At 50.6% G+C, this 143,439-nt stretch overlaps 1 protein-coding gene and 1 long non-coding RNA gene across 26 annotated transcripts; one reads left to right on the top strand and one right to left on the bottom strand.

The window, feature by feature from the left end:
• Positions 1–56,008: 56,008 nt before the first annotated feature.
• On the bottom strand, positions 56,009–111,900 carry BIN1 (bridging integrator 1). 25 transcript variants are annotated; one of them, XM_043894030.1, is made up of 20 exons: positions 111,565–111,900; positions 83,352–83,432; positions 77,027–77,081; positions 76,699–76,793; positions 75,909–76,004; positions 74,930–75,037; positions 74,067–74,159; positions 70,473–70,558; positions 70,210–70,285; positions 68,736–68,818; positions 67,454–67,498; positions 65,637–65,784; positions 64,336–64,464; positions 61,255–61,362; positions 60,738–60,761; positions 59,825–59,932; positions 58,977–59,045; positions 58,634–58,744; positions 58,329–58,430; positions 56,009–56,670 (listed from the first exon to the last, which is right to left on the bottom strand). In XM_043894030.1, the coding sequence occupies exons 1-20, from the start codon at positions 111,646–111,648 to the stop codon at positions 56,563–56,565; spliced, it is 1,809 nt and encodes a 602-aa protein (XP_043749965.1). In that variant the 5' UTR covers positions 111,649–111,900; the 3' UTR covers positions 56,009–56,562. The 25 variants fall into 25 exon arrangements, with proteins under 25 accessions (XP_043749965.1, XP_043749971.1, XP_043749967.1 ...); XM_043894036.1 differs by lacking the exon at positions 111,565–111,900 and adding an exon at positions 110,843–111,238; XM_043894032.1 differs by lacking the exon at positions 111,565–111,900 and adding an exon at positions 88,627–88,674.
• Positions 111,899–113,747, top strand: LOC122688206. The gene is made up of 2 exons (XR_006339390.1): positions 111,899–112,447; positions 113,066–113,747. It is a non-coding gene; the product is annotated as an uncharacterized LOC122688206 (long non-coding RNA).
• Positions 113,748–143,439: the final 29,692 nt, after the last annotated feature.

Raw genomic sequence — 143,439 nt, 5'->3', positions numbered from 1 at the left:
TGGGGTCAAAAAAGAGTCAGACATGACTTAGTGACTAAACAGCAACAATACAAGTAGGGCATAATGCCTGAAAAAAAAAAAGTGCAAATGCATCTGGTATCCCAGACTGGATTAAGCAAATTTAGGTATGTGCTTAGGGTACCACAAAAAGTTAAAACAGCAGATAGGCAATCATTAGGAGAGAGAAGTAGACTTAATGAACTATATTACACCGAGTTTATAAATCAGACTTAAAAGTTTTTTGAAACAGGTATGAGAGGTTGAGGGGAGGCGGAGGCATCATAACCTTTTCAGAGGTTGAGGTCACAAGGCAATCAATCTTTCTTTATATCTCAGAGTAGAGCAGTTTGGCATAGAATACAGTTGCTCATCCAGAATCCCTCCAAACTGTTCATTTGTAACAGATATTGGAAACTTTTCATGTAGTTCACAAAATCATTCTAGTCAACAATAGCATCTATTTCTAAGTACTTGTCCTTATGTGGCCTTAGTGTTTCAACAGTGGATTGTTTTGATTGAGGTTTCAACAGAAAAAAATTGTGGACATACTTCAGTGGATGGTAATTGAATGAATGAACTAGAACCAATAGAGCTGGATTCAAAACCCACTTTTTAAAAAATTTCTAATCTGTGACCTTGGATCACTTATTTAGGTTTCTGCATCTATAAAATGAAAATCACTACATACTTCAAGCAGTCGTTATGATGCTAAAATGAGACACTGTGAGATTATCTGGTTAAGGTAGTTGAATCTCTACTTTGGGGATGGAAAGATTAGAAATGAGACAGTTATTTAAGGAATTGTATTAAAATCCATCATAACTTCCCCATAATGATGCATTCATTCATTCCTTCAAAGCATATAGAATACCTACATGTCCAGTATTAGGTACAAAGAAGCTTCTATGACAAAACCTTAAGGAATAAGATTTTTTTATATCCATTTGGACATAGTTTACAAACTACATAGTCTTTGATAGAATCTGCAACAATTGATTGTAGCTTCTATTTAACCATCTCTCACTGGAGCCTCCTCCCCTCTTTGAGAATAAGAGAGGGGGTGAGGGGCTTCCCTGGTGACTCACTGGTAAAGAATCCTCCTGTCAATGCAGGAGACACAGGTTCAACCCCTGATCCATGCTCCACATGCTGTGGAGCAACCAAGCCCATGTGACACAACTATCAGCCTATGCTCCAGAGCCCGGGAGCTACAACCACGGACCTCTCGAGCTGCAACTGCTGAAGCCTGTGCTCTCTAGAGCCCGCGCTCCGCCATAAGAGAAGCTGCTGCAATGAAAAGCCTGTGCACCACAACTAGAGAATAGCCCTTACAACCAGAGAAAGGTCCTCGCAGCAACAAAGGCCCAGCACAGCCAGAAATAAAATAAACAAATAAAATTATTTTTTTAAAAAAGAGAGGAAGTGAGATTACCTAAGTATTTTCAGAAATCAAAGTTTAATGACTTGGTACTTTGACAGTCACAATATAGGTGCAAATGCCCACCCAAAATGTCATCCCCTCCATGACCTCCCACCCAAAATGTCATCCCCTCTTGAAGGCACCCTCCTCTCTGGTCTCTAAGACTTCACAAATGCTGCTCCTTGTGTCTAAATCACGCTCTCCTGACCTCCCTGCCTCGGCTCATTGGCTCCTACCCAAACTTCAGCACGCTCTTCAGTCATTCCCTGCCCTGAATGATTCCTCTGTCCTTATTTCCACTGTCTCCAGTCTAAACAGAGGTCTTTCTTACCCTTTTAATAGGGTATTAAATGAAATCAAGTTTGGTTTTTTTCTAAATTGGAAAGATCATTTAAAATGTATTAGTAGTGGAAACATTCATTCACCTTTGAAGTCAACTCTTTTGCTTCAGGAAAATCACTAGAATAGTTTCATAAACAGAATAACCACCTATTGTTCTTGGAGAAAAATGTTAATTAATTAATTTAATTAATCTTTAATCTGAAAGCTAGTACTTCAGACAGAGATGTGAAATGAGCCATGGATGGCTGTACATTTTGTTGTCTTTAGCATAAACATGTCCTTGAAGAGACAGATAATAATTTGTTTTTCTAACTATGTATTCAATCTTGACCCTGAAACCCAACCCACCCCTGACCCAGGAGATATGTATACCTTTTATATAGGAACTTTTTCACGGATTGATTTAGAACAGTCCATATCAGGCCTTCACTTAATATCACGTTAGAGTAGAGATCTGAAATGGCCTTGTGGCTGAAACCATGGGTTTTTTTTTAAATTGAATAACCCAGACTTTGAAGTATGTCTTTTAAACCATTGCATTGTCTTGTCTGTTGCCCTAAGGCTAAAGAGAACTCGTTCGGTGAGGGTGAAGGAACTGGGTGTTTCCACTGTCAATCAGCCTGGGGTAAGTGATGAGGCAGGCTTGGGCATGGACTGGCAGATCTCTTCCCAGTTATAGACAAAGGAGAGGGAAGTGTACAAACTGCAGTGTGCATAGATGCCTGGGGTGACCTGCCACATGGAACACTCTGACACACAATATCAATTTTATATGTTTTATATGCAATATTTAATATCAATGGAAGATGCTAAGAGCAGAGAGTCACTTTTAGTGGCAGCTGAATTATAAGGCACTTTCTATGTTGTGCTTGAATTATCCCTAACCCGTCAGTGAAGGGTTGAGTATTTCAGTAGACTTGGCTGTGCTCTAGGGAATTAAGGACGAACTGTGTGCATGTATCTAGTGTGAGCGGCGAAGAGCAGCAGCCCTGAAAGGTGTTTATAGGACATCAGAAATAAACTGTGGAGTATGGTGCTGTAGCGTCTAGATCAGGATGTCTAGTCAATTGATCATCTAGATAGACTATGGAACATGAAAGTGCTCTTTGGAGAGTCACAGAACTTATTAGGGAAGGAAATCTGGGAAAAGAATAGATTTCCCACAGTTCCCTCTGAGGGCTATTGCTATTGTTTGGGGGAAATATTGATAGAAAAGCATGTGCTTTTTAAAGGTTAAAAAGTTTGAATTGCATTCTTCACATTCACTTTGCCTTTTCTACAAAACCATCGACTTACTGATAATAAGGACTGTGGGTTTTTTCCCTTAAATCTTTACATCATCACAATTTCTAGAATAGTGTTTGGAACATAGTAGGTGTTCAAAGATATCTGCTGAGTTACACATGCATAAAGTCTGTCACAATATTTTCTTCAGCTTGATGTTGACTTAGGTCAACAGTCATTTAAAACTGGTTTTGAAAAAAAAAAAAAAAAAAAAAAACTGGTTTTGAAACCAGAAACTGAAAAACTCATAGAAGAAAACACAGGCAGAACACTCTTTGACATAAATCATAGCAATATTTTCTAGATCTGTTTCCTGAGGCAAAGTAAACAAAGCAAAATAAACAAGTGGGACCTAATTAAATGTAAAGGCTTTTGCACAGCAAAGGAAACCACTGACAAAATGAAAAGACTGAATGGGAGAAAATGTTGGCAAATGATGACCAGTAAGAGGTTAATATCCAAAATATACAACAGCTCGTACAACTCAATATCAAAAACCCCAAACAATCCTATATAGATGGGCATTATATCTAAATGAACATTTTTCCAGAGAAGACATACAGATGACCAATACACATGTGAAAAGATGCTCAACATTGCTAATCACTAGAGAAATGCAAATCAAAATCACAATGATATATCACCTCACACTTGTCAGAATATCTAAAAGACCACAAATAACAAATGTTGGCGAGGATGTGGAGAAAAGCAAGCCCTTGTACCCTGTTAGTAGGAATCCAAATTGGTGCAGTTAATATGGAAAACAGTACCAAAGTTCCTTAAAAGACTAAAAATAGCATTACCATATGATCCAGCAATTCCATTCCTGAGTATATATCCAAAGAAAACAAAAACAACTTAAAAGATACATGTACCCCTGTGTTCATAACAGCATTATTTACAATAACCAAGATATGAAAGCAACCTAAGTATCCATCAACAGATGACTGAATGAAGAAGATGTGATACACGCACACACACACACACAAAATGGAATGAAATACTACTTAGCCATAAAAAGAATGAAATTTTGCCACTTGCAACAACATGAATGGACCTGGAGTATATTATGTCTAGTGAAATAAATTAGACAGAGAGGGACAAATACCACCACTTGTATGTCACCTATATGTCACCACTTGTATGTGGAATCTAAAAAATAAAACAAATGAACGAATATAACAAAACAGAAACAGACTCACAGATATCGAGAACAAACTAGTGCTTACCAGTGGTGAGAAAGAAGTGTCAAGACAAGTGTAGGGGAAAGAGGTACAAACTACAATATATAAAATCAGTAAGAACAAGGATTCGCTGTACCGCACAGAGAACATAGCTAATATTTTATAATAACTTTAAATGGAGCATAATCTATAAAAACTTTGAACTACTCTGTTGTACACCTGAAACTAAAATAACACTGAGGTCAACCATACCTCAATTTAAAAAGTTGGTTATTAGAAATATACTGAAATAGAATTAGTAAGATACCTCTTTATTATAAGGCTATTGCTGTAACTTTCAAATGGAAAATATGTTTTAAGCACAGATTCCTACAAAAAGCTGCCCGATCATCACATATTGTTGGAGAATCAGGAAACCAGAAGAGATCTGAAGGCCATGTAGTTCCCTCACTTTACGAAGGAGGCAGTTAAAGCCCCGAGGGAAAAAGGTTACTTGCCCAGTGTCACACACCTCACCAGCAGGAGCCAGGGCCAGGCTGCACCTGTTCTGATCCGTTGCTCTCCTTACCACCACATCATAAGCCTCTACTAAATCATACCACTCACGGGTCCATGGCTAGAAAGGCAGTAGAGAGTACTTATTTGTATTTTATGTTTAACAAATACTCCGAAACAATAGTTGGTGTAGAGATTTTCTTTTTTTCTTTACCATAGTTTGCTTAATTTTATGAGCTTCGAATATCCTTAAAAGTCCTAATGTGAGAGCTGGATCATAAAGAAGGCTGAGCACCGAAGAATTGATGCTTTCAAACTGTGGTGTTGGAGAAGACTCTTGAGAGTCCCTCGGACTGCAAGGAGATCAAACTAGTCAATCCTAAAGGAATCAACTCCATGGAGTCACAAAGAGTTGGACACAACTGAGCAACTGAACAACAATAACAACAAAAATTCCTAAATGGTGATTCTCACATGTGGCTGCAAAAAGATCTAGGCCAGGGTCCTACCCCAAGCCAGCAGGACTCAGTCATCGGTATTTTTTTTTTATCTTCTCCAAATGTTTGTAATTGCAACCAATATTGAAAATCATTACCCCAAAATAGTTTTATTTAATGTCCTTATCTATTTTCCAATCCTTTTGCTAACATTTCCCAACTTCTCTCTGATGCCCTCCTCTACGATTAACTAGGAGACATGAGAATCCACAGTCCTTACCTGGATTTCGCTAATGACCAGTGAGAACTTCCTAAATTAGTGACGTTCAATGCCAGAAACATTTAATTTACACTCAACACAAAGACATTTCCACCTGCCTAGGACAATGTTCTCTTGGCAAAACTGTTAACCTTTGACCTGCTTCATTTTGTACTCCAAGGCCAAATGTGCCCATTACTCCAGATGTCTCTTGACTTCCTGCTTTTGCATTCCAGTCCCCTATAATGAAAAGGACAACATTCTTGGGTGTTAGTCCCAGAAGGTCTTGTAGGTCTTCATTGAACCATTCAACTTTAGCTTCTCCAGCATTACTCATTGGGGCATAGATTTGGATTACTGTGATATTGAATGGTTTGCCTTGGAAACGAACAGAGATCATTCTGTTATTTTTGAGATTGCATCCAAGTACTGCATTTCAGACTCTGGTTGACTATGATGGCTACTCCATTTCCTCTAAGGGAATCTTGCCCACAGAAGTAGATACATTGGTCATCTGAGTTAAATTCACCCATTCCAGTCCATTTTAGTTCACTGATTCCTAAAATGTCGATGTTCACTCTTGCCATCTCCTGTTTGACCACTTCCAGTTTGCTTTGATTCATGGACCTAACGTTCCAGGTTCCTTTACAGCATCAAATTTTACTTCCATCACCACTCACATCCACAACTGGGTGTTGTTTTTGCTTTGACTCCATCACTTCATTCTTTCTGGAGTTATTTCTCCACTGATATCCAGTAGCATATTGGGCACCTACTGACCTGGGGAAGTTCATCTTTCAGTGTCCTATCTCTTTGCCTTTTCATACTGCAAGGAGATTAAACCAGTCCATCCTTGAGGAAATCAGTCCTGAATATTCAGTGGAAGGACTGATGCTGAAGCTGAAACTCCAATACTTTGGCCACCCAATGTGAAGAGCTGACTCATTGGAAAAGACCCTAATGCTGGGAAAGATTGAAGGCAGGAGAAGAAGGGGATGACAGAAGATGAGATGGTTGGATGGCATCACCAACTCGATGGACATGAGTTTGAATGAGCTCCAGGAGTTGGTGATGGACAGGGAGGCCTGGTGTGTTGCAGTCCATGGGGTCGCAAAGAGTCAGACATGACTGAGCGACTGAACTGAACTGAGGACAACATGTTGTGTTAGAGAATAGATTTCCATAGAACTGTATGATCAGTAAGAAATATGATCATTCAACCTCAGCCACCAGGGAAATTTTTACCTATGGTGCATGGCCTCTTTGTTCAAAGTCACCAAGGAGAAGTATTTTATATTTTCTTTCATTATGGGTGGCTGGTGGCTCAGTTGGTAAAGAATCCACCTGCAATGTGGGAGACCTAGGCTTGATCCCTGGGTTGGGAAGATCCCCTGGAGGAGAGAAAGGCTACTACTCCAGTTTTCTTGCCTGAAGAATTCCTGGACATAGGAGCTTGGAAGGCTGCTGTCCAAGGGGTCTCAAAGAGTTGGACACAACTGAGCGACTTTCACTCTCATTTTTAGTCACACTGCTGAGAACATTATTTAACCAATTTAATGTTTAACTGCTGTCTTCCATGGAAATGAAGAACAATGAAGAGATTAGATTGCTTGTTTACATATCTTTTCTTTAGTTGTGGAGTCACAAATTCAAAACCTAACCTTCTTTCCTTTAGTCTAATAATAATTTAACCTGTCACAATGGCCCACATTTTACAACCATTTATAGTTTTTTATTTCTCCTCTCTGAATATAATCAGAGCACAGTGTAATAAAACAATTTACCTTTGCTTTAACATCATGTAAAAGTGAAAAAATGCAATGAAGTCATCATTTTTAAGTATCATTACCTTCATTCTCAAGTACTTTCCATTTTTTACCTTATTTTTCAAGTTTAAGACATGAAATACAGCTACTGGGTCACAAATTGTAATCATCTTGCCTTCTATCTGAAAACAATGTGCAAACATAAAAGTTTCTTGCTTTGGTAATTTCTGTAATTTATACATAGCATTGATGAGGCCCTGGGTATAATTCAAATGTACAGACAGCACCCACAATGCCATAAACATAACCTTTTCTCAGAGCAGGTCGTTCCTGAAGCACAAGCTAGGAGAAAAGAATGAATCATTAACTCTCCAGGCAGCCTTTGCATATTCTTTACGTAGTGTTTTCTATACTCACCTGTACTCGTCGTAATATTGTGCCATTTTCACCAACTAGTTAAGATTTCATTGTATAAACAGTAGCTGAATATGTTCATGTCAAAGATAATCATGCCTTTAAAAGGTTTCCTTGTCAGGTATTCATTAAAGTGGGTTTCACATCAAAATGATAGTCACTAATATAGGGCAAACATCTTACCCATTTGGCAGGTTTTTAAATTTTTTAAATTTTATTAGCACTGTATCAAATCCTCAGCCTATATTGTGTCTCCTTAACAGCACAGAAATCTGTTTTATGAATGCACATGATTGGTGGGCGTCCAAAGTGGAATAATCAGTGTATCATTTATAAATATGTATCGGAGACCATAATAGAAATGATGCTACTCATGAATGCATCAGGAATTCATTATTAGAAATATCTACTTGCACCAATGGTACATCTTATAAACAATGCTTCCATTTTCTTAATAATTGGGCTTCAGAAATTCATTCTGTGATAAATTCTCTAAACAAAGACTTCTTCCCAGCTGATGTGTACCACTCCGGATTGCCTGAAGCACTGGCATTTTGCTTCAAGACAGGGGGTAGCAGGAATAAACACAGCACCAGCTACATTTCCTCCAGATCAGATATGTGACTGCTGGGGACATTTAATGGGTAGTGTGGGTGACACAGAACTTCAGAGGAGTGCCCACATGGAGAGCAGCCCGTCTTCAGAAAGCACGGCAGACACTGTTTCGTCTCATTCTAAAGCCAGCACAACCTTCTCCAGTTTTGCAGTGGAAGCTTTCAGACACAAAGCTTTTAATCTACACCTGATGGGATATGATGAATTTTCAGGAGGTGATTTGATTTCTAGACAGCAGGCAGGAGAATAGAAAAGGGCAACAATTGAGGTCACAGCTGTAACTATCTCTGAGTTCTCTGAAGGAGTAAAGTGAGACTACCTTGATTTTATCAGTCACGTAGATACTGGTAGGGGCTTTCCTTGTGGCTCAGCTGGCAAAGAATCTGCCTGCAATGCGGGAGACCTGGCTTCCATTCCTGGGTTGGGAAGATCCCCTGGAGAAGGGATAGGCTCCCCACTCCAGTATTCTGGTCTGGAGAATTCCATGGTCCATGGGGTCACAAAGAGTCAGACTCGACTGAGCGACTTTCACTTCCTTCCCTTCAGAGACTGATAGGCACTAAATTAATGACAATGTAAGATTTCATTCTTACGTTTCCTCTTAGGAGGGACCCATATTTGCCCTGGGGGCTTGGCCGCAGGGGGTCAGGGTAGGGGTGAGTCATGAATCCCACCCCAAGCCTTTCTGTGGAAATACATGTGAAAACGGTTGTGGACTGCTGCCCAGGAAGCCCTGCGCGCTGAAAAGGCCTCTTGGGACTCTGATCCGCCTGACTATGAATGTGTCAATCACGATTGTATATGCAGTGCTTTAGCTGTTTGTGGGAAGACTTGCAGTGATTTTAGCTTTGTTTGCTTTTGCTTTAGTTTTTCTCGAGCCAGAGGATATATCTAAGTGAGAGCTGGCTTTCAACATTGCAACCTGACATTTCCCCAAATATTTACTGTGACTGCTTAAAACATTTTTGGGTGTATCTTTTAGAATTCCCCTCAACTCCGATGGCACATCTTATTTGATACAGTGAGTACTATCCATCTTCATCCTTTGAGGGAAGATTTTATTCTATTTTATTTGTATGTATTTGTTTCTTATTGTGGAAAACATATATCACATAAAATTTGTAATTTTAAAATGCACAACCTAATGGCATTTGGTGCGGTCACGACGTTTAGTGCAGTTATGACTACCAGTCTTCCCAGAGGCTGGCAAGTCAGTCTTTGCCCAACATCTGCCCTCCCTCCTGGTGGCCAGCATCCAAAATAAAGCAAACTTTCCTTTCTGGCAACCTCTCCTCTTTAATGGCTTTTGAGTGGTGAGTGGTCAGACGCCACTTTCAGTAACAAGCTGAGCTTCTTTTGCTTTCCAGCATGTCCCCACTGGCTATCTACTTTACGCATGGTAGTATATGTACGTCAACCCTAATCTCCCAATTCATCCCACTTAATGATACTTTTATGCAGCTTTTGTGAAGGAGGCAACATTTCCTTCTCACTTTGTTGAGTTCTTTTTTTTTTTTTTTGCCAATATTTCATAAGATCCTGTCATTCTATAGCTCGGATGGTCAAGGAACTGTCTTCAATGCAAGAGGCAGGGGTTCGATCCCTTGGTCAGAAAGATCCCCTGGAGAAGGGAATGGCTACCCACTCCAGTATTCTTGCCTGGAGTGTACCCCGGACAGAGGAGCATGGCAGGCTACAGCCCATGCAGCCGCAGAGTCAGGCATGACTGATCGACTATCACTTTCACTTTCACTAGGACTTCTTTAGTTAGCAGAAGAAGGAGGGAAAGAAAAGCAGGCCAGGAGCCCGTAACTTGCAAGATGGAAAAGAAATGGGTAGAGCTGAACAATTAAATAAATGGCATAGCATTTTGAGTCTACAATTATTTAGGATTTTGGCTGAGCTACAATGATTGATGGGCTTCCCTGGTGGCTCAGATGGTGAAGAATCTGCCTGCAATGCGGGAGACTCAGCTTTGATTCCTGCATCTGTAAGACTCCCTGGAGAAGAAAATGGCAACCCACTCCAGTATTCTTGCCTGGAAAAACCCATGGACAAAGGAGCCTGGCGGGCTACAGTCCACGTGGTTGCAAAAGAGCCAGACACGACAGTGACTAAGCAACAACAATGGTGACGGATGTCAGCTAGACTCATTATGAAAATCACTGTGCGATATATATAAGTACCGAGTCATTGCATCATACACCTAAAACTCACACAATATTTCCCTGGTAGCCCAGCTGGTAAAGAATCCACCTGCAATGCAGGAGACCCTGGTTCGATTCCTGCGTCAGGAAGATCGGCTGCAGGAGGGATAGGCTACCCACTCCACTATTCCTGGGCTTCCCTAGTGGCTCAGCTGGTAAAGAATCTGCCTGCAATGCAGGAGACCTGGGTTTGATCCCTGGGTTGGGAAGATCCCCTGGAGAAGGGAACAGCTACCCATTCCAGTATTCTGGCCTGGAGAATTTCATGGACAGTATAGACCATGGGGTTGCAAAGAGTTGGATATGACTAAGCAGCTTTCACTTTCACTTTATGTCAATGATACTGAAAAAAAAAACAACAAATGAATAAATGTAAAAGTGAAACCAATAGAAACAGAAAGCAAACAACAGAGAAAATAAATAAAACTAAAAGTTTATTCCTTTAAAAGATTTTGAAAGTCAGTAAGCCCCTAGCTAGATTAACCAAAACAAAAAGAGGAAAGAAGATAAAACATCAAGGAGATACAACTATAGGTGCTACAGACATAGAAAAGATAATAAAGTTATGAAAAACTCCATGGCAATAAATTCAACAACTTAAATAGCAAATTCCTAAGAAGATTCAAATCATAACTAACCGAGAAGAAATAGAAAACTTGAATATACGTATGTCCTTTTTTTCTATTTCATATTTTATAATTTAAAACCTTCCTAAAAAGAAAGCTCCAGGACTAGATGGCTTCCCTGGTGGATTCTATCAAATCTTTACACAAACGATTTCAGAAAATAGAGGAGATGAATATATTTTTCAGCTCATTTATAAAGCTAGCTGAACCCACCAACATATTTTAAGGACAATGAACAAGTGGAGTTTTTCCCAGGAATATTAAGAAAACAAATCACTGCATTCACACAAGAAAAGAGGAGGATAATCATACAATCATATCAATCGATGGAGAAAAGAAATTTGACAAAATGCAATAACTACTTGTGCATTTTTTTTAAAAAAAATCAGGAATAGCAGCCTCATAGAGGGAATCTACAGAAAATCTACAGTTAACATCATATTTTAAGGTATAAGACTGAATACTTTCTCCTAAGATCAAGAGCAAGGCAAGAATTCTCACTTACCACTTCACTTCAGCATAATAGTGGAAATTCTATCTAGGGCAAGGGGCAGGAAAAATAAATGAATAAAGCCATAAAGGTTAGAAAGATATTACACTGTCTTTTTTCACAGGAGACATAACTGTGTACATATGAAGTCTTAGAGAATTTATAAAAACTATTAAAACCAATAACTAAATTTAACAAAACTATAGAATACAAGCTCAGAAAAGTTCCCTGGTGGTCCAGAGGTTAAGTCCCCATGCTCCTAATGTGGGGGAGCCAGGTTCGGTCCCCAGTAAGAGAACTAGATCCCACGTGCCACAACTGAAAATTCCACATGCCGCAACTAGATCAAGTACAGCCAAATGAATAAATAAATACCTCTCCGGATTCAATAGACAAACAGATTCAAGGGGTTAGATCTGATAGAGTGCCTGAAGAACTATGGATGGAGGTTTCTGACATTGTAGAGGAGGCAGTGATCAAGACCATCCCCAAGAAGAAGAAATGCAAAAAGGCAGAATGGTTGTCTGAGGAGGCCTTACAAATAGCTGAGAAAAGAAGAGAAGTGAAAGGCAAAGAAGAAAAGGAAAGATATACCCATTTGAATGCAGAGATCCAAAGAATAGCAAGGAGAGATAAGAAAGCCTTCCTCAGTGATCAATGCAAAGAAATAGAGGAAAACAATAGAATGGGAAAGACTAGAGATCTCTTCAAGAAAATTAGAGATGCCAAGGGAACATTTCATGCAAAGATGGGCTCAATAAAGGACAGAAATTGTATGGACCTAACTGAAGCAGAAGATATTAAGAAGAGGTGGCAAGAATATGCAGAAGAACTATACAAAAAAGATCTTCATGACCCAGATAACCATGATGGTGTGATCACTCACCTAGAGCCAGACATCCTAGAATGCAAAGTCAAGTGGCCCTTAGGAAGCATCACTACCAACAAAGCTAGTGGGGGTGATGGGATTCCAGTTGAACTGTTTCAAATCCTAAAAGATGATGCTGTAAAAGTGTTACATTCAATTTGCCAGCAAATTTGGAAAGCTCAGCAGTGGCCACAGGACTGGAAAATGTCAGTTTTCATTCCAATCCCAAAGAAAGGCAAAGCCAAAGGATGTTCAAACTACTGCACAATGTAAATTTATGGCTGATTCATATCAATGTATGACAAAAAAAATAATAAATAAATAAATAAAAAGAAAAAGAAAAAAAAATAAATTTTTAGAAGGGTAAAAAAAAAAAAAGAAAAAATAATACAAAATGTCTCATTCATGATAGTTCATACTTTTTGCAATTTGAAAGTATATTTTTTTATATTGGGTGAAATAAAATACTCAAATAATAAAAAAAAACAAAAACAAAAAAAAAAACTACTGCACAATGGCACTCATCTCACACACTAGTAAAGTAATGCTCAAAATTCTCCAAGCCAGGCTTCAACAGTATGTGAACCATGAACTTCCAAATGTTCAAGGTGGATTTACAAAAGGCAGAGGAACCAGAGATCAAACTGCCAACATCCACTGGATCATAGAAAAAGCAAGAGAGTTCCAGAAAAACATCTACTTCTGCTTTATTGACTATGCCAAAGCCTTTGACTGTGTGGATCACAATAAACTGTGGAAAATTCTGAAAGAGATGGGAATACCAGACCACCTGACCTGCCTCCTGAGAAATCTGTATACAGCTCAAGAAGTAGCAGTAAGAACTGGACATGGAACAACAGACTGGTTCCAAATTGGGAAAGGAGTACGTCAAGTCTGTATATTGTCACAGTGCTTATTTAACTTATATGCAGAATGCATCATGAGAAATGCTGGGCTGGATGAAGCACAAGCTGGAATCAAAATTGCCAGGAGAAATATCAATAACCTCAGATATGCAGATGACACCACCCTTATGGCAGAAAGCAAAGAAGAACTAAAGAGCCTCTTGATGAAAGTGAAAGAGGAGAGTGAAAAAGTTGGCTTGAAACTCAAGATCATGTCATCTGGTCCCATCACTTCATGGCAAATAAATGGGGAAACAATGAAAACAGTGAGAGACTTTATTTTCTTGGGTTCCAAAATCACTACAGGTGGTGACTGCAGCCATGAAATTAGAAGATGCTTGCTTCTTGGGAGAAAAACTATGACCAATCTAGATAGCATATTAAAAAGCAGAGACATTACTTTGCCAACAAGGGTTCATCTAGTCAAAAATATGGTTTTTCCAGTGGTCATGTATGGATGTGAGAGTTGGACTATAAAGAAAGCTGAGCACCAAAGAACTGATGCTTTGGAACTGTGGTGTTGGAGAAGACTCTTGAGAGTCCCTTGGAGTGCAAGGAGATCAAACCAGTCAATCCTAAAGGAAATCAGTCCTGAATATTCATTAGAAGGATGATGCTGAAGCTGAAACTCTAATAATTTGGCCATCTGAAGTGAAGAACTGACTCATTGGAAAAGACCCTAATGCTGGGAAAGATTGAAGGCAGGAGGAGAAGGGGACAACAGAGGATGAGGTGGTTGGATGGCATTACTGACTCGATGGACATGAGTTTGAGCAAGCTCCAGGAATTGATGATGAATAGGGAAGCCTGGTGTGCTGCAGTCCAAGGGGTCACAAAGAGTCAGACATGACTGAGTGACTGAACTGAACCTCTCTAGGGAGGGAAAAAAAACTGTTTTTTTTTCCTTTTATCCCACAGGAGTCATTTTCTTTTAAAATGTTTATTAAAGCTTCCTCAAAGTATAATTGACATATAATAAACTGCACATATTTAAATTTTTCGAATTAGTAAATTTTGACATAGCCTGGTTGGCTTGGATGGTAAAGAATCTGCCTGCAATGCAGGAGACCTGGGTTTGATCCCTGGGTTGGGAAGATCCCCTGAGGAGGGCATGGCAATCCACTCCAGTATTCTTGCCTAGAGAATCCCCATGGACAGAGGAGACTGGAGGGCTATGGTCCCTGGGATTGCAAAGAGTCAGACATGACTGAGCACCTAAGCACATAGCACATACACCTGTGAAACCAAAATCAGGATAATGAATATACCCATCACTCCTAAAAGTTTCAATGTGCCCCTTTGTAATCGCTGTCTTCTTTCCATACTCCTCCATCTTCAGGAAGCCACTGGACTGCATTGTGTCAGTACAGATGTTTGCATTTCTTAAAAGCTTACATAAATGGACTGACATATGTATTATATGCTTTTTTCTCTGATTTCTTTCACACAGCATAATTATGTTGAGATACACCCTGTTGTAACCATTTGCATATCTACCTTGGGAAAACCTCTGTTGAAGTTCTTTGTCCGTTTTGTACTCGGATCATTTGTCTTGTTTATTGTTGAGTTGTTTTAATAGACCTTCTCTCTATATTCTGTATATTAACCCCTTCTTGGATATATGATTAGAAGCATTTCTGCCATTCTGCAGGCTGCCTTTCTGCTCTGTTCAGGTTCCTCTGATGCACAAAAGTTTCTAATTTTGAATAGATTCATTTTGTCTTTCTTTTGCTGCCTTTGGTGTCGCACTGCCAAATTCAATGACATTTCTGTCCTGCCTTCTCAGAGTTTTATAGTTTCAACCCTTACCTTCCTACCTGTGCTTTCTAAGTTAATTCTTGTTTATGTTGTTAGGTTGGGGGTCTGTCAACTACAAATTGTCACTTGCCGTGGGCACTTGCCTTCTACCTCTACAAGGATTCAATTATGTACTGCTGCAGCTGCTGATCCTCATCTCCCCCTGAAGGGAGTTCAGGGTGGAGACCATGAATGAGGTGCTCTGGGACCAGGTCTTCAGATAGGTATTTTCAGGTAAAGATTTTTATGAACCTAGTCCTTATATCGGGGCTTCCCAGGTGACTCCAGTGGTAAAGAACCTGACTGCCAATGTAGGAGAACTAAGAGATGTGGATTCGATCCCTGGGTTGGGAAGGTTCCCCTGGAGGAGGAAATGGCAACTCACTCCAGTATTTTTACCTGGAAAATCCCATGGACAGAGGAGCCTGGTGGGCTACAATCCATGGGGTCACAAAGAAACTGAAGTGACTTAGCCCAATCCTTATATGTCCTTGTATCTAGAAAATTGCTTAATCCCTTCATGGTGACAGCAGCTCCTTGGGACTAGCAGAAAATTTTGGCAAAGATAAGTACTTCTCCTTCACCAAAATCACCTGTATATTGACCATCCCCCTGTGAAATGGAGTACTTCCTGCCACATCAGGAAACAAGGATGTCACAGTCATCAGGGACGTCAGCCTTCCGGGTGAGCCAGTAAGCCCTAAGGGAATTCAGAAAGAAGTATACCTGCTATCTAACAGCCATCAGCCTGCAGCCATTCCCTACAGAAGGAGGAAGTGAAAACTGCCGGGTGTTGGCCCCAGATAGCTGAGATGAATGTAAAAATGATTTCAGTGAACCCAGATGGCTTGCATCTTCCTACACACAAAAGAGAGCTAAATAACTTGAGAAACCTGGCTTTCCTTGATTAACAATAATCTTTTGATGTTCAGGCTACCTGCCCCTTTGTTGCAATCTTCTGTATAACCTAACTTCCTCTGCCTCCATGGAGCAGCTTCTCAGGGCTACTTGAGATGCTCTCTCCCAGGTTTGAAGTCCTAAGAATTTCCCACTGAATAAAACAATTCTCTACTTTCAGGTTGTGCCTGTTTTTTAGGTCAATATCCTCTACCTCTTTGGAGCAGTTTTCTCAGGGCTATCTGAAGTGCTGTCTCCTGGGCTGCAGTCCTTATTTTCCCCTAAATAAAATTTAAATCGCCATTCTCACATTGAGCATTTTTCTCAGTCAACAAGCCCAACTTCATTCTTTTGCATCTGAACATCCAGTTTTCTCTACATCATTGGTTGAAATGTTGTAGCCACGCGTTCCGGGAAACAAACTCACTCAGAAGGACAATGAAGATAGTGGAGTTCAGTTTATTACACCGGCGGGCCCGAGGCAGAGTCTCCTCTAAGCCAAGGACCCTGATCAAATTTTGTGAAAACCTTATATACCTTAAGTGTACTGCTCAAGCCCACCTCCCCAAATTCCTTAAACCTAGCCTGGAAAGTGTTAAAGGGAGATACAATCAGGTTACAGCCATGATTCATAATCAGAAGAGTCAGCTGGTTATACACTAGAGCCCACACCAGCGGGTGCCATAAAGATTACAAAGGTGACTGACCTCACAGGGAATTATTACATTCTTTTTGGTGATGCGAAATCTTGGTATGGAATCTGGTGTTTATCAGTCCAGGAGGCCATTTCGGCCGTGGGTATGTTATCCCCTTTGCTACCAGGCGCATGGTCCAAAGCTCATTGAAAGTGCAAGATGGAGTTTCCTTCTTTTCCAAGATGGAGTCAGCTCGGCCAGCTTTCCTCCCTCAGAAAAAGACTGTCCTTTCCCCATTGAATGGTCTTTGCAGCTTGTCAGCGACAGAGGTGCTGTCTCCTGGGTTGAGTCCTCATTCTGAGACTTAAACCACAGGCTTTTTTTTTTTTTTTAAATGATCAAATGGAATCTTTCTGAATGCTGGTGAATGAATGGAACATAATACAAACAGGTATGGTCCTAGAGTTTATCTTTCAAATCCCAAATTTAAAAAAAAAATGCCAATTGAAAAATAGAAATATTTAATTACTAAAAAATTTTTTTCTCTGTCTTAATTCTTCTGCTCTCTGGACTTTGAAGCTGGGAGGTGGGCCTCATCCATGCCACTCCCTGGATGTCAAGGTCAGGCCTCGGATATAACTGCTAGATGGGTGGTTGAGAACTCAACTTGAACTCCTGATGCTGGGAGCCATATTGAACCTGATTCAGTTTTCTAACAGAAAACAGCTGTTCACAAGCATAAACCACGATCTTTTAGCTGAGATCACACTGGCCTCAGGACTTAATGAAGCTCAGGTTCTTGATGTCTCGTCACAGAAAGAATTCAGTGAGAGACAGAGTGATAGGTAAGGAGTGAAGTTATTCAGAGAGAAGCATCCTCTGCAGAGAGAGCGTAGGTCACTTCAGAAAGCGGCAGTGGTACCAGGGTATGGGGCGGTCAGATTTTTCTTGCTGTTGTTGTTTGGTTGCTAAGTTGTACCTGACTCTTTGCAACCCCATTGACCACAGCAAGCCAGGCTCCTGTGTCCTCCACTATCGCCCGGAATTCGCTCAGATTCATGTCCATTGAGTCAGTGATGCCACTGACATTTGTCTCTCTCTTGAGTATGATATTTTGAGCAGTGAGCAGCCAGACCTTAGCTCAGTAACACGTCTACAGTACAACCCCCATTTCTTTGTTCCCTTTGCAGCAAAACTCAGTCGCTCACACTCTGTCCCCAGGGGCTCTCCTCGCATCCTTCTGTAACCCACTCACTGGGGTTTCTGTCCCAGCCACTCTGCTCTCACTGCCCTGTCAAGATCACAATAACTGATGTGGCTAAATCTGATCTCAGCTCTCCTCCTCCCCCTCCACTAGGCAATGCTGGACACAGCAGGGAATCCCACTCCTGCTTGCCCTCTCTTCATTGGCTTCTAAAACATCTAAGACTCTAGCACCAATTCCAATGTGCAGGGTTTTTTTTCCCCCCCACACCAACAAGCAATTCTCAGACACCAGTTCAGTGTGCTACCATTTAAGTCAGTTCTGACACTGTCTACCTGGAGACAGCATCGGATCTGCCAGATGAGACCCAGTCCTACAAGACTGCCCTCCTCCCCCACTTTAGATGCCAATCACAAGTCCAGGTTGTTACCTGCGCTTCTGACCGACCGGCTAGAAGACTGGAGGCTCCCATGGCCCCCTTCTTGGATTTGATTAATTTCTAGAGTGGCTCACAGAACACAGAGAAACATTCTACTCTCTAGGTCACTGGTTCATTACAGAGGCTGTAACTCAGGAGCAGCCAGAGGGAAGAGATGCATAGGGCAAAGCATTTCGGGAGGAGGTTGAGCTTCCACGCTGTCTCTGAGCACACCACTCTCCCCAGATCTCCCTGGGTTTATCCACCTGGATGTTCTCTGAACCGTTTTTGGATTTTTACTGGAAGTTTCATTACATAGGCATGGGAGATTATATTTATTGGCCACGGTGACTGATTCAAACTCTAGCCTTACCCCTCCTCCCTAGACGTCAGGGGACTTGACACTTAAAGTTCCAGTTCTCTCATCACCTGGCCACCAGCATCCTTAGGTGCTTTCCAAAATCCACTTCATTAACAAAGACAGGTTCCAAGGGTTTTAGGAGCTCTGTGCCAGAAAAGGGGACAAAGACTAAATATCTATTTCCTTTTGTAAATCACAGTATCACAGCCTCCAGCTCTGGGCTGTCCATCTCTGTCTCCATCTCCTCTGCTGAGTCTCGCTCTCCCTGTTTCTGGTGAAGGCAAAGGATACCACACCAGCACCCTTCTCTTTCCACACCCACCCATTTATTGTCATTCAGGCCATGGCGCCAAAGACCACCCGTTTGTCCATAGCTCTTGAATTTAGCTGTCTGCACTCCAGACGTCTTCCCAGCACTCCAGGCCACCTGGACCCCTGCCTCTTCCGCATCTCCACCAGATGCCTCGTGGGCAAATCATCCCTCACAGGTCCAGCAGCGATCTCCTCCAGAGATCATACCAAAACCCAGAGTCAGCTTCCCCTGCTTGCCTCCTCCTACACCCCCACATCTGAGCTTCCGGGAAATTCTCTTGGCTTTGACTTCAGAACGTGTCTGGAACCTGACCATGCCCACCACCTCCACTGCTACCACCCTGGTCCAAGCCTAGGTGAGCGGCAGAGCGTTTTAATTGGGCCCCTGCTGCTGGGACAGCAAAGGAGAGCCTTTCAAAACTCAAGTTCTGTTGCATCACTCCTCTGCTCAGACCCTGCCATAACCCCGTTTCACTCAGAGTCATTACAAACCGCCACCGCTTGGCCCCACCAGCAGCTCTTACTGTCTGCCCCTCACCCTCCACTGCAACCTGGCTGCCTCACTGCTCCTGGGACATCCAGGAACATGCCCCCCTCCATGTCTCTGCACCAGCTGCTCTCCATCTGGAACATTCTTCCTCCAGAAAACTCCTCAATGAGGCCTGCCCCAATTGCCAAGTTGGATCGTGCACCCTGTCATCTCCTTGCTGTGCCAGAATCTTCCCTTGCATGGGAGAGCTTTAGTTTTGACACGCAGGATCTAGCTCCCCAGGGATGGAACCTGGGTCCCCCGCATTGGGAGTGCAGCGTCTTAGCTACCGGGAAGTCCCTCGCTCTCATTCCTATCACTTTTAACACTTTTGAAAGATGCTGACTACGGTTACTGTCTACCGCCCTCTGCTGGAACCTGGGCGCCTGGACAAGGCCTCCACCTGATTTTTGTTCCCTGGTTTAACTCCAGCCCAGAGAACAGTAAAATGCATGCAGTAGGCACCCAGTAAATATTTGTTGGATGCATGAATGAATGAGATGATATCTCTTCCTCTGTTCACTGTGAGGTGTAGACACAAAGGCTGAAATGTGCTCCCAGCCTGAAGGGAGCTCCCAGGCTTGCCATAAGGCAAGCCAAGACAACGGTGAAGACAAGCTGAGCCAGACGCTGGACAAGTCACCCCATTGCGCTGGGGAAACTGCTGGAGATGGGAGTTTTGCTACTAGCAACTACGACCCTTCTGTGACAGGAGGGGAAAGCAGTTGTCTATGAAGACTGCAAGAAATCGCTCCAGAGGCATGTGGAATTATTATTAAAGTTGCAATTGACAGCTGGTGGGTGGGGGTCAGGATGGGTGGGGATCAGAGTTGCCCACCACACCCACCTGTGAGGCCTCCAAAGGTTTGCCTTCTCCTGCTGACTTCTCCCATCCTCCACACTGCGGGCTCCCACACAGGATTCGTTCTGATAACATCCTATGTAAACAACAGCCCTCCTCAGCCTCCATCCCCATTAACAGGCAGGCAGCTGAAAGCAACCCCCCACACCTGCCGTTCAGGAAGAACAGCCCAGAGGACAGGTGTCCCCAGTGGACGAGGACACAGGCAGGCAGTTCCTGGAGGGCGCTTCACGCATGGGGGCCACGGGTTCCTCGTGAAAGCCCTCCACACGGCTTCTCTCCTCACCCCCGGGCCAAGCTGGTGACCCTTCCCCACGTCCCCCAGCCTCTCAGCTTGCACACCGCCCCCACTGCCCCCCGGCAGAGGCCTCCTGTGACCGGAGCACCAGCCCCCAGTCACGGGGTAGGTCGTCTGGATCTCACACACCCCTCGCCCCACAGCTCAGCGCTCAGAGAGCCTGGTCCACAGTTGTGGCTCCTTCCTGTCCTCCTGGGTGACCTGGGGTAAGCCCCAGCCCTCCTGTGAACCTCCATTTCTGTCCTGTGATGTGGGCATGGACTGAGAGCACCTCTGCCTTCTATTAGTGCCTGCTCTCAGCACGGCAAACCTAGCACTGCTGGGGCAGTTTTATTCTGCTCTGTCAGCTGTGCTTCCATTCTAAGCTTCTCCACCACATTCTGAGCCGCCCCTGACCTGGCCCTCCCTGCCATCCAAGATGGTCACACACACGCATCCTCCCCACACTCACCCCAGGTCCCACCACTGCCTGCAAGCTATCTGTCTCCCTTCCACCAGGCCTGGCCCCTCCCAGAATACTCATCCCCTTCTATCTTCCTCCCCAAACACCAGCCATCTTTCTCCTTTCAGGGTTCCCCTCATGCCCCGCTTCCTCTAGGAGGGCCTCTGCTCTGGGCTCATCCTGAGCTCTCCTTTCTCTCTATTAGACTCAGACCCCCCCATCCCCAATATCTGCATAAACATGCAGATGACAGCATAAACCCTCCACTTACATCACCTAGTGATGTGCCTGCAGCTTACAGAAGTTTGCCAGTAAGGCAGAGCAGTGACGTGACCAGAACGGAGGCTGTGAGATCTTGAGTCAATTAGTCAACATCTCTGAGGCTCAGTTTAGTTGTCGAGAAAAACAAGAATAATAACATGGGCTTTGGGGGACGTTATGAGAATTAGATGAGACTATATATGAAGTACCCAGTACAGTTTCTGGAACCCAATAGGCCCTTAATAAATGGAAATTAATGTTATAGCCACCATTGAAAGGGGCTTCTAGGCTGTGTCACAAAAAGCTATAGTCCAAGTGTTTTTGCTGGGCTGTGCTAACAGATTCTTTGGATAAAAAAATATTTCAGCATCTACAAAACTAGCTCTTTTTATGATAATTCTAACTATACAAGGATGTCATAGAGCACGGCCACCACCTCCGCTCATTGTGACACTCTACTGAGCCTGAACCTAGCCTCGGAAACTTTCTTGATGCAGTTGTGGAAGCAGCCGCTAACACATCAGAATGGACACACATGGTATAATAAAGAAGTTGGCTGGTCATTGTCTTAGGTGTCTGGGAAGTAACATCCTTGGAATTTCCTGAGCAGTAAGAGCATTTTGGTTATTCATGCTGAGTCCAATAGTTTAAGTTAAGAAGGTTAGTCACGTGGGCCCTGAGATATCTCAAGTTGAGGGAAAGACCACCCCTGTGGTTAGAGAGGTGGGCTTTGAGCCTTGTGTGATTAAGGGGCTGTGTGCAGCAAGCTCAGCCTTGACTCAGGTTTGGCCGTGACTCAGTCAGCTGTGCCTACGTGATGAAATCTCAGTAAAAACTTACTGCGTGGTGAACACACTGATGTGCCAGGGTTGCAGAGGCTTCACATGTGAGGCCCTCCCAGACCTGCCCCTACACGTGTCTTCATTTGGCTGAATTGTACCATTTAAAACAAAACTCTACTGATAAATCTAGTACTTTCTTGACTTCTGTGGGCCATTCTAGTGAGCTATTGACCCTGAGGTGGTCATGAGAACTCCTGGATTTGCAGCTGCTTGGTCAGAAGCACAAGTGGCCTGGGAGCCCCAGAGCCTACAGTTGGTGTCTGAAGAAGGGGGAGTCTCATGGAAGAGGGTGCCCTCAGCCTGTGAGGCCTGTGCTAAGTCCAAGTGGTTAGTGTCAGGACTGCATCACACTTCAATCAATCAAAAGCAGGTCCTGTGGGCCTGGTGTGGGCCCAGCTACAGGCCAGACCATGGACCTACAGTGGAGTCAGAGAAAGACGAGAGGGAGCCCTGTTGTCCTGCCCCAAGGTGCTCAGGTACAACGTCCATCCTCAGTCAGGATGCTCCAAGTGCAGAGTGGGTACCAGGCCTGAGCCTACAGGAGAAGCCTGTGTGTCTGACTCTCTTTGCCCAGGTCCTTCATGGTCCCAAGGACCACCCCAGCCCGTGGGGGACGAGAGTAGCAAATACTTCAGCTCCTGACCTCCCAATGGACCATCCTTGGCAGTGATCCCATTGCTCACAAAATCCTACCTGATATGGGCTTTGTGTGCTTCCCAATCTTGGTTTGCCTCATCCCTCTCTCCTGCTTCCCTTTGGGGTCACCTCCCAATAAAATCCCTGCAGAGTCTGTTTCCAGGACAACACACATCACAGCTGTGGGCAACTCTGCAGCGCCGTTCTTGGGAACGTGTCAGGGCAGCCCGAAGCCTGGCCCCACCTCCATGCCATGAGAGTCTGGATGGACAGAGAATGTCAGTGTGGCCTTTCTGGGGACAAGACAGTCCTGGGCAGAGGGAGGGGGGCTCCCAGAGCCAACAGGGAAATTCTGGAGTCCTGCAGAGCAGCTTTAGAGAGAGCCACAACACAGTGGGAGTGGTCTCAGCCCCTTCTGGTGGACATCCAGGGCTGGACAATCGATCCCTGTGGGGTGACCGGGGGAAGGACACAGGGACAGGCAGACCCTACATCCTGACTCCCAGCCCCGGCAGGCTGCTCTGTCCAGGGGCCCATTTGGTTCGGCGCCACCCCAGGCTTGAGTTTTGACCTGCTGACCTAATGTCCTGGCACCCTTGCCTGACCATCTGCAGGACACCGTCCAGCTCAGGTCAGTACAGACCACACTCTGCCCAAAGGTGCTATTACCTGAAAACTGGGCTGGCCTCTTGATGGGTGTCAAATCAATAGGTACGACCAAGCCAAAGATTAGGAGAAGGAAGGATGGAAGGATTTTTTTTATTTGCAGCAAATTAGGAGAACACTGGGGATCTTTTCCAAAGCAGTGTCTTCCTAACAGCAGAATTGAGGAAGTTTTAAGCTAAAGGGCTTTGCATATTCACGAGGGGGTGGGGCTTGAGCAGAGAAGAATTCAGCATAGAATTGGGGCAAAGGTCAACAGAGTCCAAGCTTTAGTTGATTTAAGTCAGGAGGGTCAACACCATCATTCCATCCTCCAGCTGGGTGGGGGCTTTGATTCCCCCACAAAAATATATCATTATGTATAGTCAATCCAAAAGGAAATCAACCCTGAATATCCACTGGAAGGACTGATGCTGAAGCTCAAGTTCCAATACTTTGGCCACCTGATGCAAAGAGCTGACTCATTGGAAAAGAATCTGATTCTGGAAAAGATGGAGGGGAGGAGGACAACAGAGGATAAGATAGTTGGATGGCATCATCAACTCAATGAATATGAATTTGAGCAAACACTAGGTGATAGTGAAGGACAAGGAAGCCTAATGTGCTGCAGTCCATGGGGTCGCAAACAGCCGGACATGACTTAGCAACTGAACAACAAAATTAGTCCTTAAGGAGGAACCTGGACACTGCTTTTATCATTGCATTATTGTTTGACTACCTTTTCTCTGTTCCTGCATTCCTTTGTTCCCTTAAGATGGCTGATTACTAGGATCTGTTCAAGGTCAAGCATTGTGGCCAGGCTTGGATTCTGAAATGGCTTCTCTTATGTCAGGAAAGCATGCCTTGTTCTTTCTCTAGGGCCCCCCTAACTCACCTATTTACAGTGCTTTCCGAGCCGTGGGGGCCAGTATCGCTCTGTTCACATCGGTCAGCATGCAGGCTGCTGTCCCCTCAGCCTCCGCTTCAGGGTACCCCATTCTAACTCACAGAACAAGCGTGCCAGCAGAGCTTCTGACTCTCTGCACCCCAGAGGGAGAGGCGGCCAGGTGAATAGGCCCTGCAGAGTGAGGCCTGGGGCAGGGCCTGTCCGGAATCTACGGCAGACTCAGGCCTGGGAAAAGTTCCAGGTTTTAGGGCTTGAGAGAGTGTAAGTGAGAGGACAGCTCTGGAGGCCCACAAGGGGGCCGTGCAGTGGGCGTCTCCCCAGACCCTGCCTCCCCAGCTGGCCTGGGGGCTCTGGCTCTCTGAGCGTGGGCACTCCCAGGGAGGGTGGGCAACCCAACACACACCTCGAGGCCTCAGACTCCACTCTCACTGTGAGAAAGCCAAGTTTCTTCACAGACGACCAGCAGTCTTTCTTCTTCCACAGCCCAGAAGGCGCTCTGGGCTCTCCTCTGCCCACATCTGCCCTGTCTCGTCTCCAGGTTCAATGTCCAGCCTGTCCCCTGTGCAGTCCCAGAGGTAACTGCCTTGGCCTTGCTTTCCTTCTGTACTTTGTGGCATGAAATGAGCCCAGTCTTCCACTGAGACACTTCCGATAGTAAGGGGAGAGGGGAGGTGCTCTGTGGTGTTTCAGCTCTAAAGAGCCCCCTCATCCTGTGACAGAGTTAATGCAAAACAATAACAAACAAACAAAAAAATCCATGATACACAAAATATAAAAATTTCCATTAAAGACAGGATCAATATTACTGACTTTTCTTTTTGCCTCAGCTCCAATATGATTTGCCACTAATCGTCTTTGTTTAAAACGTCAATATTTTTTTAGTTCATCTGGGAAATTTGATGTTAATTTTTTATTATTTTTAACATTGCGTTAAAATAATACATATCTTGCTCCCTGAGTTTTGGGATGCCATTTTAAATTTTGCACCCAAGGCAACTCCCCATTCCCTCACTCTAGTGCCAGCCCTGACCCCAAACTAACTTGGACCTTCCAATGAAGGGGGCTCTAGACCAGGCCATTCCCTGCCATGTTTTGTGCAAGAATGATAACAAATCAACCTGAACCATGAACAATTAAGACAATTTTGGGAGAGGAGATCAGAGAGAGAGAGAGACAAAGACACAGAGAAAGAGAAGTGGAGAAGATGCAAAGATTAAAGAGAAGAGAAGGACTGGGGCCAAGCCTATGACTTCAGAAGCTCATGCAAAGGACTCCTTGCCCACGGTACAGCCTTGCCCTGATCTGAAGGCTTTCCCTTCAAACTGGTAATACTTGTAGTCAGCCAGACACAGTAACAGGAACATTTGTTGTTGTTGTTTAGTCACCAAGTCATGTCCGACTCCTTACAACACCATGGACTGTAGCCCACCAGGCTCTTCTGTCTGTGGGATTTTCCAGGCAAGAATACTGGAGTGGCTTGCCATTTCCTACACCAGGGGATCTTTCCAACCCAGGGATTGAACCTTCATCTCCTGCAATGGCAGACCTGGTGAGTACTTTAATAGCTTCCAAAAACAAACCCACTGTTTATCTTGGATGCCCTAAGGAGTAGAAATGATCTCCATGGGGGCCAAAAGCACATAGAAAACTTTTAAATACAAACTCATTCTGAGCATGGCAGCCTTGTTCACTTCTCCACTGTCATCAGCTGGGAGAACAAAAGCATAGTGTACAAAAAGGTCGCCTTCTGTGCTCAGGGTCACCAAGTGTCTCAGTTTTCACAGCATTGTCCCATTTGGACTTACTGTCCCTCCATAATTATAAATATCATACCCTGTCACTCTTAAATCTGGTCCAGCTTGGACCAATGACCTATGTGAGTCACCTTATCCATACACAATGGCTGCATGAGTTCTGTGAGCCTCAAGCAACCCTTCGAGGCAAACAGAACGAGTAGAATCATCTCTGTTTTATAGAGGAAGAGACTGAGGGTCAGAGAGGTTATGATCCTACTCATAGGACTATTAAGCAGAGGAGCCAGTATTTGAACATTGGTCCACTGTACCAGGCAACTACTATTCAGGTTCAAGGAACAATTTAAAGCCAAGAAACTTCAAAACCAGATCAGAATTGTCACAAATGTCAATCCAGAAATACACCCTAAGGTACCAATGACGGGTATGGCTCCTGAGCTTTGCAAATCAGAAAAAGGAGGCAATGGTAGCTCGGTGAGTCAGTTTAGTTTGTCAGAATCCCATGTTCCCACAAACGACAGCCATCCTGTTTTCCAAGTGTTAGTTTTGTGATAATCAACCAGACACGCTCTCTCTCTCCTAAAGTTTGTATTCTACAAGGCTGGTACTAATTAACTCCTGTCTTGGCCAAGCCTTTTTTCCTCAGCGGAACTAGAGTCAGTGCAGAAATAGGACAAGATAAGGCAGGAGCTGTGGGCAAGTGTCAGACCACAACAGATCTTGAAGGACTTGATAGAAGCTATGGTTTCTAAAGGCGAGAGCAATCGACAGCTACTGAGGAACTGTTCGCAGAGGGGTGATGTGAGGAGATCCATGGCTTTGGAAGTCTGTAGGGGACAGAAATGGAACAAAAGCGCTGGCAATAGAGTGGAAACTGATCAGACCTGGTTATGATTGGCTCTGGGAGGGAGGAGCAGGAAGGAGAAGGAGGTAAAGATATTTTTAGACTCCCACTTCTGGATGAGAGGATGTCCCTCGCTGAAGGAGGAGCAGGTTCTGGGGGCCCCAAGCTCTGCGTTTTGTCGTGTGTGCTGGGTCCCATTTGAGGGGCTTTTAAGAAATCCGTAATAGCAGATCAGGTAGGCACATTTATGTTTAAAGCTCAGAAGAGAAGTCTGGGCTGGAGGTGAGAAGAAATGGCTACTCATCTGCATACACATAGTCACTGCACCTGTAGCAGCTCCCAGGATGCAAGTTCACTCAAGGCCATGGCCTCTAGTGGGGCTGGAGGGAGACTAGAGTCATGCTGATTCCTTTGCCCAAAGAATTGTGTAATGCTGCTTGGAATTTAAAGAAGCAGTTACCCACCAAAATGTAAATTGGTGCAGCCACTATGGAAAACAGTATGGAGGTTCCTCAAGAAACTAAAAATAGAGTTGCTGTATTATCTAGCAACCCCACTCCTGGGCCTATATCCGGGGAAAATTACAGTTCAAAGATACATACACCCTAATTGTTCATAGCAGCATTATTTACAATAGTCAAGACACGAAAGTGAAAGTCACTCAGTTGTGTCTGACTCTTTGTGACCCTATGGACTATACAGTCCATGGAATTCTCCAAGCCAGAATACTAGAGTGGGTAGCCATTTCCTTCTCCAAGGATCTTCCTGACCCAGGCATTGAACGCAGATCTCCTGCATTGCAGGCGGATTCTTTACCAGCTGAGCCACCAGCGAAGCCCAGACAAGACAAGGAAGCAACCTAAATATCCACTAACAGATGAATGGATAAAGAAGATGTGGTGCATACACAATGGAACACTATTCAGTCATCAAAAAGAATGAAATAATGCCATTTGCAGCTATGTGGGCAGTCCTAGAAATGATAATAGTAAGTGAGGGGAGAAAGACAGATACCATATGATATCACTTATATATGGAATCTAAAACCTGACACAAATGAATTGACAGACAGACTCACAGACATAGAGACTAGACTGCTGGTAGTAGGGGAAGAGGGTGAAGGAGGGATGGATCGGGATTTTGGGGTTAGCAGGTGCAAACTATTACATGCAGAATGGATCGACAGCAAGGGCCTCCTGTGTGGCACAGGGAACCATACTCAGCATCCTGTGATAAGCCATAATGGAAAAGAATATGGAAAAGAATGTATCTATGTCTAACTGAGTCACTGTGCCGTACAACAGAAATGAACACATTGTAAATCAAGTATATTCAATAAAATTAATTAAAAAAAAATGTACCCACCAAAGCAAGCACTTCAGATACCCTCTGTTTGCTCAAACTGTTCAGTCTTTCTGGGCCATAGTAACTATTTCCACAGCCCCTCTCAGAGCTGTGCAGACCCCTCCAGCCCTACTTGATCTCCTTTTGAAATTCCTTCAGCAGAGTTTGTTTTATAAGTACTTCCAATAAAACTGGGAGCTTGAGGAAGTTCTGGAGCGGGGTACACACCCAGCATGTCTCCTTCAGGGTACAGCCTTCACCCAGGGCCTCTCGGGGCCAGCCTACAGCTGCTTTGGGTTTACAGCATCAGTTCACTTACTCCTCGCGATCTCCTGGGAGACCACCAACACCCCCATTTGACAGCCGGAAGTCAAGGACACAGCTAGCAAAGAAAGAGCTCACACAGGGACCCAGCACCTGGGACAGGAGCCGAGTAAATCTTGGAGAAACGGCCCTTTGTAGTCACCTGGCAGTGGCCAGGAAGCAAAAATGTAGGACTTTGGCTTTGTTTTCAAAAGGAATTTTTCCACTTTCATCTTCAAAGGGGATTTTTTTAGAATTCTTACTTGTAAAGTCATGAGCACGCAAGCTGTTACTCAAAAATACTGACACCAAAAGGAAAAAAGTCCCCTAAAAGTGAACTTGCGTCAAACAGAAACTAAAATTTAGAGGAAATATTAGGATGAAAATCTTCTAGTTAAATTTAATTTGAAAAATAAAGCTAAAAATTATAAAAATAAAATTATTTCATTTTATCGCAAATAAAACCTAGTTTACAATTATAATGACCCCTTCTGAGTATTTTTTAAATTTTTATTATGAAAAATTTCAAATGGAACAGTAAACAGAATGGTATAACAAAACTCCATGTATCCATTACCTAGACTGAGTCATGGTTGACATTTTTTTATGTTTACTTTTCTTAGCAAAGGTATTTTGAGGTCAGTTACAGGTATTGTAACATTTTGATGTGAATCTTTTCAAAAAATGAAATCTACCTGGCTAACAAACACATGAAAAGATGCTCAACATAACTCATTATTGGAAAAATGCAAGTCAAAACCACAACGAGGTACCATTACACGCCAGTCAAGATGGCTGCTATCCAAAAGTCTACAAGCAATAAATGCTGGAGAGGGTGTGGAGAAAAGGGAACCCTCTTACACTGTTGGTGGGAATGCAAACTAGTACAGCCGCTATGGAGAACAGTGTGGAAATTCCTTAAAAGACTGGAAATAGAACTGCCATATGACCCAGCAATCCCACTTCTGGGCATACACACCAAGGAAATTAGATCTGAAAGAGACACATGCACCCCAATGTTCATCGCAGCACTGTTTATAATAGCCAGGACATGGGAGCAACCTAGATGCCCATCAGCAGACAATGGATGAGGAAGCTATGGTACATATACACAATGGAATATTACTCAGCCATTAAAAAGAATTCATTTGAATCAGTTGTAATGAAATGGATGAAACTGGAGCCCATTATACAGAGTGAAGTAAGCCAGAAAGATAAAGACCAATACAGTATACTAACACATATATATGGAATTTAAAAAGATGGTAATGATAACCCAATATACAAAACAGAAAAAGAGACACAGATGTACAGAACAGACTTTGGGACTCAGTGGGAGAAGGCGAGGGTGGGATGTTCTGAGATAATAGCATTGGAACAAGTATACTATCAAGGGTGAAACAGATCACCAGCCCAGGTTGGACGCATGAGACAAGTGCTCGGGGCTGGTGCACTGGGAAGACCCAGAGGGATGGGGTGGAGAGGGAGGTGGGAGAGGGGATCGGGATGGGGAACACATGTAAATCCATGGCTGATTCATGTCAATGTATGGCAAAAACCACTACAGTATTGTAAAGTAATTAGCCTCCAACTAATAAAAATAAATGAAAAAAAAATGACATCTACCTACATAGACACAAAGCCATCATCACACCTAAGAAAAACAACAAAAATTTCCTAATATCATCTTCTAACCAGAACACGTTTAAATGCCTCCCTTTTATACCTCCCCAAAATGTCTTGCAGTTGGTTTGTTGAAATAAAGATCCAAACAAGAACCACTTGTAGACAGGAGAATAAGATGGCAGAGGAGTAGGTGGACATGGAGTACATCTCTCTCCATGTACACATCAGGAATACAGCTTCAGACACAGAAGTGCATGCAGAACATCATCTGAGAGCAGGCAGGAGTACCTGAACAGTGGAAAGGAACATACAGAACCACACAAAACTCAGTAGGATGAAAGAACTAGGGGGAAAACCAGGTCTGTTAGAAGGACTGGACCTGCCCTTGGCGGGTGGGGGAACTGAAGCTGGCATCGGATCCCCACAATTGGGCAATTGTCTGAGTCAGAGGAGAAACATTTAAGGCTGAGAGTGAAACAGCTGATCTGTGGCAGCCTAAAGGGAAGGAAAATCAGACAGTCTTTGCCACAGCCATACATACCGGGAACAGGGATGCAGTTCCCCTAGAAGGCGCAGCAGCTGGGAACCGGAATTTATATTTATATTAAAAAGCAGAGACATTACTTTGCCAACAAAGGTCTGTCTAGTCAAAGCTATGGTTTTTCCAATAGTCATGTATGGATGTGAGAATTGGACTATAAAGAAAGCTAAGCACCAAAGAATTGATGTTTTTGAACCGTGGTGTTAGAGAAGACTCTTGAGAGTCCCTTGGACTGCAAGGAGATCAAACCAGTCCATCCTAAAGGAAATCAGTCCTGAATATTCATTGGAAGGACTGATGTTGAAGCTGAAACTCCAATGATTTGGCCACCTGATGTGAAGAACCGACTCATTGAAAAAGACCCTGATGCTGGGAAAGATTGAAGGCAGGAGAAGGGGACAACAGAGGATGAGATGGTTGGATGGCATCACCGACTCAATGGACATGAGTTTGAGTAAGCTCTGGGAGTTGGTGATGGACAGGGGAGCCTGGCGTGCTGCAGTCCATGGGGTCGCAAATAGTCGGACATGACTGAGCAACTGAACTGAACTGACCCAAGAACATAAACTATCACTCCATCTGTTTATGTCATCTTTGATTTCTTTTATTAGTGTCTTATAATTTTCTGTGTACAGTTCTTTTGTCTCCTTAGGTAAGTTTATTCCTCAATATTTAATTCTTTTTGTTGCAATGATGAATGGGATTGATTCCTTAATTTCTCTTTCTGATTTTTCATTGTTAGTATATAGAAATGCAAGTGATTTCTGTGTATTGATTTCATATCCTGCAACTTTGCTAAATTCACTGATTAGTTCTAGTAATTTTCTGATACTATCTTTAGGGTTTTCCACATACAGTATCATGTCATCTGCAAACAGTGAGAGTTTTACTTCCTCTTTTCTGATCTGGATTCCTTCATTTCTTTTTCTTCTCAGATTGCTGTAGCTAGAACTTCCAGAACTATGTTGAATAATAGTGGTGAAAGTGGACACCTTTGTCTTGTTCCTGATCTTAGAGGGAATGCTTTCATATTTTCAGCATTGAGAATAATGTTTGCTGTAGGCTTAACATATCTGGCCTTTACTATGTTGACGTAGGTTCCTTCTATGCCCATTTTTTAAAGAGTTTTAATCATAAATAGGAGCTGAATTTTGTCAAAGGTTTTTTCTGCATCTATTGAGATTATCATATGGTTTTTATCTTTCAATTTGTTAATATCATATATCACATTAATTCAGTTCAGTTCAGTCATTCAGTCGTGTCCAACTCTTTGCAACCCCATGGACTGCAGCACGCCAGGCTCCCTTGTCCATCAACAACTCCCGGAGCTTACTCAAACTCATGTCCATTGAGTGGGTGATGCCATACAACCATCTCATCCTCTATCATCCCTTTCTCCTCCCACCTTCAATCTTTCCCAGCATTAAGGTCTTTTCAAATGAGTCAGTTCTTCCCATTTGGTGGCCAAATTATTGGAGTTTCAGCTTCAACATCAGTCCTTCCAATGAAAATTCAGGGATTGATTCAATTCAGTGTGAATCAATCACATTGACTGATTTGTGTATTTTGAAGAATCCTTGCTTCCCTGGATTATACCAAACTTGATCATGGTGTATGAGCTTTATGACGTATTGCTGAATTCTCTTTGCTAAAATTTTGTTGAGGATTTTTGCATCTATGTTCATCAGTGATATTGGCCTGTAGTCTTCTTGTTTTGTGTTGTCTTTCTCTGTTTTTGTTTCAGGGTGATAGTGACCTCATAAAATGAGTTTGGAAGTGTTCTTTCCTCTGCAATTTTTTGAAAGAGTTTTAGAAGGATAAGCATTAGCTCTTCTCTAAATGTTTGATAGAATTCTCCTGTGACGCCATCTGGTCCTGGTTTTTTTTTTTTTTGGCGAGATTTTTGATCACAGCTTCAATTTCTGTTGTTGTAATTGGGTTGTTCGTAATTTCTATTTCTTCCTGGTTTAGTCTTGGAAGACTGAACTACTCTGAGAACCTGTCCATTTCGTCCAGGTTATCAATTTTATTACCATATAGTTGTTCATAACTGTCTCTTATCATCCTTTGTATTTCTGCATTGTTGGCTGTAAGCTCTCCTTTATCATTTCTAATTTTGTTGATTTGGTTCTTGTCTCTCTTTTTCTTGATGAGTCAGGCTAAAGGTTTGTCAATTTTGTTTATCTTCTCAAAGAAAAAGCTTTTAGTTTTGTTAATCTTTACTATCGTTTCTTTCATTTCTTTTTCACTTATTTCTACTCTGATCTTTAGGATTTATTTCCTTCTACTAATTCTTTTTCCAGTTGTTTTAGGTGTAAAATTAGGTTGCCTATTCGATGTTTTTCTTGTTTCTTGAGGTAGGATTGCATTGCTTTGCTTTCCTCTTAGAACTGCTTTTGCTGCATCCCATAGGTTTTGAGTTGTGTTTTCATTGTCATTTGTTTCTAGAAATTTTTTGATTTCCCTTTTGAGTTCTTCAGTAACCGGTTGGTTATTTAGAAATGTATCACTTAATCTCCATGTGTTTGTGTTTTTTTGCAGTTTTTTTTTCTTGTAATTGGTATCTAGTCTCAGCATTGTGGTCAGAAAAGATACTTGATACAGTTTCAATTTTCTCAAATTTACTGAGGTTTGATTTGTGACCCAAGATGTGGTCTATCCTGGAAAATATTCCATGTGCACTTGAGAAGAAGGTGTATTCTTCTGCATTTGAATGGAAAGTCCTGAAGACATCAATGAGATCCGTCTCATGTAACGTATCTTTTAAGACTTGTGCTTCCTTACTAACTTTCTGTTTTGATGATCTGTCCATTGGTGTGAGCAGGGTGTTAAAGTCTCCTACTGTTATTGTGTTACTGTCAGTTTCTCCTTTTATGTCTGTTAGTGTTTGTCTTATGTATTGAGGTGCTCCTATGTTGGGTGCATATATATTTACAATCGTTATGTCTTCCTCTTGGACTGATCCCTTGATCATTATGTAGTATCCGTTCTTACCTCTTGCAAAATTCTTTATTTTAAGGTCTATTTTGCCCGATATGAGGATTGCTACTCCAGCTTTCTTTTGTTTCCTGTTTGCATGGAATATATTTTTCCATCCTCTCACTTTCAGTCTATATGTGTCTTTAGGTCTGAAGTGGGTTTCTTGTAGACAGTATACATATGGGTCTTGTTTTTGTATCCATTCAGCCAGTCTGTGTCTTTTGGTTGGAGCATTTAATCCACTTATATTTAAAGTAGTTATTGATATATACATTCCTATTGCCATTTTCTTAATTGTTTGGGGTTGATTTTTGTAGATCTTTTTCTTCTCTTGTATTTCTTGACATAAGTCCCTTTAACATTTGCTTTAAAGCTGGTTTGATGGTACTGAATTCTCTTAACTTTCGCTTGTCTGAAAAGCTTCTTATTTCTCCATCAATTTTGAATGAGATCCTTGCCGGGTACAGTAATCTTTCCCTTTCAGTACTTTAAATATATCCTGCCATTCCTTCTGGCCTGCAGTTTCTGCTGAAAGATCAGCTGTTAAGCGTATGGAGTTTTCCTTGGACGTTACTTGTTGATTTTCCCTTGCTGCTTTTAATATTCTTTTGTGTGTGTGTGTTTGCTCTTTGTTAGTTTGATTAGTACGTGTCTTGGCGTGTTTCTCCTTGGGTTAATCCTGAATGGGGCTCTTTGTGCCTCTTGAACTTGACTATTTCCTTTTCCATGTTGGGGAAATTTTTAACTATAATCTCTTCAAAAATTTTCTCATACCTTTTCTTTTTCTCTTCTTCTGGGACCCCTATAATTCAAATGTTGGTGCATTTGATATTGTCCCAGAGGTCTCTGAGACTATCCTTAGTTCTTTTTATTCTTTTTAGTTCATTCTGCTCTTCAGAAGTTATTTCCACCATTTTATCTTCCAGCTTACTGATTCATTCTTCTGCTTCAGATTTTCTGCTATTGATTCCTTGTAGAGTATTTTTAATTTCAGTAATTGTGTTGTTTGTCTCTGTATGTTTATTTTTTATTTCTTCTAGGTTTTTGTTAATTGATTCTTGCATTTTCTCCATTCTGTTTTCAAGGTTTTTGATAATCTTTATTATCATTATTCTGAATTCTTTTTCAGTTAGTTTGCCTATTTCTTCTTCATTTATTTGAACTTCTGTGTTTCTAGTTTGTTAATTCATTTGTGTAGTATTTCTCTGCCTTTTCATTATTCATTTTCAACTTATTGTGTTTGAGGTCTTCTTTTCCCAGGCTTCAGGGCTGTAATTCTTTCTTCCTTTTAGTTTCTGCCCTCCTAAGGTTGGTCCAGTGGTTTGCGTAAGCTTTGTATAGAGTGAGATTTGTGCTGAGTTTTTTTGTTTTGCTTTGTTTTTCCTCTGATGGTCAAGGCTAAGTGAGGTGGTAATCCTGTCTGCTGATGATTTGGTTTGTATTTTTGTTTTGTTTGTTGTTTAGACGAGGCATCCTGCCCAGGGTGCTACTGGTGGTTGGGTGATGTTGGGTCTTGTATTCAAGTGGTTTCCTTTGTGTGAGTTCTCACTATTTGATACTCCCTAGGGTTAGTTCTCTGGTTAGTCTAGGGTCTTGGAGCCAGTGCTTCCTCTCCAAAGGCTCAGGGTTTGATCTCTGGTCAGGAATGAAGATTCCACAAGTGGTTTGTTATGGCATTGCTGCTGCTGCTGCTAAGTCACTTCAGTCGTGCCCGACTCTGTGCGACCCCATAGACGGCAGCCCACCAGGCTCCGCCATCCCTGGGCTTCTCAAGGCAAGAACACTGGAGTGGGTTGCCATTTAGGTAAGATTAAAATAAATACCCAAAAGTGGGAAACCAAAGATGAACCCCAGACAAATGGCAGTTACAAAATCAGGCAAATAATAATTAAAATAATGGAATATACACATATACATTATACCCATAAGCAAAATCAAAACAAGCCAACAAAAATAGAGTAGAGTAGATTGACCCAGCAAAGAAAGGAAATTAAAAAAATTATATCTACCAGTTAAGAACAAAACTAACTAAAGCACAAACTGGAAAACAAAACTAAAGCAAGGTGCCAAGTGGGAAATAAAGCAATGAACACAAAACCAACAAATATGTTCAGAGGAAAGGAAAGAAAGGAAAAAAAAGAAAGAATAAATATGCAAAGTTAAATAGAGGTAGATAAAGAAGATTCATATACATCTTAACTGCAAGGGGATTAACTGCAAGGGGAAAGAACAGTAGGAAAAGCAAACAAAGGCATAAATGTAGAAAAAAATATAGGTTTAAAAAAATTAAAAATTAAAATTAAAAAAAGAGGGAAAAAAGGAAGAAGAAATTTTAAAAAAGAAAGAAAGAAAAAGGAAAACCCCACAGAATTGCAAAAGCCCAACATAGAGGCAGAGGTTTATAACAACAATAAAAAATTGACTGAGAATAGAAAAACCTCAGAAGTAGATTTCATAGTGCCAATAAAATCAACAACTGCAACAGGGTGGGTGGGGGGGGGAAGATAAGAAAAAACAATCTAAACGAATCTACAGAACAAGTCAAACATAAGAATAATAAATGTTTTTCTTGAATCACTGCTGTCAGAGTCCTTTCCCTCGCTGGGAGTCACAGCCCACCTCAGCTCCCTAGGATGCCCTCAACACTGTGCTGGTGTCTGGACCTGCTGTGGGGGCAGCTCAGACTCTAATCTGGTCCTACTCCTGTGTGTTCTCTCCTCCAATGTCACAGCTATCAGAGCTAGTGCATTTTCTTCTGTGGGAGCTCTCAGTGACCTTTTATAGATTCCATGGACACAGAGTCTGCCTAGTTGATCCTGTGGATTTAATCTGCAGCTTGTACAGCTGGTGGGAAAGTTTTGGGTCTTCTTCCTTAGCCACGCTGCCCCTGGATTTCAATTGTGGTTTTATTTCCACCTCTGCATGTGGGTTGTCCACTGGGATTTGCTTCTGAGGCTGCCCTGGAGGACATGGGTCTGTCCCTGTGAGGGCCAGGTGTGGAAGTGGTGCAGCAGCTTGGGTAGCAGGGATTTTGGTAGCACTCAGGGGAGTTGGCAGCTAGGGAAGCAGGAAATACAGTGATCTAGAAGGGTATGGCAACCAGTATTGGCTAATACACTCCAGTATTCTTGCCTGGAGAAGCCCCCTGATGGAGAAGCCTGGCAGGCCACAGTTCACAGGATTGGACATGACTGAAGTGATCCTGTGTGCATAGATGCAAGACTTTCTTTTTTTTTTTTTGCCTGTGGCCACTCTGCCCCAGTGAGAGTTGAGTGTGAAGGTGGCTCAGCTGCTTGGTGTGTAGGGATTCTGGTGGCCCCAAGTGTGAAGGGACATGGGCTGCCTCTGCTGCAGGAGTTATGGCCCTATCAGAGTCTTTTTTCAAGCCTCTTGTAGCTGGTGATCAGAAGGCCTCTTTGGCCAGCCTTTCTCTGTAGCTATGCCCATTCAGGCCCTTAGAGGGCTCCCTTGCCTGGGGTCCTTCTCTGTTGTTCCATGTGCATCAGGCACATAGAGGGGCACCCCCTGGCTGGGGTCCTCTCTGTAGATTGGCAGGTCAGGCACTTAAAGGAGCACCCTAGGTGGAGTCCTACTCTGTAGTTCAGTGCATCAGGCATTTGATGGGCCAGCCTCTCTATTGTTCAGCGGCCCACGCTGGCCTGTGGGGAGAGAGAGACTATGGTGATGGCTCCAAGCCCTATGCGTTGTAGCTTTTCTTCCAAGGAGCAAGTGTCTGTTAATTTCATGGCTGTAGTCACCATCTGCAGTGATTTTGGAGCCTCCAAAAATAAAGTCTCTCACTGTTTCCATTGTTTCCCCATCTATTTGCCATGAAGTTATGGGACTAGATGCCATGATCTTAGTTAATCAAGCTGATCACATGGACCACAGCCTTGTCTAACTCAATGAAACTATGAACCATGCCATGTAGGGCCACCCAAGGTGGACGGGTCATGGTGGAGAGTTCTGACAAAACGTGGTCCACTGGAGAAGGGAATGGCAAACCACTTCAGTATTCTTGCCTTGAGAAGCCAATGAACAGTATGAAAAGGCAAAGAGATAAGACACTGAAAGATGAACCCCCCAGGTCAGTAGATGCCCACTATGCTACTGGAGAACAGTGGAGAAATAACTCCAGCAAGGATGAAGAGATGGAGCCAAAGCAAAAACAACACCCAATTTCGGATGTGACTGATGATGGAAGTAAAGTCTGATGCTGTAAAGAACAATATTGCATAGGAACCTAGAATGTTGGATCCACGAATCAAGGCAAATTGAAAGTGGTCGAACAGGAGATGGCAAGAGTGAACATCGACATTTTAGGAATCAGTGAACTAAAATGGAGTGGACTGGGTGAAGTTAACTCAGATGACCATTATGTCTACTAGTGCAGGCAAGAATCCCTTAGAAGAAATAGAGTAGCCATCATGGTCAACAAAAGAGTCCAAAATGCAGTACTTGGATGCAGTCTCAAAAACAACAGAATGATCTCTGTTCATTTCCAAGGCAAACCATTCAATATCATAGCAATCCAAGTCTATGCCCAGATCAGTAATGCCGAAGAAGCTGAAGTTGAATGTTCTATGAAGACCTAAAAGACCTTCTAGAACTAATACCCAAAAAAGATGTCCTTTGCATCATAGGGGACTGGAATGCTAAAACAGGAAGTCAAGAGACACCTGGAGTAATGGACAAATTTGGCCTTGGAGTACAAAATGAAGTAGGGCAAAGGCTAACAGAGTTTTGCCAAGAGAACACACTGGTCATAGCAAACACCCTCTTCCAACAACACAGGAGAAGACTCTACACATGGACATCACCAGATGGTCAATATCGAGATTAGATTGTTCCTAGGCAGGAAGAATCAATATTGTGAAAATGACTATACTACCAAATGCAATCTACAGATTCAATGTGATCCCTATCAAATTACCAATGGCATTTTTTACAGAACTAGAACAAAAATTTCAAAATTAATGTGGAAACACAAAAGACCCCGAAGAGCCAAAGCAGTCTTAAGAAAGAAGAATGGAGCTGGAGGAATCAACCTTCCTGACTTCAGATTATACTACAAAGCTACAGTCATCAGGACAGTGTGGTACTGGCACAAAAACAGAAATATAGACCCACTGTTCCATTGAACAAGATGGAAAGACCAGAAATAAACCCATACACCTACGGGTACCCTATTTTTTACAAAGAAGGCAGGAATACACAATGGGACAAAGTCAGCCTCTTCAATAAGTGGTGCTGGGAAAACTGGACAGCTACATGTAAAAGAATGAAATTACACTTCCTAACACCATACACAAAGATAAACTCAAAATGGATTAAAGGCCTAAATGTAAGACCAGAAACTATAAAATTCCTAGAGGAAAACATAGGCAGAATGCTCAATGACATCAATCAAAGCAAGATCCTCTATGACTCACCTCTTAGAGTAATGGAAATAAAAACAAAAGTAAACAAGTGGGACCTGATTAAACTTAAAAGCTTTAGCACAGCAGAGGAAACTATAAGCAAGGTGAAAAGACAACACTCAGAATGGGAGAAAATAATAGCAAATGAAACAACTGACAAAGGATTAATTTCCAAAATAAACAAGCAGCTCATACAACTCAATACCAGAAAAAAAAAAAAAAAAAAAAAACCCCAATCAATAAGTGGGGAAAAGACCTAAACAGACTTTTCTCCAAAGAAGACATACAGATGGCTAACAAATACATGAAAAGATGATCAATGTCACTCATTATTAGAGAAATGCAAATCAAAACTACAATGAGTTATCACCTCACACCAGTCAGAATGGCCATCATCAAAAAGTCTACAAACAATAAATGCTGGAGAAGGTGTGGAGAAAAGGGAACACTCTTGCACTGTTGGTGGGAATGTAAACTGATACAGCCACTATGGAAGATGGTATGGAGATTCCTTAACAAACTAGGAATAAAACCACCATATGACCCAGCAATCCCACTCCTAGGCATATACCCTGAGAAAACCAAAATTGAAAAAGATACAGGTATCCCATTGTTCATTGCAGCACTATTTACAATAGCTAGAACACGGAAGCAACTTAGATGTCCATCGACAGATGATGGATAAAGAAGTTGTGGTACATATACACAATGGAATATTATTCAGCCATAAAAAGGAACACCTTTGAGTCAGTTCTAATGAGGTGGATGAACCTAGAGCCTATTATACAGAGGGGAGGAGAGGGTGAGATGTATGGAAAGAGTAACATGGAAACTTACATTACTGTATGTAAAATAGTTAGCCAATGGGAATTTACTGTGTGGCTCAGGAAACTCAAACAGGGTCTCTGTATCAACCTAGAGGGGTGGGATGGGAGGGAGATGGGAGGGAGGTTCAGAAGGGAGGGGATGTATGTTTACCTATGGCTGATTCCTGTTGAGGATTGACGGAAAACAACAAAATTCTGTAAAGCAATTATCCTTCAATTAAAAAAAAAAGAAAAAGAACCACTCATCACATGCAGCTGCAATGACTTCTAGGTATCTTGTAATCTAGATGTTGCCCTGTCCAAAATGGTAAATACTGGCTGCATGTGGCTCTCTGAATTAATTGAAAATTAATTATTAAAGAATTTATTATTAAAAGAATTCATTATTTTGAATTAAATGAATTAAATAATGATAATGATTTAAAGAAGAATAATGAATTAAAGAATTCATTATTAAAGAATAATAATGAAATAACATTAAAAATGCAGCTCCTCAGCTCCTCAGTCCAGTCACATCTATATGACAGAACATTCCCATCATCACAGGAATTTCTATTGGGCACTGCTGGTCTAGAATATTCCCCTTGCTCACTCTGTTATCTTTTTATATGTTATAGTGACCTATATTGGGACATAGATGGCTCACCTTTCAGAGTTGTCTGATTGTTGCTTTGTGGTGTCATTTAATTTGTTCCTCTACCCCCCATTTTGCCTATAAATTACAAGTTAGAGCTAAGAGCTCAATTAAATTTAATTCTTAGAATCAGTAGGGTGGAAAAGGGGGTGATTTATCTACAAAGTGTGTGCTGACAGTATTGTCATGTGACTAGGCCTGCTTACCTTCATACTGAACTTGTCCAGTACAATCATACACTATCCTAGAGTCATGGTTTTGATATTCAAATTGTTCTACTTACTGTACATGGGAACTTTCCAAAGTCGTCACATCTATAAAATTTTGTATCTTCTGCATGTGTGCATGCTCAGCCGCTTCAGTTGCATCCAACTGTTTAGGACCCCATGAACTGTAGCCCGCCAGGCTCATCTGTCCAGGGGATTCTAAAGCAAAATTATTGGAGTGGGTTGCCATTTCCTTCTCCAGGGTATCTTCCTGACCCAGGAATTGAACTGTGTCCCCTGCATTGGCAGGTGAATTCTCCACTACTGCACCACCTGGGAAGCCTAAAAGGCAGCGGGGGGAAGCAAAATTTTTCATATGGTTTTAGAAGCCTCACTCAGTGTCTTTTTTGTGTGTTTTTCTGTCTGTGTGCTCTTCAGGGAAGACTTCCTATCCCAGAGAAAGTGAACCTCAAGAAGGATGGCCAAGACCAGGACTGCCTCTGTAACTCCACCTGGAAGCAATGAATTCCACTCCCCAAAAATCAGTCACCTCCACTTTTTTAAATTGCCTCCATTTGTATTACATATGGTATAATGGTATTGATGAGGTCATGGTATCATATATGGGATTTTCTTTTTCTGTGTAAATCATCAAGTACAAGAAGAAACTATGGGACTCTAAACTTTGCTTTAGAGAATTTACAGTGGACTAATAATTATCATCAAACCAGTTTTTAATCATTCTGACTCAAGTGAAAATGCTCAGAATTTCACACTGAATCCACATTTACAACTCTTACAGGCACTATTTTCTTGCTCTATTTACACAGCTGAAATACCTATCCTATTTTTTTTTTTAATGGTTATCTATTTGGGAAAAAAAGAAACAGAGTAAAGTGAAAGTAAATATATTATTTGCTTGGGCTCCAAAACGCCTGCAGACAGTGACTTCAGCCACAAAATTAAAAGATGCTTACTCCTTGGAAGAAAAAGTATGACAAACATAGACAATCTATTAAAAAACAGAGATAACATATTGCCAAAAAAAATCCATATAGTGAAAGCTATGCTTTTTCCAGCAGTCTTGTACAGATGTAAGAACTGGACCATAAGGAAGGCTGAGCACTGAAGAATTGATGCTTTCAAACTGTGGTGCTGGAAAAGAGTCTTGAGAGTCCCTTGGACTGCAAGGAGATCAAACGAGTCAATCCTAAAGGAAATCAACACTGAATATTCATTGGGAAGACTGATGCTTTGGCCACCTGATGAAAAGAGCCAGCTCATTGGAAAAGACCCTGATGGTGGAAAAGATTGAGGATAGGAGGAGGAGGAGACGACAGAGAATGAGATGGTTGGATGGTATCACCAACTCAATGGACATGAGTTTGAGCAAGCTCCAGGAGATGGTGAAGGACAGGAAAGCCTGGCACACTCGGGATGGAAAAGGATCAGAAACAACTTAGTGATTGAACAAAAACAATGGAAGCAAGACTTCTGTGAGTGCAGCCTGTTAAATGTTTTTTCTTTGAACTTTAAATATTGTATATAATTTTTAAAATTGTAGTCACAAGGGAAAATTTCTCTTAAAATTTGAAAGTAAACCAAAATGAATTAGATTGACTGCATATGAAGAGTGGCTTAACCACATAAAGAAAACAGTTACTTGAAGTGGCTTTAAAACACAGCATTTTTGCTATACATCCCAAGAAGGAAATATTCTATGGATAATAAAAAGGGAAATTATAGGCTGCATTCAGTAGTATTAATGTTTTTATTAAGTGATTATGTTGTCCTCATTAGGAACCATAATTTTCACCATAAAAATGATACAGTATAAAATCAAGGAAGTTAGGCAAAAGTCCCAGGCACCCAAAGCAAGTGTTCTGGGACAATCCAGAGGGATAGGGTGGGGAGGGAGGTGGGAGGGGCTTCAGGATGGGGGGGACACTTGTATACCTGTGGTCAATTAATGTTGGTGAATGGCAAAAACCATCACAATATTGTAAAGCCTTTATTCTACAATTAAAATAAATTAATTAAAAAATAAGCCAGAAATAGCAGTATGAAATCATAGAGTATTTTTCTCTTAAAAAGTATCTGTTTCCTAGCTCCATCCACTAAAAAGGTCTAGAAGAAATGCCCGTACACTATTAGTGAGCACACTTATGGGACTTCCCTGGTAGCTCAGCTGGTAAAGAATCTGCCTGCAATGTAGGAGACCCTGATTCGATTCCTGGGTCAGGAAGAGCCCCTGGAGAAGGGATAGGCTACCCACTCCAGTATTCTTGGACTTCTCTGGTGGCTCAGTCAGTAAAGAATCTGCCTGCAGTGCGGGAGACCTGGGTTCAATCTCTGGGTTGGGAAGATTCCCCGGAGGAGGGCACTGCACAGAACACACTTATACCTAGGTCATGCTCTCCAGACAGCGTTTACTAGGGGTACTAGGACTCAACATGTAAAAAGTGAGACTGAGTCATCTTGTAACAGAAAACAAGGAAAAAACTAAAAAATAGAACTACCATATGATCCAGCAACCCCACTCCTGGGCACAGACCTGGAGAAAACTCTAATCTGAATAGATGCATGTACCCTGGTATTCGTAGCAGCACTATTCACAATAGCCAAGACACAGGAGCAACTTAAATGACCATCAGTAGATGAATGGATAAAGAGATGTGGTACATATATATAATGGAATATTACCAGCCATAAAATAGAATGAAAAATGCCATTTGCAGCAATATGGATGGGACTAGAGATGATCACACTAAGTAAAATAAATCAGAAAGAGAAAGACAAATATCATATGCTATCACTTAAATGTGGAATCTTATAAATGATACAAATGAACTTATTAAGAAAACATAACTAAACTCACAGACATAGAAAAGAAACATGGTTACCAAAGGGGACAGGGGTTGGGGGAGATAAATTAGGCATTTGGGATTAGCAGATGCCGGCTATTGTATATAAAATAAACAACAAGATCCTACTGTATGCCACAGGAAGCCATACTTAATATCTTTGCAATAAGCTATTGTGCTGTTCAGTCATTCAGTCATGTCCGACTCTTTGCGATCCCATGGACTGCAGCACGCCAGGCTTCACTGTCCTTCACCATCTCCTGGAGCCTGCTCAAACTCATGCCCATTGAGCTGGTGATGCCATCCAATCATCTCATCCTCGTCATCCCCTTCTCTGTCTGCCTTCAACCTTTCCCAGCATTAGGGTCTTTTCCAATGAATTGGCTCTTCGCATCAGGTGGCCAAAGTATTGGAGCTTCAGCTTCAGCATCAGTCCTTCCAATGAATATTCAGCGTTGATTTCTTAAGATTGATTGTTTTAATCTCCTTGCAGTCCAAGGGACTCTCAAGAGTCTTCTCCAACACCACAGTTCAAGAGCATCAGTTCTTCTGTGCTCAGTTTTTTTTTTTGGTCCAACTCTCACATACATACATGACTACTAGAAAAAACATAGCTTGGACTATACCAATCTTTGTTGGCAAACTAACATCTCGGCTTTTTAATGTGCTGTCTAAGTTAGTCATAGCGTTTCTTCCAAAGAGCAAGCATCTTTTAATTTTATGGTTGTAGTCACCATCTGCAGTGATTTTGGAGCCCAAGATAATAAAGTCTGTAACTGTTTCCATTGTTTCTCCATCTATTTGTCAGGAAGTGATGGGACCAGATGCCATGATCTTAGTTTTCTGAATGTTGAGCTAGAAGCCAACTTTTTCACTCTCCTCTTTCACCTTCATCAAGAGGCTTTTTAGTTCCTCTTTGCTTTCTGCCATAAGGGTGGTGTCATCTGTATACCTGAGGTTATTGATATTTCTCCTGGCAATCTTGATTCCAGCTAGTGCTTCATCCAGCCTGGCATTTCGTGATGTACTCTGCATATAAGTTAAACAGGCAGGGTAACAACATACAGCCTAATGTACTCCTTTCCCAATTTGAAACCAGTTCCTTGTTCCATGTCCAGTTCTAACTGTTGCTTCTTGACCTGCATACAGGTTTCACAGGAGGCAGGTAAGATAGTCTGTTATTCCCAACTCTTTTAAGAATTTTCCACAGTTTGTTGTGATCCACATAGATAAAATTTTTAGCATAGGCAATGAGGCAAAAGTAGATGTTTTTCTGGAATTCTCTTGCTTTTTCTATGATCCAGTGTATATTGGCAATTTGATCTCTGGTTCCTCTACCTTTTCTAAATCCAGCTGGAACATCTGGAAGTTCACAGTTCATACACTGTTGATGCCTAGTTTAGAGAATTTTGGGCACTACTTTGCTAGCGTGTGAAATGAGTACAATTGTATGGTAGTTTGAACATTCTTTGGCATTGCCTTTCTTTGGGATTGGAAAGAAAACTCACCTTTTCCAGTCCTGTGGCCATTGCTGAGTTTTCCAAATTTGCTGGCATATTGAGTGCAGCACTTTCACAGCATCATCTTTTAGGATTTGAAATAACTCAGCTGGAATTCCATCACCTCCACTAGCTTTGTTTGTAGTGATGCTTCCTAAGGCCCACTTGACTTCACACTCCAGGACATTTGGCTCTAAGTGAGTAATCACACCATCGTGGTTATCTGGGTCATGAAGATCTTCTGTGTATTCTTGCCACCTCTTCTTAATATTTTCTGCTTCTGTTAGGCCCATACCATTTCTGTCCTTTATTGTGCCCATCTTTGCATGAACTGTTCCCTTGGTATCTCTAATTTTCTTAAAGAGATTTCTGGATTTCCCATTCTATTGTTTTCCTCTATTTCTTTGCATTGATCACTGAGGAAGGCTTTCTTATCTCTCCTTGCTATTCTTTGGAACTCTGCCTTCAAATGGGAATATCTTTCTTTCCTTTTCTTCTTTGCCTTTCTCTTCTCTTTTCTCAGCTATTTGTAAGACCTCCTCAGACAGCCATTTTGCCTTTTTGCACTTTTTTCCTTGGGGATGGTTTTGATCACCACCTCCTGAACAATGTTACAAACCTCTGTCCATAGTTCTTCAAGGACTCTGTTTATCAGATCCAATCCCTTGAATCTATTTGGCACTTTCATTGTATAATTGTAAGGGATTTGATTTAGGCCATACCTGAATGGTCTAGTGGATTTCCCTACTTCCTTCAATTTAAGTCTGAATTTTGCAATAAGGAGTTCATGATCTGAGCCACAGTCAGCTCCCAGTCTTGTTTTTGCTGACAGTATCCTCCATCTTCGGCTGCAAAGAACATAATCAGTCTAATTTCGGTGTTGACCATCTGGTGATCTCCATGTGTAGAATTGTCTCTAGTGTTGTTGGAAGAGGGTGTTTGCTATGACCAGTATGTTCTCTTGGCAAAACTCTTCAGCCTTTGCCCTGCTTCATTTTGTACTCCAAGGCCAAATTTGCTCATTACTCCAGGTATCTCTTGACTTCCTATTTTCACATTCCAGTCCCCTGTGATGAAAAGGACATCCTTTTTGGGTGTTAGTTCTAGAAGGTCTTATAGGTCATCACAGAACCATTCAGTTTCAGCTTCTTCAGCATTCATGGTTGGGGCATAGAATTGGATTTCTGTGATATTGAATGGCTTGCCTTGGAAACAAATCAAAATCATTCTGTCATTTTTGAGATTGCACCCAAGAACTTCATTTTGGACTCTTTTGTTGACTATGAAGGCTACTCCATTTCCTCTAAGGGATTTTTGCCCACAGTAGTAGATATAATGGTCATCTGAATTAAATTTGCCCAATCCAGTCCATCTTAGTTCACTGACTCCTAAAATGTCAATGTTCACTCTTGCCATCTCCTGTTCAACCACTTTCAATTTGCCTTGATTCATGGACCCAAATTCAAGGTTCCTATGCAATATTGCTCTTTACCGCATTGGACTTAACCTTCACCACCAGACACATCCATAACTGGACGTTGTTTTTGCTTTGGCTTAGCGCCTTCATTCTCTCTGGAGCTATTTCTCTGCTCTTCTCCAGTAGCATATTGGGCACCTACTGACCTGGTGAGTTCATCTATCATTGTCATATTGTTTTGCCTTTTCATACTGTTCATGGGGTTCTCAAGGCAAGAATACTCAAGTGGTTTGCCATTCCATTCTCCAGTGGGCCGTGTTTTGTCAGAACTCTCTACCATGACCCGTCCGACTTGGGTGGCCCTACATAGCATGGCTCATAGTTTCATTGAGTTAGGCAAGGCTGTGATCCATGTGATCAGTTTGGTTAGTTTCCTGTGGTTTTAGAATACTACTCAGTCATAAAAGAGAATGAAACAATGCAACTTGTAGCAACAAGGATGGAGCTAGAGATTTGTGTACCAAGTGAAGCAAGTCAGAAGGAGAAAGACAAATATGATACCACTTACACGTGGAATCTAAAGTATGATGCAGTAAACTTACCTATGAAACAGAAGCAGACTCACAGAGAACAGCCTGGTGGTTGCCAAGGGGAGAGGTACGGGGAGGGGTGAATTAGAGGCTTAGGATCAGCAGATGCAGACGATTGTATACAGAATGGACAAACAACAAGGTCCTACCATAGAGCACACGGAGCTATACTCAATATCCTGGATAAACCACAATGGCAGAATAACACAAAAAAGCATGCAGTAACGTATGCCTGAGTCACTTTGCTGTGCAACCACAATTAGCACAACATTATAAATCAACTGTGCTTCAATGAAAAAAACACCCAGGCTGAGACTCACTGTGAAAACTTTCCACAGAAGCTAATTCCAGGGCCTTGGTGGTGGCACAGGACAAAGTTAAGGGGGCCTGTAAATTAACAAACTTTCTTACTGCACCTACATAAATGATCAGGTCAAACTGAACGAGGCCACAGTTTTGTGATCAAGGGGAGTTGGGGGTGATGACTATGGTCCTGGAGGAGAAGATAAGACCATTTAAAAAATTGCCAGAAACTGTATTGCACAAAGAAATAATTACTGATGGAATTATGGGTGTCACCCAGGGGGTTGTCTGATTGTAAGGGGTGCATGCCTGTGACTAACTGTGGCTGCTGTTCTGGGGAGATTGAGTTAGCTTGTACAGGACAGAGATACATGTGATTCCTGGTCTCAGGGCACGAGAATTTTGTCCAGGAGGGACTGAATCTCTGTGAATCTAGTGCCCATTGAAGCTATCTGGTAGCATCTCACTGGTTACATTAACTGATTACATAAAATGTGTTGCTTTTTATTTGCTTGATATGCAAATATATATGTATATATGATTTTACCTCTTAAAAAATATTCTATAACACTTCTTATTTCATGCAACAATCCTGCCAATTAAATTTCACAGGAAACAATCTGAGGCCCAAGGCAATGTCCTTCCACCAAGGCCAGAGGCTTGGAGCCCAGAGCCAGGCTGGGAACAGCCTGGCATCAGCTTGTGGGGGCCTGAATGCAACCCAAACATCTGCCTTGTCAATGCCCTGGGCCCCTGCCCCTTCTGGAACCACTCTTTCCTTTGTTCCCAAGTGGAATGGCCCTCTCTTCCTTCCTATATATTTTGAATATTTCAGACCCTGCCTCTCCTTCACAGGGCTGAGAACTTGAGGGGAGATGGCCCTTTCCTCCAAGCTCTGTTCTCAGGACCTCCTGCTCCTGGATTTCCTCAAAGCAGACTTGATACACAAAAGGTTCAGAATGAAAGGCAGGATTTTCAGCCCAGCACAGAGAATTAGAAGGGCTTCCCAGGTGGCTCAGTGGTAAAGAACCCACCTGCCAATGCAGGAGACAAAGGAGATGTGGGTTTGATCCCTGGATCAGGAAGATCCCCTAGAGGAGGAACTGTCAACCCATTCCAGTGTTCTTGCCTGGAAAATTCCATGGACCGAGGAGCCTGGCATGCTGCAGTCCATTGGGGTGGCAAAGAGTCAGACACGACTGAGCACACACACACACAGAATTAGAAACAAACTGAATGCTAGTTTTCAGAGTCTCACAGATGCAGGATTCGCTGCCAAGCATGTTCTTGCCGCTGGTTCTTGGGCCTGACTTCCTTCCATCCTCAGGCCCCTCCCCCTCCGGACCCCTCCTCCCCTCTCTTTCCACCATCCCCGCCAGAGGGCCCCACCTCCCCCATCCCCCTCCCCCACAAGCAGAGGGAAAATACTTCCTTGTGCAGAACAATTCACCTCTTTGTCTCTTTCCTTTAGCCTGTGAGTGAGGGGAGAAACCATGGTTAGACCAAAGCAAACCAAACATGATCTAAAGATGCTTTTTCCAACAAAGGACCTTTTTCCTCACTCAGAGGAATTTTTTGCTTTCTCTTAGCTTAATCCATTCCAACTGCTAGCTGTAGGCAAATTTTCTGATGGAAATTGTTTTCTTCCTATCACACAAAAACTGAAATTCCCCAACAGAAGAGGATAATCTTCCAAAACAGAAAACTTCCACTCACGTTTCTGTGGTCTGAACATGCTCCCTGAGAGGAAATCCCAGAACACGCTGAACAAGTGTAGTCTTTTGTTGGAATAAGGACACATACACCAAATACACTATTTTTTTTTTCATTGCAGTATGGTTGATCCACAATGTGTGTTAGTTTCTGCTGCATAGCAGTGGTTCATTATACATATGCACATTCTTTTTTATATTATTTTCCTTCATGTTTTATCACAGAAATTTTGAATTCTGAAATTTTATTCAGAATACTGAATATAGCTCCCTGTGCTATACAGCAGGACCTAGTTGTTGATCTTTTCTATATATTATAGCTTGCACCTGCTAATCCCAAACTCCCAATCCACCCTCCCCCTCCCCCTCCCCCTCAGCAAAACCACAAGTCTGTTCTCTGCATCCGTGAGTCTGATTCTGCAAACCACACTATTTTCAAAGATAAACGTTCACTTGGATGAATTGTTGGCTGAAAAAATTATGGACACACATCTTAAAATTCAATCTTTGCCTTAAGATCTCATGAGCTCTCAGGAAGTCCTTGTGAACAACATAGAGAAAGATTAGCAGATGAAGGGGGTGTCAAAGAGGGGAAGCCAGCCTTCCAGAGGAGACCATCTGAGGAGAGTGGGGCTCTGCAGGCAGCTGACTTTGTCTTTGTCGTTGGTCATTTGCTAAGTTGGTCTGACTTTCTGTGACCTCATGGACTGCAGCACGCCAGGCTTCCCTGTCCCTCACCAACTCCCAGAGCTTACTCAAACTCCTGTCCATTGAGTGGATGATGCCATCCAACCATCTCATCCTCTGTTATCCCCTTCTTCTGCCTTCAACCTTTCCCAGCATCAGGGTCTTCTCCAGTGAGTCAGTTCTTTATGCCAGGTGGCTAGAGTATTGGAGCTTCAGCTTCAGCATCAGTCCTTCCAATGAATATTCAGGGTTGATTTCCTTTAGAATTGACTGGTGGGGTTCAGAAATTTTATCACAACCTCCTGACTTCAATAGGGAGGAGCTGGCTTCAAAGTCTCTAAGCAGACTTGGGGAGGTCCCCTGAGGGTTCTGAGCAGATCGGGACTTGCTTCCATTGCCCTGGGTGCCAGGCATCACTCACGTTAGGACACAGGCTGGCATGGACAGAAGTCAGCCGTGGCAGGGTCAGAGCCCGCCGAGAGCTGGGACATCTCAGTCGTGGTGACCAAGGCCACAATGGAAGTGTGGTCAAGAGAATCACCAGTGTGCTCTGGAGTTTTAAAGACCACAGATCAAAACAGGCAAAAGTGAAACAGGTGACCGGGCCAGGGGGATGAGAGCATGACTCATTTATTCCAGGTTTACTGAACAGTGACCTGTAGCTTCTGCAATAAACAGACGTGGTAGTTGCTTGGCAGGCACTGAGCAGAGAGTGGGGAAGCCCAGCACTCTGAATGCCCCAGCCTAGACCTCGAGGCAAAGCTTCGGGCGGAGGAGCGGATAGTTCCAGCCCCTACACATGGTGCACGTGCCAAGGGCCCTGACAGACAGACGGACAGGTTGGGGGGGGGGTGGGGTGAAGCTCAGAGGAGGCAGCCAACACCTGGGACGAGACACGCAGATGCTACAGGCTCAGCGTCAGTGGTGGGGGAGAGCACATCTCTGCAGGAGGTGAGGGCGTAGCAGAGCAGAGCAGAGTTAACAGCTGGGGAGGCCAGGCAGTTTGCCTGTGTTCCAGGGACAGCAAATTCAAAGCAGGGAGCTGAAGAAGATGGGGTGGAGAGATAGTCAGGAACCAGACCCTAAGGGCCTGGGTGAGGGATTGGGTTTGTGGGGAAAATGGAGACTACCAGGGACTTTAAACAGGACAGCGATTTGATCAGAAATGAGTTACTGCAAAATCGCACTGGCAGCCCTGGTCTGCTTCAGGCATCAGCTAGAGGCAGCAAGGTGGGCCAGGACACTACCTGTCACCTTCCTGCAGGAGGAGGCAACAGGCCTGAACTGGGGGCGGGGTAGGGAGGAAAGGGATTAGAGCTCTTTAAGAGCCTGCAGGGGAGTTGGTGACAGCCACAGGAGCACCAAGCCACCAGAACTGTCCTGGTAACAGAAACCCCACCAATGTGATGGGCTTGCTTCATTCCAAGCAAGGACAGAGGCAAGGGCCCTTCTCTAATTTTTTTTTTTTTTTCCTGCTGTGCCTGTGGCTTGCAGGACCCTAGTTCCCTGACAAGGGGTTGAGCCCAGTAAGATTGCCAAGTTCTAACCACTGGCCCATCAGGGAATTCCCAAGGGCCCTTCTCTTAAGAAGGCTTTGACTTTGGGGAGAAAAGATGCGCTCCCTCATCTCGTTGGCCAAAACTATGTTGAAAGTCCACCCATAGCTGGGAGGAAGGCTAAGTGACTTCAGGGGAGTTGACTGGTACCCTGAAGAAAATCCGAGTTCGGCTGGGGAGGAAGAGCATGAGGATCGGGTAAGGACCCTGCAGCATCTGGGGTTTGACCAGCCTGCCCTGGGTTGGACCAGCCCAGTTTAGCGATGCCATGGCCATTGGGAAGTTGGGCAGTTAGACATCTGCACCTGAAGCTTGGGTAAGGACACTGGCCTGAAGCCACAGAGTTGGGTTTGCCAGCTCACAGTGAAGGATGACCTACAAGTTTCCCAGCCCATTCTGCCCTATAGACCCACCAGATAAGAATGGGGCATCCTATCAGGTTTCCAAAGGAGGAATTCCACGGCCGTGGCTCTAGGATGGTCTCTGTGTGTGAACCTTGACCCACCACAGGCTTATCACCTCCCTGTGGGAAGAGCTGGGCCTCCTTCCTGATCACACAAGGCAAGACACAGGGATGTGAGTTGACAGAGCCTCTGCCCACCTTGAATTTCCAAGACCTGACATCCATATCTGCCCAATGTGAGCTGACCTTGGCTGGCTGGGTATCAGGGAGGTCTCGTCCCCACTTCTCCCTGCCAGCAGTCAGGATGCTCATCTGTAATCAGGGGTGTCCAGGAAGGCGGCTTCCGGGCTCACTGTTAGTTATCCTTGTCAGTTATACTGAGAAGGGCCTTCCTCAGTGATTTGTCCATCCTCACAGCCAGAGCCAGGCCTGGAGAGTCAGCAGCGGCCCGCCTGTGTTCTCAGGTCGCTAGACCCCCAGGGATCCAAGGCCAGGCCAGGCCAGGCTCTCTTGCCTGTTCTTTCCATCCTCTCTGGCCTCACTGGCCACAAGGGTTCTTTTTTTTTTTAAACTGGAGTAAAATTTCTTTACAATGTTGCATTAGTTTCTGCTGTATAAGGAAGTGAATCAGCCATATGTATACACATACCCCCTCCCTCAAGCACCTCCCTCCCCGCCGCATCCCACTCATCTAGGTCATCACAGAGCACCAAACTGGGCTATACTGCAGCCTCCCACTGTCTGTTTTAAGATAGTAGTGTATACATGTCAATCCTAATCTCTCAGTTCACCTCACCCTCTCTTCCCCCACCCCAAGTCCACAGGCCCACTCTCTACATCTGTGTCTCTATTTCTGCCCTGCTAATAGGGACCTAATTAAATTTAAGAGCTTCTGCACAGCAGAGGAAACCATAAACAAAACAAAAAGACAACCCTCAGAATGGGGGAAAATATTTGCAAATGAAGCCACTGACAAAGGATTAATCTCTAAAATACACAAACAGCTCATGCAGCTCAATATCAAAACAACAAATACCCCCATAAAAAAAAAAAAAAGGGCATAAGATCTAAACAGACATTTCTCCAAAGAAGACAGACAGATGGCCAATAGGTCCGTGAAAAGACACCCAATGTCACTAATTACTAGGGGACTGTTCTTAAAGGAAGGCATTTCCCAGCTCCTCAGCATCCCATCCCCACAACACCTCCTCATCCCCCATCCACTGGATGCCATGGTTGGACCACCCAGGGCTCTCCCCTCTCTCATGTGCCCTTTTCTCTTCCCTGGCCCATCTCCACTTCCCTGCCCCCTCAATCTGGCCTCTCTCCTGAGATACAGGCCCCTCCAATCCCACTGTTCTGACCCCCAGACTCACCTACACTTCCGCCTGCTTCTGTCTGAAGTGCGCCTCAGGTGCCTCAGTTCCCAGGGACCTCCAGCAAAGATGCCCCCTCCCATGTGAAGCCAGGTGGTGCAGACCCCCAGCCTCAAGCCTCCAAATGGTTGGCGAAGGTCATAGTATGCACTGTCTCCAGTGGGGGGACAGGTCCTATCTCTGGGGGTGCAGGGAGGGTCAGGTGAACATTACTCCTTGAATACGAAGAACAGCCTTTCATGGGTTGTGTTTGCCAGTCACATGCTGACCTCATTGAGATCAGCCCAAGATAGATTGGATGCAGTGAATAAAAGCCAGGATCTCCCAAGTGTCAAATACTATCTCTCTCTCTCTCTCTCACATACACACACACACACACAGATTCATACACACACATTCACACACACACACACACACACACATTCATACACACATTCTCACACACACACACACGCCCCCCTGCAGTCTCCATCTAGGCACGTTGCCTGGGTCTCATGGGAAGCCATCACAGAGTGCACAGTCAGTGGTTTGAGCTCCTAAAATCCATCCCTCCTCTTGGAAGCTATATCCAGATTTTTATTCACGCGTCCTGTCTCCCCTAGCCCAGCCCCACTCCCATGTCCAGGCCAAGTAAGTGGTCCATCCCAGAGGTCCCACCCCTGGTTCAGCATTGGGGACCTGACCCAGTTGAGGTCAATGAGACAAAGGAGATTTGCTGGGGGCTTCAGGGAAGGAAGTTCCCCCAAGAGCATCTCAGAGGGCCTGAGCTGCAGCCCAAGTGCCCACCCACCTCAGACCCTGAAGACACCCAGTTGAGGCTTGCTGAGCCAAGGAACCCGAAGTTTGGTTACAACGTCCCTGCATAGTTAGAGCCTGGTGTTTGTGGTGGGGGAGGCTAGAGGTGTGAATACTTAAAAGTTCCAGAGGCAGGCCCAAGGCTCTGCAGGCCAGTGGAACCAAGGGGAATAAGGCCAGCGTGGTTACCAAATGCAGCCAAGAATGAAGAGAAGGGGGCCAGCAGGTTGGACAGTGTCCAAGTCACTGTGGAAGGCCTGGGGAGCTGGCTGGAGGGAAGTGCAGCTAGAGGAGGCCCTGAGATGGGCCAGGGGCATCTGTGGCCTTGGGAATGGGGAGAGAAAGCCAACAAGTGTGGCCTGCCCGCCTCTTAGCTCTCTTGGGCTGACACACACCAGGAGGTGTACCAGCTCCCAGACCTTCGGTGCAGCTCAGACCTCTAACCTGCTGCTCACTCATTCAGACGGGATCACCACACCAGGTCCTAAGCCTGGAGCTCTCTCTGCAGAGCTGGCTCCCACCCGCCTCCCCCAGGATGCCTCCTGCAGGCCCCACGTGTGACAGAGCAGGGCTCTTCCGGGCACAGTACCCCACCAGCTGACACATCTTTGAATCTCATCTTGTGAGACACCTAATGTGAATATTTCCTACTCAATAAAATTTCTCATCATGTCATAAAAGTGAAGACTCTCAGGTTGGCACCTTGGATGCAGATCCCCCACATACCCCAGGGCACGGAGCCCCAGGTTTGGAAGCTCAGTGGAGATTGCTAGGTCTGGGCTTCAAGCTTGGTTCCACCACCAATGAGCTGTGTGGCCTTGGGCGAGAAAGTTAACCTGTCAACATGGAAAGAAGGAAGGAAAGAAGGAAGGAAAGAAGGGAGGGAGGGAGGGAGGAAAGGAGGAGGCAGGGAGGAAGGAAGGGAAAAGCGAAGTTTTCTAACAGGGACACCAGAAATGAGCTCCCCACGCCCCCTTTCATAGCTGCTTTGCTCACAGGAGTCCTGGCTGACAGAGCCAACACTGTCGGCCACAGGACAAGGGACAGCTCCAGCTTGACCGTGCTGCCTCCTGAAACAAAGCTCACGAGTTTTATCCCAAAACAAAACTAAGATTCCGACAGTCGTCCCCTTCACCTGCTTTTCCCACAGAACAGATTCATGCAGACATAAATCCCTGCCACTGGAAGCCCAGCCTGGCCCCCAGGCCCAAGAGCACAACTCCATGACCCCCAGAAAGGACCCAGGCCGCTGCTGTGCGTGCAGCCCATGTACCCCGATGGCGCTGGAGACCCGGGCTGCACGCAGCGCAGGCCCTGATGCTGGAAAGGGAGGCAGGTGGAGAGAGAGGGACGCTTGCCCATCACACCCAGGCCTTCTTGTGCCTGGGGGCCAACAGTCCAGGTTTAGCCCCACCCTTCCTTGAGCTTGATACCACATCTGTGAAATGCAGTCCTGGGACTGCCTCCTGAGTTCTCCCTGTTAAATAACGTTACTGAGAACAGCACCCAACAGCCTCCCTGGCACCCTTATCTGCCCTTCCTGTCACCTGGTCCCCATGCCCCACACCCCAGCCAGCCACCAGTGAAAACGTCAGTGAATGGGGCTGAAGCCCAGGGGAACTCAAAAGGAAGTGGAGGTCACACGCCGGCGGGGGGCTGTCCAAGACACAGGGCCTGCAAGGCGGGCCATCCCAGGACAAGAGCACAGATAATCACAGCTCCACTGCAGGGCAGACGGAAAGTGAAAGTTGCTCAGGTATGTCCAACTCTTTGCGACCCCATGGACTAAACAGTCCACGGAATTCTCTAGGCCAGAATGCTGGAGTGGGTAGCCTTTCCCTTCTCCAGAGGATCTTCCCAACCCAGCGATCAAACCCAGGTTTCTTGCACTGCAGGCAGATTCATTACCAGCTGAGCCACAAGGGAAGGCCACACGGCAGACGGAAATGGAGGGGAAGAAAAAAAACACGCACTTTCTGAGTGCTTCTGTCAGTTTTTGTTTGTTTCATTTTGTTTTGAACACTAAGATTTATTTTCAAACAGCACACAGACATCTGCGGGGCTGGGCCAGGCCAGGCTGGTGACTGGGCCCGAAGTCTCTGGAGACACTGGACCCCACCCACGGCAGCTGCCAGGAAAGGAGACCCTGGCCCAGGTGGCACGGCCCAAGCTTCAGGCAAGCGTGGTGGCTCGGTGGCCCCCAGGCCCTGCCCCGTGGCCGGGTACTCAAGCTGCGGCGGCGGTGACACCCAGTGGGCGAGGGCGGGGGAGGCGGCCAGGAACTCAGCTAGGGAACACAGCAGCTTCAGGAACACTGGTGACTCTGCCGGACTCGCCGAAACCAGGCTCTTTGGAAAACAACCTCAGCTTTGGGAGAACACCTCCTGGCTTAGGTCTCTCCTCTCAATTTCCCTTTTACTTCTCAAAAGTTTAAAAACAAAAAAAAAAAAAGAAGAAAGAAAGAAACACACATTTTTCGGGAGAAGGTGCTGTTCTTCACGCGCCCAGAGCTCCGCCAGCCGCACCCTCACTGCACTCGCTCGGTGAAGTTCTCGGGGAAGACGCCCCGGCATTTCTCCAGCTCCTTGTGCTGGTTCCAGTCAGTCTCCTTCACGCCCATGAGCCAGCCTTCATCCTAAGGGGAAGCGAGCGAGGGTTGCAGGGGGAGGAGGGCAGTCACACCTGCAGGGTGGGCCCTCCTTCCGCCTGCTCATTTCTTCTAGCCTGTCAGACCCGCCTTAGGACACCTCTGCCAAGCAGCACTTCCTGCTTTTCTCTCAAGACCCAAACTGGCACCCCCTACCCCCAGGACCCTTCAGGAGGCAGATTTAACTCCTTGTTGTTTGGTAAGTCCTCCTCACTGCAGAAAGACAGCTTGACTGCTGCACTGGTCCAAACACCTCTAAACAGCTCCCTCAGTCCCCTCCACTGGCTGGTGCATCACCAAGGAGGATATCAGCTGTCCTTCTGGCCTTCTACAAACAATGCCAGAAAGCTCTACAGACCACGTAAAAGCTTCTAGAGTGACGTGAGGTGTTCCACCAAGCCCTCCAAGTTGAATCTGACCTTTGCTTTAATACTGACCCTCGCAGGGATCATCCATTTAAGCCCTGACAAGCCCTGACCCCTGGGCCTGCAGTGACCACACACCCTGCCTGAAGCCAAGGCCATTGCTGCCCCTGCAGCTGGGCCATCCCTGGGACCTACCCACAAGGTTACCTGCCTTGTCCTATACCCCATGTGAGGTCCTACATGAGCCATCACAGACGGCTCCCGCTGTGTGCTAGGGGACCAGGATTCTGCTCCTGAGAACCCCACCCCGCCCAGGGCTGGCCCACCAGGGAGATTAGCGGAGACCTGGAGCTTTAGGAGAATTAACTGATTCAGCACCAGGCCCAGGAAAGCCTTGTTATACAAACCTCCCAGCCCATGGTGGGCTCAAAAAGTACCTAGTAGCCTCAAGTTCCAGCCAGCCCAGGACGCCCCAGCCAGGTTGGCCTCACTCCACACCCGGCCCTCCTCCCGCACTTCGGCACTCTGATAATTAAATCACACAGACGTGTTGATGACTAAAAGCCTAGGAGTCCCGCCAGCTCTGCTCTGCGCCATAGCTGCCACCTGGATACCCACATGGGCACCCCCACGGCACCATCAGTGCCCCACGTCAAGGCCTCCTGCTGAGGGGCCACGGCAATCTGAACTAAACAGCCGGGCCGGAACCTAGCGGGGGCAGTTCTGTCCCAGGCTGAGCCTCCCAGGATCGGTGGGACCCGCTCTGAGGACGTTCACTAACAAAGCAAGGCCGCAGCAGGAGAAGGGTCTGTCTGGGATGCTTCCGGGTGAGGACCAGGTGGGGACAGGGTTGGAGACTCAAGGGTCTCTCCCTGTGGGCAGGGAAGTGTGCGGTCCTTGTGGACGGAGCAGGGCCAGCCTCGGGGTGGCAGCCAGGGCCAATGGGAGGCTGCAGAGCAGGCTGGGGGGTGGGAGGTCCATGGAGGGGCAGCCAGGGATCCCGTCCTGGAGGAGGGTGACCACGGAGGGGCAGGGAAGGGAGATGACGACGAAGGAACTGAGATGCAGAGAGCCCGGAGGAAGGCAGACTGAGCCTGGGGAGAGGAGGAAGCAGGAAGCCAGAGACTGAGGTGGGAAGGAGAGACTGAAGAGCCGAGGGGAGCCCTGCCGCCTCAGGGACGGAAGGGAAGGAACCCTCGGGGGTGGGGAGCGGCCGCAGGCTGGCTGGCGGGGCTCTGCTGCCCCCTGCTGGCCGCCGTGCCTCCCGCAGAGCCGGCTCACCTGCTCCTCCGGGTTCTGGAAGGGGATCACCAGCACCACGTCCCCAGCCTTCAGCTGCAGCTCGTCCGTGTCGGTGGCCGTGTAGTCGTGCTGGGCCTGCACCTGCAGAGGGTGGGGGAACGCTGACACCTCTTCCCTCGGCGACCTTTGTCCCGCCTGCCGTCCCCTGGGCGCCGGGAGCAAGTGAAAGCAGCAGGAACAGGGCTGGGACCCCCCCTCGCAAGTGGGGAGCAGCGTGGGGTGGGTGTGGGCCACCCCCACAGCCTAGGGTCCCAGGAGATCGCAGGTCAGCAGGCCAGACTCGCCTTGAACATGAACCCCGGGGGCAGGTCCAGACGGCCCGCCCCGCTGCCGCTCTCCACCGTGCCGTTCACAGTTGCCGAGAAGGTCTCCACAACCACCGCGGGGAGAGAGCTCTGGCGGGGGAGGAGAGCAGGTCAGTGACGCGGGGAGGGGCTCCCGGAAGGCGAGGGCGGAGGGCGGGCCGCGCCGGCAGAGGAGGGGGGTGTCTATGCCTGATGCCGGACCAGCGGGCCTCCAGGTTCCTCGACAGGAACTGTGACCTGGACCAGCACAGAGCAAGACACGGGGACGGGGAGCCGCGGGCGGCGGGGAGGAATCACAGGGCCTGGGTCCCTGGCATCTTACGGAGGCTGCTTCACTTGCGGTCGTCTCCCCGGGCTCCTGGGCTCCAGCCGCCTCCGAGGCCTCTGCTGGCTGCAACATAAATACCACGTGGGGTCAGACACAAAACAGGGCGTGCCGGCCAGAACAAGGAGAGGCTGCAGAGGGCCAGTGCCTCTGTCCGGTACGCGGAGCCCCTGAAGGCCCTGGGCATGGGAAGCAGCTGGAGAAGGCGCTGGCAGGCACACAGACCCTGGACCCCAAGTGACGAACTGCTGAGAAGCCCAGCACAGGCCCCCGGGCTCCCGCGCAGGCTCTGCCTTCTAATCCCAAGCCCTGGTTGAGCCTCGGCTTCCTTCTTCCCAGCTGCTCAGCCCCACCGGCCCCTCACAGGTGGCTCCCAAGGTGAGGGCCCAGGCAGGGCACCGCAGAGGCTGCCTGGCTGCAGTCAGGCTGACCTGGGTCTGCCTTGAGACTCAGCCACGTCTGAGTTCTGGAAGCAATCACTCCACCCTCCTGGCCCCCACCTCCTCATCGGTAGAAGGAGGAAATGTCTAGGGTTGGCTGAAGATTAAAGGAGAATTCTGGAAAGTGCCCACTGTAAACCAGGAGGCCATCTCAACACACCTCCTTCCCACCGTGGGAGGCCTGAGCGAGGAGGCTGGTGTTGGCCAGCAGATGAGGGGCTGACCTGATCTGTGCCACTCCAGCACGAGTGACAGACAGGCCCTGTCCAGGGGCCTCCTGGCTAAAGGCTCTAGCCTCACCCTCAGTCCCACCGTGATCCCTCCTGTGCCCCTGCCTCTGGGCTCTTCCTCCATGCCACACCCCCAAGAGGCAGGGGAGGGTGTGGGCGCTGACAGGGCACTTACTTGGGCAGGCCCCGGCTCGGCCGTCTGGCTGGGCCAGGCCACAGCAAAGGTGCCCTCGGCAGCGCTGGGCTCCCTAGAAGGCAGGCTGCCAGCTGGACTCTCTGTGGGCTAGTGACGGGGCAGCGGGGGTGGGGACGGGGTGGGAGGGGCGGGGCCGGTGGGGGAGGTGTTGGGCGGGGCGGGAGACAAGAGAAGAAGGTGGTGAGCAGCCTGCTGAGCTGAGTGCCCCAGGGCAGGGAGGTGTGGGTGTGCTGCAGCAGTGACACCCCTGCCAGGGAAGCGGCGCTGCCTGCTGGTGCTAGACTTCCTCGGACCTCCTCCAGCGGAGCTTCGCAAGCTCCCAGGCCTGGGCTGCTGGCACCTTCACGCCAGCCCCTCCTGCTCCTGCAGGAGCTCCGTCACCAGCTGTGGGGTGTCCCCCTGCCCCCCACCCAGAGTCTCTGTGTCTGAGCTGCCAGGTGATGACGGCATCCGTCTGCCCTCAGGCCGCCTGTCCTGCTCCTCTCTCCTGGGTCCCACCAGCTCGCTAGTCCGACTGCCCTGTGGGGCCTCTGCAGACAGAAAACCCCTCGGGGACGAGGACTCTCCACCCCGGGGTCCCCCTGCCCCCCAGACCTGGGCCCAGTTCAGGGATACCCCATCCACCCTGGGGACCAGCTGGTCGCTATCTAGGGCCATTCAGAGTCCCTGAAAACTGGGCTGCACCCTGGGGAACTCTGCAGAGGCTGAACTGAGGGGCCCCTTCCCAAAGGGCCTGGCTGGAGGCACAGGGTCTCTACCCGGCAGAAACAGCGGGAGGCACGGCCATGCGTGCACCCGCACCTGCGAACAGGTGCAGCAGGAGGTGGGGTGGGTTCCGCGCACACAGCATGGTGCGGCCCTGAGGGGCGGACACAGAGCAAGCACAGCTTACCTCCCAGAGGTCCCAGGGAATCGACTTAGCGCAGCGGAGGGGAGAAGGACAGTTAGCACAGAGGTTAGAGACAGAGGCAGGCGCTCAGTCCCCAGGGACCCCACCCCATGCCCACCCCAGGGCCCTGGAGCCCAGGAGGCGTGAGGCAGAGCAGAGTTGGCTCTGAGCCCTCCAGAGGACCGAGTCCTGGACACCTTCAGGGAGCCCGAGACCACAGGCCAGGGGGCACCCACATCCAGGGCTGCCGCCGGGAGAGGGATGGGGTGCTCAGATGCTGGACTGTGTGAGTTGCCAGGTGAGTACACAGCTGACCTCCTGAGGGGTCTCTCATTGACCCGTGGTCAGGACCAAGGGAGGTGACAAGAGCTGGGACCAGGGCTCCAGGGGAAGGGCGGTGAGTGGGAGGAGAGCCCAGGGACCCCAAAACCCCCAAAGGAGGTTGGTGGGCAGACATGAACCCAGGCCCCAGGTGCCCAGAGGCCAGTGGGCCCGTGGGCGGTGGTGGGCTCACACCAACCTGACCAGAGGGTGTGGGCGCCTTCACAGGGCTTGCCACAGGCGGGAGGGGGTCAAAGTCCAGGTCCAGCAGACTGGCCTGCTCCGAGAAAGGCCCCGGGGCCTCAAACTTGGCAGCAGCGGCAGAGAGGAAGGCGGTTAGTGAGGGGCAGCAAGCACTCAGCCGGGGTGCACACGGCAGGCTCCTCTCCCAGACACACCCGCTGACACAAGGGGCCAGGCCCATCCCACACGCCTGGCACAGGCCCCACCCACACAAAGGCACACCTGGGGCCAGCTCCACCCTCAGCCTGGCAGCCACCCCCAAGACCAATGCCAAGCCCCCAACGCTCTCTATCCCACAGGCCGAGGAGCTATCCCAGTGCCCAGGCCCAAGAACTCCCCGGATCTCGTGTTCCTTCCAGCAGCGGCCCAGGCCACGGTCCGGCCTGGACAAGACCACTCAGCGCCTCTGGTTCAGAGGAGCCCTACGCAGGCACGGGCTGACCCAGATGGACAGGTGGTCCCTCAGTGACACCCACCCCAGCCAGTTCAGGGCCGGCCGAGCCAGCACACAGTGCCCAGGAGCCCCGTCGTAAACATGGGGGTCCCCGACACAGGAGCACCTGGGTTCACAGCGCAGGGCCCTCTCCAGGCACCCCGAGGTTCCCACTCAGCAGGGCTGAGTGCATGGAGCCAGCACGGCCCGCAAGAGACCGCAGTGTGCTGGCCCTGTCCACCCTGTGAGGACAGCTGCTTAGTGAGCTGGGCCAGACGACCACAGAAGAAGTCTTCTCAGAGCCACCCTGGAGGACAGACCGCCGGCCCCAGTCCAGTGGACATACTGCCTTCCTACGAGGATGGCTTGCTCCACTGCATCTCCATCTCATACAAGGGGTGTCCCCAGGGACAGGGAGGACTCTGCCTGCCCTGCCTTGGCCCAGGGTGCTCCCCCTAAAGCAGTGCTGAAAGGGCCCCAGCCCCACAAGCCCAGGCCAGCCAGCTCCCCCCCAGCCCCTTGATGGTGTCCAGAACTGATGGGACTCGCCCTCCAGCCCAAGGCACCCGAGATCCTCCATTTAGAAGGGCCCAAGACCTGGAAGCCTGGGCGGGCACTCCTGGAGGGCCTTCCCAGCTGAGCTGTGGCCTGTCCAGGGAGGCCGAAGACCAGGGTCCTGAAGGCTGGAATTGCCAACCCGCAGCTCAGGGCACAAGGGGCTGAGCTCAGAGACCCCAGACCAAACAAACTCACTCCCACCCCACGGTCACCCCAGCCACAGACTCTCCTTCAGGTCAAGCCCTGTCCAGTGAGCCCGGGAGGCAGGTCACCACTGTCTCCACGGCATCAGTCCAGGACACTGTGGAGGCTTGAGTTCTGGGTGCCCTCCGGCCTGGGACAGGTAGCATTTCTCTCCCCAAGGGCGCCCTACCGCCCAGCCCCTCTCAGCAGTCAGCCAAGCCCAGAGGCCCCCTCAGAATCCGAGTGGACAGGGTCAGCAGGCCGAGGGCAGGCTGCGTCCTCTCTGCCCCACCTCCCAGCACTTCAGCCTCCCCCCACGCAGGCCGGGAGCCGCCCCCTGAGTGTGGGGACACAGGCTACTCACCCCTGGCCAGCAGAGCAGCCCGGTCAGCACAGCGTCATGGACGGGCCAGTCCACCCCTGCCCCGGGCCACAGAACCCATGGGGGCAACTGCCCACCCCACCAGGCGGGGCCCCAGCTCCCAGGAGTGGGCAGAGAGGCAGCAGGAGAGGCACGCAGGGAGCAGGGCAGGGCAGCCCGCCTGGCTGCGGCCGAGGCCCGCAGCTCCTCACCGGTTCAGCGGGAACAGCCCCTCCCGGAGAGGACGGAACCCTGAGCCAGGCCAGTGGGTCAGCGGCTGGCTGCATTCCCTGCGCAGCGTCCACCAGCCCTTATGGGCCCCTGCGGTGGAGGCGGGCTCCAGGTGGCGAGCACCCCAGCTGCAATCTGCCCGGAGGTCGTGGTTTCCCTAAGACCCCAGGAGCACCTTGAGCCAGCCTCAGCCGCGCTCTGCAGGGGTCTCCCTCCCTGGCCCCCAAGCCGGGCATCACCTGCCTGCCCCCAGCCGTCTATATTGAAAGTTCCAAGCTCAATCCGAAGTCATTCTGTGGGGCATGAAGCCCTCTCCGCCACCGCCCCTCGTAGCTGGAAACACTGTCCCATGCTCCCAACTACCTCTTCCGCCACATGCACACCCTCCAGTCTGCCCCTCCCCTCCAGGCCTCTGAGCTGGTGCAGAGGCAGATCCCTGGCAGAGCAAGCCCATCGGGGTGCCGCAACGCGGGGCCCAGCACAGCTCGGGACTGGCTGGCCTGCACAAAAGGTGAGCCCGGCATGGACAGGCAGGCCTGGAAGCCAGGCTTGGAGAGGTCGGCGCGCTGTGGCCTCTGTGCGCTGATCCGACCACGGGCAGCCCGCCTCCTCTGCCACCACAGGGACCTTCCCTGCTCCACCCTCCCTTCGTCCATCTGGGAACGGGCGTTGCACGCCTCCGAGGGCGGGTACAGCAGCCTCCCTGCTCTGTGACCCGGCCACCGGCCCACCTCCATGTAGTGACGGCAATTCTGGAAGCCGGGTGCCTTGGAGGGCTCCCGAACTGTGCACTGGCCCGGTCACCTCCTCGTCTGACGGACCGAGTCCCTGCCCATCCTGAGCCCGCCTTCCACCCCTCCCAGCCTACACGCGAGCTGCCGCCTCTGGCTACACACTGCGCCTGCTCACAGCCACTTGGTGAACTTCTCCTGCTCCAGGAAATCTTCCCTGATTGGCCCAGGTCCTCTGAGCCGCCCACCCCTTTGGGCCACAGTGTCAATGGACACAGGAGGCCACTGCTGAGTCAGCCATCTCCATGAGGACCATTTGCCCGTGTCCCTCCGTTAGGCCACATGCTCAGAGAGAAATGCAGAATGATGGGCGGGGGAGTGGATGGATGTGCGAGAAGGAGGCTCAGAACCAATCCCTGCAGTCGGCCTCTGGCTTCTGAGGCAGAGGCACAGGGCATGGGATGGAGGGGAAGGCCATGCACGCCCCAGAAGGGCAAGAGAAGGGGCAGAGAGTGCTGGGCCGCGGCGGCCGCGGCTGACCTGGGAAGGGGTGGTCACGCTGATCTCGGGGACAAACGTGTCGTCAAACAAGCTGAGGATCTGCTCCTGCTTGACCTCCTTGGACGGGGTGTGTTTGGGAGGCGGAGGCACTGGTGGGCCTTTCCGAAGCTGTGGGTCGGCAGCAGGTGAGGGGGCCGCGTGGAAAGGCGCAGCAGAGCGTGGGGGTTGGGGGAGACAGACAGAGACAAAGCCAAGGTTAGTCACCTCCCTGCCACGGCCCCACCAGCAACCGCGGAACACAGACAAGGAAAGTCACTGCCCCCTAAGACACCGACGCACAGACCACACGGGCCCCCGGGAGCGGCCGAGGCCCGGCGGTCAGGAGCCCTGCACAGAGAGAGGTGGGTCGGAGGGCAAGGGAGCGAGAGACAGGAGACAAGGAGAGAGCAGGACCGAGAGGAAGGAAAGACGGGCCTGCCAGGCTGTCAGCGGCCACGTCGGAGGGTCCGGCTCTCACGGCCCTTGGTGGGGAAGCTGAGGAGAGAAACGGCACCCAGGCCCCCGGCCCCCGCCCCCGGAGGAGCTGCAGTCCAGACTCTGGAGGTCCCCGTGGAGGCAGCACACCTGCCCGCCAAGCCTGGGCTTCCTCACTCGTCAAGTTGAGACGATAAGAGTGTCCGCCTCACAGGCCGGTGTGAGGACAATGAATGAAAACACAGAAAGGCTGGCGCGGGTGCGGCCCAGAGGAAGTGTCTGAGTGTGGGCTCTCATCACCCTCTTAGCATCGCTCTCCTAATCAGCTGAGCAGCGGGCCTGCAACCAGGAGAGCGGCGGCCGGGCGCCCATCAGGGCTCAGACGGGGCTGCACAGTGGACCCCACTCCTCCTTTCTCCCTTTCCGGCTCCTGGGGACGCTGCAGAAACCTGGGAGAAACTGGGTTGGGGGTAGGGCCCAGACGTCTCCCTCCCCTCACCGAGCCCTTCCTCTCGCCGGCCCTTTTAGGGTCCTGGGTGCCCCCCACCCCCGCAAGAAAGAAGGTGAGGCAGAAGGAGAGGCAGCCGCCTCGGCAGACCTGGATGCTCTGGGGGCTGAGGGCCCAGGAGCCTGTGTCTCCACAGGAAAGGAAGATGGAGAGAGTTCAGCAGCCCAGAGGCCGGGGAGAGGGAAGAAGGGATGCGGCAGCAGGGTTGGGGTGCCAGACTGTCACAGATGCCCCTGGGAGGGGTCAGGACCACAGAGAGGAGCCTGGGCCCACAGGGCCAGGGGACTGGAAGGAGCCGGGATGCCGGCAGAGCAGGAAGAAGCAAGGGAGGGGACAGGCCGCCGAGACAGGCACCTACCTGAGACGGGGACTTGGGGAGGGCGGCCCCGGGGGTGGCTGCGCCAGCCGGCTCGGGCTCATGGTTGACTCTGATCTCGGGGGTGGCGGCGGGAGAGCCATCAGGCGGCGGGGAGGGGCTCTTGTTCCCTTTTGCAGGTGCGTTGTCACTGCAGAGAGAGATGAGGGAGAGAGAGCCCGATGTCCGAGAGGGAGAGAGGAAACGTGTGTGTGTGACAGGCTGTGTGCGCGCACATGTGTGTGTCCATGTAGATCCTGGGAAACTGAGGGTGCTCGTGTGTCCACAGACTCACTGAGAAAATATGACACCCATGTGTGCATGAGTGTGTGTCCCCACGCATCCATGTGTGAATGTGCGTGAGAACAGGTGGAAATGAGGCAACACAGGCATGAGCACCGGGAACACGCAGATGTCTGCAGCAGGGCCTGCCCTGGACACAGTGACAACCCCAACCCAGCGGGAGGAGCAGGGCGGGTCCCTGGGAGGCATCACCAGGCGGGATCCCCAGCCTCGTGCAGGGGTGCTGAGCCCACCGCAAGAGAAGGCCAAACATCCTAGAAGCAAAGAGAGTGTCACCCGGCACGGCACACAGCAGCCCCCGTGCTCAGGGCGAGCCTGCTCCTCCGCCTGACCCCGGGGCCTCCGGGCCGGCCTGCCATCCTCCCCGCCAGCAGGGCCCGGCTCCCCACCACACCGGAGCGGCTGGCTCCAAGCTTTTGCTCCTGCAGGTCCTCCTAGGAACCTGGGTGACCAGCAGAGGCCACAGGCAGAGGGGATAAGTAAAGGGGTGTCTCATAGCCAGGGTAAAGAGGGAGAAGCCACGTCAAGTCTCAGCACCGACAAGGACAAACGGCATGCACAGCCCACCACTTGGGCGCAAAGGGGCAGAAATAAAAATCTGCGTTGTACTTGCCTGGAGAGACTCTAGAACAGTGCTGACCAAGATCAGCCCCGCCTGGGGGCTGCTTACATTTACGTTTGAAAAGTGAGAGTCGCTCAGCCATGCCTGACTCTGTGACCCCATGGACTATACAGTCTGCGGAATTCTCTAGGCCAGAATATAGGAGTGGGTAGCCTTTCTCTTCTCTAGAGGATCTTCCCAACCCAGGGATGGAATCCAAATCTTCTGCATTGCAGGCAGATTCTTTACCAGCTGAGCCACAAGGGAAGCCCACGAATACTGGAGTGGGTAGCCTATCCCTTCTCCAGGGGATCTTCCCGACCCAGGAGTCGAACCGGGGTCTCCTGCATTGCAGGAGGATTCTTTACCAACTGAGCTATCAGGGAAGCCCATATTTTGTGTTTATATTAAAAACGCAGCTCCTTGGTCACACGGCTACACTTTAAGTGCTCCCCGGGCACATGGGGTGGGCAGACACCGTGGTGGATGGGGCACGTCCAGAAGGACAGACAGAAACTAGGAGCCCTGTCACCCGCCCAGGCTGTCTTTGCCTCCTTAAAGACTACAAATACATCCAGTGTATGAACAAGCACACACACACACACAGCACACAGAGTTCCTACAATTTGGCAGCTGCAGCAACTCTCTCCCCGAGCCTCCCAGGCCTCCCTTCTGGCTGATCCCCCACTCCTGTTCGGGCTGCAGCCCGAGAGGAACATGCTGAGGCGGTCTGCCCACCCTCCCCACCCTCTCCGATTCCCACCGACACCTCTCTGCCCTCTGCCCACCCCAACACACACCACACACAGGAAGGCGGGTTAGGGGTTAGTGGCGCCCTCGGCTGGGCCAGGCGCATGCATGGGGGTCCGGGGGCTGTCCTCGGAGGCCCCCACAGCACAGCACTCCCTACTGGTACCTGTTCTTCTTTCTGCGCAGCCGGGAGAACAGTTTAGCTTTCTTTCTGTGGGGACGGATGGGACGTGGAGGCCTTCACTTGGGGGAAATGAGGATGTGGGACTGGCCTGACCCCTTCCCTCACCGGCAGCCCCTCTGTGCCCAGAGGAAGACTAAGGGCCTAAGCGCCCCCGACTCCCTGGGTGTGCGGAGGCCCCAGGCCTGCCCCCGACTCCTGCTGTCCGAGCCACGGCCTTGGCATCCAGCCCGGCGCCCCGAGGCGGTGCTGACAGAACAAGCAGTGGAAGATGCTCGCTCAAACAGAGCTGGTGAGTGGCTCTTGGGCGGGACAGCACTAGCCACCCTCCCTGCCCGGGTCCGGCCACAGGAGCTCAGGACCCAGGAAGGAGCCGGGTCCTCGGACCAGCACGGGGCCCCGGGAGAAGGCCGCTGGGCTGCCCTGGGGGCCACTCTGGAGTAAGGAGGCTCACAAGCCTCCTCCACCGCCCACCCTCTCCCCGCAGCCCAGCCGCTTCCCAAGGGCAGCCTGGCCCCCACTGCCTGCACGGCCACCCCCTTCAACCATCCTGCGTGTGCCGCCTTGACCTCAGGCAGGAAGGTGACCTGTGAAACAAACGCCCTGGGGCCTTCCCTTCCTGCAGGGCAGCCTGTGGGCCGCTCCCACACTGTGTTTCCAGGGGGAAGTGGGGCAGTGACAGTCACCGAACACTGACTGCCTTCCTCCTCCCCAGTTACCCTGAGAACCCAACGCAACCATCCTGCATGGTCGGTAAGGAGAGCGAGGTGCACTGCCGCGCGCCACGCCATGCTGCGACGCACGGCGCCTTAAGGACAGAGACGAAGGGAAGTCCCAGACTCGCTGTGGTTTTCCCGGGGGCCACGGGCCAGGCGCATCCCCTCCCTCCCTCGAGGCTCCCCCTCAGGGAGCAGGGCTCTCCTCCAGGCAGGAACGAGGACCTCCATGCAGTGAGTGGCGGAAGGGGGCTCCCCGCTATGAGGATCCCCTGAATCCTTCAGTCCCAGCCTGCCTGCAAAGCAGTGGAGGCACCGCTTCTGCTGCTCCCCAGCGGAGGAAGCCAGGCCTGCACTGGGAGAGCCACAGACTGCCCGGATCGCGCCTTCTCAGATGGGACACAGCCAAGGAGAAGGGGCGTCTTCGCCTGCTCCCCTGAGCACAGGGAGGCCAAGGCAGAAAGGCCAAGCCCACAGGGGACCGCAGGAAGACGCCTTGCCCCAGACGACACGTCCCTCCGCCCCCCACCGCCCTCAGGGGAGGCACACACCTAGGCTGGGCCTTGACTGTGAACGTGTTGCTCCCATGCTGCTTCTCCAGACTGATGAGCACATCATTGAGGTTCTGGTTGAGCTGCAGGAAACACAGCAAGCGGGTTGGGTGGGGCCGCCAACCAGCCCCAGCTCCCAGTGACATCCCTGCTTCTCTTCCACCCTAGCCCTGCCCTGTGCCTCTGCCTGGGCCAGGAACGAGCTCTTCTCTCTCCATCCGTGGGAGCTGGGAGCCGGCACACCAACCCCAGACAGAAAACAGAAGAGGAGGAGGAAGTGGGCTGCACTGCCTAGCAGTCACGGTTTCTGGGGACCATCTCTTTCTTCTTTCTACTTATAGGCACTTCCTAAAATGCCACATAAAGCTTGTACTGTTTTGTTTTGCAAGGGTTTTTTTTTTTTTTTTTCCAATTTTGCAAATTAACTGTTGATCCTAATTGCTGAAGTCATTTGCCAAGATGCTTTCAGGCCCCGTTACAACTGACAGAGATTTCACCAAAAGCACCAGCAGGATGAGGGACTGACCCCATGCATCTTGTGGTTCTGCTCACTGAAAATATTTCCCTCTCCTTCAGCCACTAGGAAGCCCAGAGTTGAATTTTCCTCCTGACTTTACAAATATTTTCTTCCCAAAACACGTCTCTATTTGTTTTTTTCTTTTAATTTTTCACAAGTTGTCTCATACTGAAGGGAAGAAGGAAAAGTAGGAAGGAAAAGGAAAAAAAGGAAAACTCATGCAGGAAACAATACTCAGGGTGGTCCCCCAGGACAGGCCCCAAGGTGGCCAAAGCCCTCTTCCTGTCCTGGGCCTGGAATCCCCCATGACCTATAGCTTCATTCTTCTGGGCCCTGGAGACAGTCAGGCCCACCCATGGCACAGGGAAGGAGGAAGTTGCCAACATGAGGTTTTTACAACTCAGCTTTGCAGTTTAACTGCCATATTCATCAAAATGAAAATAATACAACATAGGAATTTAAGCTAATCAGACCCCATCTTACATCAGATTCCAGTAGATAAGGCAAATCTGCTTTAATGTCTTAAGGAATATTTTTAAAAAATTATAATTGGAAAAATTTTAGTAATTTATTTATCATCAGCCTACAAATTGGGAAACCACCACCATTTTCTAACACTGAGCTCGCTGGGCCAAGGCTGCCTGAGAGCATGTCTCCAGTTTGAGGGCCGCTGGCCCTGCCCAGGCAATGAGACTAGACCTGGGAGCAGGACAGGGGCTAGGGTGAGACCCGTGGGGCTGGCTTGCAGCCTCCCAGTGCACCCAGCAGCTCCTACTGGGCCCTGACCCTGTTCCTCAAGGGCAGGGGCTCAGAGGGGGCGCTACGGTGACCTGTGTCTCTAACCCCAGCAGGGAAGAGGAAGCCGGGCCCCGCAGTGCCTCTGACCCTGTCCCTTGCAGGTGGAGCATGGCCCTGGGTGGGTGGGTGGGATGCGGGGGAGGAAAGGGACCTACCTACCTTACTCATTTCCTTGTGGAAGTTTTCCTCCAGGCCCGCAATGCTCTGAAATGTGTTGACATAGAAACCCACACGGCTGCAGGACAGAGGTAAGAAGGGCCAGGTGGATTGCAGGTCAGGGTGGTCTGCCCAGGAGAGCCACGCGGGCGGCTGGACCTCCGCCCTCACCAGCCCCAGCCCCAGGAGGGCATGGAGCAGAGCAGCACAGCCCTGCAGCCTCCAGAGAGTGGCCGAGGCTCTGCCTGCCCCCTCCCGCCCCTCACCTGTTCCACAGGGATGGCAGCTCCTCCTGCAGATCCACATTCATCTCCTCAAACACTTTCTGGGCTTTGATGAGCTCCTCCTCGGCCTGGGGGGTGGGATGGGTCATTTCCCTCTGCAGGGCCTGCATCCCAGCCAGCCCAGGCCAGGCCCCCACCGAGACCTACTCTCCCCAGTGCACTGAAACCAGGGCTCCGGCCGTGGACGCCTGGGCAGACCTCCCCGAGTCCCTCCCCCACGCCCCGGGGGTGCTCCGGGCAGGGGCCGGGAGAGCAGCCAGGGCCAAGGAGAGAGGCCCCATGTGGTCCAGCGCCCCAGGGGGACCCGAGGAAGGAGGGGAGCACAACGCGCCGGCGCCAGCCAAGGGGACAAGGGGGCAGAGGCCCAGGAAGGCCACAAGGCCCCAGACCAGCCAGGTGGGGTCCTGTCCACTCACGCTGGAGCCCCTCTCGGGCTAAGTGTCTGCTGGCTGCCCAGCTCCCTGGTCCTGGCCGCGCCAGCCCCTCTGACTCTTCCTTCCCCTTTCCCAGGGCCGGCCCCTACTCAGTCTCCACCACCAGGCTGACTTCACCTCCATGGGAGCTTTCCTACCTTCTCCTCTGACCCTTCCCCAACAGAGGCAGGAGCTCGGGGACATGCAGAAAGGCAGGGGAGAGGGCAGGCCAGGAGGGGGCTGGGCTGCCAGGCAGGCTGCCTGTGCCCACTCCCAGGGCCAGCCCGCACCCTCCAGGCCTGCACACACACACACCAGTTGGTGGCACTCAGGCCCCAAGGCAGAATCCTAGAAAGGCGGGAGCTGGGCGGAGGGTGGAGGTGAGTCACAGACCCCGGCCCCAGAAAGCGCTCTGCTGGCTCATTCTGGAGAGCGCTGCAGGAAATAGTGACTCAGGGGGGTGACTTGGATTCAGGGTCTGAGTCACAGCCCAGGAACGTGGTGGCCTCGCCCAGGAGAAAACTTCCCTCCAGCAGCCTCATGTTCTCAGGCCAGCTGGCCTGAACGCCAAACTGCTGCAGAACACACCAGAGCTGCCCGTCCAACTGAAGCCCACCCGGCTGTCCACGCAGCTTCAGGCACCAGGGTCAGCCCACGTCTCGTCCTAGTCCTTCTGCGTCTGGCCCAGCCAGGATGACTAGGGAACCGGAGGAGAGAGGGGCCACCACGCTCCTGACTCCATCACCTTCAGGTTGTTGGAACTTGCTATGCTGAGCAGGAGCATCTCATCTAACTTTTTAAAATCTCATTTAAAAATTAAAGGGAGCATAAGAAATCAAAGAAATGCTTCTAAATATGCATGCCTCTGGCCACGCCTAGAATGGATCAGACCTGGGGTGCCCTCCAGGCCAAGAGCCAGATCATCCCTGCCTTAATTCTCTGAGAACCCCAGTGCCTGATGGGGGCTACCACCCCCAAAACAGTGACTCCCACACTTCCAGACGCCAGAGCCCCCACACTGTCATGTGCACTTCCCATTCAAGTGCCCACTGGACAGTTCAAGTCCCACATCTTCCAGGACACTGACCTCCCTGGCTTCCATACCCACGGAGATCAACCCCTCTGGTCCCCACGATGCCGGTCCTAACTCCCCGAGTGGACAAGCCTGGCCAAGACGGTGAGGATGGCACAGCAGTTCATAGCTGGACACCAAGCCCTGTCCACGGAGCTCAGCAATGCTGCTGAGGACAGGGTGCCTTCGTTTTAGAGTTCCTAGAAGTCAGGGCCTATCCTTTATTTCCTTTGAGTCACATTCTTCATATTCTGGCTCTTTCAGAAATACCAGGGATGGCAGGAGGTGGGAGGATAGCTGTCCCTTGCTGGGGAGACCATGACACGTGTGGAGAGCAACTTGGAACCAGATCAGGGAACACCCGGAGCTGGCCAGCTCAGGAGAACACAGGCTCGGGAGCTGGTGCTGTCCCTCCAAAGTCGAGTCAGCCAGCAAAGGCAGCCCAGGGCCCCAAGTACTCCAGCTCACTGCCAGCCCCCAGCCAAGGGTGAGGCAGGGTGAGGAAGAAAGAGGAGAGGCTCAGATGAAAACTGGATTCAAATGGGAATGTCAATTTGGCCAAAAGGCAAAACATCTGCCGTCCAACATCCAGAGATGAGATCCCGTGCCCTGGCCTCTCCTGCCAATCCCCCAGGGTGGGGGGTGAAGGTGGGAGATGGGACCCTCCCAGCTGGATCCCCACCCACACCCATCCCAGGAGCCCCAAATCGGCCATGGCCACCACCCCTGGCCCCACGGTCTTCCAGGAGCTTATCCCACTGGACTAAAATGTTCACCTGGCATCCTCCCAAACCCATTTCAGGGAAAATTGTGCAGAAATCCCGGCCCTGGCTCAGTGGCTCCATTATTCCCCCTCCAGCCCGAAGTCCTGGACTCCATAGGCGGGACAGGCCATTCCAGTCGCTCAGCCCTCCTGCAGGCTAACCTAACCCAGGCCATCTCCCCCAGACCCTAAAGAGGTGGGGCTGTTACTCAGTGCCTCTAAAGTCAGCCCACAGCTCTGGCCTAAAAGAAATCAGGCAGCAGGATGAATAAGAAATTGGGCCGCGAGCCCATGCTAAACCCAGCGCTCTCCACATCACAGGTATTCAATACACGTGAGTTGAAGATGATGAAATCAGAAGTGGCCCAGAAAACATGGGCAGCTGCCTGCATAGAAACCCAGCCTCCTCAGTGGGGCCTGTCTCCTGCCCCCTCCCAGGACCACGAAGTGCTGCTGCAGTCAGAACCACGAGGCTCCCTCTCCCAGGGCACTGTGTCACAGTCCTGACCAGGGCCCAGCCCACTCCAAAGTGTTGCCAGGATAGTAGTATCACTTTTGCACAGAGAGCCTCCTTCAGGAAGCCCTCTGGGATCACTGTGATACAGAATGCTTGCCCTCCGTGGAACTCGCAAAGAGCCAGTCCTTTCAGCCCCAGGTCTCAGTATCCCAGCCAGACGGAAGAGCCTTCTCAGTGTCCCCCAGGGGCACCCCAGGGCCTGTAGGTCCAAGGGTCACCATGACTCTGGCCAATTGTGGCAGGACCACCCACAGGGACCCCCAGTCCAGGGAGCTAGGATAATGACCCAGGGCTTGAGGTGGGTGAGCCCTGACTCAGTCATTAAACGGCTCTGGGAGCTGGGCAGGAGATTCTGCCTCTCTGGACCGGTTTGTCTCCTCAGTAAATGCAGGTTAACCTCACAGTTCTTATGAGGTTCGAAGGAATACGCAATAAAGACACCACATCTGTCCCGGCAAGAGCCCTCACAGAGGACAGAGTCTGAGGCTTTCCTGGGCTCCTGGAGGCTAGGATTTCACAGTCGGAGCCGGGATGACCAGAGGTCCAGGCTCTAGGACAGAGACGGGCCCATTCCAGGTTAACCAGAGCCCGGGCCCCCATCCGCATCCTCCTTTGACCTCAGCTCTCCAAAGCAGGAGGTCTCCCAGCAGAGACATTTGAAAACACCCCTGCCTCCCAACCGGGGAAAGAGTCGCGCCCTCCCCCACTCCCAGTGGGGCTGGGCAGACGGGCACCCAGCACCACCCAGCGCCAAGGACAGGATGACAGACCAGAAGGCGCCAGCGCGTGCAAGGTTAGAAGCCGGTGTCACCTGATTTCGGAGCAGGTTAGTTTGGGCTACGAGATGAGCCTGCAGTTTGCCTTGGCACCACTGGGGGGCGGCTTTCTCAAGCAGCGAGACAGGCTAGGGGTGGGGAGGGGAGGTCAAGGCCAAGGAGAGGAGAGAGAGGAGGGAGACCGGGAGAGAGAAACAGACAGACGTTAAACACCACATCCCAACGTCTCCAGGGCAGTGACGGAGCCCTGCCTCCCTCCAGAGGGCCAGCCCCCCACAGCAGGCAAAGGCCCCTGAGGCTGAGAATTAAGGGGAGCCCCGGGGAAGGCGGAGAAGTGGGTGAAGTCCAGCTGCAAAGCAGAATATGAGAATCGTTAGCAAGGGCAGAGGGACTCAGCAAGCAGGTCCTGCCCTGGGGGCGCTCACCGGGGGGGGGGGGGGGTGGGGGGGGGGAAATGTGGGTGCAACACCCCCCACCCCCACCCCGACCCGGCTTGTTCCAGCTGAGACAGGTTCACATCGGATCCCGTGACGGAATTCCACTCGGAGCACACCAGGCCAGGAGGGGCTGGGCCAGTGAAACCCAAGCCAGGCCTGCTCTCATCCTGGAAAGCGGCCTCCGAACAGGCGGAGGGGCCGGGGGACGGGCCAGGAGGGGGCCCCACCCATCAGGCCCACGAGGCCTCCCACTCACTCGCCCTGTGACCCGTGACTCGGGACTAGTCAGCGGCTGTGAATCCCTCTGCAAAGGGGACCGAGGATCCCTGTTCGCTGGGGCGCAGGGACAAGCCTGCAGAGGGCGTGGTGAGCCAGCACAGGAGCAAGGCTCCCTGGGGGCTTGGGCCCCCTGCAGAGACTCCCAAGGCCTCTCCCCCAGCCGCCACCACCGCCAGCCTTACCTTAGCAATTTTGGCTTCATCCTTCTTTTTGGCGGTTTGAAGGGACTCGTAATGGTGCCGGGCACTGTCGTAGTCCACCAGCTTCCGCCCGCGCTTGGCGATGCGTGACTGGAGTACGGAAGGAGGAAGCGGCTGAACGCTTCAGCATGACGCCCGTGCTGAGACGCTGGCCCGGGCAAGGGGGCCTGGATGAACCCAGAGGGCTCATGGCCGCCGACCCCAGGCTCAGCAAGTCTGTCTCACAGATGCCTGAGACACTCGCGTTAACATTTCTGGCAGCAAAGAGCTCACCCCTCAAGGCTTCTCTCCTCCTGAGCCACCCCATCAGCCTCGCTTCCACACTCCCTGTAAAACTCCTTCAGGAGCATTTGCACTGCGGGGCCGGGAGCCAGCATGGAGTGTGAGCCCTCCAGAGGAGCGGCCCAGCACCGCGGTCACTACCTGAGCTCTAGACAACTCTGCCTGTGTGTCGGGGGCACCTGGGGCCCCAGCTGCCTCCTTGGAGATCCTAACACACTGACAAGTTCTAACTCACCTGCGCCCGGCAAAGGCAGCTGGCGTTTTGAACACGCGCAGTCACACAGATACACCCAGATAAGAGGCAATGCACACAATGACACACAGTTTCCCTTCCAAGCACAGAGAGTCCAATACAGGGCATACAACGCCCAGGCCTTCCAGCCCCGTCATACACTTCGTCAGCCCTAGAGTCACTCCACAGTTACACGGCCACACACGTACATGCTCCACGAGGTCTCTTTCCATAGCCCGGAGACCCACAGGGACAGGGTTTCCAGCTCAGAAAGGCCCAGGCCTGGGGACTGGAAGGCTAGCCTCAGAGGGAGCAGCCCCGGAGGGTGAACTGGGAGGCAAAGGGGAGGCCTGCCTTCAGCCCTGGGCTGCCCGCACGCCCCCACCTCCTGCTCCCTGACACAGGCTGCCAGGCTGCAGCAGGGTGGAGGGCCAGAGCACCGCTCACCTTGATGTCAGGGAACTGGCCCAGGTACGTGTCCATGGTCAGCAGCGCCTGGTCCACCAGCTTCTGGTGGTAATCCATCCAGAGCAGGTCATTGTTCTGCAGAAGGCGAGAGCGCAGGAGTGGACACCGGTGGGGCTGGGCTGCGGCAGGGCCAGCTCGCCCCTCCCAGGGACCCAGGGGCCAGCCCCGTCGCTTCACAGCTGGGCGGCACCTCAGAACCTCAGACTGGTGTTGGTGTTGGTGGTTTAGTTGCTAAGTCATGTGCGACTCTTGCAACCCCATGGACTACAGCTTGCTGGGCTCTTCTGTCCATGGGATCTTCCAGGCAAAAATACTGGAGTGGGTAGGCATTCCCTTCTCCAGGGGGTCTTCCCGACCCAGGAATCGAACCCGGGTCTCCTGCATCGCAGGCAGATTCTTTGCCAACTGAGCAATGAGGGAAGCCCAACCTCATCTATAAAACGGGGTCACAACTCCTGCCTTTTCACAAGGTGACCTTGAGGATCAGATACGCCCATGGCTGGTAGGGCCAGGGAGGGAGGCTTCCTGGGCCAGGCGTTACAACTCAGAGAGGAGAGATGCCTCCAGACACCACAGGAAATGCATCTCAGCATGAGGGTGTGTCAGATGAGCAAAATGACCCCCAGAGAGGGGAGGGGACTTGCCCAAGAGCACGCAGCATGTAAGAACCGGAAGGGCTGTTCCCAGAGGGTGCAGGGTACCATGGGCAGCCAGCTGAGGTCAGAAGGCTCCCCAGGGGAAGGACCAAGGCCACTGGGCCCACACTCACCTCAGCGATTTTGCTTGCTTCATCCCTGCCAGGCCAGTCGGGCTCGTACACCTCCTGCAGACACTCGTTCAGCTTCTTGGAGGCCTCATGCATGGCTGGTGGGCAGACAGGCCACACTGCAGGCAGGGCTGGGGGCGGGGGGGGGGGGGGGGCGGAGGGGCGGGGCGCAGGGGGTACCCTTGCCCCCACCCCTGAAGGCCCAGGAGGTATGTGGCCATATCAGACAGCCCTGCTCCCCTTCCCAGCTCTGTGTCTGTCAGCTCCACGTGGGGAAGGCCCCTCTCTGTGTCCCAGGAAGCCCACTGGTCCAGCCGGGTCTGTCCCTTACCTTTGACTGAGGCCAGGTATGTCCGGAGGTCCTTCTGCAGGCGGGTGCCCTCGGTCTACAAAGAGAGAGACGAGGAGAAGGGGGGGCCTGGAGCACAGCCCACACCTGCCCCCTGCCCCTGCACCCTGTGGACGCCTGCCACGGATGGGCTGTCCACTGCAAAGCATCAGGGGCCTACGGGAGACCAGATAGGAAAACACTCCGGGTTTGGGGTACGGCGGCTACTGCCTCTCTGGCCACAGACACACACTGAGCTTCCACCTTGGGAGCCCCGTTCCTGAAGGGACATTCAGCTTCTCTCCTAGGCACTATCCTCAGCCCTGGAAGGAAGGCAGCAAGACAGGGACCCTCCACCCTGCACGACACACTGGAGCACAGCCCGTGGGTATGACGGGACCGGCGGCTGGCAAGCCTGCCCTCGGGCAACCATGAGCCAGGGGACCGACAAGCACAGGAAGATGATGGGGGTACAGGGACCACCCAGCCCTGGTCCTGAAAGCCTGGGTTCTGCCTGAGGCCAGCTGGCTCCCAGCACATCCCACCGGAGATGAGGGGCCTGGGGCAGGCCTTTATAGGGTCAGGAGGTCTCTGATGGACAGAGGACGACCCAGTGGGGAGAGGAGAGATCCAGAAGGGGAGGCCTTTGACAGGAGTGCAGAGAAGGGTGGGGTCATGTCCAGGCCTCTCAGGACACTGGCCCTGTTGAGAGGGAAGATGCAGGGGAAAGGGAAGAGGGGGGAGTGGCCCAGGGAGTGAAGCCCTCAGAGCTAGGAGGGCAGCCCCAGGGGCTCCCTGGAGCAGGAGGGCCAGCAGAGAGGTGAAACCACAGGCGCAGCCTCAACTCCCTCTGGCATCAGCAGGAGGCAGGAGCGGGAAAGCTGAGCTCCAGGTGTGAGGACGGGTGAGCTGGTTGAGGCCAGCAAGCCAAGTGAGACTCCCGCGAGGGAGATGCTGAAGTTTCCAGAAGCCGTGTGGAATGCAGGAGAAAGCACACACAGGCTGTGGGGCTGTGGAGACCCAGACCTGTCCCTTACTAGACACATGCGTGTTCAGGCACTTCAGTCGTGTCCAACTCTGGGCGACCCCATGGACTGTAGCCCGCCAGGCTCCTGTCAGTGGAATTCTCCAGGCAAGAACAGTGGAGTGGGCTGCCATTTCCTTCTACACACTAGACATGGAACCCTAAGAAAGTTACTGAACCCCTCAGAGCCTCGTCTCCTCATCTGTCAGCCGGGTCAAATGACGGTGGCCTGGGAGACCACAAGCAAGGTGCATGGAGCGCCTGCAGGGCACCTGGCCCATCGCAGGTGCTCGGGGACGTGGCTGCAGGGAGCCGGAAATGGCTTCACGGTGGCCATGTGAAGAGCAGCCTCGGAAGGTGGGCTCTACCCTGGGCAGCACGATGGGTGGGGAGGGAGACACAAGGGAGCCAGCCTCTGGAGCGCCGTGAATGGCTGAGCCTGGGGCTGACCTCCCGGAGTCCCCGCCGGCCCACGCCTCAGTGACATCTTGTGTGGAAGTCCTGCTCTCTGAGGGAGGCTTAAACAGACCATGGCAGCAAGCCGTAGTCCCAGGAGATCTGCGCCCCTACAGAGCTCCACCTGCCAGCCTGGAGCTCCTGCCTGAGACAAAAGTGGCCTCCACCCTTGCTGGTCAAACAACGCCCCTGCCGAGAGCAGGCCTGGATGCGGGCCCCAGGCATGGGCCCACCCCAGCACCCTCAAATCTCTGCTGTCCCCCTGCAAACAGGGCCCCTCCTCCTGGCCAGAGTCCTCTCATCATGCCCCGAAGTCCTCAGAGCTGGGGCAATAGTTCCTCACTGGGGCCAGAACATCCCACACATAGCCTCTCAACACCACTGTCACCACCTGAGGAAGAGGAAGCTGAGAGGTTCCGAGACTTGCCAGGATCACACTGGCACAGGGAGAGCTGGTGAGAACTTCCATGGCCTGGGCATGTGGGCCCCAGTTTTCTGAATTAGTCATGACAGGGCCAGGAACACAGGCAGCTGCCTGTTCTTTACGATGAACACAGCCGTGCGACCGCAGACACCACAGAGAGGGCTGCAGGGCGTCACACTAAACACGGAAACCCTCTCCAAAACTCCTTTGGTCCCCACGGAGTGTAAAACCCTGGCCATGGAGGAATCTTCTGAACATCCAAGTTCAAGGTGCGCTGATTAGAGTAGGAAACCAAAGGCCAACCCACAAGCACTCAAACCTCTCTGGAAGCCCATCAGGGATCAATGCGTGGACCCAAGACTGGGGCAAGAGGAAGGGTCTACCCCACTCCCGAGGTAGCCTCCCCAGTCTGAACAATTAAGTGCTGTGGTGGTAGAGATGAGGATTTATGTGTACCTATGATGCGATGCTCTTGTATTCATCCGAGGTCAGACTCTTCCAGACCCAGCTTCTCTTCCCACCAAGCCTCATCAGCTTGCTCCCCTCCCCACTGTCCCCCAGCATCTGTCTGCAAGGCACCCAGAGGAAGGGGTCACCCACAGGGCGGGTTGCTGGGCTTGCCCAGGCTTCAGGCTGTACCAGGGCCCCTTGTGCTTCCCAAACAAGGCCATGCTGTGAGCAGGCACACTGGGCACAGATGTGCAAGGGCCGCCTGGAGCCCTGCCTCCCCTGTGCCAACTGCAGCTGGTCCCCAATGTCAACGTCCCCCCCGGGGGCCCCCAGCCAGCTGCTTCCTCAGGCGGCCCTGGCGGCAGGCTACCCTCCACCCTGGCTCTGAGAAACATCTCTTCGGAGGTCCCTGGGTTCTAACATATGCCTTGCAGAGCAGCTGGGGGAAGAAGAAAGTTCTGGAGTCACTGCCCTCAGCCTGCTCTTCTGGCAGCCCAGGACTAACACCAGGTGTGGCTCCACAAGCTGGCCAGCAGGCACCCCACATCCCCCCATACCTCCCTCCAAAGGCTGGCCCCCAACTCCCTGACATCAGCCCCCATCTTCCCAGGGAAGCCAGGAGGCAGGGAAGTGCTCCCTGCACAGACCCCTCTGGCTCCAGCTGGACTCCTGAGCCTCTGTGGTCAGTGCCAGAGGATCGCCACGTGATAGCCGGGGATGCCCACTTGGAGGAGAGCCCTGGGTGGGCCCTGGAGAATGAGAAGGAACCAGACCTGCCCCATCTCACTGACAAATAGCAACTCTGAGCCCTGGGGAGCCAGGTCTAGGCGGTCCCCTAGGAGGAAGAAGCTGGGCCATCTGGAGGACCCAGAATGGCCCCCAAGGATCTGAGCTGGATTTAAAGCACTTGGGCGGGTGAGAGTGAGTGAGCCCTCCAGGGCTTCACAGAAAGGACAGGGCCAGGGAGGCCAGACCTAAAGTTGAGTAGGCCCAGAGGGGCTATGCAAACTGGGTCCCTGTGAAAGCAGGCAATGGGAAAGCAACTCACCCCCTCTCGTAGGGTCTACCCCCAGTGGAAGGGGTGGGAGACTCATGTCCTTGAAGCCCAAACTCCCTGCCATCCCTGGCCCTGACTAGCGCTGGCCCACTAGGCTGGACGTTCCCAGATGAAGAACAGGGCTCCCCATGCTCAAGCTTCACCTCGCCCTTCCCAGGGCTCCCCAAGCCCTGCAGCTTTCTGAATTCACTTTCCTGAGAAGAGTGATACTCACTTAGTAACCCTTTCTAAATCCTGAACCTCAACCCCAGGCCCCAGTCACCCCCACACACCAATCAAATCCAGAACTGTCCAGTTGCCCTAACTCCTAAGGGAGGGTTACCCAGAACCTCAAACGAGACCTCATATTTGCCCACTCCTGCTTCTACCCTCAGCCCCTGAGAAGCTGACCACACCACCCAATCTGCAGGCAGACAGAGCACCAGCTCAAATGACCACCCATATCCACAGCCAGGGAGCCAAAAGCACTGGCTATCTTTAGCCCTAGCCTCACTCCCCAGCTGCTCTGGGCAAGGATCAGTGACTGCTTGCCAAGAGCCAGGGACCCAGAGGGGACTTCAGTGTTCTTCTTCAAGCCTCCACTTTGAAGGTGAGCAAACTGAGGCCCAAGGGGCAAGTGGTCACCCAGAGCCAAACAAGCAGTCTCTGCTACCAGCTTTGAAACACCTCCCATTACTGGCCTCAGGGGACAAGCAGCCATGGGGGCGCCCAACCCTGCTCTGAGGAGCCCCTCAGTGGAGCTTCTCTGGCAGGTGAGGGTGACCTGGCCCTGGGCCCTCTCCCAGCACGCTCCCCTACGCTCTCCCAGAACGCACACTTGCCCTATCCCAGCATGCCCTCTGATCCTCTCCCAGCATGCTCCCCAGTCTTCCTACCATCATGCTCCCCAGCCTTTTCCCCGCATACTTCCCAACCTTCTACCAGCATGCTCCCCAGTCTTGTACCACCATGTCCCCCGGCACTCTCCCAGCATGCTCCCAGGCCTTCTCCCAGCATGCTCCCCAGTCTTATACCACCGTGTCCCCCGGCCTTCTCCCAGCATGCTCCCCAGTCTTATACCACCATGTCCCCCAGCCCTCTCCCAGCATGCTCCCTGGCCTTCTCCCAGCATGCTCCCTGGCCCTCTCCCAGCATGCTCCCCAACCTTCTACCAGCATGCTCCCCAGTCTTGTACCACCATGTCCCCCAGCACTCTCCCAGCATGCTCCCCGGCCTTCTCCCAGCATGCTCCCCAGTCTTATACCACCATGTCCCCCGGCCTTCTCCCAGCATGCTCCCTGGCCCTCTCCCAGCATGCTCCCCAACCTTCTACCAGCATGCTCCCCAGTCTTGTACCGCCATGTCCCCCAGCCCTCTCCCAGCATGCTCCCCGGCCTTCTCCCAGCATGCTCCCCAGCCTTCTCCCAGCATGCTCCCAGCCTTCTCCCAGCATGCTCCCCAGTCTTGTACCGCCATGTCCCCCAGCCCTCTCCCAGCATGCTCCCCGGCCTTCTCCCAGCATGCTCCCCAGCCTTCTCCCAGCATGCTCCCAGCCTTCTCCCAGCATGCTCCCCAGTCTTGTACCACCATGTCCCCCGGCCCTCTCCCAGCATGCTCCCTGGCCTTCTCCCAGCATGCTCCCCGGCCTTCTCCCAGCATGCTCCCCGGCCCTCTCCCAGCATGCTTCCTGGCCTTCTCCCAGCATGCTCCCTGGCCCTCTTCCAGCTGCTCCCAGCCACAGGCCAGTGGGTTGTCAGAGTTTTTCAAAGGAGGCCCCTTCTCCCGGGGGTTCCCTTCTAGTCACAGAAGCATTGGTGGGTATCTTCTGTGCTTTCTGAGGCCTCAAATGTAGGCCAGAAGTAGGAAGCGGCCTGGTCCCTCCCAGCCCCCAGTCTAGGCCCACCAGCCCCTTTCCTAGCAAAGCTTAGATCCTGACCTCACTGCCAACACCCACGCCCATTCCTGTGGCCTCTTCTGGCCTCCATTCCTGTCTGTCACTCACTGGGACTGGTGTGCAGAAGCCACAGAGCCATGGCCCAGCTCTCTGTCCCTGCTTCCTTGGCCTTTCCCAGGGAGGAGAGAATCACCAGAGTCATTTGACTCCCAACTTCTACTGTCTTCAGATACAGTCACCAAAGTGGCTTATTCTAGACTTAGCAGATCTGAGAGGGGAATGTCTCAGGTACAACTCAGTTAAGGTATTTAGAGCCCTTTGGGGTCAGGACGTCCTCTCTTGGATATAACCACTGCCCCCAGACTGTCCACATAATTAAGGCCCTTCTGTCACCAGCCCTTGGTCTATAAAAAGAAATGCTAAGGATGCCTTTTAACTCACTTGCAGTTTTTGGAACCAGAGAAGTATGGGTCTATCCACTCCCAAAGCTGGATGGCCTTGGGCAGATTACCCAATTTCTCTAAGCCTCAACTGCCTCATCTACGAAAGGGGAACAGCGATACCAGTTGCCTTACAGGGGTGTCGGAGGGATCCACAAGCCATCTACAAATGGCCCGGCCTGGAGCCCGCCACTCAGCCAGGCACAGTCGACACTCAGAGGGTGCCCAATCAAACCCAGTCTGCTCCGCCCCCGTATTAAACCTTGCAGATACCACTCTCCTCACAAGACACTTCTAGAGAGCTCACTAGCCTTGACATTCAAGGCTGCCCAGAATGTGGCCATGATCTAACACTAGCTCCCACTCCCACCCCACCCCAACCTTACATCTTACCTAAAGTAAACCCCCACAGTGCTCCCCTTCCCCTAGTCCATACCCAGCGTCAGTGCCCCCTCTTCCAAGAAGTCTTCCATGACTCACCAGCCCACACTGATCCCCTTCTCAAGCTCCTCTACTCCACAAATTCAGCTCTTGACATTTTCCACCTGGCAGCCACAGTTCCGTTTTCACAAGCTCTCCAAGGCCAAGGGCCATCCATACTCACCAGCTGCTTGTTGAAATTCTGGACACACTGTTCAAACTGCTCATCCTTCGTCTCATCCGCCTTCCCCAGTTTCTGGAGGACCTTCCAAGGCAGAGGGAGAAGGGAAGAATGTTACACTGAGAAGGAAAGTGGCCAAACCAAGAGCAGCAGGTCACCAATACCACAGAGCCCTCTCCACCCCAGCGGGGTTCTGAGAGGTCCATGGCCAGGATCACCGAGCCCAGACCACTGGGACCACCAGAGGGCCTGTGGTTGCTGCGACCCCCAAGGGCAGGACTGAGATCTCTCCCTCCTCTTCTCAGGGCTCACCCATCTGTCAAGAGAAGGAGCTTAGGACAGGCTTGCTATAGTGGCGGAAACCAGGAGTAAGAGTGGTTGCGTGCCCCTCCCACCTGATATCACTCTGCAGCCCTGGCTGCTACACCCTAACCTGGCAACTGAAAAGTGAGCCAAACACCAGGGGGCCGGCAGGGGTGGCCCCACCTCCCCATACGACTCCATTTCCTGGGCCCACTGCTCACGAACCCCAGAGGGAGGGGCAGGGAGGTAATCAGCCCAGGACCAGGAGGGAGGGAGGGCTGGCGGAGGGTCAGGCTCTTGCTATCACTAGGAGTCAGCTTCCAATCTGCCTAGATTTCCAGCTGAGACTCCTTCTAGCCCGTATCTAGACGCCCTCCCACCCCTGGCACTCACACTGGCACACACACATTCACGCACACAGAGGCACCCAAAACACGTACACACAGGCTCACGGACACACACCCTATTCCTGACATCTCAGAGGCTGACCCTCCCCTCGGTGAGTCACAGCTGTCCCTTCTTGGCGGTGTCAGAGAGAGGACGTGGCAGGCACAGGTGGCGAGATGGGTGGGTGAAGGCAGAGAGAGAAACCCAAAGTCTGGAGAGGGAGAAAGCTCTAGAAAAAGAAGAAACTGGACCAGGAGTCTGAAAGCCCTAAGCAGAAGGGCTGGCCCACCAGGTACTCCCAGACTCCCAGCTACTCCTGCCTCCAACTCCAGAGTTCTCTACGGTCAGAGAGAGAGAGAGAATTCAAGAAGCAAGGATGGGTGAGGGCCATAGGGGAAGAGCAGAGGAAAATAAGAGATGGCGTACAGATTAGGCAGAGAGAAGGTGGGGTGTGGAGGGAGAGAGGGAGGCAGGGACTCCCCTCCACTGGCCTGGGCAGGCACCTCCATGGGAAGCAGAAGGAACAACATGGAGATGAAGGCCCGCAGAGAGTGACCAAAACCCAACAAGAATAAGAAGGAAACAGGCGGCTCTGGGTAGGGGTGGCAGGTGGAGGAGAAAAGCAGGGTGAGCCCCCAGCAGGGATGAGCTCAGATGGGGTTGGAACACTAGGTCAGGGTCCTAGACCGAGGGATGCCCACTCTCAGAACAGAGCCTGGACCCTCCGGAACCCTGACTGACCCTAGGACAGCCTGCACTGCCCTGCTCCCCCTCCCCCACCTGCCCAGGAGCCACAGTGGGGCCAGTCAGCCCTCTGACCCTCTCTCTCATCATGTAATGAATTCGGCCATCTCTTGCTAGGCACTTGCTGTGTGCCCTGGGCATCTCTACTGGGGCAGCAGATCAATCAGACATGGGTCCAGTCCCAAGACAGAGGGAAGAACATGAGACTGGGAGACCAGGATGGAGATCCTATCCAGCCTGTGTAATCAAGGAAAACTTCCTGGGACAAGTGGCAGCTCAGACTGAGAGGAGAGCTGGCAGCAGGAGGACCAGAAAGATGAGGTCCCTTACTAGGGAATTTCAAGATGCTCCAGGTGACTAGAGGTCACAGAGGATGGAGAGGAAAGGTGGCAAGGAGTGGTGCACACTGGGGAGCAGCCCCCAGTAACTCTGTCAGGACACTGTCCAGCAGGCAAGGGCAACCGGATGCCAAGTGCTGACACTGAACTGAGGAGAAAGTAAAACCAAACCACCGCGAGCAAGAAAACGGGCACTTCCCTCAATCCAGGCTCCCCCTCCCCTTGGCAGCCACATCTGGCTGGTCCCATGGGAACAGGGTGGAGCTCCGGGGGTACCTGGCCCACTTGACACTGAGCGCGGGCAGGTGGCTCACCCCCATCTATGCCAAGGAGAGAAATGGGCCACCAGGTGGGAAAGAAAGACCATCCAAAAGTCAGCACGGTCCACCGGAGCAAACCAGAGGCTCCTGGGAAGCAGGACCAGAGCCTGGCCGGCGCTCAGGCAGGAGGACTGGAGGTGACGCTATCTACCCACTGCCTCTCCTTCTCCCTGCGGAGATGCACTTGACCAGTGGAGCTGCCAGTCCCTCTCCACCATCAGGGATCCCGAGCAGGCCAAAGTCCCAGGTGTCCACACCTGGCTCCAGGCATCACACACAGCTGCGTGGTTCACCAGTGAGACCTTCAGGCCTCGAGAAAGGCCAGCCATGGTGACATGCCAGGCAGTGAGAAGACCCTGAGAAAAGGGACTCTTACTGTCTCTCTGAATCTCAAGCACCTTGGCAATAAATAAAGAGAACATTAGCACCCACCTTAAGGCTCATGTGAAACATGTCTCCATATCTAGCCCCTAACAGGTACTCACGTATAGGGCTTTCAGAGCTGTCTTTACATAGCTGAGGGCTGGGCCTGACATGAACCCACCCTCCTAGTCCAGACGGATGGCATCGCAAGATGCCAGACAGAAGGCAAGTATGCACACTCTGTACTCAAATACACAGGCAGGCATGTGCACACAGCTGACTCCTATTCATCCTTCAAAACCCTGCTCAGGCGACACCTCCTCTGTGAAGCTGTCCTCTCCTCCTCTGTGAAACTGTCCTCTCCCTCCTCCCCTGCATCCACCACTCAGGGCCTGGAACCAGCTCTCCTCACTGCCTGGGGGTCTGCCTCTGGCCCCAACCAGGCCTGCACAGCCTGAGGTCGAGGGCAGAGTCCAGCCTTCCTGCGTCCCCGGCTCACTAACAGGGCAGAGCACAGGGTCGACACACAACACGTTCTCATCTGAGCTGTGAACTTTGAGGTCAGAGTCACGACCTCGAACAAAGCAGCCCATCGCTCAGTTTCCTGTTACGTAAAATGAGAGGGTCTGTACGGAGAATACTCGGCCTGACACGCAGAGAGCTCACCATGAAGGTAGCCGTTAGGATCAGGGGTTAGAACTGGCATTCACCCGAATCTGAGGTCTGGTTCAGTGGGACCCACTGTGGGACCAGCAGCATGCCACAGAGGGGCATGACCAGCGTGGCTCTGCGTGACCTCCAGCCAGCTGCTCACCTCGCCTCTGACACCTCAGCGCCCGCCTGTGATGCAGGGGTGACAAGGGTACCCCGGCGCATGGAGGCGCGGGCTCACCCAGTGCGGGTGTGTGGGCCTTGGCCTTGTCTCCCCTCACTGTACCTGCCTCGCTTTACAGAAGAAGGAGCGCACACACCCTGGGGCCCTGTCCTCAGGGCAGCTCCCAGTGTGGCTACAGGGGAGAAGCAAGCTGGGCACCGCCGCCCCCAGGACAGGGACCGGGACAAAACTTGGTGCAGTGAGGCCCCACAGCACCGATGGCTGCGTGCTTCCCACCCTCCAGAGCCAGGCTCCTGCTGCAGCCCGGACGCTGGGGAAGAGGCCTTTCCCTGGCCCCCGGGGCACCCGGACCACACCCTATCTTGCCCTGCCGCCGAACAGCTGCTGAGCCCTGCCCGACCAGTCCCCACCCTCAGAGACCCCAGGGCAGCTCTGTCCAGCCGCCACCAGTGCCCCCACCAGGGGACACACACACGCTCAGAGGCCTCTCCACGCCAAGAGGGGAACCCTGGCCGCGGGCCTGGGGGACACAGATGCAACACTCAGATCGTGAGGCCACCCTGCGTGGAGTTCAGCCAGCCACTGCAAGCAGCAGGTGGGCTCTGGGTGTCAGGAGGGGCGGGCCACCGGGGCTCAGGGGATGCATGACAACTGAGCCAGGTTTTGGAGAATGAGCTGGAGTTAGGTGAGGAGGGGGCCTGGAGGCAGTCCAGCTTCCCGATCCCTGAATGAAGCTATGGAGATGCGTGGTGAGGGGGCCCAGACACCCCTATGTCACACTAATCTCGCGTGTCTCCCTTGTAATCAACAAAAGGGAAACTTTCTGACAATGTGACAGAGGACAGGTCACAGCCCCCCCACAGCAAGGTGGGAGCTGCTCAGCCCAAGCCCAGCGCAGTCCAGGAAGCCTCATCGGTGGCCCTGCTCCTCTCACCACATCCTCAGTGCAGCCAAGGACGAGAGGGGCTAAAAACCTCGGTACGACCGATCCCCAGCAGGGCCGAGTGAGGTGAGCGGGTGGCAGAATGAACCTCCTCCTGACAACATCTGCGGGTCAGCCTGTCAGAGCCTGGGCTGTGACTCAGGGCTGGGGGCCCTCCCCTCCTCCTCCGGGCCCTCCCTGGGGTGGGAGGCCCGCAGGACACGGCTGAGCACCTCTGAGTGCCAGGGCCCAAGGACAGCTTCCTGCGTGCCCCTCCCCAGCCTCTCTCACAGTCCAGAGGCCCCGGTTGCAGGGTCTTCCCAGGCCCGCTCCTCTGCTCCTGGCCAGCCAGTGAGCCAGGGGGACAGGCCACCCGTGGTGACAGCCTCCACACAGCTGTGCCGCGCACCCGGCCACCAAACCCAGAAAGGGAGCCCGGACCAGTGTCATTGGAGACAGGAGCGAGTTATCACTCACTGCTCCCCCAGCATAGCACCTTACAGACCCCACACAGCCTCTACCTTCGTGCGACAGACGGCAGGCAAACCAGGACTCCTAGGGCCTCACACTCGGGAGCAGGCACAGGGCTTTTCCCAAGCTCCAAGCTGGAAGAAGGGCACCAAACTGGAGGAGGGGGCGCCCGGCAGACCTCGTCCTCTCCACACCGCCCCAGCGGGGCCAGCAAGGGCAGGGAGTGCGCGCACAGGTCCTCACCCGCAGGCTGGCCCCAGGAGCCCTCTTGGACCCCTCCTTCCCCCAGAGCGTGGCCAGCCCCTACCTGTGTGGGAACACACGCCCACATCTGAGCATGTGGCACAAGGCAAGAATAAGCACTTTCTAGAAGCCATGGTTGGGGAGAAGAGCTGAGCCCGGGGGGCCCAGGAGGGAAGCCCTGGTCCCCAGGCTCTGGGCCAGAAAGGAACAGCTCTTCCAGCGACCAGTAGAGATGAAGGACCACCCCCCACCCGGGGCATCCCCAGCACCCCCGTCCACACTCTCTCTCACACACACAGACAGCTCCCCTGGCACCCACCACCCGGTGGCCGAGACCCCAGCGGGCCTTCACCTTCCTCATCATCTCCCGGCACTCCAAGGCCACGGCCTCAGTCGAGGTTGGTCACAGAGTGAGCTGCGCCCGGGCGGCTGGGCGTCACTCTCGTACTTCCTCCTCCCCCGCTGAGAGCAGAGCCTGCGGTCAGGGGACCGCAGCAACAGGATGCACGCCCTCACGGCTCCCAGAGGCTCCCAGGTGGGCAGGGGCACACAGACAGACAGACAGACAGACGGGGGGCAGGTGGAAGGCTGGCCTTCCCCACGGGTCCCACAGCTGGGATCCACTTGCAGGGAGACACCGCCAGAGGCAAGAGGGGGCCATCAGAACTGGACCAAAGGGCACCTGGTGACGGAGCTGTCCCCTCCCCTGGTAGACGTGCCAGGGTAGGATACTCCGCCCTGACTGCCCAGGCCTCGGGGTCTCTGGCTCACCCCCTGACATCTGAGGGGTCCCCCTGTCTCCCTGCCCACCTGCTCGACCCTCCCGCCCACACACAGAGTATCAGCCATGCCCGAGAGCTATGCTCACAGCTGGCCTCACAGTCCTCCCGCCCAGGTGGTGCCCAGGCACCTGGCCCCCGTGATGGACACTCGGTCCCACACTCCTCCCAGCTTCCCGATAACCCAGGAGCCAAGTGGGCAGGGCCTCAGCAGAGCTGGAGAGAGTGGGGAGAGGTGAGCCCCAGCCCACCAGGCCCTGCCACATTGCTTAGGCCATCTCCCCAACTTCTAGTCTGAAATATAAACCCTATAAACCGCAGAAGAAGTTGAAAGAATAGTATGATAGACTGCCATCTGTCCTTCCCTTAGCTCACCAATTGTCACCATGAGGCCACCTTTACTTTCTCTCTTTCTCTCTATTTAAATAGTTTGGTTCGTTTGTTTATGTTAGCCCAACCCCTGGAAAGGAGTTGCAGACATCTTGACCCTTTAACCCAGTCCTTCACCCCCTAACTACTTTGGCACATTTCCAAAGAATAAGAATATTCTCCTAAATCCCCGTAATACCAGAGAACACCCAGTGTTTACTCTTAACTTATTACTATTATCCAACACATGTCCATATGCAAACATGCCTCGGTGTCCCCCACATCTCCCTTATGTTTGAGTTATTTGTTTTTTGATCTGGGATCCAAATGTGGTTCACACACTGCTTTTTTAATTGAAACATAGTTGATTCAATCATAAAGGAAATCAATCTTGAAAATTCATTTGAAAGACTGATGCTGAAGCTGTAGCCCCAATACTTTGGCGATCTGTTTCGAAGAGCTGGCTCATTACAAAAGACTCTGATGATGGGAGAGATTGAAAGCAGGAGGAGAAGGAAACGACAGAGGACGAGATGGTTGGATGGCATCACTGATTCAATGCACAGGAGTTTGAGCAAGCTCTAGGAGATGGTGAAGGACAGGGAGCCTGGCATGCTGCAGTCCATGGGGTTGCAAAGAGTCGGACAAGACTGAGCTACTGAACAACAAGAATAGGTGATTTACAAAGTTGTGTTCGTTTCTGCTCTACAGTAAAGTGATTCAGTTATATATATATAATTCAGTACACACACACTCACACACACACTCCTTTTCATATTCTTTTCCATTATGGTTTATCACGACATATTGTGTAGAGTTCCTTGTGCTATACATGCATGCATGCTTAGTCTCTTCAGTCATGTCTGACTCTGTGAGACCCCATCCACAGGATTCTCCAGGCAAGAATACTGGAGTGAGTTGCCATGTCCTTCTCCAGGCAATCTTCCCTTCCCAACCCAGGGATAAATGTGCATCTTTTGTGGCTCCTGCATTACAGGCAGATTCTTTACCCACTAAGCCACCACCCACTGAGGGATGGCCCCCCGCTGTACAGTAGGATCTTATTGTTTACTTATTCTATATATAGTAGTTGGTCTGCTAATCCCGAACTCCCGGTGGATCCCTCCCTCACGCCCCTCACCCTTGGAAGCCACAAGTTCGTTCTCTGAGTCTGTGTCTGTTTCATAGATGGGTTCATTTGTGGGATATTTCAAATCCCATATAAGCGATGTCACTTGGTATTTATCTTTCTCTTTCTGACTTACTTCACTTAGTATATACATTGCATTGGGTTGTCGTGTCTCCTGTCTCCTTTGATCCAGAATATTTCCCCACACCTATTCACGGTACATATTTGTTTCTCTTTCATTGTATTGACATTTTTTATTGGACCATAGTTGATTTGCAATGTTGTGTTAGTTTCGGGTGTACAAAGTGATTCAGTTGTAAGATATATATATATATTCTGCCTCAGATTCTTTTCCCTTAGAGTTTATTACAAAATATTGAGTATCGTTCCCTGTGCCAAACAGACATTTTTTTAAGCATGCAAACCAGTCCCGTGGGGCATGACCTACACTCTAGGTTCATCTGCTCACTTCCTTGTGACTGAGTCCAGGTTAAACATTGTTTTGGCAAGCATACCACAGAGGCAACGTGTCCTTCAGCAGCATCACCTCGGGGCGTCTCCTGTTTCTGACCCTGAGCTTGACCACATGCACACGTTGGGCAGTGTTCGCCAGACCTCTGCTAAGGTGACTTTTCTCTAGGTAATTAGTCATCTGAGGATCGATACATCATCCTTGCATAAATGTTTACAGTCAATAACTTTTTACCTGATGCCTTTATGTCCATTTAATACTCTACTACTCAAAGTGGGGTCCATGAACCAACAGCATCACAGCCCTTTGGTAATCTGGTAGAAATGCAGAATTTCAGGCTCCGTCCTGGAACTGCTGGATTTGACAATGCATTTTAACAAGACCCCTTATGCCCTGTGTGCAAATGAAGTCTGAGAAGCTCTGCATCTCTCATCTTTGCTGGAACTAACTGCTATCGAGGGCTTCTACCCTCCTCCATATTACCTGGTGCTCTATACAGATCATGTCCTTATAGGGACATCATTATGGACTCTTGCCTCCATTTTGCATTCAATGTTTTATAGTCTATTACTATCATTATTCTTTTTGATGTTCAAACTGTCCTAAACTTGGCCAGTGGGAGCCTGAGGACGTGTCTCCACTAGTCTTTGAGCACGTCCTTGTTTCCTGACACTGCGAGATGCCCCAGGCTCAGGGGGATGTGTCCCTGCCCTGGGCCTAGAATCAGCCGTTTCTCAAAGAAGCTCAGGTTCCCTTTAAGGAGAGGTGTGTTCACTGCTTCTGGGCATCCTACTCCTAGTCCTTTCTTGCCATTTTTATGCCTGGCCTCCTCTAAGTTCTCACCCCTACTTTAGAGATGAGAAAAGGAAGGAATTTGGCCACAGCTCAACCCCAGGAGAGTCCGGTAGCTTTGTGGTCACTGAGCAAGTGTGGCTCAGATCTCGTCCGCTGTGGCGAGTGGGCTGGACTCAGGGCCCTAGCAGCTGCCCGCCGGGTCCGTCACCGTGTCATGGTTGAGGCCACACCACCCACTGACTGGCCCTTGGAGATGCAGAGGCGCCTCTGGCCCAGGGACTGGCCTGGCTGACCCCATCTGGGCACTAAGCTGCAGTCTGGGCCCCTGGGCCTCTTCCTCCAGCAGGCCTTGGCACCCCTATTTTGAGTGAAGAGACTGTGGACAGGCCAGGACTGGACCCAGGGCTCCTGACTCTGGGGTCCTTTTCACTGAATGCCACTCTTGGGGTACGGCTCTTGCCAGCAGCCTGGCTAGTGACTGCACCAAGGGGCAGCTTCATTTTGTCATCCAGCAAGGAAAACTCTGCCTCTCCCTCTGAGGGCCCATGAGCTCACTCACACGGACATGTTGGACATCTCTGCCACCAGAGCCACAGTACTTACGCCCGAGACTGGTGATTTGCTGGCCAGGGCAACACAGTTCACAGCCTGGGAGCTGTCGCTGTGCCCTGGTGTTGAGAGGGGACCGGGCAGAAAGGGGCTAGATTGAGGGGCCTGGCCTCCCTGGCCCAGTTGTGAATGACAGTGGGGGGAAGCAGCTCAGGCTTCTTCTGCCTGGGAGCAGAGCCCAGAACACACAACTTCCAGAAGACACAGCAAGAGGCCTGGCCGATGATAAGACTCCTCAGCCCTCCTGCGGTGCCAGTCTGAGCCTGTCGACTTCCCAAAGGGGCAATGACTTTTTAAGAAAGATAAATGTTAAAATGCTGGCCTTGGGCAAAAGCCAGGAACAGCATTCCACCCCCAGGAGGCAAGAATGTCCCCCCACGTGGGCCATCTGCACCCACACATGTCCACACGCTGGTCCTCACTGGCCTGTCTGCACAGACACTCACACACGCTCCCTGACACGGCCCCTGCCCACGAGCCTTCGGTCGACTCCAGGCACAGTGGGAAGGTGGCAGGAACCATCCAGAAGCCACAGAGCCAGGCGAGAAGCTGAGTGGAAGAATCCAGAATGCAGAAGGGAGTTGGGGAGAGAACCAGAGAGCCACAGGCTCCCAGGGGACCCACCGGGCTCTGGGCCCAGGAAGGGCCGGCTCGGCAAGATCATCTCAGAGGAGACGGGGACCTTCCGACTCAGATCCCTCTCCCTAATCCAGTACACGCAAGGCCGTCCCCAAGAGAGAGACCCCTCCCCAATTCCTCTGCACCGCTGTCCCTGGATCTCCAGCTTCCCAGGCTGGTGGCTAGAAGGCGGTGACCGTCATCCCGCCTTCCTCTTGGGGAAGTGCTCTGAGCTCAGCTCACACTCTTGAGGGGACCCCTCACCATGGGATGTTACCTCTCAGCCACCCACCTGCCAGGGAAAGCTCCCCTTGGACTGCAGCTGCCCCTCCTTCAAAGCTCCACAAAAAAATCACACCGCAAGGCACAACCCCAGGGAGCTTGCACCAAGGATTCACCTTGAGGGGGCTCAGCATCTGTGACACTCCCTTACAGGTGGGCTCATATCACCAGGACATCCAAAGGTGTGACTTTGGGTCCTATTTCATAGATGAAAAAACAGGTTCAGAGAGATCGCTCAGCTAAAGAGCGGCAGAACAAGGACCCCAAGCTGGCTGGATTTCAAAGCCCAGACCCAACTGATGATTCTTTTTTTTTTGCCAGGGGTGCACCTCGCAGTTTGTGGTGTCTTAGTTCCCTAATCAGGGATCGAACCCAGGCCCTCAGAGCGGTGACTGTGCTAACCGCGGGAGTGCCAGGGAATTCCCTCAACTTTTGATTCTTAAATGGGGATACAGAGCCGGCTGGGGACGACAGGCAGCGTGTCTGCCCACTCCAAAAATTCCTGCCCCACCTGCGTTCCAAAGATTTAACTGGTGAAGAAACCACTTTTGTGCCATAAGCAACAAAGACTGTGTATAAGAATGCAAAGTTTGCAAGGATTTTTGCAATGAAATATAAAACCAAAAAAATTGTTTCCAAGTCCCAACCACCCTGAATCTCCAAGGCCTCACCCCACAGTAACCTTTTTTTTTTTTTTCCACAAGTCCTCGGGTTCTGGAAGTCACTGTCGCCTGACACCAGTCCACAGAGATTCATCATCCTTTCCCGTGGGCCCCTGGTTAAGAACGGCTGACCTATTGAGGAAGCCAAAGGGCCTTTCTTGGGAGCCTGTCACTCTAAAATTATCTCCTTCCTCTTTTAGTGATTTTCCCTTTCCTTTTGAAATACTGGTGAGAGTAAAAAGCGATGTTTGGTTTTCTTTTTTTACGTCCTTAACTGGTACATAAACACTTGGCTGCCATCTATGTCCGTCCCACAACAATGCCTTGCAATACAACTGTCTGGTCAGAACCAGCCTCTCCCAGGCTCCCAGCCAGGCCCCTGGGAAAGGTAGGGACTGGGGGCAGGGTAGGGAGTCTCCTTGTGCACACCCACTGCCAGTGGAAGGGAAGGGCTCTGACCCCAGGTAGGAAGTTTCCAGATGATTCCAGCTGAGAAACCCTGCCCTTCTCTCCTTTCTCCCCACTCCCCCTCCCAGGAAGCCTGAAATTCCAACCTGTTCAGCAGATAAGCCAGTGGCCAGCAGCCACAGCAGGGCCACCCTGACCCCAGCGGAAGCTAGGGTGGGCTGCGGTGGGTGGGGGAGGCTGGAACGGCCTAAAACAGAGGCAGGGGAGCAGAGGTGGCAGGGGCCACAGTGGGGGTGCGGAAGGGTTGGGAGTTCTGGGAGGGGGCTGGGCCGGGCCAGTGGGGTGAGGTGGCACCCACAAAGCAGAAGTAGTCGCTAATCCACAGGCATTCCAAGAGGCTGCCAAACATTCTCTAAGAGAGGGAGGTGTTCAGATGAGGAAACTTGAGGCCTAACATCCCTGGTCCCGGGGTAAGTAAACAGGATCTAGAATCTGAACACGGCCATCGGTTCCCAAACCCAATGGTGCAAAGGAGCCCCCTTCCATGCGTGGGAGCCTGGGGAGGGGGGATCAGGCCACAAGGGGTGCCCTAGAGCCCCAAAGGGGTGCAGGAGGGGGCCCAGGCTTGGTCGTAACTGGCTTCCTCCTCTCGGGGACCACCCATCAGGCTGAGTTCATTCCTGGATGTCAACAGATCCAGAACCTCCAAGAGAGGCCTCTATGAGGATAGGCAGGCTTCTGGAAAGGCCAGGGCCACCCAGAGGGGAACGCCACCTCCTTCAGCACTCAGGGACCACCCAGCCGTCCAGACCCCACCCTTACAGCCTTCACCCCACCAGACCCACACTCCAGGGGAACAAAGGAACTTTGCACCAACTTCTCAGGCTGGGCCCAAGCTGCCCCCTCCTCACTGCCCCCTTGCCCCCCACCATCCCCCATGGTTTTGACCCTCACAGCTGGGTGAGCAGAGCAAGGTCTCTGCCCTGGAGGGTTCGGTGCTCCAAGGGACGCGTGTCCAGTGGCATTCGAACAAAAACACCGCAGGGCGCAGAAAGGGTGGGGCTCAGGAAAGTGACCTCTGTGACCTGATGACGGAGAGAGAGCACGCCAGGCGGGGGCACAGCACGTGCAAAGGCCCTGGGGTGGGAAGAGCGAGGCTAGAGTGTGAAAGAGGACAGGAGGGCGGGCGGAGGAGGAAGATGCCCTGCAACACAGGAGTTGAGGCCTTTGCGTGAGTCCTCAAGCAATCCCCTCTATAACCTCACAAAGGAAGCACTACTATTACCCCACTTTGCAGATGTGGAAACTGAGGCAGTGCCTTAAAAACTCCACAGGGTCACACAGCCAGTGAGCCTGGCTCCAGAGGATGTAACCACTGTAGGAACTGCCTTGACAGCCAGGCAGGGCCATGGGGCTTTGAGACTCCAGCAGGGAGGAGGAAGTCTGGAGAGCTGTGATCTGACTCGCAGTTTTAAAGTCCCACACTGCTATGTGCGGACAGACTACAGAGCAGGTTGGAGCAAGGAGCCCACTTCGGTGACTGTGATGACCCAGGTGAGGCAATAGTGGTTATGGCCGGGACAGGGAATGGTGAGGAGGGGTCAAGGATAGGGTGACAGGGAGAAGAGTGAGGACGACCCCAGGTGTGAGCAACAAGAGGAAAGGCACCTGAATCACCCGAGCTGGGAACGCCTGGGGGTCACTGTGAGCTTGATGTCCAGAGATGTTGGGGAGGGAGGTGGGGTCAGCCAGGACGTGGGGACAGGCAGCCCGCAGGCCCACCACTGGGCTCCTGAGGCTCCCCCTCCTCACCCACTGCCCCTCAGTGGTTCCCACCCCGGCAACCAGCTCAGGGTGGTGATCCGCTCCATGTCTGGTCTCGATGGTGGCTAAGAGAAAGGAGGAAAGGAGGGCCCTCTGGACCCGTTCTGATGGGGAGAGTCGAAGGGGGAGCAGGATACATAAGGAGCAGGCCCAGGCTGTGTACCCCTGGGCAAGCAATTTCATCTTTTGGAGCCCTGAGTCCCATCGGGAAAACTGAGCCAAGACCTCTCCCTCAAGGAAGTGTGAGGATGAGCTCGGGCTGTGTAGGTTAGCAGGTCTAACACAGAGCAGGGGCTGGCCTCCCCCGCACCCGCCGTCCCTTGACCCCTGTTGACCTAGGATTCTGCCCATCCAAGCCAGTACGCTCTCCCTAACCCCCGTCCCACCCCAGCCCAGCCCACACATGCCTTTCCAGGCTGGTGCCTGGTGCCCCGAGCGCCTGCTCCCCATGACTCACCCAGGCTTACATAGGAGACAGCCTGCCCCACCGTGCCCCACCTCCCTCGGGAGACTCCCCCCGCCGGCTCTGCAGAGACCCTGCCAGCAGCCCCACCATCATTACCCTGCTCCTGAGCCCAAACAGCAGCTGGAAGTTCTGGCCTCTGATGCCCTGCAGCAGCCGCCATGCGTGGCCCTGGGGTGCCTTGATCCCTAACCTCCCAGCCCTGAGCCCAGGACACAGCCCACTCTACAGACGGGCCAGGAGGTCTCCCAGACAGGGCGCCCCGGATGGGAGCACCACAAGCCCACCTGCTGGCCCCTTGAGGAGGGGCTGGCTGCGGCTGGCTGAGGACACCGCAGCCCTGCCCTCGGCCCAGCCCTCCAGGCCACCTGTTCAGAGATGTCAGCACCGCGCCCCCCCCCGAGAGCCACCGCCCACCCACCTGTCCCCTCCATGCAAGTGTGGGTGCTATTCTCAGCCCCAGGCAGGCGCCGGGACGCCGGTCATCAGCAGAGGGGTGGAATCCGCCCCTCTCGCCCGGCCACCTCCCACCAGCCCCTCATCAGCTGCTTCCTGGGCTGGGTGAGGGGACAGCCCTTGTGGAGCAGCAGCAAAGCAGGAGCCCACCCTCAGCTCAACAGAGCATGGGCCAGAGCCCGGGTAGGAGGTGAAGGGCCTGCCTCCACGCACCAGCCTGGGGCCGAGTCTGACCCAGGAGGGACCACGGGCACCCCCACAATATTCATTAAGAAATCTCTTCCCTACTGGTGCCAGACCAAGTCACCTCCCTCATGTCACCTCCTCCAGGCAGCCTTTCCTGATGTCACCTCAGGTACATGAACTCACTCAGTCCTCTAAATGCCCTCAGCCCTTTGCCTATGTCTGTTCGACCTAATGTGCAACCAGGCCGTTCCTTCATTTTGTCACTTGGAATCGTCCATAGCCACATCTGTGAACCTGGAATGATTAACAAGTACCTAAAGAACATAACCCATGGTATTTTTTCCCCCAACACATTATTGCTATTATTTTGGTTTTTGTTGTTATTTGTGTCATTCACAGGAGCTGATGCCCAGAGTCAGCTTTAAATAGTTCCACCCAGTCCTGCCAAGCGAGAGTGCAGTCACGCACCCCACCCACACCTCCCCACCCTCAGTCCTGTGGTCACTCCCAGGTCCTCGGCTGCCCAGGAGGTGGCCCCAGGGGCTCTCCTACCTCTGCCCCTGGGCTGATTCCAAGTTCCCGGCACCTGTGAGGATGCTCCACTTTGCAGATTTGGTGGATCAAAGGGTGGGGACTCACTGGTTCTCACCCGTTCCGAACAGGGTGGTCCTCTCCCAGCCCAAGGCCAATCCCAATGCTTTCCGCTGGTTGGGGGCAGGGGAGCTGGAGGAAGGCTGGGAGGGGGCTGGGAGGGAGCATAGACCAAGCAAGGGTGAAGATGAGCACGGGGAACCAGAGAGGCCAAGAAGGGATGGGAAGCTGGGCGGTGCCCCCGCCCCTGGCAGATGCAATGACTGCAGGGGACCAGGGGGGCTTTCCCGGGCTCTCTCCTGCTAAGCCTGCACCACTGTTCTTGGGCTGGGGTGGAGCAGAGAAACATGGTGGGCAAGGAGAGGCCTGAGGGGAAGGCCCTGGTCCTCCCAGCCCAGCAGACGCAGGAAATCAGCACACAGTGGACGGGAGTATGATGAGGGGGCTGCCAGAAGCCTGGGCAGGTCCCCACTCAGGGTCCCATCTCTACCCTCACAGTGGGGAGGTGAGGATCAGGTGGACGCAAAGGGCCCCTATCTCTGACTTATCAGGACACAGGCCGAGCATCAGCCCTGGAGTCTATCTTGCAATCTATAGAGGTCCTCAGGGTGAGACCACATCCCTCCCTGAGAAGAGATGAGGCAGCATGAACGGGGAGGGGTAGCAGAGGCCACCCCCCGCCCACACACACACACACACACACACCCACCAGAGAGCACTGGCCCCCAAAATCACAGCAAACACCAGTTCACCCTCTGGGCCTACTGCCGAGGGGCTCCCACTTACCTGGCCCTTTCCTCCCCAGGGCCCTCTTTCCCAAAAGAAACGCAGTTCAACAGTAAGGGGAAGCTGAAGTGCCAGAGTTACCAATTAAAAAAAAAAAAGACAAAATCACAGGAAAGTGCCAAAGAACAGAGCAGAGTGGAGCAGGGCGTGGCTTGGGATGAGTGTCCAGGGCTAGGTCCCAGGAGGCAGTCCCCGGCCAGCCCAGGTGTGACTCTGGACACTGATGGAGCATCTGAAAGCTGGGAGGGACCCCTCCTGCCTACGAGGCGGTCGGGCCAGGTGGGGCAGGCACCGAGTGTGATGGGAAGGGGTCCCCGGTGTCACTTGGCCCCTGCCAGGCCCTCTCGGGCCCTCCCACGTTCCTCTTCCCCCATGGCCTCACCATCTGGATCCCAAGCTGAGCCAGCACACCTCCGCCACTGCCGGGCCAAAGCTGGTCCAGACTTGGGCAGGAAGGTCCAACAGGACCCACAAGCAGAGAGCCCCATGCCCGCTAAGGCACCTTATACTCCATCCCAAACTTCAGTGTCCTAAGGTGTGAAATGGAGGCACCTGGCCCCCCATTAAACCCTCACATACAAGAGCACCGAGGCTCAGAGGGGACAAGTAACTTGCCCAAGGTCAAGGCCTTGGGAGGAGCAGAGCTGGGATCTGAACGGGGGCTTTCCACCTGCCACACTGCGAGATACTCTGCCAAGGCTTTCCCATCCGCGGGGCACAGAAGCCCCACACCCCAACTGACGCTGCACTAGGGCCCACTGTGTGCACTTAGGTGCAGGATCCACCATCCGAGACTTGGGCCTAGCAGGGGGCACTCACCCCCGTTTTACGGAGGAGCAAATTGAAATGAGAAGGTCAAGCAAGTGACCCAAGTCCCCAGCAGAAGGGAGGGGAGGGGATCAGAAGCGACGATCCTGGGTCTCCAGGGCGCTGAGAGCCGCCCCACACCCCCAGCCCCCCTCACCAACCACCTGGCTCAGAAGAGCCCTGCGCCGGCTGCAGGATGTGGGGAGGCCTCCCCTGGTCCCTCTGCGCACGCAGGACAGGGTGACCCGAGAGTGCAGTGACTCAAGTCGGGACGCAGGCACCGGCTTCTGTCCCGCTGCTGACCACGGGCTTCCCGCGGCGCTGACTCAGCTCTCCCACAGGCCAGGCAGCCCAGCACCCACACCTCGGGCCAGCGTCCCTGCTGTGGCACCAGGCCGGCCCCCACCTGGCCCACCAGATCCAGGGCAGCACCACCCCCGGCCCACAGGAAGGGCCCTGACCCCTCTCAGCAGCGGTCCACGGTCCACTCCACCAGGAGGCCTGGGCTGGTAAACTCGGGCAGATGGTGACGGTCCAGCTCAGCCAGGCCCACTTCCAGATCAGACTGCCCCACAGTCTGCCCCATAGTGGACACACATACACACACACACACACACACACACACACCCCTCAGCCAGGCCCATGGTGGACACACATACACACACACACACACACACACACCCTCCTGGCTGCCCATGGTGGACACACACACACACACACACACACACACCCTCCTGGCTGAAATTATATTTCAGGAGAACATTGTCATCTCGCCCCAGGTTCAGCAAATGCAGCCGATTAATTGCGGATTCTGTTTCTCAGTTCAGATCAAGATTCAACTTGTATTCCTGACCCTTAATTCCTCCTCAAGTGTCCCCTCCCTCCCCCGGCCTGGGCGCCCACGCCCACTGCCGCACCCTCCCCAAATGTGTGCCCGGTACATCACTGGCATCTGTGCCCAGGACTCTTCCTACTGAGGCCCTGTAAGGAGCGCTGTGTCAGGCCAGCCCTGTCCACATCCGATGCTCACCTTCTGGGATCCCTGTGACTGCTCTGTGAAACCAGGTTCACCCACCACCATGGTGGAGTCACAGGGGAACCAGGGGCCCTGTGAAAAGCTCCAAGGTGGCTTTTCTTCAGGGTCACCTTCTCCTCCATTGTGTCAGCCTCCTCCCCAGCCACACACACACCCCTTCCCCCAGGTGTTTGCCCCACAAAGGCAGCCCCCACACACTGGCTTTCATTTGAAAACACTTCGGCATTTATATTTGCACTACAATAGTCTATTTCCAGCATCCTCCAACCACCTTCTCCCCCATTCAGGGATGGGGGTGGTAGCTCCCAGGAAAGGCCAGTCTGGGGCCCTCGGAGAACAGAAGGGGGAAAAAAATCTCAGGGCTTCCTTGAGCTCCAGTGTTCTCACCTCCCAAGTGGGACCATAATCCAGTCCTGCTGGCTGCACTGGTCACGGAGAAGAACAAACGAAAAATGGCAGGTGGGAGGGTTTTGAGTAAACTAATGAAAGGCCGCAGAGATGCTCGCCTGTCCTCCCTTCCAGAATCACCCAGACCCAGCTGGACCCAGTAGAACTCTGTTCTGCCAGGGGAATCTCATGCTTCCCAGTTCCCAAATGAGCAACTGAGGCTCGGCGGCCAAGCCAGGCTTCAACCCAGGTCTCTTTTAGCTGCACATCTGGTTCCTCAAATGAATGAATGAATGAGGGATGGGAGACCCCTCAACCCAGCCCACCTGGAACTGCTGCCCTCCTCCTGCCCTAACCCATTCAATCAAGCTCTGGATCAGGGGACACTTTGGCCTCCCTCCTGTGGGAGACGACACCAGCCCTCCCAATTTAGCATTTCCAGACTCTACAGGGAGAAAGGGAACAAAACCCGCCCTGCAGTTCAACTTCGAGAATCTGGGCATCAGCAGAGAGAGACAGCTCAGAACACAAAAGCCAGAACAGTCCCTACCTGTGGGCTCCCAGGGGCTCCCCAAGAGGCTCCCTGGAACAGAACCTGTGTGTCCTCCCCAGCAGGTCCTGATCATATCACATCCTCCTGGACTCTCAGCACAAGTCCAAGGGCAGGAACCCCCATTCCCGTTTACAGAGGAGGAAAGGTGGGCTCAGAGAAGGCATGACTTGCCCAGGACCCCAGAGCGGGTGGGTAGTCACTGGGATCAACCTCCTTCTTCCCCTTCCCGTGTTCAATCTCTCTCCTCGACTCTTGCCCACCTCCCAGAGGCCCAACTCAGGTCAGCGTCTTCGTCCACTTTATCACCCACGTCTGGTCCCAAGGTAGTTGTTGACAAGCTGGAGGGCATGTCTTGAGAGAGGTGACTCTGTCTCAGAGCAGAAAATGTGTGGGGGGGGGGGTGGCCACATGGGGCCGGAGAGGGAGCAACAGGGGTCCCCTAGAGGGTCTCTCCCGGCCCCGCCCTCCCGGGGCCGGGTCTGTCCCCAGTGCCCACTGCCGAGCCCAGGCCCGCCCAGGGCTCCAGCACGTTGGCTGTAGTCCTGGGGAGAGGCTGAGCTGAGCGAGGATCCAAAGAAAGCAGCAGCAGCTGTTGGAAAAAGGGCTGGCGAGGCTCTCGGCTCACTCCAGCCCCCTTCCGGCTCCACAGGCACAGGCCTGGGTGGAAACCCGGACCCCTCACCAGCCAGCCGCTCATCCTGAGCCTCATCCACACAATGCGACATTACTGTCATCCACTCCTCACCTGGTCATCTGCTCTCACAGCCAGGATCCCAACCAGTGGGCATGACCCCTCACCCCCTGAGGACCCACCCCGGCTCTGATCCAGGACCAAGGGGGCCTCCACTTGGCCACCTGGTCTGGTCTCGAAAGGTGAGTGCAGTGGGGTGCCTGGCACCGGGGGTGCACTGACCCACTGGCCCCTCACAGCGGTCCAGCTCCGCAAGCTTAGCAGTGTCATCCCCTCCATGGTGCCACCTTGGGGCCCTGAAACACAGACGGGCAGGTCTGCACACCATAGGAGGGAACACAGGATGCAGAGCAGCCTTCCGGGAAGGCCACGACCCCAGCCCCGACGTAGAGGACTCCAGGACGGCAGCCCTGCCCCGGAGCCCCCATGCCTTCCCAGGCACAGCTGGATTCTGGCTGCCTCAGGAGGGCAGGCCACTTCCTCCGAGCAGTCTTTCCTGACTGCCCAGGCCTTATGGGAGGCTGCGGTGCCCTTCCCCCACCTCTCCCCAGGGCTGCGATGGGCACAGAGAGTGGGACTGGGCGCTCCCTGAGGGCAGGGCCGGTTCTCCTCCTCTGAGTGCCCTCAGACCTCAGCATCCTGGCCTACAGCGGGCAGGCCATGAACCAGAGAATGACAAGGGAAGAGAAGCGGCTTCCACATCAGGAGCTGAAGCAAGGAGCAGCATAAGTATCCCCAGGAAGGCGCCCTGGGGGCTCCAGGATGGGGCAGGCAGGCCTTGCAGGGGCCCTGAGAGCCCCAGCCCAGCCGGCAGTGACAACAGTGGTGAGTCCCGCCCCCAGCACTGCGGAGGCGGCTGGTGGTTGCTGCCTGCCCGGCTGCCACCCACTCACTCCTCAGCCGCCGGGGCTCAGCTCCCACCATGCCGCAGCCTTCACACTGCACAGGCAGGGGTGTCTACAACTCGCCACCCACCCGCCGAGCCCCCCATCCACTGAGCGGGGCCAGCAGCAGGGACCCAGCCCGTCACCGCAGGCTTGGGCACACACAGCATGTGGTAGTCACTCAGCCGTGTCCAACTCTTTGCAGCCCTGTGGACTGTAGCCCACCAGGCTCCTCTGTCCATAGGATTCTCCAGGCAGAAATACCTGAGTGAGTTGCCACGCCCTTCTCCAGGGGACTGTCCCAACTCAGGGATCGAACCTGGGTCTCCTGCATTGCAGGCAGATTCGTTGCTGTCTGCGCCCCTGGGCACAGCATAGGGGGACACGCATGCCCCTGCCCAAGGGCACCATGGACAGCACGAGGCCAAACCCCACCACCAGGCTCCAACCCCCACCTTCCATCCAAGCTGTGGGCTCGCTCCTACCCCATCTGTGGTGGCCCTGGGACCTGGGTAACAGCCTGGGCCCGAAGGCGAGGTCCAAGAGGCCGAGGGGGTCTGAGCACGGCCGTGAGTCTTGGGGCCAGCAAATCACAGAGACCCTCAGGTCAGTGAGCTCTGGGACCCCGGTCACCTCAGAGTTTTCTCATATCAGAAGAGATGACCCAGGCCAACCTCTCTTTGGCAACTGGCCTAAAGTCAAGGAGGACTCCCCAGCAGGGCCCCAGCCCACTCCTGAGAAGGCCAGCATCTAGGCCCAAGCCCTGCAACCCATGGCTCAGGTCAGCACCATCACAGCCCTGAGACTTTAATGCGGGAAAAAGTTCTGGGTTTGATGCCCAGGCCCCTGGGGATGGCCTGTGCTGGGGCCATCATATGCCCCCCCACACCTGACCTTAAGACCTGGGCTCTGACACCCTTGGGCTCGCTGGAGGTGTGAAATTCTCCAGCCACATCGCCCCTACCCCTCCCACCCTACCCCTGAACCCACGGCCTCCAGGACCTCTGCCAGCCATCAGCCTGTCTCCATCCCCCTGAAGAATCCAGGCATCCAGGCACACAGGTACACGGAACACCTACTGTGTGCCCAGCTGGGGGCACCGTAGTGACTGCAGCAGACAGCACCCAGCCACGTGGTGCAGATATTCCAGGGGCCTGCCCCAGGCCACCACTGCCAAGCTTCAAGCCTGGACCTGGAGAACAGCCCACCCACCCTGGCGGCAGGGGAGGCAGCAAACTGCCCCAGGGCAGGGGGCCCCAGACATTTAGATCCCACACCAGGAAAATCTCAGCTGGGCTGGGGCAGGGATCAACATGGAGACTATTTCCTCCCCAGGAACATAGGAAACAGTAGTACCATCATTTCATGAGAGAAACACTGTTGCAAAAATATAAACAAAAGTAGATACAATCTCAGGATAAAGTGTGTTCCTTTATATTGAGTAGACACAGCCTTCATATCTGGGAAAACACACAGACACACACCACCATTTGTCCTCAATTGCAGGAACTCCCATCCCTAGACTTGCCTCATGAAACCCCAGGCTGTCCCCTCACCTCGTCCATCTATCCTAAGTCAATTTAGTCATGTCCGACTCTGTGACCCTATGGACCATAGCCGGTCAGGCTCCTCTGTCCATGGGATTCTCCAGGCAAGAAAACAGGAGTGGGTTACCATTTCCTTCTCCAGGGGATCTTCCTGAGTCAGGGATCGAACCTGTGTCTCTTATGTCTGGCAGGCAGATTCTCCACCGCTAGCACCCAAGGCCTACCAAATACGTCCAAACAGAAAGAGCACATTCTAAAGTATAAACTTTGACGCCAGGTGGGGACCCAGGGACAGACAAGCAGCCTCAGACCTCATTTAATGGGGGAGAAGGTCTTGGGACCCAAATCTATCAGCTGACACTCCTCACCCCGCCTCCTGGGTGGAGATCCACGTCTTATTTGCAGTGCATGTCTCCGGGCTTTCCCCCAGCCTGAGGGCCTAGTCACCAAGGGAGACGTGACTTCCTAGACAGTGGACTAGAGCAGCCCATGGGCAAGTGACACCACTGCTCTGAGCCTCAGCTTCTTCATCTGCCAAATGGGAATCAAGATGACATCCCAGGCTGCAGTGGGGATGAGAATTCTCACCAAGCATCTGGCACTTAGCAGGTCTGCAAGAAAATCAGGCTATTTGAAAGTCAATATTTGATAAAGGCTTCCCTCAGAGCAGGAAGAGCCTGTCTTTCTCTTCTCAATTCCCCAGCCCTGACCCCTGCCAGCCCTTGGCACTAAGCCAGCTTCGCTGCCCAGGCCAGAACCATGTGGCCTCTCTGTGAGCTGGCAACACCTTTGGGGAGGCCCCAGAAGCCCAGGGTGCCAGCCAGTTCCCGGCACAGGAACCACTAGCCCTGCCCTTTGCTTGGGTCTATTTAATCTCACAGTATCCTCTGTGGTTCACACCACTGACTTCAGGTGAGGAAAGTGAGGCTCAGAGAGGTCAGCGCAACCTGCCCAAGGGTAGTAGCTTGTGGGGAGGGATTCAAGCCCCACTCTCTAGAAACTGAATAGTTGTTACTACCTTGAGTTGCTGCTTGTTGTGAAAATTTTCTAAGTGGTCCTCCACAGCCTGGGCCATCTTTGGAGCCTCCGCCTTCTCTTTTATTGTCCCCTCCTATCTCCCCTCTTACAACCACCAAGCTGCCCTGGCCTGTATTGCCAATGCCCTGCAGGGTGGTTTCAGCATGAGTGACCTTTTCTTTGCACTTTTAATCCCAAAGGGAGACTTGCCAAAAAAGGAGCTTACATGTGGGTGACCTACCAGGGTGACATCCAACAGGAAGCCCTGGTCCCCCACGTGCCCTCTCACCTGGAGACCAGAAGATTTGGCTCAGCCTCTCCCTGACCAGGGGCTTCCCTGGTGGCTCAGTGGTAAAGAATCTGCCTGCAATGCAGAAGCTGCAGGAGATGCAGGTTCAAATCCTGGGTCAGGAAGATTCCCTGGAGGAGGGCATCGCAACCCATTCCAGTATTCTTGCCTGGAGAAACCCATGAACAGAAAGCCTAGTGCTACAGTCCATGGGGTCACACAGAGTCAGACATGAGTGAAGCGGCTTAGCGCACACCCACACACATGCACGCACACACACTCCCACCAACCCCTTGCACCGTGTGAGCACTGGCCCTGGGGTGCCCAGGAAAGACCGTTCTAAACCATCAAATTCCACTATGGAAAGGCTGCCCTGCCCTGTATCTACCTGCCACCACACGCTTCGTTTCTTGACTGCCTACCCCCTGGGAGAAAGGGAGAGCACCAGCTCCAGGAGGCGAGGACTTGGCTTTGTTCAGCCCTGTCTCCCCCTCCTGCACAGTGCCCAGCTCATGGTGGGTGTTCAGTGTTTGTTTTCCAAGTAAATGAAGAAGTAAACCCCGTGATCACTTTCCTGATGGTCAGAGGGAAGCCTGCGGACGGTGGGGGGGGACACTTACCCAGAGCCACAGGATTTATATGTACATGAGTCCAGACGCCCACTCCCACCCCGACCCGGAAAACTGCGCGATTCCCTTCCCCATCACATGCTGCCCCTCTGCACACACACACACAGACATGGGCACCCACACATGCACACACATCACCCTGGGCTGATCCATCCAGGGCCCAGCAGGGATTAGCTGTCTGCAGGGGCCTGTAATGGACACTGCAGGGAGAAGGGCCGGGAGGAGGGCTGGGGGAAGGGAGGCCTCTGGGCCATGCTGCGGCTCTACCCACTGAGACTTGGTCTGTGGCTGACTGTTGTCCAGGGCCCTCCTCTCCACAACAGGCGTGGGAAGGGGACCATTGTTATCCCCATCTCACACTGAAGAAACCACACTCAGGAGGGTCCTGAAACTTGCCCAAGGTCTGCTCGGAGGAGCCAGGAGCCCTCCGCCACTGCTGCCTACCTACCCGGCCCATGCCTGGGCTCTGTCCCTGACATACACACCCCAAGACCCAGCAGGGAAGGACACAGGGATTCTAGAGCCTCAGGGGAAAAGTACAGGCAAGGCCAGACTAAGGCAGGCAGGAGGAACAGAAGCACAATTTGTGTGGGGCGAGCTGGGCGGAGGGGCAAGAGCCTGGGCGATGCCCGAGAGGGAAGGTGAGAGGGGGACACAGAGGGGTCATCTGAGAAGAAGGAGGTGAAGAGTTGAAGCCTCAGTCTCTCTGAGAAGCCATGGGATTCACAGATCCCAACGGCATTCCAGATTCAATCAAACCCAGCCCAAATCTACCCCCCAGCCACCTCCTGACACACCCCACACCTTCCGTCAGTGACCAGCAGCTTACTCTTCCAGTCCACACACACTCCCTGGCCCACAGCTGTCCCCCACCCTACCCCCAATACCCTCCCCCTCCCCCTGGGCCCCAGGCAGCCCCATCAGCCGACCTGGGCAAAACAGCCTCTGTCTGCTTTGGGCCCTGCATGAACCATCAGCCTTGACAGAGGAGAGCCTCAGCTCACGCCTGGGCTCAGCCCAACCCGGCCTGTTGGGGCCCAGGAAGTCTGGAGGCCATGCCTGCAACTTCCCCACACCCACGGACCTCAGCCAAATGTCCACGGAGCCCCCAGAAACACCCCACCCAGAGATGACGCCTGGCTGGAGAGCCTTCCCTCCAGCACTGGCAAGATGAACCAACTACATAAATAACTCGGGTTCAGAGAGAAGCTGATCTGAGCCTGGAGAGGTGCAGAAAAGCGTACACAGGATCAGAGGAGAGAGACAAGAGCAGCAAGGCAGAGAGATGGAGGCAAAGCCGACATGGGGGTAGACATGGGAGAGGACACTCAGGGGTGAGAGAGAGGCACCCCGAGGGGGAGCGCAGGAGGGTCTGAACAGAAGAGAGTCACTGACTGCAGCCTGGAGCCTCAGACCTGGGCGGGCTCCCTGCCCCCCCGCCCTTCGGGGTGGCCCGGCCCCTCTCAAGGCCACTCAGCATAAGAACTGGTTGCAAAGGCCTGGCTCCTACTGGGAGGTCCATGGCTACAGCGTGGGAGACCTTGACCATCCAGATGAGAATGGCACCATCATGGCCATGTGTGGGTTCCTATAAATAACTGCCACTGCACCTGCCCTCTAGGGAGAATCAGCTGTGACCCGCCAGTGCTGTCCGGTCCACAGACAGCCCTGGGCCCTGCGCCTCCAAGCCGGGCCTCCCCACTCCCAGCAGCTCAGGGCCTGCAGTGACGGGTGGTGGGGTGCGGAGCTTCCTTTCCTGCGCCCTTCATGGGTCCGGCTCCTCCGTCACAGGCTGGCCTCCCTTGCACATGCCCCATGAGGACTTCTGAGCAGTGGAACTCAGGGGCAAGCGGGCCAGATTCTACCCCCACCCCAGCTGTCCCTTCTCCCCAACTGTCCCATCGCCCCCCCCAACAAGGACCCAGCCCGCCAATTCCTAATCCTCTCTGTCATCCGACCCAGGCTCCACCCCAACTTGACTCTGCCCAGCCACCTACTGAGGCCCAAAAATGGAGAGAGTCATTTATAGAGGGTCCGACAAGCCAAATGCGCGATGGGAAGATGACCTCAGGGTACTGAGCACCCTGTGGGTGGCTGGGGGCTGGGAGGTCAGCTGTGACAGAGCCATGCTGGGCTGGCAGACCCCAGGGAGCCCTCCAGTGTGGTCACACCAGGGCCAGAGGCCACAGGCCCTCACAGCAACAATTAGCTCCCTGCTGGCCAGAGCCACGTGCACCCTGTTCCCCTCAGCACCCCGGGCCCGGCCAGGCCCAGGTGCTCCACACAAGTCCTGGTGGGATTTGCTGAATGAGGGAAGGCTGAGGAGCACTCTGGTCAAATCACCCACCCAGAGCCTGCATCAGGACTCCCACACCAAGGCCCCAAACACCCCTGTTTTTTCCTAACCATCGCTCAGCACTGGCTGGGGCCAGGTGAACGTGGGGTGCATACACGGATCTGCCCAGCCCCCAGGGAGCACCTGGACCAGTGCTGGAGGCTGGCAGGTGGAGGAGCAACAGCAGGCCCCCTGAGGGACTCACTGAACTGGGGGATAGGATAGCTGGTTCCAAAGGCGCCAGCAAGCAAGCTTTCCTCCCCCACAAAGTCCCCCTCTGAATCCTGGCGGATTGGGCTGAGAGGAGATGGGGGAAATCAAGGGTGAGGAAAAGGAGAGATGGGGCCCTTCTTCCTACGCGGATGTTGCCTAGGCCCTCCACCCAAGCTCCTGCTGGTCCCTGGTCAGGAAATACCCTGCCATGGCAACGGGACAACTGGAATTGCCCCATTACTCACAGATTTGACCAAGGCAAGGTGGGGGCGGGGTGCCCATGAGACCACTGACCATGCGAGTTAGATTTGGCCCTGAAGGCCACCAGAAGGCGCCGAGGAGGCAGCCAGGCCAGCAGCAGCCAGGCTTCCACACAGACTGAGCCTCTGAAGGGCAGAGGGGAGAGACCGGTGGGGGGTCGAGGCACCCGGCTTCCTGGACCAACAGGGGAGGCTACTTTTCCAGACTCAGCCAGGATGCCTGTGCTGCTGCTCTGGCTTCTGGAGGGGAGGGTGTCCCCAGCCAGAGCCCACCGGGCAGAGAACAGCCACAGCGCTAAGCAAGTCCAGTCCCACGAGGCCCAGGCTCGGGCAGGGCCAGCCCTTGGCCAAGGCCAGTATCTACAGCTGAGCAGCTGTCAGCCAGCCGCCCAAGGCCACAGGACAGAGGCCAATGAGGGAGGGCGGCAGCTCAGGGGGGTTAGTGGAAACACGTCGCCACACACCCAGAGGGAATACGGCCCAGGCCTGCTGCCCCTGAAATCACTGAAAGATGCTGCTGCAGAAACAAGGCAAGTGGGGCAAAGGGGACACAGCAAGACCAAAGGGAAGGCCCGGACATCACTGGAATGGGGGCAAGGAAATTGTCTCAGCTTCCCTCAGCTTCCCGTCCATCCTCCTCAGCCCCTTAGGTGCAGGAAGCAGGCTTAGACCCAGGCACCTAAACGGATTAGCCAGTCATGGGGGGAGGCGGGGGGAGGGGGGAGCCAGAGCAGCAGCGTCTGCCCCCCACCACCAATCTGGGCAACTGAAGCCGTCCCAGCCTCCAGCCAGCTATCTGTGGGGCTCTAATCCCTCCTCCCGCCCTGGGGAGGGGAGGAGGACAGCTGGGGCAGGCCAGATCTGGAGTCTGGTTGAGGGCCCTTCCCTCCACAAGACCCACCACCTCCTTAGCCCGGGACCACGGGAATGAGCTGCAGACTCTGAGGGAAGCGCCCGGGAAGCTCCAGCGGCCGCCGCCGCCCCCCACCCACGACGATCACGTGGCTGCATCCTTAGGGAGCCCGCAGGTCTCAGCTGCAAAAGTCATTGTTTATAAACAGCCACAGCCAGGCGGGGGAAGGCCGGCCGGTCTCCCGGTTCCCACCCGGCCGTGCGTCGGGCGGGAGGGGGGACAGACCCGGCCGGGGGGCGCTGAGGGGGGCCACCCTGGTAAGATCACAGATTCTGCGATCTCAGATTTCAGAGTCGGAGTCGGCAGGGGAAGTGGCGTCAGCAACTGGCGCGATCCAATTCAATAAACCAGAGGTGGCTGGGGATGGAAGGCCGGCGCGCGCGGACCCCCGCCCCCAAGCCCTGCATTTCCTGCACCGCCAGGTTGCCACGGGAAGCCCCGCTCCATCCCCCAGCCTACGGCCAGGGGCTCTCCCGGCCGAGGGGTCGCGTTTCCTGCGGCGGCCTGCCGCGCCTTCTCCGCTCCGGCTGGCTCCCCACCCGGCCGCGGGCTCCCCAAGCCAGAGCCGCCACCCTCACCTCGGCCGCCGGAAATGCGAAGCCCCTTCTCGGGCGAGGGCACTTCCCGGGGGGCTCGCAGCCCTCCCCTCCCGCGGGAGCCGGACCGGAGCTTCCAGACCGCGGGCACCCCTGGTGAAAGGAAACCTGACCGCTCCCTCAGCCCGCGGGGACAGAAGGTGGAGAGGCGGGTGGAGAGGAGGGCACGGCGGGCGCAGGAAACGCTCGGAGGCCTGAAGCCGACGCGCCGGCACTCGCGAGCAGAGGGACAGCCTCGGGAATCCCGGATCTAAGCGACCCTGGGGACAAGGGGCAGACGCCCTCCAGGCTGGCGCCGGCCCCGCCCGCGGGGAGGGCTCGGAGCGCCACCTCGCCTCCCGGCCTCCCGGCCTCGGCCTCCAGGCCGGGTTAGCCGGGACCTCGCGCCCGGAGAGCCGGGGCCGCCTCTCCGCTGCAGAGAAGCAGCGACGATGCAAAGCGGCTGGAGCTGCGGGGGAGGGGAAGGGGGAGGGGGTAGAGACAGCTGCGCCCTCTCCTGCCCCCGCCGTGGGGAAGAGACGGAGGACGCGGGCGCGGGAGGACACCCAGAGCGCCGCGGCGCGCAGCCTGTGGACCCCCGAAGGTCCTCGGCAGCCCTCGTCTGGAGGTGACAGCGCCCGGCCGCGGACAAGGACCAGCCCCCGGCGCGGGGGTAGGGGACAGGTGTCCAGGCGGCGCGGGGGCAGGGGCTCGGGCTCGCTCACCTTCTCCTGCGCCCGAGTGAGCTTCTTCTGCACGTTGCTGGCGATCTTCCCCGCCGTCACCCCCTTGCTGCCCATCTCAGCCATTGCGGCTCAGGCCTGCCCGGTGGCGGGCGCGGATCTCCCAGCCCCCAGCCCCGGCCCCGGGCTCCCGCTCCACGCCGCGCACTAGACCGCCGAGCCGACTGGCGGAGGCGGAGCGTGCGCCCGGCGAGCGAGCGAGCGACGCGGGGACCGGGGAGGGACGGACGGAGGGAGGGAGGGGGAGGGAGAGAGGAGGGGCCGGGCCTCGGGTGGCGGTCAGCGCCCCCCGCCCGCCCCCTCCGGACAAGACACTGCCTTTTAAAGGGCCACCCCGGAGGCCAGAGCCGGTCATCCGGCGGGGAGGGAGCGGCGCCCACCGTCGCCGCGGCTACAGTGGCTGGCCGGACTCCCAGGACACTTCGCTGACACCGCCCCGGGGCGGGAACTAGTACGACCGCCCCGGGTCCGACGCCGCCGCGAGCCCTTCTTTCAACCCAGATAGATACCTCCCGCCGCCCAGGAAAAGAGGCCAGATGGAGGAGAAGGGCCCTTTCACAAACCGAAGATAAATTGGGTGGCGTTTGCTCAGCGCCCCGGGGATCCGGGAGACTTCGCTGGAGCGCGCTCACCGAGGATCCCCTTCTTGACGCTCGGCCTCTTCCTGGAATCTAGGTTCACCCTTCTCGACCGGGGTTCTCGGGACGCCACCGGGGAACTGTTCCTCCTGCCTCGTCCCTTGCTAACCAGACGCTGGGTCTTCTAATCTGCGGTTAATCATCATGATAACAACAGCCTAACGGTACTGAGCGCTGAGGAGTGCCTGGCACTCTATTAAGTGCCCCCTTGGCAACAGCCCTATGAAGTAGGTGCTATTATTTTTCACTTTTTACAAGTGCGACACAGAGAGGCCTGAAACCAGACCTCTGACTCCACACCCCAGGCTTTTCAAACACTCTATCCTGGGTGCTCGGTCTCCTATTCCGCGCTGGAAGAATGAATGGTCATTATTCAAAGGAAAGGTTAACCGACCAATGACAACTTTGCTAACAGACCAATGACACTTATTCGAAATTAATAAATATGCGTTGGGCTTACTGATCCCACCCCCACGGCTCCCCAAAATCATGTCAGGGGCTTGGAAGGATGCCACAGCATTTTGTTGCCCGGGAGGCCAGTGCCTGTCCCAGGGATATAGGCTGAACTGAGTAGAGAGAGGAGTCCTGGAAGCCCTGCTGAGGAGGCCTGGACACGTCCAGCACCCCCACAGGAGACAGGGCAAGGGGCACTGGCAAGCTTCCAGGAAGAGGAGCAAAGCCTCTTGCAGACCATCCACCAAGCCCGCCATACCCAGAGAAACATAGAAGGTTCCTCCTGGGCTCCCTGGGAACATGTTCCCAGGAGAGCCTGGCTTCTCCAGTTTTTCCTGCAAGACTGCTCAGCACCTCAGCCCTCCCAGCCCATTCCTATTCCTATTTTGCAGAAAGACTGAGGAACTGCAGCTGCTGAAGGTCAAAGAGAGAAGCAGAGATTCAGACCCAGACCCTCCTGCGCTAAAGCCCTCAGCTAGTACATGGACCTGCTTTCGAGGAAAAGCAGCAAGCACACAGGAGCAGAAAGCATTTTGTCAAAATTATTATTATAAATTCATGCCTGATTCCCGAATGACAAAACCAAAACCGAAGCAGTGCAGTTTCTCAGGCAGCTTTCTCCTAAATGCTCATCAGCGTTCACCTCAGAGTCGTTCTCCTCATAATTTTATGCATGGCACTTTTCTAACCATTCTCTAAAGAGTGATTTCTTCCCGCCCTCCTCTGACGAAAGGAGAGAATGTGCAAAAGTCAAATCAGATTACAGTCAGCCCCCAGGGAAAGTGGGAGATTCTGCTTCACTGAACTTGGGTCACCTGACAGAAAAATTGGAAGCAATTTGAATGGTTACCAACAGGATAGGGTCAGCTAGACAGCGCAGCAACCAGAGAGACCATTAAGGGAATCATTTTAAACAATTACGGAGACTGTGTAGCAACATGAAATAATTCTTAGGTATAATTATGAGTGAAAAGGAGAAGATAGAAAATTGCGCATGTACTGCCTTTGCAACCACATAAAAATAAATATAAATGCTCATGATCAAAGACTGGAACAAACCATGCACAAGGAAATTGATGTTTTAAGGTCAAGTTATTATGGCTGATTTTTTTCCCCTTGTGTGCTAAGTCGTTTCAGTCATGTCTGACTCTCTGCAACCCCATTGACTGTAGCCCACAGGGCTCCTTTGTCCATGGGGTTTTTCCAGGCAAAATTACTGGAGTGGGTTGCCCTTCCCTTCTCCAGGGGATCTTCCCAACCCAGGGATCGAACCCAAGTCTCTTTTGTATCCTGCGTTGGCAGGCAGGTTCTTTACCACTAGCGCCACCTGGGAAGCCTTTTTCCCCTTAACTTCCTAAATATTCTATGATACGCTGTGTTGCCTCATAACCCACATGTGATTTTTATCTTTAAAGAAGACAATTCTTTGATCTTATCTCTAGTTTGGAAAGACTTTTTTAAGCACAAAACCATTGGAGGGAGTTTTGAAATAAAAAATACTGGTTTGGGGGTATGTAAAAATTCAATTTTTTTAAACCTCAAAAAGTACTATCGACACATAGGGCGAAATTTGGAAGGAAATGCTCTGAAGATGTTATTATAAGGCCAAAGGCTAGGAATGTAGGGGATTTTTACTTTCTTTATGGTTTTCTATAGTGTCTGATTTTTTTGGCAGGACAGTCCATTGTTTTTACTATCAGGAAAAATATTATTTATATTTTGAAAAGAAAGTTGACATAAAAAATTAAAGTGTAAGTTAGGGGAATATTTTTGAAAATAAAACTCTCACAATTCATAAGAAAAACACTAAGATTTTCACAAATAAATGGGCAAATGGTAAAAATGGACAGTTCATAAAACTGGAGATTCGAATGATCAAGACATAAGTATTAAGAGTTCAGTCTTACCAGAAAAACAAAATTGCTTCCTAAATCAACGAGATACCATTCCTGCCCTCACTTTCATCAAATCAGCAAGTCATTTTTTTAATTATGTTATTTAAAATCAGACAGACGCATACTGCCTCTGAGAATATAACAGATACAGGATTTCTGGAAAGCAATCTTGCAATATGTATTAAGAATTATCAAAATACTCTTCAATCCTAGAATCCCAAGTATAAGAAATATCTCGAAATTTTAGCAAAGTTTAATCACACAGATGTTCATCCCATTATAATAGTACAAAATTGACAGTATGTTGGCTATTACTATTGTTCTTGTTACTACTATACGTCGTATCTGACTCTTTGTGACCCTATGAGCTATAAACCACCAGGTTTTTCTGTCCATGGGATTCTCCAGGCAAGAATACCGGAGTGGATTGCCATGCCCTCCTCCAGGGGATCTTCCCGACCCAGGGATCGAACCAGCGTCTCTTACATGTCCTGCATTGGCAGGCAGGTTCTTTACCAGTAATGCCACCTGGGAAGCCCCTACATACTGAGCACCAGTCCTGGGCTTAGCTCTGCCAGTGGTGCATGCAGTGAATCCTCTCCCTCAAGAATTCACTATGTGGGGGCCGGACGGGGTCTGGGAGGGCTGGGAGGCTCTTTGAGGGAGTGATGTTGACCACTGGAAGCACTGACAAGAGAACAGGGAGGGAAGCCTGCTGCCCAGCAAAGCCCTCAAATATGGAGGCAAGAATAAATGAACAGACAAACCAGTGTCCGACGTGTTATTGGTCCACCTTTCCTTCTGTTCTTTCAGCATCCAGGTCTCCCAGTCCCTGCACCCCACAGCTCTCCACAACCCAACCCCAGGCCTCTGCACAAAGTCCTTTAACCAGATGTGATTAAGCTATAGAATAGCCAAACATGAAATGTTTACCAAAACAATAACACTCTTACATTTTTGTGATGGGGAAATGCTATAGTGTGTTGTTAATAGAATAACGCAGGATATTAACTCATACAATGGTATAGTGCCAATGTATATTCAAATGTGGTTGGTATCTCTGGGTGGAGTGGTAAAAGGGTGGGTTTGGTCTTCTATTTTTTCTCTTCTTCCTTTTTTATTTTGCAAATTTTGTTCATGTACTATTTTTGTAACCATCAAAATCATCAGGGATAGCTGATAACTCAGTTGGTAAAGAATTTGCCTGCAATGCAGGAGACCCTGGTTCGATTTCTGGGTCAGGAAAATCCACTGGAGAAGGGATAGGCTACCCACTCCAGTATTCCGGGGCTTTCCTAGTGGCTCAGACAGTAAAGAATCCACCTGCAATGTGGGAGACCTGGGTTCGATCCCTGGGTTGGGAAGATCCCCTGGAGAAGGGAAAGGATAGCCATTCCAGTATTCTGGCCCGGAGAATTCAAGGGTTGCAACGAATTGGACATGACTGAACAACTTTCACAATCATAAAGAAATGCTATTAAAAACAAATTGAAATGAGAAACGTGCTCCTTGGTTCAGAAACCACAATGTTGTGGAATGTGTTCCATCCCTGCTGGTCTGCATGTCTGAATGGTGATACCTGGGGAAACTATTTTGTGAACCATGAAGGACTCAGACTGGGGCAAAGGTCAGTCCTCCTGTCCCTTGGAGAAAAAAAGCACCACGAGATATTTTCCTTCTAGCCTTCAAAAATCGAGTAAGAGGCTCTGAGCTGGCACTGTGACTGTCGTCATCACCAGCACTGTTCTGTCTTACAAAGCAAGACTTGTTGTTTATACTCATTTGAGTGTCACAGGAATCCTGCGTTCAACAGCAGTGGGACTTTTTGCTGTTCTCTTTCAGATGGAGACTTGGAGAAGACAGCTTTGCCTGAAGGCACATAGTTGCTAGGTCCTGTGCTGGGATCCACCGGCACCTGGCCATCTTCAGAATTGGGAACAAAACATCTTCTTACTTCTTCCTGGAACAGCAAGCTGCATCTTTTAGAGAGACAGGGAGCATGCAGAAGAGTCTACAGGCAGAACAGAGGGGATATGTATTTCCAGAAGCATTATTTCTGGGCAGCATATATGTGACATGGTGTCCAAGAAGGGCCCCCGACTCAAATTATCCTCACGCCCTCTCACGTATAAAACGTCACCATGATGTTGTGGGAGGGCTAGTCAGACCTGGAGTCGGAAGTCAGCTCCTCAGTTCACCACTTGGGTATGTCATAAAAACTGTTCCAGTGCCATCTGCATTATGGGGGTATATTACACTCTTTAGATTATTGTAGAAATAAAGAACAATAGATATAAAGCCCCTGGAGTGTGAGAAGTGGCTCTGTAAATGGTGATTCTATACAGTGACTAGCAGATGCTATAAATTTACTCTGCCTGGCTAATTGTCCTTTGTCCTTTAGGACGTCCTTCCTTGTTTGGTGTGGCTTGATACAGTCTTGTCCCTTGTACCAGGATGAATACATACTCCAGGTGAGCCATTCACCCAGGCCACACAATTGGCTCAGCTATGAGCACATGAGCCCAGCAGAGCCAGTAAGAGTCTTCCCTGGCCTCATAGGTATATATCCCTGTAAGACACAGAAATTCCTCTTTCTGCTGGCTTTGCTAAGAAGACGCTAGGTATGAGTGTGGAGCTTCCAGAAGCCAGCTTGCTCACCGTGTGGAAGAGCCAGCCTAGAAAATAAAGTCAAGAGTTGAGAGTTGGAGGGATGGAGACAGAGAAACAGAGACAGAGAGACGGATATACCAACATTGTTGGAGCACATGATTCAGTCTTACCCATCCCCACCTCCCACTGTCCAACTAAACAAACCAACGCACTTTTTTCTTGCTAAAGCCAATGTGAAGTCACCTGGAACTGTCATGACTGATATATTGTTATCAAAACAATATCCTTCTGAGAGATAACCCGATGAGTCCCTAATGCTATAAGTACCCTCAATGTAGAGCTTCCCTTGAGCACCTCTCTACCTGGTTCATCTAAATTAAGATGAAATGTCCAAACTTGTATAGTTTTGAGTGAAAGTGGGGGGAAAAGGTAATGACACTGGCCTAAATGACATTAGGCCTAAACCAGGACTGTCCTGGGCAAATTGGGATGTCCAAGTTCCTAGCTACAGGGTGAAAGTGAAAGTGAAAGTCGCTCGGTCGTTTCCAGCTCTTTGCGACCCCATGGACTATACAATCCACAGAATTCTCCAGACCAGAGTACTGGAGTGGGTAGCCTTTCCCTTCTCCAGGGGATCTTCCCAACCCAGGGATCACACCCAGGTCTCCCACATGGCAGGTGGATTCTTTACCGGCTGAGCCACCAGGAAAGCCCCAGTTACAGGGTAGACGTTCAGAATACAGGTGGCAAGAGGCTAAGGACACGCCATTCACATGCTGGGCCTCAGTTCTGATACCCTTTCATCCCTCCCTTCTCTACAAATGTCCCATCCAAGATGGTGGACAGGCTTGGGAGAATGGACAGATCTTGGAGGGGACTTTTACACAGATGGGAAGGCAGCCCTCCAGGGGACCTTCTGAAAGGAGAGCTGTCTTCAGGCTCCATGTCCTGGCTTCCAAACCTACTGACCCAGATGGTCAGCTCCAGTCTTCATCCAGTCCCACCAGGGCCTGCAGGAGGAGCTGGGGAGCAGGCAGTCACCAAGCCACCAACCAACCCCAGGATCTCTTCAAGACTTCCAGCAAAAACACTCGCTCCCTTTGGCCACAGGCAAATGAAGTCTTCAAGAGAAAAGCAATTTTAAGATAATCGACTTCCTTGTGTTGCTCCCCAACGTCTTGAAACTTTTGTTGACTGCCTGTGGCCTTTGGTGTGGCTGAAGGTAATAAAGAGCCCAAGAAGATGATGGCAAACAGCACAGGCTTCAGGGTCAGAAGACCCAGCTCTGTTACTATCAGTGGTGTGGCTGACCTTGAGCCTGCTCCTTTTAAATGAAGCAATAGGGACTTCCCTGGTGGTCCAGAGGCTAAGCCTCCAGGCTCCCAATGTAGGGGGCCTGGGTTCAATTAACTAGATCCCACATGCCACAACTAAACATCTTGCATGCTGCAACTAAGACCCAGCATAGCCAAAAAAATAACAAAAAAATTTTAAATAAATAAATGAAACAAAAATAGCAAGAGGCAAGGTTGTTGCTGAGGATTAGAGGTAACTAGCTGTCCCTGCCTAAGATTAGTGGCCTTGGCCAATGGTTACTGTCATGACATCCTGTCCTGAGGGTCAGGAACAGGGTCTCTGGTTTGGGGCCCTCTTTGCTAGTGATGAACTGTAAGCTGACTATTGCCAGCTTTACAGATGGGTAAATGAGGTACAGAAAAGCAAACAGCCCCTGGCCCAGCAATACTTCAGTGAATCATGGCTGAGTCCCTTTAGAAGTAAGATACTAGCCTTTGGAAATATTCATAGACATTTGTTTTAGTTGTCTTTGTATAATTTGTTATAATTGTCTTTAGCGGAAAATGTTTTACTAGACAAAGTGTTGTGACAAGATTGCACATGTATGTTTTTAAGCATTTCTAAAGATTCATTTATCTATAAACAAACTAGCATGCTATGGGAAGGAATACTAAGACTGGACAGTTCCTTGAAACTGGGCTTCACTGACAGCGTACGAGGAAGCCTTTAGTAGTGTGTAACAAAAACCTTACAGAAGCTGCACCATAAAATGCATCTTCACTACCCTTGGAACAGTTATACATATAATGACGTTCCTTACAAGAAAAATAGTGAAAAGTTAGAACCAGCCTAAATGTCCAAATGTGGGGTGATTAAATAAGCTAATTTCTAAAATTGTGGTTTATTTTGGATATTAAGCTACCGTTAAAAATTGATAAATAGAATTTCTTCGAAATTTAAAAAGTCTTTTCTTCTAAAGATACCATCATGAAAATGAAGAAGTAATCTCCTCCGATAAAGCTACTCATGATACATATATCTAACAAAGGACTTGGATCCAGAATATATAAATAATTATTGTAACTCAATGACAGGAAGGCAAACAATCCATTTTATGAAAAAAAAAAAAAAAAGCATTTAAAAAACATGGCAAAAAGGGCAAATGATTTGAAGAAATCTTTGGCCAAAGAAGGGGACAGTGGGCACAAGAGAAGATGCTGAACCTCATCAGTCCTTGCTGTGGGCCATGCTTAGTTGCTCAGTCATGTCTGACTCTTTGCAACCCCATGACTATAGCCCACTAGGCCCCTCTGGCCATGGGGATTCTCCAGGCAAGAATGCTGGAGTGGGTTGCCACGCCCTCTTCCAGGGGATCTTCCCAACCCAGGGATCAAACCGAGGTCTCCCGAGTTGCAGGCAGATTCTTTACCATTTGAGCCACCACGGAAGCCTGCATTAGTCTTTAGGGAAATGCAAATTAAAACCATAATAAGCTAACACTACACACTCCCCATAAGGGCTAAAACTAAAATGACTGACAACACCAAGCATCTGTGAGGAAGTGAAGCACCCGGAACTCTCCCCAGAGCCATTTCTGCCCTTGTGTCAGATTTCTCCTCCTTTTCTCATAGCAAACTTTTCTTTTCCTTCTTTTCTTTTCCTCCTACCTCTTCTTCTACTCAGGTTCATCATTTATGCCTGAAAGCTAATTGTGGGCACAGCTGCGTGGTTCACCCTGTGAGTCCTGGATACAAACACCTGCATGGAGAGCAGTTGCCCATCTATGCCCATACAGGCTCCAACATGCACTGGGGCTCTGAATGTGTCCTTCCTGGGGACCTGTACACAGACCCAACACTGCTGCCCTCGTTTCGTCACCTGGCTACCTGACAACCCTTCTTCACCCTTCAGTACCAGCTCACATGTCACCTCCTCCAGGGAGCCTTCTTCTACCCATTGAACCCAGGCAAGGTTAAGTGACTCGCCTCCAAACTCCCCAGAATCCTGTGCTTGCCTTCCTCACACACCTAGCATGCATGCGTGCTAAGTCACTTCAGTTCAGTTCAGTTCAGTTCAGTTCAGTTCAGTTGCTCAGTCGTGTTCGACTCTTTGCGACCCCATGAATTGCAGCATGCCAGGCCTCCCTGTCCATCACCAACTCCTGGAGTTTACTCAAACTCATGTCCATCGAGTCGGTGATGCCATCCAGTCATCTCATCCTCTGTCGTCCCCTTCTCCTCCTGCCCTCAATCCCTCCCAGCATCAGGGTCTTTTCCAATGAGTCAACTCTTCGCATCAGGTGGCCAAAGTACTGGAGTTTCAGCTTCAGCATCAGTCCTTCCAATGAACACCCAGGACTTATCTCCCTCAGGATGGACTGGCTGGATCTCCTTGCAGTCCAAGGGACTCTCAAGAGTCTTCTTCAACACCACAGTTCAAAAGCATCAATTTTTCATCACTCAGTTTTCTTCACAGTCCAATTCTAAGTCACTTCTATCATGTCCAATTCTTTGCAACCCTATGGACTGTAGCCTGCCAGGCTCCTCTGTCCATGGGATTCTCCAGGCAAGAATACTGAAGTGGGTTGCCATGTCCACCTCCAAATAATTTTCCCAACCCAGGAATTGAACCTGCATCCCTTATGTTTCCTGCGCTGGCAGGCAGGTTCTTTGCCACTAGTGCCACGTGGGCACCCACCCCCAAAAATGTCTTTCTTTTTTTTTTTTCCAAAAATGTCTTTCTGTAATAGTGAATGAAAGGCTCTCTGGGACCCAACTCCTCAGTAACACATTTAACATCCACTGTGTTCCTCCTGGTCATGGTGCTGATCAGAGCTAGAAGAGATTATGTTCTTTGGAGGGAAGAATCATTTCTTGCTCAGACACCAGACTGAGAAGTGACAACATCTGCATGAAATTGTGGCTGCCTTTGAGTGAACCTGATGCCCAGGCTGAGAACCATGGCCTCCAACTGAGGTTCCTGAGACTAGATTTAAGGAGCTCTGACCTCCAATGCCCTCCATCAGCAGAATACAGATCAGTCACTCAGCATATATAACCAGGATGTGGCCACTGCAGTTGGCCCTGGGCACCATCCCCCATCCCCAAGTCTAGGCAAGGTGCTTAGCACCAAAGGGCAGAGACCTACCTGGAGCTGATGGCTCATCAGTGGGCAGACAGCATTTATTCAAAGTCCTCTACCATTTTGTCTTTCAACATATGCCCCACCCTTGTCACCTCCTCTCTTTCTCTTATTGACATTTGCTTCATTAAGCAAATGCATTTGCTTACGGTTTGACTGTGCATAATTGACTTATTTCCTCCTGATCTGCATTGCTTCTAAAGCCAGCTTCTACCACTGCAGCCTGGTTCCTGGCCCCCGGGAGCTGGTGGAAGCAGCGGGGACACGGCCAAGCTCTCACTGGTGGACCTCTGGGGTAGGGGTGTGGTGGGAGACAGTGATGCACATTCAGAGGGTGCAGGTGGCCAGCGTCACTCTTGCAATGAAATCATGTTTCTCGCATTTTATATTTTACAGAATAGGACACAGAACATAATAATAGTTTTTGTTCATTCTAAGTAAACATCTGACAATGTCCAATTCAACGGGTTCTGCCCCCCAAACACAACAATGCTTTCTTAAATAAAAAAAATGGCAGAAAAGATGTACATTCAAAGGTAGTAGGGACAGATTTTAATCCACAGTCCTGGATGTGCGAGAAAGAATCAACATCCTTTACTCTTCTCTCCCAACCCTTCTTTCCCCGGCAAGTTCCCTGGTAAGTCTCCAGATAGACAAAGCCCTGGTCCTCACATGTGGCCTCTGCTACTTCCACACACCACAGCATTGTGTTCCTTCCCTTCCTCCAGTCTGGGGCTCTTGTGTCAGCCACCCAACTGCATCATGGGTCTGTTCCAGGGCGTGAGAGAAACAGCCCCCTTCTCTTGTGACTGGATTTTAGGATACTTGGCTTTGGCAACCTCTTGGGGCAGACCTAAGGAATTGCTTTGCCTCTCCCTCCATGTTGGGGCCGTGCAGAACCTTCTCAAGCTTCCCCGGGGCCCACTGCCCAGACAGGACAGGCAGGTTTCTCCTGCCTTGTGCATGACAGCTGAGGGACTCCGGGCAAGGCGTATTCTGCTCTCGGATTCTCCCAAACGTGGATTTCTGTCAGTCTCACTATCCCCGCAGGCGGGTCCTGGCAGCAGAGCCAGGGCCTCTTTCAGAACCTAGATGCACCCATGTTCTCTTCTGATTCTCCACAACCTCACCTTCAGATTGGCTTTCTGATCTGACAGAAGGAATGCTTGCTCTAGCCTAAATCATCAGGTACCTTTCCAAGCCATGGAGCCTGGCTTATAAACAGGTCCAGACTTTTAAAAATCAAAAGTCAACAGCCTAAATGTTCATCAACAGATGGATGGGTAAAGAAGATGTGCAATGGAATACTAGCCTGCCATAAAAAAGAATGAAATAATGCCATTTGTAGCAACGTGGGTGGACCTGGAGATTATCATATTAAGTGAAATAAGTCAGAGAACAAGAGACAAATACCTTATGACATCACTCAGACCACATGGAATCTCAGATGTGACACAAATGAATTTATCTATGAAACAGACTCACAGACATAGAGAACAGACCTGTGGTTGTCAAGGGGTGGAAGGATGGACTGGGAGTTTGGAATGAGCAGATGGAAGCCATTATATAGAGAGAATAATAAACAACGAGGTCCTACTGTATTGCACAGCGACCTGTATTCAATATCCTGTGATAAACCGTACTGGAAAAGAACGTGAAAAAGAATCTATTCATATGTATAACTGAATCACTTCATGGCATTAATGCAACAGAAATTAACATAATATTTGTAAATCAACTACACTTCAACAAAATAAAAGAATTTTTTTAGTAAAAGTCAAAAGCCAAGAATTTGTTCCATTCCTTAAGGCAATGAAAACTCATCCATCTGAACCAGGGAAGGTAACGGGTAACAGAAATTGTTGATGAAAGAAGCAACGGTTAGCATTCCAAATACTATACTGTGTGTACACACACACACACACACACACACACACACACAAAAAACAGTTTACATGAGCCCCACTGTAAACATGAAGTGGGGAGGTGTTTTTTATAGCCTAATGTGGCCCAGCAGAGCCTACCTCTAAGTACAGAGACAAAGGCTGCTGAGGGTGAGTTCAGCCTCCCAGGCAGTGAAATCTCCAGTCCGTGCTCAGCCAACACTGAGCCAGCAGGCCCTGGTTGCTGGGGGTTCACACAGAGGAGAGTCCTGCCCACAGGTCCCTGCCCTCAAGGAGTCTTCAGTCTGGAAGGAGACAAACAATACCCACAGTAGACAGTCATCCGTGACATTATAAAGCGCTGTTGCCGAAATTGCTACAGGCGGGAGAGAACCCTTAACAAGGGTACACACGCCCTTGAAAACACTGCAGTTCCTAGAGATGGGGGAGTGGGATTCCCACCAGCAAGCATCTTGATGGATGCACTCTAAAAGCCTGACCCCGTGCAAGCCATCTGCAGAAACGAAGACATTCCCAAGCAGTGAGCAGACTCCTGGCCCAGCAGCTCAGAGGAGGCTATGAGGTAGCCCAGGGCTGGGTCCACCCTGCCCCAGGGCCCAGGCGGGGACAATTTGGCAGACCTGAGGAAGCTGAGTTCCAGGCATTCTTGGAGGGAGCCTGGCCTGGGCTCTGGAACCACGGTATCTACGTTGCATCTACGCAGTCCCCTTTGAACCTCCACCTGGTGCCCATAGCCTGCCCTCCTCCAGGGTCCCCACCTTTCACCTCCACTGTCCTCTGGCTTGGCCTTTCTGCCCTCCAGGCTGCCCTCTCCACTGCCCAGGGAGGTTTTTTCCTAAATTATTCATAAGATCATGCCATTCTCCTGTCCTTTACTGCTGCCCCCCGCCCCACCCCAGAGACTACAGAATAAATTACAAGTGCCTTAGATTAACACACAGCTCTCCAGAGGCTCAGCCCCCACCTGCCTCTGCACCTTCTTTTCCTGCATGCCCAGCCCTTTCCACCAACTCTCACCTCCAGGGCTCGGCCCCAGCTGTTCCTTCTAACCAGCAATCCCTTCTTTGCCTCACTGGTTCCAGCTCATCGTTCTAGAGCCAGTTCAAGACTCCTGCCACCCAGGACGCCTCCCCAGGCCTGCCAGCTGGGCCAGCATCTGCGTTCTGATGCTCCGTACCTCTTCTTCCACCGTGGTATCTGTCCCTCCGAGGAGGAGGCCTCCGCCTTACTCATCACCGCGTCTCCAGTGTCCAACAGCATTGGTGCACTCAGTGCTTGGGAGAAGCAGAGGAGAGTGGGAGGCAGAAGACAGGGTGTTATATTACCCGGACTCTTCTGTCAAGACCGCACTCTCCCCTGGGGCGAGCACGGTTGACTTCATCAGTGCACCCGCCAGGCAACCAAACTGTGTCTGCACCCAGTAAGACTCTACCCCAGCCCCGCCACTCCCACTCCATGATTCTCCCTTTGGGGTGGTGGGCCCTAGTACATTCCATCCTAACAACTTTTTTCTGAAGTTTTTATTTTGCCATCATTTTATTTGCTTTTATTTTTTTTCCTTAATTTAAAAAAATTTTTATCAGGGTGTAGTTTTGCTTTACAATGTGTGTTAGTTTCAGGTTTATACCTCAGAGTGAATCAGTAATATACATACCTACATACATATATATGTAATATATATACATATATATATTATATATATATATATACGTCAGCTGTGTTTGAGATTTGTTTTCCATATAGGTCACTACTCTTTTTCAAAAAACCATTTTTTAAATTTACTTATTTATTTTTGGCTGGGTCTTCATTGCTGTGTGTACTTTTCTCTACTTGTGGCGAATGGGAATTACTCTCTAGTTGTGGTCCTCGGGCTTCTCTTGTTGCGGAGCATGAGATCTAGGATGTGCAGGCTTCAGAAGTTGCAGCACGTGGGCTCCGTAGTTGCAGCTCCCAGGCTCTCAAGCACAGGCTCAGTAGTTGTGGCTCATGGCTTTAGCTGTTCCACAGCGTGTGGGATCTTCCCAGACCAGGGATTAAACCCCTGTTTCCTGCATTGGCAGGCAGATTCTTCACCACTGAACTATCAGGGAAGCCCCTAAGCCATTACTCTTTACTTTTCATTTTGGAATAATAGCAACTTCACAGAAAGTGACAAAGTAGTTGAGATCCCATGTACCCTTCACCCCATTTCCCCCCAGTGATGATACCTTAACTGTGATCCTCTATAAAACCAGGAATGTGCCTTTGGTCCAATATATGTGTATCAGTTCAGTAGAGTTGGGTCGCTCAGTTGTGTCTGACTCTTTGCGACCCCATGGACTGTAGCACACCAGGTTTCCCTGTCCATCACCAACTCCCAGAGCTTGTTCAAGCTCATGCCCATCAAGTCGGTGATGCCATCCAACCATCTCATCCTCTGTCATCTCCTTCTCCTCCCGCCTTCAATATTTCCCAGCATCAGGGTCTTTTCCAATGAGTCAGTTCTTCACATCAGGTGGCCAAAGTATTGGAGCTTCAGCTTCAGCATCCAATGAATATTCAGGCCTGATTTCCTTTAGAATCGACTGGTTTGATCTCCAAGGGACTCTCAAGGGTCTGTATATGTGTGTATAGCTCTCTGCCATTTCATCACACGTGTAGATTCACAGTAGCTATCACCGTGGTCAAGATGCAGGACAATTCCAGCCCACAGAGTCCTCCCTGATTCTGTCCCATCCTGGTCACACCCTCCCACCACATTCCTCCACTCTGGCAATGACTAACCATTCACCAGTTTCATGATGTTGTCATGTCAAGAATGTTACATAAATGGAATTGCAGAGGACGTCATGTGTTGAGATGGGCTTATTACCTCCATCATTCTTCGGTGTTACCAAGGAGTATTCCATGATGTGGAAGGACATACCACACCTCCCTCAGCCTTGCTCTTATTAAGGGACATCTGGGTTGATTCCAGTTTGTGACAACTACAAATAAAGCTGTTATGAACAATCGTGTACATGTTTTTGCATGAACATAAATTTTATTTCTCTGGTATTCATCCCAGAGTGTTGATACCTAGGGGTGCAACTGACAGGTCCTATGATAAGAATATTTGTTTTTTTTTTTTTTTTTAAACCACCAAACTATTTTCCAGAGTGGCTGTTCCATTGTACCTGCCCACCGAAAAAGTATGCAAGATCAAGGCTTTCTGCACCTTTGCCAGCATTTGGTGTTATCATTATTTTTCTTTTTTTAAAAATTAATTAATTATTTTATTTTTAGCTGCACTGGGTCTTCCCTGTTGTGTGCGGGCTTTTTTAGTTGTGGAAAGCGGGTGCTACTCTCTAATACTGGTGCATGGGCTTCTCACTGCGCTGGCTTCTCTTGTGGCAGAGCATGAACTCGAGGTTGTGGACTCAGTAGTTGTGGCACATGGGCTTAGTTGCTCTGCAGCATGTGGGATCTTTCCGGACCAGGGATCAAACTTGTGTCCCCTGTATTCTTAGCTACTGTACCACCAGGAAAGTCCTGTTTTTTCATTTTAGACATTCTGATTGGTGTATACTAAAAGCTCCAATACTTCGGCCAACTGATGGGAAGAACTGACTCTTTGGAAAAGACCCTGATGCTGAGAAAGATTGAAGGCGGGAGGAGAAGGGGATGACAGAGGATGACACGGTTGGATGGCATCACTGGCTCGATGGACATGACTTTGAACAAGCTTTGGAAATTGGTGATGGACAGAGAAGTCTGGCGTACTGCAGTCCATGGAGGTTGCAAAGAGTTAGACACGACTGAGCGACTGAACTAACTAAATAGCTCATCATAGTCTTCATTTGCATCTGCCTGATGGTTAAACATGTTAACATCTTTTCAGTGCTTATCAACCATCTGTACATCCTCTTCAGTGAAACATCTCTTACATCTTCTACTTGTTTTCTAATCAGATTGCTTATTTTTATACTGTTGAATTTTGAGAGATTTTATATATTCTAGATCATTGCCCACTGTCGGACATGTGGTCAGTAAATATTTTCCCACAGTCCGCAGTTTGTCTTTTCATCCATTTAACGGGTTTTTTTTTTTTCATATTTATTTATTTGGCCGTGTCAGGTCTTAGTTGCGGCACTAAGGATTTTCGTTGTGGTGCACAGGCTTCTCTATTTGGAGCGCGTGGGCTTCTCTCTAGTTGTGGCACTCAGGCTCTAGAATGCTCCAGTTCAGTAGCTGTAGTGCGCAAGCTTAGTTGAGCATGTGAGATCTTAGGGGCTTCCCAGGTGGCACTAGTGGTAGAGAACCCACCTGCAATGCTGGAGGCATAAGAGATGCAGGTTCGATCCCTGGGTCGGGAAGATCCTCTGGAGAAGGGCGTGGCAACCCACTCCAGGGTTCTTGGAGAATTCCATGGACAGAGGAGCCTGGTGGGCTACCATCCATAGGGTTGCAAAGGGTCAGACCTGACTGAATCGACTTAGCACACACGTACGTGTGATCTTAGTTCCCTGACCAGGGATTGAACTCCAGACACCAGAATTCAAAGGCAGATGCTAAACCACTGGATCACCAAGAAAGTCCCGTAACAAAGACTTTTTGATTTTGAAGTTAAATTTATCCTTTTTTTCTTTCAGAAATTACATTTTTGGTGTTATATTTAAGTACTCTTCCCCAAACCCTTAGTCTCAAAGATATCCCCCGTATCATCTTCTAAAAAGTGATAACTTTATGTTTAAATCTACAATCCATTTTAAGCTAATTTTTGCAAAAAAAAAGTGAACTGTTGGATTGCTATTGATATCCCATTACTCCGGCGCAGTGAATGCCTTGGTCCTTTTCTGTTTTTTTGACATGTCCTGGCTAGATCTTCCAGTACTATGCTGAGCAACAGTGGTAAAGGTGGACATCCTTGACTTGTTCCTTATGTCCTAAAGCTAGGAGGAAAGCATTAGTCTTTCACCATTAAGGAGAGATAAGAAAGCCTTCCTCAGTGATCAATGCAAAGAAATACAGGAAAATAACAGAATGGGAAAGACTAGACATCTCTTCAAGAAAATTAGAGATACCAAGGGAACATTTCATGCAAAGATGGGCTCAATAAGGGACAGAAATGTGACCTTGGGCAAATCCTTTTCCTTCTAGGTTTTGACATCTTCATCTGTAACATGAGCCATTTGCCTAGTAGACAGGAAGGCCCATAAAAGTTGAGATCATATCTAGCTTGTTTCAGAAGTGCTGTACTCAGTAAATAGTGAATTAGTGAATAAATAAATGAGGGATAAAGATTCAAGATTAGGACTTGTGGTGGGTGGGAGAGTTTCAGAGACATGACCTATAGCAGTGGTCTTCCAATGTGGTCCCAAAGCAGAAAACCTGGAGGCTGTGGACCTTTTATGGATACTGTGACTGATCACGGGACTGGTCTCTTATTATATTCAGTTCACCAGCACTGGGAGCTGGTTTAGAACCCGGGGCTTAGTGCTGAACAGACTTGGATTACAGTCACAATGTTGCTCTTTGCCAGTTGTGAAATCTTGAGCAAACTATATATGTTTTTTCTAAGCTTGTTTTCTCACCTGTAAAATGAGAATAACATTTGAACAATCTGTTTAGAAATTAGTTCAAAATGGTAGGCTGGATTTCATGCAAAGATGAGCACAATAAAGGACTGAAATGGTAGGGACCTAACAGAAGCAGCAGATATTAAGAAGAGGTGGCAAGAATACACAGACGAGCTATACAAAAGAGATCTTCATGACCCAGATAATCACAATGGTGTGATCACTCACCTAGAGCCAGACATCCTGGAATGTGAAGTCAAGTCGACCTTAGGAAGCATTACTGCGAACAAAGCTAGTGGAGGTGAAGGAATTCCAGTTGAGCTCTTTCAAATCCTAAAAGATGATGCTGTGAAACTGCTGCACTCAATATGCCAACAAATCTGGAAAACTCAGCAGTGGCCACAGGACTGGAAAAGGTCAGTTTTCATTCCAATCCCAAAGAAAGGCAATGACAAAGAATGCTCAAACTACCGCATGATTGCACTCATCTCACACGCTAGTAAAGTAATGCTCAAAATTCTCCAAGCCAGGCTTCAGCAATACGTGAACCGTGAACTTCCAGATGTTCAAGCTGGTTTTAGAAAAGGCAGAGGAACCAGAGATCAAATTGCCAACATCCGCTGGATCACAAACAAAGCAAGAGAGTGCCAGAAAAACATCTATTTTTGCTTTATTGACTATGCCAAAGCCTTTGACTGTTTGGATCACAATCAACTATGGAAAATTCTGAAAGAGATGGGAATACCAGACCACCTGACCCACCTCTTGAGAAACCTGCAGGTCAGGAAGCAGCAGTTAGAACTGGACATGGAACAACAGACTGGTTCCAAATAGGAAAAGGAGTAGGTCAAGCCTGTACATTGTCACCCTGCTTATTTAACTTATATGCAGAGTACATCATGAGAAATGCTGGACTGGAGGAAACCCAAGCTGGAATCAAGATTGCCGGGAGAAATATCAATAACCTCAGATATGCAGATGACACCACCCTTATGGCAGAAAGTGAAGAAGAACTAAAGAGTCTCTTGATGAAAGTGAAAGAGGAGAGTGAAAAAGTTGGCTTAAAGCTCAACATTCAGAAAACTAAGATCATGGCATCTGGTCCCATCACTTCATGGCAAATAGATGGGGAAACAGAGGAAACAGTGTCAGACTTTATTTTTCTGGGCTCCAAAATCACTGCAGATGGTGATTGCAGCCATGAAATTAAAAGATGCTTACTCCTTGGAAGGAAAGTTATGACCAACCTAGTGAAATCGTTCAGTCGTGTCCGACACTTTGCAACCCCATGGACGGTAGCCTACCAGGCTCCAGGTCCATGGGATTTTCCAGGCAAGAATACTAGAGTGGGCTGCCATTTCCTTCTCCAGGGGATCTTCCCAACCCAGGGTTCGAACCTGGGTCTCCTGCATTGCAGACAGATGCTTTACCGTCTGAGTCACTACCTAGACAGTGTATTAAAAAGCAGACATTACTTTGCCAACAAAGAGCCATATACTCAAGGCTATGGTTTTTCCAGTGGTTATGTATGGATATGAGAGTTGGACTATAAGGAAAGCTAAGCACAGAAGAATTGATGCTTTTGAACTGTGGTGTTGAAGAAGACTCTTGACAGTCCCTTGGACTGCAAGGAGATCCAACCAGTCCATCCTAAAGGAGATCAGTCCTGGGTGTTCATTGGAAGGACTGATGTTGAAACTGAAATTCCATAACTTTGGCCACCTGATGCGAAGAGCTGACTCATTTGAAAAGACCGTGATGCTCGGAAAGATTGAGGGCAGGAGGAGAAGGGGACGACAGAGGATGAGATGGTTGGATGGCATCACTGACTCAATGGACATGGGTCTGGGTGGACTCGGGGAGTTGTCAATGGACAAGGAGGCCTAGCATGCTGCGGTTCATGGAGTCACAAAGAGTCGGACACGATTGAGCCACTGAACTGAACTGAACTGATTAAGCATGATACTAGTTGTAGGCTTCTTTTAGATGTTCTTTATCAAATTAAGGAAGTTTATTCTATTCCTAGTTTTCTGAAAGGGTTTCTTTTTTTATTGTGAATGGATGTTGAATTTTGTCAAATGGCTTTTTCTACTTTAATTGATACAATCATATGCTTTCTCTTCTTTAAGTTATTAAATGATTATAACTGTTCATTGATTTTTTTTTTATATTGAGCCAGTTTTGCACCCTTGGAACAAATTACAGTTGATCATGGTATATAATTCTTCTTATTTATTGCTGAGTTCTATTTGCTAATATTTTGTTAAAAACTTTTGCATCTACATCATGGCACATGTGATAATTTATACATTTAGCATTAGTGTATTCTGAATGAATCATTCAGGAATATATTTAGCTGCAAGTTAACAGACACTGGATTAAACAGATCAAAGTTTATTTGTCCTAGATATTAATTAAGAAGTCTGGGGAAAGACAGAGTAGGGCAAACACAGGTATTCCAGGATGTCGTCAAGGACACAGTTTTTCCCCATCTTCTGACTTGGTTACTCTAGTAATAATCTGTGGGACATTTATCCTCACCACTGCAAGGTGGCTCTTACACCTCCAGTTTTAGCTGGGGACAATGGGAAGAGCAAACAAGAAAGGCCGCATGCCCCCCAAGTATGTCCCTTGTACAGAGGTTATCCAGAAACCCCACCCAGTGAATCATTTTACTTTCATCCCATTGGTTGGAACTGAGTCACATGTTGTGCTCACCAACAGGGAATTCGGGAAAGTGAGTACTCAAACTGACCCAGTGCTGTAATTAGTATGTTGGTAGAATGAGGCCCATTGGGCAAGCCCCCTGTGGTGGTGCCTGGATTATCTGCATGCCACCTGATCACTTAGGCCTGTCAGCCACAGCAGGCTGGAAGCTGTGTTCCCATTTAGGGTCATCCTGTCACCAAGGACTGTATCTCATGGTAACAAGAAAAGATTTTATACATCACTGTGAGCATCAGGTCAAGAGAAAGCCAAACAACTGCATAATGCCCTGTAAGATGGTTAACGACTGTTTGAGTAGGAAAAATACTTGGACAATTGAGCCTTCTCATGACACTGAGTTCCATGGGTATGCAGCACCCAAAATTAATATAGCAGCAAGAGTGCTGCCAAGGGCTATCCTGCAAGGTATGAACCTCCCTCATCACATTGTCCATTTACATTGTTACCTTGCTTTTACAGTTTTTCCAACTTTTCTTAATGGAAAATTTCAAAAACAAAGAAAAATGGGAAGAATAATACCACAGATCCTCATATACCCATCATCTCAATGAAAGAATTATGAATATTTTGCCATATATATATGTAGTGAAAAAATTATATATGCATTGTATGCATATAATGTATACATCATATATGAATTTTACATATAAATCATGTGCATAATGTTATATATATTGTATATTATATTATATACTCAGTTCAGTTCAGTCACTCAGTCGTGTCTGACTCTTTGCGACCCCATGAACCACAGCACGCCAGGCCTCCCTGTTCATCACCAACTCCCGGAGTCCACCCAAAACCCATGTCCATCGAGTCAGTGATGCCATCCAACCATCTCATCCTCTGTTGTCCCTTTCTCCTCCTACCCCCAATCCCTCCTAGCATCAGGGTCTTTTCCAATGAGTCAATTCTTTGCATCAGGTGGCCAAAGTATTGGAGTTTCAGCTTCAACATCAGTCCTTCCTATGAACACCCAGGACTGATCTCATGTAGGATGGACTGGTTGGATGTCCTTGCAGCCCAAGGGACCCTCAAGAGTCTTCTCCAACACCACAGTTCAAAAGCATCAATTCTTCTGCGCTCAGCTTTCTTTATAGTCCAACTCTCACATCCATACATGACTACTGGAAAAACCATAGCCTTGACTAGATGGACCTTTGTGAACAAAGTAATGTCTCTGCTTTTTAGTATACTGTCTAGGTTATATATTGGTATATATTATATATATGGTATATTATTTTAATATATGCATAATATATATGAACCATTCTAAATTTAGCTGCAGATACCATAGCACATCACTCCGAGAGACTTCAGTGCCTCTCCAAAGAAAAGGAATTCTCATAAATTACACTACCATTGTCACATCTAAAAAAATTAACAATAATATGTCTATTTTCAGGCTTCCCTTGTGGCTCAGATGGTAAAGAATCTGCCTGCAGTGCAGAAGACACACGAGATGCAGGTTTGATCCCTGGGTCAATGTTTTTAACCAATTCATTTTTTATTCTTTTTGACACAAATTGTCCCAAATTTGGCCAGTGTGAGTCCTTTTTAACTGACTCTTTGTCCTTTTGATATCCTCTGTTAGTCTTTCAAGATGTATCAGTAAGGGTTATCCTGAGAAACAGAATTAATTATGTATATGTCTGATTTATTTTAAGGAATTAGTTCACATGGTTGTGGGGACAAACAAGTTTGCAACCTGTAGGGTAGGCAAGCAGGTTGAAAACTCGGGCAGAATTTTATGCTACAGTCAAGCAGGTGGAATGCCTTCTGATCCATTTTTTGTTCTTATGGCCTTCAACTGGTAGGATGAGGTTACCCACATTATCAAGGGTAAGCTTTAGTTAAAGTGAATTGATTGTAGATGTAATTATTAATACATCTACAATACAATTTCACAGCAACCTCTAGATTAACATTTGACCAGACAGTTGGGCACCATAGTCTAGCCAAGTTGACATGTAGAATCTACCATCACAAAAGGCTTTCTTTCTTTCTCGTATAAGAAATCCCGATCTCACCTTGTATTCTCTCACTCCATTCCTAGAGTCAGTCATTTCTCTGAACGTTCTAATTTCTCTCCACGGGAAATGGTATTAGGATCCAAAATCTGAGTACTGGGCGTGCTCACTGCTACTGAGATATGATTGCTCCTGGGTCCTCTCAGTTGGCAGAGCTAGAAAATTCACATTTTTAAAAAAGCGTATGTTCTTATTGATATTTTCAATTCAAATTTAGTTTTTGAGGGTTTTTCCTCCCTCTTTGTTTTTAATTTGTATCCTTTCCCTTTAAACTGAAAATTTTTATTTTATTTAGTGTATTTACTTACTTTTTCCTACAACATGCATCAGATAATTTCAAAATTACATTATTAGTATTACTTGGAGGACTAAAACAGAGTTTAAGATTTGTTTTCAATTCCTTTGTCCTTAGAAGTGTAGGCATGCTGAATGAGACAAAAACAAAAGAAAAAAACAAAATAAAGCCAAATGTCCCCCAGTTCAAGTGTAATTTTTATTAATTTTCAGGAAAACATTATCATCCCTCATGTTAAATTAATGGTATTTTAAATTTTATTGGTTTTGTGATGTTTATACGTGATGTCTAAATTTGTTTTGATTTCATAATAGTATAAGAGTTATCAGTATAAGAAGTTTATGCTTAATTTTATATTTGTGTATATTAAGAAACACTATTCTCAAAACAATCTAGCCCTTAGTTTTAACTAAAGATCTTATAATGAAGTCAGTTGTAGGCTCTTCTTTTCTGAATTGCAAACAATGCTGATTTGATCTCATGATCAGGAAGATCCCCAGAGGAGGAAATGGCAACCCACCCCAGTATTCTTGCCTGGGGAAAATCCCATGGACAGAGGAGTCTGGCCGGCTACAGTCCACGGGGTTGCAAAGAGTCGGACATGACTAAGCGACTGGGAATAAGCACGCACAAAGTTACTGAAAAATAGCAAAAATTCAGTTTTTATACTTTTCCATAATGAGTCACTTTTTAAATAAGCCTATGTTATTCTCACAAGCTTAAAAAAATACATAAAAAACAGTTATTTTTTTAAATATAATTCAGGCTCATGCCTGAGGTAAGGAAGAATTCCTTCCTTTGAAAGATGACAAACCCTGCTTTAGGCCCCAATTTGGCTTTTAGAAAAGGCAGAAAATACAGATGAGCTCCATAAAGAGTAGATATCCTTATTGCTTTAGAGCTAATGATAAATAAGTGCCTGCCTAGCATGAAGGGGCTGGAGGGAGGAGTCCAGACACCCTGACTCATTCCTCAGGACAGAAGATGAAGGGCTGATCCATGCCACCTTCTCTGCCCCACACTTTGGTCCAGCTAGGGAGCTGGAACCATCTCTGAGGCCCAGGTACCGCCTGCCTTGGTGTACTGCCCACCCAAGGGCACTGCCCACCTGTGGGTACTGCCCATGGAGAAAGTACTGCCCATGTGGGGAGCACTGCCAGCCTGGGCGTATTGCCCACCCAGGGGTACTGTCACACACAATAACCCACTTTCTTGCTTCATGGCTGGCCCAGTGCAGGGGATGCCTCGATCCAGCATTTCAGTTCCCATCCCCTACAGACGCGTCCATAGTTCTGCACACCTATACACACATATTTGTTTCTAACTTTGATTTCCCACCTCATTCTTCCTTCCCCTCTGACCTTCACACGATGACCTCACGAAGACAGATCATGAGAGCTGTAAGGCCGTCAGACACCACCTTGTCCAGCCACGTCAGCGAGGAGCCTGGAAGCCCAAATCCGCAGAGGGCTAGCCAGCCATTCCTCCAGTCACACAAGCCTGTCCTCAGGCCGGAATCCTGCGGCTGACTTTCCCTCTGTTGTACTCCAAGCAGAGTCCTCACAGAAGGTCTCTATCACAATTCCATCAGAAGGAGGAGAGCAGGAGGAACAGGACTGGGGTGGATTGCCATTGACTATCCCATCAGGGTTTTTCCCCTTGCTCCTTGCTGCCTCCCTTAAAGAGCCTGGGAGAATTAAATACTTACTTTACCCCTCCAGCTGAGTGGACATTTGACATAGAAATGGGACGTAAGTGAAAATTTTCCAACATTGGTAAGGTTTCTGCTTTTCTTGATTAAAGGGAAATATGCAGGGCTTCCCTCATTGCTCAGTCGGTAAAGAGTCTGACTGCAATGCAGCAGACCTGGGTTCAATCCCTGGGTCAGGAAGATGCCCTGGAGAAGGAAATGGCAACCCACTCCAGTACTCTTGCCTGGAGAATCCCATGGACAGTGGAGCCTGGCGGGCTACAGTCTATGAGTCACAAGAGTCGGACTCCACTGAGCTACTCAGCACACACATGCAGGGCTTCCCTGGTGGTCCAGCGGTGAAGAATCCAGCTTGCAACGCAAGGGACACCAGTTCGATCCCTGATCCGGGAAGGTTCCACATTCCTCAGGAAAACTTGGCCTGCGTGCCACAACCACTGAGCCCGCTCAGCACAACTGCTGAAGCCCGTATGCATGCCCTAGAACCAGTGCTCCAGAAGAGAAGTCGCCACCACGAGAAGCCCTCACACTGCAACTAGAGCAAGCCTGCACACAGCGACAAAGACCCAGCACAGCCAAAACTAAAAATAAATGAAAAATGTTTGGGTTTTTTTTTTTTAATGGAAATATGCAGCTTTTCCTCCTTCATGCTGCCTTGAACACAAAATATCTGGAGCCACAGCAGCCCTCTTGTAGTCACTAGACAATAAGCAAGAGACTTGCTGATAAGCTTGCAGAGACATCGGGAGTTGCTAGACCAATATAAGCAGTTACCTGATCTGAAGAATCTTGCTATATGACTAGGCCTCTATAAAGAGAATTTTCTGTTACTTGTAGCAAAAAGCATGCTTAATTCACACATAAATAAACCACTTACAAACAATTTAATCCAACAGATATTTACTGAGCACTTATCATGAATCTGAATCTAAGGATCTAGATGAGAATAAGACACTGCTCCTGACCTCAGAGAATTCACAGCACTGAGATTATACTTTTGCTCTTCACATAATTCTGTAAGATACACACTAATGTCCACTCTTGGCAGGTGGGTTGAACAGAGGTTCAGAGAGGTTGCAGGAATTTGCTCAAGGTCACAAAGCACTTGGAGTGAACACATGGCCCCTATGGCACTTAATCCACCAGCAGGCCAGCAAACAAAGACCTGATGGACAATGACAGTCAACGCATGCAACGAGAAGTGTTCTCTGACCCCTCCCTCCAGGGTTCTTTTTCCTTTGAATTGGGAAACCCAGACAAGATCAGCTGGTCAGCAAGGAATGCTGAAGTGAAAAGTCGTGAGGTGGAGAACCTCCAAGGATGAGATAACATATGGGGAGCAGAGAGAGATAGAGATTAAGATACTGAGACCCTGAGAAAAAGATTAAAGGAAAGGAGGCGAGGGGGAAGGGAAGGCACATATGCGAGAATGGGGCCAGCCCCAAGGACCGGAGCCCCACTCCTGCCCACTGGCCCTGGCAAGGGGCCGCCGGACAGACAACAGTCACAGGAGAGGCAGAAGCTGTAGTGACAGGGTAGGAGGCAAAAAGAGATCTGGGTGCTTAGACCCAGAGCAGAGGCAACAGGAACCCACAGTGAACCCCCGTTCAGTCTGTAGGAACATGGACCAGGCACTGCTCCCCGAAACCCAAGCAACTCCATCTAAGATTCAGATACCAGAACTGAGCTGAGGGCAACTCAAACAAACCGGGAGCATCTCTGATGCCTACAACTGGAAATCAAGGGGCCCTCCTGCCTACAACTGGAAATCAAGGGGCCCTCCTGCCTACAACTGGAAATCAAGGGGCCCTCCTGCCCAGGCGCTCACCCCACCCAACCCCCCGACTCCTCACCGCAGCCCCTCACCCCCTCGAACACTCACTGAGCAGGGACCCGGAGGAGGAAACTTCTGAGAATAGAGGTCCCCAGGACCTAGTACCCCAGGATCCGATCCCCATGAAGATAACTTAGTCCCTGCACTTACCTCATGACCTACACTGACTCTTTTGAAAACTGAGACTTCAAATAGGCTGGAAAAGCAACAAACACAAAATATAACCAAGACCTCTGTTCTGCTTTTTAAAAATCCCCTTTTCCTCTTTTCGATTTCAGCAGAAGAGAACTAGGGAAGAATGCAAGAGGAAGGAGAAAGGAGAGGAGGAGGGAAGAGGAAGTCTGTGTTCTGGCTGGGAGCCCCTCATCCTCCTCGAGGTCCTCGGGGCCTGAGGGAGCCACCCCCACGGAGCCGGCACCAGCGAGGCTGCAGAGGCTGCTCCTGGGGGGGGGGGGGCGGTCCTCACTGCCACGCTGCCCCAGGCCAGGCGCAGAGAGGACATTCAGCACGGTGATGAGACGAAGTCATCATTTTGAGCAGGGGCTGCAAGGAGGCACCGCGCATGGTCCTTGCCATGAGCTATCTGTTTAAGCCTCATACCATCCCTGTGATGTGAGTAGATCTCACCCCGGTTTATAAAGAAGGAGACTGAGGTTCAGAGTGGTTGAGTGCCTTGCCCCACATCTCAGCCACTGGAAGAGCAGGCTCTATATCTGACTCCAAAGTCTGTGTTTTGGACCTCATGTCAGAGGCTGTACACTGGTGGCCCCCTGGGCTGATTCTAGCCAGTATACATTTTGTTTGACTCACACAGCTGGGGCCTGCACAGTGTTTTAAATGTGATTAGTTGTCAACATTTAATAATCAGGAAAGTTTATTTAAAAACTCACATTTCTGGGTTCTCTAGAAAAATCAGGATATCTCACCCACCCCTAGGACCACATTTCCTCCTGGCAATAATTGGCTGAGCTGACTCCTCTGTATCAGATCCTGCTGCCTATATTCGCTCAATCGTCATCACAGCCCTTGGTCCTCCTCCTGATCTGTTCCACTACATGTCCTGTGGACAGCTACACCAAGCTACATGGGTGGATAGATAGAAGGAAGGAGGGATGGATGGAGGGAGGGAGGGAGGGATGGATGGATGGTTAGAGGGAAGGAAGGGCGGATGATGGAGGGAGGGAGTGATTGATGGATGGAGGGATGATGGATGGAGGGAGGGAGGGAGAGAGAAGGGAAGGACTCAGTGCCTCTCAGCTGCCTGCCCAGGAAGTATCCACGGACAATGGCCCAGCATCCTGTCAACCACTTCCCCCCGTCCAGAATGTTTGTCATAACAAGTCAGCCTGTGTTTTCATCCCCTCGTCCCTGAAAACCCAGGCACTAATCGTCCCGACTACCATGGAATGATCTGCCCCTTTTTCAAGCGTTCCTGTGGCAGCCTCGCTGTGTGTCCAAGCCTGGGGCAGAAGCCCTGCAGAAGCCCACATCCAGAAGGCAGATGTTCATTCACTCATGCAGTCGTGCGCGCACACAAACACCTACTCCTGAGTCTGTTGTGAGGAAGGTGAGATAACGCAGGCAGATGCCTGGCCCTGCCCATTGCCCAGTACGAGTCAACCCCGGAAGCTGGGGAGTCCGGAAATGGGGAGGTGAGTCCCCAGTGTTGGCACAGGTTTTAACAGAGGGACCAAGGTGTCAGTGAACAGAGAAGGACTTGAGTTTGGAGAACGGGGGAGACGGGAGACGGAGAGAGGATGGGACTTTGGGAGAAGAGGAGCCGGGGAGGAGGAGAGGTGAGGGGAGTGAATGAGGAAGGAGGAGAAAGCGCCTGAAGGGGATCTGACGGGCTCTGGGCTCTGGGCGGAGAGGTGGGGGAGGGGTGACACAAGGGCTGAGGGGTGGAGCCTCGAGATCCACTGTCCGTTCCATCCGCTGTGGGGAGGAAGGGATGGAGTTAACCCAAGGTTTGGACACTGCTCACCCAGTGTGGATGGGAGTGGGAGGCAGGGGGTTGAAAGATGTCACGTGCCAGGGGCTGGGCGTAGCTAACTGCCAGGATGAGCCTGGTAGCTCCCCTGGTCTGAAAGCTGTGACGGTGTTGGCAGCGCCCAGAAGCCTCCTCCTTGCATCTCCCTGAATGCCTGGCTCACTCAGGAGGCTCAGTTTGAATGGAAGTTAGTCCTGAGGCAATTTTCCCTTTGGTCTTGGATGTATCACCTCTTCCTGCAGAATCAGACTGAGGCTGCTCTCCTTCCAGAAAAGCAAGAGGCAGTTTGAGAAGGCACCTGCCGCTCCGTTCAAGAGCCGAAAATGAATGATCCTTTTGCAGAGCTCTGGTAGAACAGAGACCTGAGCCTTGGGGAGCTGGAAGGGCTGGAGTGGCCCTGGGAGCTGGTGAACACGCCATGTGGACATGGTCTCAGCCAGCTGGCCCAGAGGCCACCCAGTGCCACCCAGTCCCAAGTGCAAGGAAAAAAGTGTTGCCAGCCATTCCAGTTCTACAGGGGTCAGGTCATCAGCCACTGCAGTTGCCCACCTACAGCATGCCCTGAGGGGGAATTCGGGATGGAGGAAAACAGGAACTTTTTCTGCTTTGGTTATATCGACTCCTCGATAGTTACGATGTGTGCGTGCCTGCTCAGTCGCTCAGCCACGTCCAACTCTGTGATCCCGGGGACTGCAGCCTGCCAGTCCCCTCTGACCCCCCCAGGGATCACACCCACATCTGCGTTTCCTGCATTGGCAGGCGGATTCTTTACCACTGAATCACTTCTATGTATGGGAAGCCCTTTTCATCTAAAGGGCTAAAATCATCACCTTAGGATGTCTGTTCTTGGTGATGAGCAGTAATCTTTTGTTGCCCTCATGTCTTTCTCAGCAGAAAGAGTTCATCTATATCCTGGCTCCTCCCTTGCCTCTTGGGAGCAGGTCCTCAGAGACACTGAGAGGCTGTCTCCCAGGCTGCAGTCCTCAGTAAGTTCCCCAAATTAAACTTAAAACTCAGAATTTTTACATGTGTGTTTTTCTGTCAGTCAACACTGGGGACAGGCCCAATGCAGCCCTCACAGATGCCAGTGCTTGAACTGACAGTGAAAACTTCAGCTGCCAAGAGCCTCCACACCCCTCCCTGAGGCTGGCATCCCTCCTGATAGGGGCATTGCTGTGGGAAGCCCGAGGTCTTCCCAGAAGTTCTGGTGACACTGGCTCGGTGCAAAGGGGGATGGCTGGCCCCACTCAGTGGGCCTCATCCTTGAGCTGTATCACCGGGTTCCCCTCTTAAGTGTGGTCCTGCCACGAGGACCTGCAAGGCAGGCTTGTAGGCCAAGGCTCCCCATGACCCCAGGCCAGAGCCTGAGTCTCACTGGCTGATCGCCCCTTTCTGACCACGCCTCTGGCGACACACACTTTCTCCAGCTGGTCCCACCGTGTTGCCCACCTGTGGGCAGGGTCTGGAGTACAGGGGTCCCTCTCAAAGGATCAGACTGCTTGCAGGATCTGGGAATTCAGCTCAGCTTCCCCTGACATGGAAAGGTGCCATCTCTCCCAGGAATTCTCTCAGAGAAGAGCTATACTTTATGTCTCTAGGTAGAAGACATAACAACTATCCTCAGTAGCATTTCACACACAATATTATGCAACCACCAGCATGCCCCAGTTCCACATCAGTGTCATCCGCCCAGGAGACCCCGTACCCACTAAGCAGTCACTCCCCCGCCCTCTTCCTCTCCCCAGGCTTAGGTAACCACACATCTACTTTCTGTTCCTATAGGTTTGCCACTTCTGGACATTTCATGTGAGTAGAATAATACAGTATGTTTTCTTTTTGACCAGCTTTTGAAACTTCAAATCATGTTTTTTGGGTGAGTCCATGTTGTAGCATGGATCTTTGGGACTTAAGAATCCTCCAGAACTGACAGAGTTTCAAAAGCCTCACCCCCAAGACTTCTTGCCTCTCACTGGGCAGAATTGGGTCACATGCCCATCTCTGAACCAATCACCGGCAAGGCCGATGGGTCACCCTTAAGTGGTGGCCATCTGGGCTGCACATTGGGCCACCTGGGGAGCCTCAGGAAACCCTGAGGCCAGGGTCATGGCCCAGATATTTTTATTTAATTGGCCTGGGGTGCGGGTGTGGGCAATTGCAAATTGACTGTTATCATCATTAATGGTGGACATGAGAAGATGATGAAAAAACAAGTCAGGAGATGGCTGGAGGAGGCAGATGATGGGTGCCAGGAGAGGGGAGATGATGTCACACATTTCCTGGTCTGTAGCTCAAGCAGCGGGACCCTGCCGTTGTCAGGGCAGCTACCAGCCCTTCCTGAGTGCAGCAGGAGGCGCTCAGGCCCCGCCTGCGCCTGACTCCAGGGGAGTGTTTCCCTGCTCAGCTGTAAGCCCCCCTGGGAGCTCCCTGAGGTGGGCTCCAGAAAGCGGGGTGCTCTGGCACCTACATTTGGCATTCCTCTGCACCCAGTGGTTCTGGGAGTACCGAAGGTTGAGAGTCACTGGCTTAGGCATTAACCCTTCTGTTCCTCAGACTTTGCCCTGTGCTGGGCTGTGGCTTCTAGGAACTTGAGCCCTGGAAGCAGAGGCCCAGGAGAGGTGCTTCCCCCCACGGAGAGCTGGTCCAAGGGGCCTGGTCTCTGGCTGCATCTCTGCTGGTCACTATTTAATCCCATCACATTCTCTCTCTGGCTTCCCAGCCCTCTTAACTGCTGGCCAAGTGCTCTTTTGTTCTGCCAGTTCCGGTCTTGCCTGAAATAGCAGTTCTTCCAGAAAAAAGGAAGATTCCAGGTGGCGTCAAGTTTGCCTCCTTGGTGTTTGCACGCTTCTTCCCATCTTTTACCTCTGCTCTGCAGAAAAGACACTCAGCTTGAGAGGTTAGGGATTAGAGGTGGCTTTCCTGGAGGCTTTACTTTTAAAAGGGCAGCATGTGAAGAACATAAAATCACTAATGATGTTTTGTGATGGTGGCAGTGGTGGTGGTGGCATTTTCAACTTTATTCTTGATGGCACACGGGGAAGGTCTATGTTACCTAAAGATATTATAATCTGACCAGCTTGCTGGATTTTAATCATTTGCCAAATAACTCTCTTGGGTTACCTAGGTAGAAGGTTGTCCTATCTGCCCACAACAGTTTTGTCTTGAACTTTAATTCAAAAAGATACATGCTCCCCAGTGTTCATAGCAGCACTATTTACAATAGTCAAGACATGTTGTTGTTCATATCCAACTCTTTTGCCACACCGTGGACTGTAGCCCGCCAGACTCCTCTGTCCATGGGATTTCCCAGGTAAGAGTACTGGAGTGGGTCACTATTTCCTTCTCCAGGGGATCCTCCCAACCTAAGGATCAAACTCGTGTCTTCTGCATTGGCAGGTGGATTCTTTACCACTGAACCACCAGAGAAACCTCAGTCAAGACGTGAAAACATCCTAAATGTCCATAAAAAGAGGAATGAATAAAGAGGATGTGGAATGTATATACAATGGAATACTATTCAGTCATAAAAAGAAAGAACGCATTTGCAGCAACATGGATAAACCTAAAGGCTATCACACTGAGACAGAAAGAGAAATATGATATGATATCACTTATAAATGGAATCTAAAATAAATGCAAATGAACTTATCCTTGAAACAGAAACAGACTCAAGTCATAGAGAACAGACTTAATTTTTTACATATGCTCCTTAAATCCTGTCGCTTTCTCTTGGAATTATTTTTGTATCAGAACATATCCTCTCACAGGGAAAATTGAAGATGATTTATCATCCTCGGATGCC

Source organism: Cervus elaphus, chromosome 33, assembly GCF_910594005.1.
Source record: "Cervus elaphus chromosome 33, mCerEla1.1, whole genome shotgun sequence".
Classification (NCBI taxonomy): Eukaryota; Metazoa; Chordata; class Mammalia; order Artiodactyla; family Cervidae; genus Cervus; species Cervus elaphus.
The sequence above is the reverse complement of the archived record's forward strand: the minus strand, read 5'-3'. Positions and strand labels throughout refer to the sequence as shown.

Bases quoted from the DNA above. Each gene is read 5' to 3' on its own strand.
- BIN1 (XM_043894030.1), bottom strand. From the start codon at position 111,648: ATGGCTGAGATGGGCAGCAAGGGGGTGACGGCGGGGAAGATCGCCAGC. The intron at 70,286-70,472 runs GTGAGGGGCGGG...TCTGTCCTGCAG, and splicing joins CTGCCATCCCTGTGGAACAG to CCGTGTGGGTTTCTATGTCA. The intron at 65,785-67,453 runs GTACCAGTAGGG...CTCTCTCTGCAG, and splicing joins CTGCGCAGAAAGAAGAACAG to TGACAACGCACCTGCAAAAG.